Source organism: Zea mays, chromosome 2 (assembly GCF_902167145.1).
Source record: "Zea mays cultivar B73 chromosome 2, Zm-B73-REFERENCE-NAM-5.0, whole genome shotgun sequence".
Classification (NCBI taxonomy): Eukaryota; Viridiplantae; Streptophyta; class Magnoliopsida; order Poales; family Poaceae; genus Zea; species Zea mays.
In genome coordinates this window covers 199519231-199663409 of record NC_050097.1, presented here as the reverse complement: position 1 = coordinate 199663409, position 144179 = coordinate 199519231, and the positions used below count along the sequence as shown (strand labels likewise).

General features: G+C 47.7%; 4 protein-coding genes, 1 long non-coding RNA gene and 1 pseudogene across 6 annotated transcripts; 4 read left to right on the top strand and 2 right to left on the bottom strand.

The window, feature by feature from the left end:
- Window positions 1-43764: 43764 nt before the first annotated feature.
- Window positions 43765-53812, top strand: LOC100194177 (uncharacterized). Its single transcript, NM_001359419.1, has 18 exons — window positions 43765-44102; window positions 44206-44241; window positions 44339-44436; window positions 45916-45991; window positions 46396-46524; window positions 46604-46650; window positions 48175-48298; window positions 48393-48509; window positions 49349-49378; window positions 49474-49573; window positions 50061-50167; window positions 50356-50499; window positions 50593-50697; window positions 51631-51777; window positions 52030-52083; window positions 52214-52277; window positions 52411-52472; window positions 53358-53812. Exons 1-18 carry the CDS (start codon window positions 43890-43892, stop codon window positions 53490-53492), a joined length of 1788 nt encoding a protein of 595 aa, NP_001346348.1. The 5' UTR covers window positions 43765-43889; the 3' UTR covers window positions 53493-53812.
- Window positions 53813-54222: 410 nt separating this feature from the next.
- On the bottom strand, window positions 54223-56444 carry LOC103647585 (uncharacterized). Its single transcript, XR_562923.3, has 2 exons — window positions 55994-56444; window positions 54223-54857 (listed from the first exon to the last, which is right to left on the bottom strand). It is a non-coding gene; the product is annotated as an uncharacterized lncRNA (long non-coding RNA).
- A 1128-nt stretch (window positions 56445-57572) lies between these two features.
- On the top strand, window positions 57573-63429 carry LOC100501637 (uncharacterized). Of its 2 annotated transcripts, none has more exons than NM_001323345.1 (5): window positions 57573-57863; window positions 58715-59742; window positions 59827-60108; window positions 60233-60324; window positions 62194-63332. In NM_001323345.1, the coding sequence occupies exons 2-5, from the start codon at window positions 58747-58749 to the stop codon at window positions 63107-63109; spliced, it is 2286 nt and encodes a 761-aa protein (NP_001310274.1). In that variant the 5' UTR covers window positions 57573-57863; window positions 58715-58746; the 3' UTR covers window positions 63110-63332. The 2 variants fall into 2 exon arrangements, with proteins under 2 accessions (NP_001310274.1, XP_020403556.1); XM_020547967.2 differs by lacking the exon at window positions 57573-57863 and adding an exon at window positions 57876-58586 and having other exon boundaries at window positions 62194-63429.
- Window positions 63430-67019: 3590 nt separating this feature from the next.
- On the top strand, window positions 67020-94724 carry LOC118476258 (hydroxyacylglutathione hydrolase 2, mitochondrial-like; annotated as a pseudogene).
- Window positions 94725-108587: 13863 nt separating this feature from the next.
- On the top strand, window positions 108588-113919 carry LOC103647586 (3beta-hydroxysteroid-dehydrogenase/decarboxylase). Its single transcript, XM_008672098.3, has 10 exons — window positions 108588-109200; window positions 109320-109490; window positions 110924-111040; window positions 111118-111197; window positions 111282-111480; window positions 111914-112031; window positions 112230-112404; window positions 112529-112685; window positions 113425-113491; window positions 113587-113919. The coding sequence occupies exons 1-10, from the start codon at window positions 108718-108720 to the stop codon at window positions 113736-113738; spliced, it is 1719 nt and encodes a 572-aa protein (XP_008670320.2). The 5' UTR covers window positions 108588-108717; the 3' UTR covers window positions 113739-113919.
- A 1110-nt stretch (window positions 113920-115029) lies between these two features.
- LOC109944592 (LOB domain-containing protein 13-like) lies at window positions 115030-115564 on the bottom strand. The gene is made up of 2 exons (XM_035965433.1): window positions 115448-115564; window positions 115030-115352 (listed from the first exon to the last, which is right to left on the bottom strand). Exons 1-2 carry the CDS (start codon window positions 115541-115543, stop codon window positions 115200-115202), a joined length of 249 nt encoding a protein of 82 aa, XP_035821326.1. The 5' UTR covers window positions 115544-115564; the 3' UTR covers window positions 115030-115199.
- Window positions 115565-144179: the final 28615 nt, after the last annotated feature.

Here is a 144179-nt window from a genome sequence, read left to right as displayed (position 1 = left end):
AAAAAGAAAGGTGGGAAATGGAGGATGTGCGTAGACTACATTGATCTAAACAAAGCATGTCCGAAGGTTCCCTACCCTCTGCCTCGCATCGATCAAATTGTGGACTCCACTGCTGGGTGCGAAACCCTGTCATTCCTCGACGCCTATTCAGGGTATCACCAAATCAAGATGAAAGAGTCCGACCAGCTCGCGACTTCTTTCATCACACCTTTTGGCATGTACTGTTATACTACCATGCCATTTGGCTTGAGGAATGCAGGTGCAACATACCAAAGGTGCATGAACCACGTGTTCGGAGAGCACATCGGCCGAACGGTCGAGGCCTACGTCGATGACATCGTTGTCAAGATGAGGAAAGCCTCTGACCTCCTCTCCAACCTTGAAACGACATTCAAGTGTCTGAGAGCGAAAGGCGTGAAACTCAATCCCAAGAAGTGTGTCTTCGGAGTCCCCCGAGGCATGCTCCTGGGGTCCATCGTCTCCGAGCGGGGCATCGAGGCTAACCCGGAGAAAATCGCGGCCATCACCAACATGGGGCCTATCAAAGATTTGAAAGGAGTGCAAAGGGTCATGGGATGCCTTGTGGCTCTGAGCCGCTTCATCTCGCGCCTCGGCGAGAAAGGGTTACCCTTGTACCGCCTCTTAAGGAAGGTCGAGCGCTTCACTTGGACCCCCGAGGCCGAGGAAGCCCTCGGAAACTTAAAGGCGCTCCTTACAAACGCGCCCATCTTGGTGCCCCCGCTGCGGGAGAAGCCCTCTTGATCTACGTAGCCGCAACCACTCAGGTGGTCAGCGCCGCGATCGTAGTCGAGAGACGAGAAGAAGGGCATGCACTGCTCGTCCAGAGGTCGATCTACTTCATCAGCGAGGTGCTATCCGAGACCAAGATCCGCTACCCACAAATCCAGAAGCTACTGTACGCAGTAATTCTGACGTGGCGAAAATTGCGACACTACTTCGAGTCTCATTCGGTGACTATGGTGTCATCCTTCCCCCTGGGGGAGATCATCCAGTGCCGAGATGCCTCGGGTAGGATAGCAAAGTGGGCGGTGGAACTCATGGGCGAGACAATTTCATTCGCTCCTCGGAAGGCCATAAAATCTCAAACCTTGGCGGACTTCCTGGCTGAATGGGTCGACACCCAATTGCCAACAGCTCCGATCCAACCCGAACTTTGGACCATATACTTCGATGGATTGCTGATGAAAACACGAGCAGGTGCGGGCCTACTCTTCATCTCACCCCTCGGGAAACATGTGCGCTACGTGCTGTGCCTGATAGTCGCCTAGAGGGGGGGTGAATAGGGCGAAACTGAAATTTACAAATATAAACACAACTACAAGCCGGGTTAGCGTTAGAAATATAAACGAGTCCGAGAGAGAGGGCGCAAAACAAATCCCAAGCGAATAAGCAAGTGAGACACGGAGATTTGTTTTACCGAGGTTCGGTTCTTGCAAACCTACTCCCCGTTGAGGAGGCCACAAAGGCCGGGTCTCTTTCAACCCTTCCCTCTCTCAAACGGTCCCTCGGACCGAGTGAGCTTCTCTTCTCAAATCAAAGCCGGGAACAAAAACTTCCCCGCAAGGGCCACCACACAATTGGTGCCTCTTGCCTTGATTACAATGGAGTTGTGATCTCAAGAACAAGTGAGAAAGAAAAGAAGCAATCCAAGCGCAAGAGCTCAAATGAACACGGCAAATCACTCTCACTAGTCACTAGGGCTTTGTGTGGAATTGGAGAGGATTTGATCTCTTTAGTGTGTCTAGAATTGAATGCTAGAGCTCTTGTAGTAGTTGAGAAGTGGAAAACTTGGATGCAATGAATGGTGGGGTGGTTGGGGTATTTATAGCCCCAACCACCAAAAGTGGCCGTTGGAAGGCTGCCTGTTCGATGTTGCACCGGACAGTCCGGTGCACACCGGACAGTCCGGTGCCACCTGCCACGTCATCACTGTCGTTGGATTCTGATCGTTGGAGCTTCTGACTTGTGGGCCCGCCTGGGTGTCCGGTGCACACCGGACAGGTACTGTTTGATGTCCGGTGTGCCAGCATGGGCGATTCTGACTTCTGCGCGCGTAGAGGGCGCATTAAATGCGCGGCAGAGAGCCGTTGGCGCGGAGATGACCGTTGCTTCGGAGGCGCACCGGACAGTCCGGTGTACACCGGACAGTCCGGTGAATTTTAGCGGGCTAGCCGATGGCGTTTCCCGAAGCTGGCGAGTTTCTGAGGCCGACCACCTTTGGCGCACCGGACACTGTCCGGTGTACACCGGACAGTCCGGTGAATTATAGCCGAGTCGCCTCTGAGAATTCCCGAAGGTGGCGAGTTTGAGTCTGAGTCCCCTGGTGCACCGGACAGGTACTGTTTACTGTCCGGTGCGCCAGACCAGGGGTGCCTTCGGTTGCCCCTTTGCTCCTTTATTAAATCCAAAACTTGGTCTTTTTATTGGCTGAGGGTGAACCTTTTACACCTGTATAATCTACACACTTGGGCAAACTAGTTAGTCCAATTATTTGTGTTGGGCAATTCAACCACCAAAATTATTTAGGAACTAGGTGTAAGCCTAATTCCCTTTCAATCTCCCCCTTTTTGGTGATTGATGCCAACACAAACCAAAGCAAACAGAGATGTGCATAATTGAACTAGTTTGCATAATGTAAGTGTAAAGGTTGCTTGGAATTGAGCCAATATAACTACTTACAAGATATGCATGGAATGTTTCTTTCTTATTTAGTATTTTGGACCACGTTTGCACCACATGTTTTGTTTTTGCAAATTTTTTTTGTAAATTCATTTCAAAGATCTTTTGCAAATAGTCAAAGGTAAATGAATAAGAGTTTGCAAAGCATTTTCAAGACTTGAAATTTTCTCCCTCTGTTTCAAATGCTTTTCCTTTGACTAAACAAAACTCCCCCTAAATTAAATCCTCCTCTTAGTGTTCAAGAGGGTTTTGATATACCATTTTGAAATACTACTTTCTCCCCCTTTTGAACACAACAGGATCCCAATTGATAAATACTTCTTGGAAAACACTAAGTTTTGAAATTGGTGGTGGTGCGGTCCTTTTGCTTTGGGCTCATTTCTCCCCCTTTTTGGCATGAATCGCCAAAAACGGAATCATTAGAGCCCTTAGGTACTATCTTCCCCTTTGGTCATAAGTAAATGAGTTAAGATTATACCAAAGACGAAGTCCTTTTGCTTTGAATTCTCATTTCTCCCCAAAGAATAGAGAGATGCTTGGAGTGATGGCGAAGTATGAGTGACGGAGTGGAAGCCTTTGTCTTTGCCGAAGACTCCAATTCCCTTTCAATATACCTATGACTTGGTTTGAAATAGACTTGAAAGCACATTAGTCATAGCATATAAAAGAGATATAATCAAAGGTATTCAAATGAGCTATGTGTGCAAGCTAGTAAAAGAAATTTCTAGAATCAAGAATATTGAGCTCATGCCTAAGTCTGGTAAAAGATTGTTCATCAAGAGGCTTGGTAAAGATATCGGCTAATTGATCTTTAGTGTTAATGTAAGAAATCTCGATATCTCCCTTTTGTTGGTGATCCCTAAGAAAATGATACCGAATGGCTATGTGCTTAGTGCGGCTATGCTCGACGGGGTTGTCGGCCATTTTGATTGCACTCTCATTATCACATAGTAAAGGAACTTTGGTTAATTTGTAACCGTAGTCCCGCAGGGTTTGCCTCATCCAAAGCAATTGCGCGCAACAATGGCCTGCGGCAATGTACTCGGCTTCGGCGGTGGAAAGAGCGACCGAATTTTGCTTCTTTGAAGCCCAAGACACCAAGGATCTTCCCAAGAACTGGCAAGTCCCCGATGTGCTCTTTCTATTAATCTTACACCCTGCCCAATCGGCATCCGAATAACCAATCAAATCAAAAGTGGATCCCCGAGGGTACCAAAGCCCAAACTTAGGAGTATAAGCTAAATATCTCAAGATTCGTTTTACGGCCGTAAGGTGGGATTCCTTAGGGTCGGATTGGAATCTTGCACACATGCATACGGAAAGCATAATATCCGGTCGAGATGCACATAAATAAAGCAATGAACCAATCATCGACCGGTATACCTTTTGATCGACGGATTTACCTCCCGTGTCGAGGTCGAGATGCCCATTGGTTCCCATGGGTGTCTTGATGGGCTTGGCATCCTTCATTCCAAACTTGGTTAGAATGTCTTGAGTGTACTTCGTTTGGCAAATGAAGGTGCCCTCTTGGAGTTGCTTGACTTGGAATCCTAGAAAATACTTCAACTCCCCCATCATCGACATCTCGAATTTCTGTGTCATGATCCTACTAAACTCTTCACATGTAGACTCGTTAGTAGACCCAAATATAATATCATCAACATAAATTTGGCATACAAACAAGTCATTTTCAAGAGTTTTAGTAAAGAGTGTAGGATCGGCCTTGCCGACTTTGAAGCCATTAGAAATAAGGAAATCTCTTAGGCATTCATACCATGCTCTTGGGGCTTGCTTGAGCCCATAAAGCGCCTTAGAGAGCCTATAAACATGGTTAGGATACTCACTGTCTTCAAAGCCGGGAGGTTGCTCAACATAGACCTCTTCCTTGATTGGTCCGTTGAGGAAGGCACTTTTTACGTCCATTTGATAGAGCTTAAAGCCATGGTAAGTAGCATAGGCCAATAATATGCGAATTGACTCAAGCCTAGCTACGGGTGCATAGGTTTCACCGAAATCCAAACCTTCGACTTGTGAATACCCTTTGGCCACGAGTCGAGCTTTGTTCCTTGTCACCACACCATGCTCATCTTGCTTGTTGCGGAAGACCCATTTGGTTCCTACAACATTTTGGTTAGGACGTGGAACTAAATGCCATACCTCGTTCCTCGTGAAATTGTTGAGCTCCTCTTGCATTGCCACCACCCAATCCGAATCTTGAAGTGCTTCCTCTATCCTGTGTGGCTCAATAGAGGAAACAAAAGAGTAATGTTCACAAAAATGTGCAACACGAGATCGAGTGGTTACCCCCTTATGAATGTCGCCGAGGATGGTGTCGACGGGGTGATCTCGTTGGATTGCTTGGTGGACTCTTGGGTGTGGCGGCCTTGGTTCTTCCTCATCCTCCTTTTCTTGATCATTTGCATCTCCCCCTTGATCATTGCCGTCATCTTGAGGTGGCTCATTTGCTTGATCTTCTACTTCATCAACTTGAGCTTCATCCTCATTTTGAGTCGGTGGAGATGCTTGCGTGGAGGAGGATGGTTGATCTTGTGCATGTGGGGGCTCTTCGGATTCCTTAGGACACACATCCCCAATGGACATGTTCCTTAGCGCTATGCATGGAGCCTGTTCATCACCTATCTCATCAAGATCAACTTGCTCTACTTGAGAGCCGTTAGTTTCATCAAACACAACGTCACATGAGACTTCAACTAGTCCAGTGGACTTGTTAAAGACCCTATATGCCCTTGTGTTTGAGTCATAACCAAGTAAAAAGCCTTCTACAGTTTTAGGAGCAAATTTAGATTTTCTACCTCTTTTAACAAGAATAAAGCATTTGCTACCAAAAACTCTAAAGTATGAAATGTTGGGCTTTTTACCGGTTAGGAGTTCATATGATGTCTTCTTGAGGATTTGGTGAAGATATAACCGGTTGATGGCGTAACAGGCAGTGTTGACCGCTTCGGCCCAAAACTGGTCCGGTGTCTTGTACTCATCAAGCATGGTTCTTGCCATGTCCAATAGAGTTCGATTCTTCCTTTCCACTACACCATTTTGTTGTGGCGTGTAGGGAGAGGAGAACTCATGCTTGATGCCCTCCTCCTCAAGAAAGCCTTCAATTTGTGAGTTCTTGAACTCCGTCCCGTTGTCGCTTCTTATTTTCTTGATCCTTAAGGCGAACTCATTTTGAGCCCGTCTCAAGAATCTCTTTAAGGTCTCTTGGGTTTGAGATTTTTCCTGTAAAAAGAATGCCCAAGTGAAGCGAGAATAATCATCCACAATAACAAGACAATACTTACTCCCGCCGATGCTTATGTAAGCAATCGGGCCGAATAGATCCATGTGGAGTAGCTCAAGCGGCCTGTCGGTCGTCATGATGTTCTTGTGTGGATGATGGACTCCAACTTGCTTCCCTGCCTGGCATGCGCTACAAATCCTGTCTTTCTCAAAATGAACATTTGTTAATCCTAAAATGTGCTCTCCCTTTAGAAGCTTATGAAGATTCTTCATCCCAACATGGGCTAGTCGGCGGTGCCAGAGCCAACCCATGTTAGTCTTAGCAATTAAGCATGTGTCAAGTTCAGCTCTATCAAAATCTACTAAGTATAGCTGACCCTCTAACACACCCTTAAATGCTATTGAATCATCACTTCTTCTAAAGACAGTGACACCTACATCAGTAAAAAGACAGTTGTAGCCCATTTGACATAATTGGGAAACAGAAAGCAAGTTGTAATCTAAAGAATCAACAAGAAAAACATTGGAAATAGAATGGTCAGGAGATATAGCAATTTTACCAAGTCCTTTGACCAAGCCTTGATTTCCATCCCCGAATGTGATAGCTCGTTGGGGATCTTGGTTTTTCTCATATGAGGAGAACATCCTTTTCTCCCCGGTCATGTGGTTTGTGCACCCGCTGTCGAGTATCCAACTTGAGCCCCCGGATGCATAAACCTACAAAACAAATTTAGTTCTTGACTTTAGGTACCCAAACTGTTTTGGGTCCTTTGGCATTAGAAACAAGAACTTTGGGTACCCAAACACAAGTCTTTGATCCCTTGTGTTTGCCCCCAACAAACTTGGCAACGACCTTGCCGGATTTGTTAGTAAGCACATAAGAAGCATCAAAAGTTTTAAAAGAAATGGCATGATCATTTGATGCTTTAGGAATTTTCTTCTTAGGCAACTTGGCACGGGTTGGTTGCCTAGAGCTAGATGTCTCACCCTTATACATAAAAGCATGATTAGGGCCAGAGTGAGACTTCCTAGAATGAATTTTCCTAATTTTGTCCTCGGGATAACCGGCAGGGTATAAAATGTAACCCTCGTTATCCTGAGGCATGGGAGCCTTGCCCTTAACAAAATTTGACAATCTTTTAGGAGGGGCACTAAGTTTGACATTGTCTCCCTTTTGGTAGCCAATGCCATCCTTAATGCCAGGGCGTCTCCCATTATAAAGCATGCTACGAGCAAATTTAAATTTCTCATTCTCTAGGTTGTGCTCGGCAATTTTAGCATCTAATTTTGCTATATGATCATTTTGTTGTTTAATTAAAGCCATATGATCAAGAATAGCATTAACATCAACATCTCTACATCTAGTACAAATAGATACATGCTCAACAATAGATGTAGAGGGTTTGCAAGAATTAAGTTCAACAATCTTAGCATGAAGAATATCATTCTTATCTCTAAGATCGGAAATTGTAACTTTGCAAACATCAAAATCTTTAGCCTTAGCAATCAAATTTTCATTCTCTAATCTAAGGCTAGCAAGAGAAATGTTTAATTCTTCAATCCTAGCAAGCAACTCATCATTATTATCTCTAGGATTGGGAATTGAAACATTACAAACATGAGAATCAACCTTAGCATTTAAACTAGCATTTTCATTTCTAAGGTTGTCAATCATCTCACGACAAGTGCTTAGCTCACTAGACAATCTTTCACATTTCTCAATTTCAAGAGCATAAGCCTTTTTAACCTTAACATGTTTTTTGTTTTCTTTAATTAGACAATCCTCTTGGGAATCCAAAAGGTCATCCTTTTCATGAATAGCACTAACCAATTCATTCAATTTTTCCTTTTGAGCTATGTTAAGGTTGGCAAAAAGGGAACGCAAATTATCCTCCTCATCACTAGCATTATCATCACTAGAAGATTCATATTTAGTGGAGGAGTTGGATTTAACCTTCTTCCGTTTGCCGTCCTTTGCCATGAGGCACTTGTGGCCGACGTTGGGGAAGAGGAGTCCCTTGGTGACGGCGATGTTGGCGGCGTCCTCGTCGTCGGAGGAGTCGCTTGAGCTTTCATCGGAATCCCACTCCCGACAAATATGGGCATCGCCGCCCTTCTTCTTGTAGTACCTCTTCTTCTCCTTTCTTCTCCCCTTCTTGTCGTCGCCTCGGTCACTGTCACTAGATATGGGACATTTAGCAATAAAATGACCGGGCTTACCACACTTGTAGCAAACCTTCTTGGAGCGGGATTTGTAGTCTTTCCCCTCCTTTGTTTGAGGATTTGGCGGAAGCTCTTGATGACGAGCGCCATTTCCTCATTGTCAAGCTTGGAGGCGTCGATTGGTTGTCTACTTGGTGTAGACTCCTCCTTCTTCTCCTCCGTTGCCTTGAATGCAACGGGTTGGGCTTCGGATGTGGTGGCATCGTCAAGCTCGTTGATCTTCCTCGAGCCTTCGATCATGCACTCAAAACTTACAAAATTCCCGATAACTTCCTCGGGGGTCATTTTGGTATATCTAGGATTGCCACGGATTAATTGAACTTGAGTAGGGTTAAGGAAAATAAGTGATCTTAGAATAACCTTAACCACCTCGTGGTCATCCCACTTTACGCTCCCGAGGTTGCGCGCTTGGTTCACCAAGGTCTTGAGCCGATTGTACATGTGTTGTGGCTCCTCCCCTTTGCGAAGCCGGAACCGACCGAGCTCCCCCTCAATCGTTTCCCGCTTGGTGATCTTGGTGAGCTCATCACCTTCATGCGCGGTCTTGAGTAAATCCCAAATCTCCTTGGCGCTCTTCAACCCTTGTACTTTGTTATACTCCTCTCTACTTAGAGAGGCGAGGAGTATTGTTGTTGCTTGAGAGTTGAAGTGCTCGATTTGGGCCACCTCATCCTCATCATAGTCCTCATCCCCTACGGATGGTACCTGCGCGCCAAACTCAACAACATCCCATATGCTTTTGTGGAGCGAGGTTAGATGAAATCGCATTAAATCGCTCCACCTAGCGTAATCTTCACCATCAAAAGTTGGTGGTTTGCCTAATGGGACGGAAAGTAAAGGTGTATGTTTGGAAATGCGAGGGTAGCGTAGGGGGATCTTACTATACTTCTTGCGCTCTTGGCGCTTAGAAGTGACGGAGGGCGCATCGGAGTCGGAGGTCGATGTTGATGAAGTGTCGGTCTCGTAGTAGACTACCTTCCTCATCCTCTTGTGCTTGTCACCTTTCCGATGCGGCTTGTGGGAAGAAGATTTTTCCTTCTTCTCTTTGTGGTGAGAAGAAGATTTCTTCTCCTTCCCTTTGTTGGAGGAGCTCTTCTTCTTCTCCCTCCTTTTGGTGCGGGACTCTTCCGATGAAGTGCTCCCGTGGCTTGTAGTGGGCTTTTCGCCGGTCTCCATCTCCTTCTTGGCGTGATCTCCCGACATCACTTCGAGCGGTTAGGCTCTAATGAAGCACCGGGCTCTGATACCAATTGATAGTCGCCTAGAGGGGGGGTGAATAGGGCGAAACTGAAATTTACAAATATAAACACAACTACAAGCCGGGTTAGCGTTAGAAATATAAACGAGTCCGAGAGAGAGGGCGCAAAACAAATCCCAAGCGAATAAGCAAGTGAGACACGGAGATTTGTTTTACCGAGGTTCGGTTCTTGCAAACCTACTCCCCGTTGAGGAGGCCACAAAGGCCGGGTCTCTTTCAACCCTTCCCTCTCTCAAACGGTCCCTCGGACCGAGTGAGCTTCTCTTCTCAAATCAAAGCCGGGAACAAAAACTTCCCCGCAAGGGCCACCACACAATTGGTGCCTCTTGCCTTGATTACAATGGAGTTGTGATCTCAAGAACAAGTGAGAAAGAAAAGAAGCAATCCAAGCGCAAGAGCTCAAATGAACACGGCAAATCACTCTCACTAGTCACTAGGGCTTTGTGTGGAATTGGAGAGGATTTGATCTCTTTAGTGTGTCTAGAATTGAATGCTAGAGCTCTTGTAGTAGTTGAGAAGTGGAAAACTTGGATGCAATGAATGGTGGGGTGGTTGGTGTATTTATAGCCCCAACCACCAAAAGTGGCCGTTGGAAGGCTGCCTGTTCGATGTCGCACCGGACAGTCCGGTGCACACCGGACAGTCCGGTGCCACCTGCCACGTCATCACTGTCGTTGGATTCTGACCGTTGGAGCTTCTGACTTGTGGGCCCGCCTGGGTGTCCGGTGCACACCGGACAGGTACTGTTTGATGTCCGGTGTGCCAGCATGGGCGATTCTGACTTCTGCGCGCGCAGAGGGCGCATTAAATGCGCGGCAGAGAGCCGTTGGCGCGGAGATGACCGTTGCTTCGGAGGCGCACCGGACAGTCCGGTGTACACCGGACAGTCCGGTGAATTTTAGCGGGCTAGCCGATGGCGTTTCCCGAAGCTGGCGAGTTCCTGAGGCCGACCACCTTTGGCGCACCGGACACTGTCCGGTGTACACCGGACAGTCCGGTGAATTATAGCCGAGTCGCCTCTGAGAATTCCCGAAGGTGGCGAGTTTGAGTCTGAGTCCCCTGGTGCACCGGACAGGTACTGTTTACTGTCCGGTGGCACACCGGACAGTCCGGTGCGCCAGACCAGGGGTGCCTTCGGTTGCCCCTTTGCTCCTTTATTGAATCCAAAACTTGGTCTTTTTATTGGCTGAGGGTGAACCTTTTACACCTGTATAATCTACACACTTGGGCAAACTAGTTAGTCCAATTATTTGTGTTGGGCAATTCAACCACCAAAATTATTTAGGAACTAGGTGTAAGCCTAATTCCCTTTCAGCGCCTCCATTTTCCGGCATCAAACAACATGGCCAAGTACGAGGCTTTGGTTAACGGGCTGTGCATCGCCGTCGAGCTAGGGGTTCGACGCCTCGACGCTCGTGGCAACTCGTAGCTTGTCATTGACCAAGTCATGAAGAACTCCCACTGCCGCGACCGGAAGATGGAGGCCTATTGCGACGAAGTTCGGCGCCTGGAAGACAAGTTCTACAGGCTGGAGCTCAACCATATCGCTCGACGGTACAACGAGACTGTGGATGTGCTGGCTAAAATAGCATTGGGGCGGACGACGGTTCCCTCGAACGTCTTCTGCAGGGACATACATCAACCATCCGTCAAACTCGATGATGCGCCCGAGACCGACGAGACCTCGGCCCAGCCCAAGGTTCCCTCGGCCGCTGAGGGTGAGGCCCTGCGCATCGAGGGCGAGCGGAATGGGGTCACGCCAAACCCGAACTGGCAGACCCCGTACCTGCAATATCTCCACCGAGGAGAGCTACCCCTCGACAAGGCCGAAGCTCGGCGACTGGCTCGGCACGCCAAGTCGTTCGTTTTACTGGGTGATGAAAAAGAGCTCTACCACCGCAGCCCCTCGGGCATTCTCCAATGATGCATATCCGTCGCTGAAGGACTAGAGCTATTGCAAGAGATACACTCGGGGACTTGCGGTCACCACGCAGCACCTCGAGCCCTCGTGGGAAACACCTTCCGACAAGGTTTCTACTGGCCGACCGCGGTGGTCGATGCCACTAGGATTGTACGCTCCTGCCAAGGGTGTCAATTCTACGCGAGACAGACGCACCTGCCCGCTCAGGCCCTACAGACAATACCCATCACCTGGTCGTTTGCCGTGTGGGGTCTAGACCTCGTCGGTCCCTTGCAGAAGGCACCCGGGGGCTTCTCGCACCTGTTGGTCGCCATCGACAAATTCTCCAAGTGGATCGAGGTCCGACCCTTAACCAGCATCAGGTCCGAGCAGGCGGTGGCGTTCTTCACAAACATCATCCATCGCTTTGGGGTCCCAAACTCCATCATCACCGACAATGGCACACAGTTCACTGGGAAGAAGTTCCTGGACTTCTGCGAGGACCACCACATCCGTGTGGACTGGGTCGCCGTAGCTCACCCCATGACGAATGGGCAGGTGGAGCGTGCCAACGGTATGATTTTGCAGGGACTAAAACTGAGGATCTACAACGACCTCAACAAGTTTGGCAAGCGATGGATGAAAGAGCTACCCTCGGTGGTCTGGAGTCTGAGGATGACGCCGAGCCGGGCCACGGGTTTCTCGCCGTTTTTTCTAGTCTATGGGGTCGAGGCTATCTTACCCACAGACTTAGAATACGGTTCCCCGAGGACCAAGGCGTACAATGACCGAAGCAACCAGACCAGCCGAGAAGACACATGGGACCAGCTGAAAGAGGCTCGGGACGTGGTCTTACTACACTCGGCGCGGTATCAGCAGTCTCTGTGACGCTACCACGCCCGAAGGGTTTGGTCCCGAGGCTTCCAAGTGGGAGACTTGGTACTTCGGTTGCGACAAGACGCCCGAGGGCGCCACAAGCTTACTCCTCCCTGGGAAGGGTCGTTCATCATCGCCAAGATTTTGAAGCCCGGAACATACAAGCTGGCCAACAATCAAGGGGAGGTCTACAGCAACGCTTGGAACATCCAACAGCTTTGTCGCTTCTACCCTTAAGATGTTTCAAGTCGTTCATATACCTCACTTTCTTTACATACATAAATAAAGTCTAACCGTCAAGGAAGGATCAGCCTTGCCTCGGTAAAGCCCGACCCTCCCTCGGGGGCTAGAAGGGGGAACCCCCTTTGCGTCAAAATTTTCCTCGGAAAAGTCTTTTGCCAGAACGTCTTTCGTGCCGTTTCGACTGCTTCGATAGCAGGGTCCTAAAAACGACGAGAGTACACGTAAGCGGCAAGGCCAACCGAGCCGAGGGACTCCTACGCCTCTGGGATACGGATACCTCACTAATCACCTTTCGTGAAAGTAACTCACGCTCGGATAAGGGATTCTGCTACCGAACAAGTCCTAAAGCTTGAAAACTTTTCTGCCAGAACGACTTTCGTGCCGTTTCGACTGCTTCGATAGCAGAACCCTAAAAACGACGAGAGTACACGTAAGCGGCAAGTCCGACCGAGCCGAGGGACTCCTATGCCTCCGGGATACGGATACCTCACTCATCATCTTTCGCGAAAAGTAACTCACGCTCGGACGAGGGATTCTGCTACCAAACAAGTCCTAACACACAAAACGAGAGGAAAGAAAACACAGCTTTATAATCCGGCGTTAAAATGTTTAGGCCTCAGCGGCCACGAAAAACATACGCATGCTTCAGACAAACTGTTTCTGCAGGTTCAGACATCGGCAGGGGGAGGAGCAGCGCCCTCGGCGTCATTTCCACCCTCGGCGGAATCTGGCTCGGTCTCAGACGGCGACACGGGCGGAAGGATCTCCACCTCGAAGGAGGACGCCGGCACCGCGCTTGGGCCCTCATGGCCAGGTTCTCTGCAAGGGTTCTGGCCCGAGCGGAAGCCTCGGCTGGCCGCTCCATAGCCTCAGCCAGCTGTCCCCCGAGGACCTCAGCCCGGCTCACGGCCTCGGCAGCGTGACTCTGGGGTTGGTTCCGCTCACGGATGACCTGGCCAAGCTCTAGCCGCCACTGCTGCACCTCCTCGACCTGGGAAGACACATGCTCTCGGGCCGACGAAGCCTCTTTTCGAGCCGACTCTGCCTTTGTCCACGCCGACACCGCTGCCTCCGGCTTCAGCTCATCGCAGAGCGGCCGAAGGTTCTAAAACTGAGCAAGAGAAGCCTTGAGCGGCAAGGCCGACCGAGCCGAGGGACTCCTACGCCTCCGGGATACGGATACCTCACTCGTCACCTTCCGCGCAAGGCAACTCATGCTTGGTTAAGTGGTTCAGCTAGCCGGCAGGCGAGTCTTAGTGCTCGAAATAAGGAAGAAACACGGCATTACGCTCAAATGCCCGAATGTTCAGGCCTCAGCGGCCACAATGAACAAACACCCATACTCAGGGTACTGTTACAAACGGGACTCCGGTTCCACTCCCGCGGGTATGAACAACCTCTACACCAGAGGGCCTGCGGGATAACAAACTCCAAGTGGCTTGCCGGCGACCGCTTCATCAGCAGCGACAACGACCTCCGCCTCAGGCGGCTAAACAACAGCAGTAATGACCTCAAGGCAAACGCTGCTGTGAAAAGGCCCTCGCCCACGTCCCCAAACGAGGGGCGAGGACAAGCCATCAAAGCCAAAGAGCCGGAGGTCCAACCGCAGGTGCCGCCGACGGTCTCGTCGGCGGAGACAACCTCCTCTGACTGCCACCACCTCAGCACCGACGACAGCGGCCACCGGCGCGCCAGCGCCACACCGACGAATGGTGGCCGCCCCAGCCTGCACCGGCAGATCCCCACTCAAGTCCTCGCAGATGGGCCGGCGCCAGCCTCCACATGGAGGGGACGTGCCGGAGTGAGGACAAGACAATCCAAGGACACGAACGCCGCCCGCACGGCGTACGACGTCTTGGACGATCCCCCGGTGCGCACAGCTCAACAGTCGCCTGTGCGGTGGACGGACGGCCACGCCCGGACCAAGCAGTAGGAGACAGCGTCGGAGGCCACGCCAGAGCCAGCTGAGCCAGCGAGACAGGCATGCTGCAGCTGACGACGCTTGCGACCGACCGGTCCCGCATTGTCGAAGTTCGCCCCCTCCGCAAGGTCGGTGAGCGCCCTCTCCCCTGAATGCTGAAGGAAGAGGCGGCTTGCCGGCCCATGCGGGAGGTAGAACCCCGACTCAGCTCGCCCTCCGCCATAGCCCGAATGATGAACATCCTTGAAGCTGAGGGTGGGGCAGAGGCAGCATCCCGGCTTGCTTCTCCCCACCACAAGGATGGTGATCATCCCTACGGATGACCATTGGTGAGGGACTGCAGCCGGGCTGCGTGATGAAAATCCTTGAAGCCGAGCGATGTCTGAAGAGCGTCGACCCCCGCGGGGTCGCGCTCCTCCAACAGCAGCAAGAAGAAGGCAACACGGGTGCTCCCCATCCGGAGGCTCGGAAGGTGGATGGGCGCAATGCATGAGGGGAGTGCGGAGGCATGTCCACTGCCCGGGGATCGATCCCTTTTTAAAGGTGGCTCTCCCCACTCGCATCCCCAAGCGACACGAGCAAAGTCTCCAATGACGAGCTCCAGGGTTCCCACCCTCATGCGAGCGGACCGGAAACAGAAGAAGCCAAACCGCTGCACGCGAAACAGGTAACCGCCCCGCGGTTATAAGAGTTCCCTCATCCTCGCCGAAACAAGCGGGCGAAAGGGCGGACCACCATGCAGGAGGCGTGCAACCGCACCACGGTTGTGCACCCTTTTCGGCTTCGTCGCATCCGGTGGGTCAGCGTGAAGGCCCGAGCCCACATGTCATGCAACCGGCGCAACGGTTACTGCGTGCAAGGAACCCGCGCCGCCACTCGCGCCAATGCCGCGTCTCCTCGACTGCGGAATCAGTGCCGCGACTCGAGGCAACCCTGCGCATGACCCAACAGTGCCAAATGAGCACAACGATCGCGGGTCAGTCAGCCGCGGGGGGAGGCGCGACGGTCGATATGGCCAAAAGTGGGCAGGCAGTAATTGTAGCAGCAGACGAGAGGAAGCAGCGGTCAAATCGCCTGCAAGCTCGCGTCCCCTCCTGAAGCGGTAGGGGAGCCCTCTCCCACGGAGTAAAGACGATGCGCCCGTGTTTCGTTCCTCGAACGACTCGCGCACGCGCAACGACCGCCCCGCGAATCGCCCGTCCCGTCGCATTAACTCCTCGGCAGGGCAAGTGACATCTTTGGCAGGCGAAGCGGGCGTCGTTTCACCTCCGCCATGATGACCGCGTCAAAAAAGGTGTGCCACGCCATTTATAATCATATCTTCTTCCTCTTTCTCTCTCTTACTACAGGGACCGGGAAAGGGGATATTTCGAAAAGGATCCTTCTCAGGGAAGGAAATGGTCCCTCGAGCCCTCCTACTGATCAGGGGTTCGAAGGCTGGCCTCTCGGAAGGGTTCGACAGCCGCCCCAGAGCACTCGGGCTCCGAGCCCATTACTGATAAGGGGTTCGAAGGCTGGCCCCTCGAAAGGGTTCGACAGCTGCCCCAGAGCACTCGGGCTCCGTGCCCTCTACTGATCAGGGGTTCGAAGGCTGGCCCCTCGGAAGGGTTTGACAGCCGCCCAGAGCACGCATAGTGAGGGATGACTCTGGGTACGTCCGTTATATGGCCGAGGCTCGGGCTACGCTCCCGAGGTACGCTAGGACATTTCCGAGACCAACAGGAGAGATTTTGTAACGGAATCCCACCAGAGGGAGGCATCGAGCCCTCGGACCCTATCGAATGGGTTCGGGTCCGGCAAATCACCTGCAGGTACTTTTGGAGCGCGCCTCTGGGTCACTAGCCGACCCTTATCGAACGGGGCACATGCGTCCACTCGGATCACCCGTTAGCAACTCACTGGAGGCACCATGTTTGGCGCCCTCTGAGGGCAACATGGCGCTTTCCCCCCTTCCTCCTTGCGGAAAGGCGGCGAAGGGGCGTATAATAAAAGTCGAGACAGTCCTTGATCGTCCTCTCGCTCCGTGCAGAGGCTCGGGGGCTGCTCTCGCAACCCGGCTACGGCCAAACCGTTGACAGCGTCAACAAACCAGCCTAAAAACTTGGAACCTGACCATGCACCCGGGCTACGACCAGGCCGCATGAGGGAACAACAAGGTCGGCCGAGGCATCACGAAAAGCATTAAGACCTCAGAGGAGTCAAACCACTCCTCCGAGGCCTCGGGGGCTACACCCGGCGGGTGCGCGCGAGCGCACCCACCGGAGCAAAGTATAACCGAGAAAGGTCGGTCCCCTCACAGAGAAATGCGGCAAAGCCTCTAAGCGAGTACCAACACTGCCTTCGAGGATCGGGGGCTACTGTCGGGTACCGTAATTAGGGGTACCCCCAACACTCCTAAACACGGCTGGTAAGCACCCTCAGCACAAACTGCAAAGACTGATGGGCACGGTTCAGGTCAAGGCCTCGTCTACCAAGGGACACAATCTCGCCTCGCTCGAGCCCGGCCTCGGGCGGGAACAGTAGTCCCGGACGAATTCACGCCTCGCACGAGGGCCTCCTCAGGCAGTGGGCGCACCCTCGGCTCGCCCGAGGCCCAGCTCGAGCAGGCTTCGTCGAGAAGCAAACTTGGTCAAGTCGCCTCACCAACCAACCGTATCGCAGGCGCATTCAATGCGAGGATCGCCTGACACCTTATCCTGACACGCGGTCAATTCACCCTTTCACTGACCGCAGTCAATTCACCCTTTCACTGACCGATTTGATAGGAAAACAGCGCCGCTCGCCCCGCTCCGACTGTTGTGCCAGCCACCCGGGCAAGGCTGACAACAGCAAGTTCAGCCTCGGGCGCAACAGGAAGCTCCACCTCGCTCGACCTTAGGCCTCGGCCTCGGGAGGAGGTCTCCGCCTCGCTCGACCCCAAGACTCGGCCTCGGGAGGAATCGCGTCCTCGCCCGACCCCGGCCTCGGCCTCAGGAGAAGTCTCTGCCTCGCCCGACCTTGGGCTCGGACCGACCGCGCCACAGGGGATACATCATTACCCTACCCCTAGCTAGCTCAGGCTACGAGGGAACAAGACCGGCGTCCCACCTGGCTCGTCCCAGTAACAGGTAAAGATGGCTCCCCGCGTGCGTCCATGACGACGGTGGTTCTCAGCCCCCTACGGAAGCAAGGAGACGTCAGCAAGATCCCAGCAGCACCGCCAGTTGTGCTTCTACAGGGCTCAGGCACTTCTCCGACGGCCACGTTATCGCGTACGCAGGGCTCAAGCACTTCTCCGACGGCCATGTTGGCATGTACACAGGGCTCAGGCACTTCTCTGTAAGACACGTTAGCACATAAGCTACACCCCCATTGTACACCTGGACCCTCTCCTTGTGTCGGGGACCATAATTAGGGGTACCCCCAAGACTCCTAATCTCAGCTGGTAACCCCCATCAGCACAAAGCTGCAAAGGCCTGATGGGTGCGATTAAGTCAAGGCTCGGTCCACTCAAGGACACGATCTCGCCTCGCCCGAGCCCAGCCTCGGGCAAGGGCAGCCGACCCCGGAGGATTTACGTCTCGCCCGGGGGGCCCCTCAAGCAACGGACACACCTTCGGCTCGCCCGAGGCCCAGTCTTCGCCAAGAAGCAACCTTGGCCAAATCGCCACGACGACCGACCGTATCGCAGGAGCATTTAATGCAAGGATGGCCTGACACCTTATCCTGACGCGCGCCCTTCAGTCGACAGAGCCGAAGTGACCGCAGTCACTTCGCCGCTCCACTGACCGGCCTGACAAGAGAACAGCGCCGCCTGCGCCACTCCGACTGTTGTGCCACTCGACAGAGTGAGGCTGACAGCAGCCAAGTCCGGCCTCAGGTGCCATAGGAAGCTCCGCCTCGCCCGACCCCAGGGCTCGAACTCGGCCTCGGCCCCGGAAGACGACGAACTCCGCCTCGCCCGACCCCAGGGCTCGGACTCGGCCTCGGCCCCGGAAGGCGACGAACTCCGCCTCGCCCGACCCCAGGGCTCGGACTCGGCCTCGGCCCCGGAAGACGACGAACTCCGCCTCGCCCGACCCCAGGGCTCGGACTCAGCCCTGGCCTCAGCCGACGGTCTCCGCCTCGCCCGACCCAAGGGCTCGGACTCAACCTCGACCTCGACCTCGGAGGAGCCTCCGCCTTGCCCTACCCAGGGCTCGGACCGACCACGTCACAGGAGGGGCCATCATTACCCTACCCCTAGCTAGCTCTGGCTACGGGGAACAAGACCGGCGTCCCATCTGGCTCGCCCTGGTAAAACAAATAATGATGGCGCCCCGCGTGCTCCATGACGACGGTGGCTCTCAACCCCCCTTACGGAAGCAAGGAGACGTCAGCAAGGACTCGACAGCCCCGACAGCTGTCCTTCCGCAAGGCTCCAGCGCTCCTCCGACGGCCATGACATCACACGAACAGGGTGCCAAAACCTCTCCGGCTGCCACGACGGCATGTACTTAGGGCACTAGCTCTTCTCTGCTAGACACGTTAGCACACTGCTACATCTCCCACTGTACACCTGGACCCTCTCCTTACGCCTATAAAAGGAAGGTCCAGGGCCCTCTTACAGAGGGTTGGCCGCGCGGGGAAGGACGGGACGGCGCACGCATAAGCCTCTTGCTCCCTCCCGCGCGGACGCTTGTAACCCCCTACTGCAAGCGCACCCGACCTGGGCGCGGGACAAACACGAAGGCCGCAGGTTTCCCCTTTTACGCATGTCTCCCTCTGGCTTTCCCCCCTTCACGCTCCGTCTCGTGCCAACCCATCTGGGCTGGGGCACGCGGCGACAATTTACTCGTCGGTCCAGGGACCCCCCGGGGTCGAAACGCCGACACCTTGCATCTATAAAAGGGAGGTCCAGGGCCTTCATGCGGGAGGGTCGCGCGGAGGGACGAGCAAACGAACATGCTCACTCTCTTTCTCTCTCGCGAACGCTTGTAACCCCTACTACGAGCACCCCCTGGTGCGAGATAACATGAGCCGCATTTACCTCTTGTGTTCCATCTTGCGCCAACCCATCTGGGCAGGGGCACGCAGCGACAAAATTCACTGGTCGGCCCGGTTGAGGGTCCCCCGGGGTCCGAAACGCCGACAGGTAGTGTTTTGATCACTAAACAAGCTCGCAATGATCAAAACCGCTAAAACAATTCCAAATTTTTAGTTGGTTATTTATTTGACAAATATATCATATTGTTTTGTATACAAAAATGAGAGGATATTTTTGAACACAAACCTGTTTATCATTGCTCCTTAAAAGCACAAATTTTGTATTCGTTCGTCACACGCTTCACGAGTAGATCAGATCCCCCCACGTGTTGTCTAAGGACTAAATAGATAAGTCTTACCTCTTACATGCGCAACTAAGCACCACGAGCGTTTTCTCATCCTCGTTGTTGGCGTCGCATATTAACCTCCAACATCACATCTCTTGCACCATTTCATCTCTCAATCATATTCTTTCGTACCACCGAGGACAATGAGCAGGCCATCCTGCTGGCCTTGGGCTCGCCAGCCACCATTGGGCGTGACGCCACCTTTAACTTCTCTTGACGGCGAGCACTTTGAACCGCCGTTATGACTCTCCGTCGCCATACGTCTCTGCAGGCAGTGGGACAAGAACAACCAAGGGAAAGGAGGAGGCGCTCCTGATTCTACGTTTAGTTTTGTATTGGTTGTTGGCAAAAAATATTATAACATATTAAGGTTGATAATAATATGTGTATTGCTCGTTTTCATATAATTGTTGTGCGATAATATTTTGCCGAATATTTATGTGTCGTCGCAACGCACATTATACTAGTATGTATTTACAGCCTATACATTTTTACATATTGAAGAAGCGTTAACCGATACAAGTACCAAACAACTAAGCTTTAACTATTCCATTCATCCTAAAATGGGATCCCTTCTAAAATATATGATCTTATAAATATATGGACGAAAATTAAGGAGTGGAAAACTATAGTGTACCAAAAATAAGGAGATAGACATAGTAGAGTATATTGGAAAAAAATAAAGGAGTATTGAAAATGGATAAAAGCATATTAAAAGGTGAAAAAATCTAGTATTTCAGTATAAAATTCCAATTCTTTAATGTCGTATATTTTAGGATAGAATGCACCATGTGTTGTAAGCACGGAGGGAGCAGTACTGATACATATGTTTTCTATACTATATTTAAAGCACCAGTTTCAACGGTCGTCATGCGTCATCTTTTTACAAATAACCCCTCACAGCTCTCTCAAATTAATCTCCTGCACGTCTACAGATGGCTAAACGGTGCATGGCACGGGCCACACGCACGCGGGCCATAATTATGGCCCAGACACGTTAGGCTGACCTGCTGACTGTGCTGGGCTAGCCCGTTTCTCTCTCAAATTAATCCGTTGCACGTCTATAAATGGCTAAACGGTGCCCGGCATGGTCCAGACGCACGCGGGCCACAATTATGGCTCAGATACGTTATGTCGACCTGCTGACTGTGCCGAGCCAGCCCGTTTCTCTCTCAAATTAATCTGCACGTCTATAGATGGCTAAATGGTGCCCGGCACGGGCCAGACGCACGCGGGCCACAATTATGGCCCAGACACGTTATGTCGACCTACTGACTGTGCCGGGTCAGCCCGTTAGCCTGTCGGCCCATTTAATTAAATCAACGTAAAATGTTAAAAAATGATGCAAGAGGTGGGGTTTGAACCCATGCTCTGATTGAAGAAGGGCAGGAGACACTGGGTGAAGTTGTCTAACCAGTAGAACATCATACTAAAATGTTTTTAATGTTAAATATAAATTATATATATGTATATACGTTTTTTTGTAAAATAAAAAATAATCGTGTCGGCCCGGGCCAGCACTACGAGCCAAGGCTACAGCCCAAACACGGCACGACGTTCTTGGCTCTTGCAAGCATTAGGTCGTTTCTGAGACCACATTGGCACAATGGACTACATGGTGTTTGAGGTTGCTGAATTGGATGGAGCAATAATGATTTGTCACACTAACAACAAAATGAAAGGTTATTTGTTGGTTTTAAACGTTAGTAATTGCTACGAAGTAGCATAATTTATATGGAGCACATCCAATTTTTATTGATGCTTGACTTTAGTGATCACTTCATATTTTGATTTTTTATAAGTTTGACTTCATGTGACTTATTTTAGAAACTTAAGCTCACAAATTTTCTCTTATTTGGTCTCTGTATGATGAAATTATGTCATTTTATAATCTCTGTTCGTTCAGTCAGTCGTTGTGAACTCTCTTCGCTCACTTCATTGGTCGTGTTGTACCAAGAGACATTGCATGGAGTAAACAATAACATCATTTAGCCAAATCAAAAAGATATTATACAGAGAACGGAGACCATCAATAAAAAATCTTGATTTTTTTGATGAATAGTTTATGTGGATATTGTTGTAAGCCGTCGCAACGCACGGGTAACCGACTAGTTTTCTTACATGTTTCAAATGTATGCCAGTACTAGCGTCGGTCTTATCCTTAAGGTCTTGCCAGCTAGGACAGCTTTGCTTTGAGGCCACTTAACCTGTAAAACGTGACCAAAATCAATCTAACTCACCCGCCCTAAAATAAATACACATATCAATTATGAACTCGAACCTTTTAATTTTAACTAAATATATAAAGTAATAATAATATTTATAAGGTGTGTTATTAAATATACTTTTATAATATTTGTTTCTATAAATATTAATATTATCCTTTCCATGCTTTTATTTTAAATTAGCTTCTTGATAAATAGATGTGTATTTGTTTTGGGATTAAACGTGTGATCTGTTTCAAAAACAAACTATAACAACTCCCTTCTACATTAGATGTAGCAGTATAATGTTGACCTTTACTGATCGTCTGTACCTATCAATCCATTGGTTACATGTGACGTCTTATGGTTGGACGGTTCGTAAGTTAACGACCCAAATCAGGCCATACCAACCATGTTTAGCAACGTAGTGCATTCTGATTGGTCCACGTATGCGCCACACCAACTAGCCTTCTTGAATCGTTTGAAATCCAAAAATGTTCAAAAAAATCTAAAGTGTAAACATACTAGAATTTGGCCAATAAATAAAGGGGGCGTTTGGTTTCATTCACATCATTCACTCTTTATTTTATTTGTCTTCCTTTATGTCGTAGCATCTTAATATATTTTAATCTAGATCTCAAATGGAGTCCAAACTTCCAAATCTCCATAACTTCGTGATAACTTCCTAGTGTTAGGAAGATCAGTGATCAACTCCACAACTTTGTGACATCCCTATTGGTGTGAGAAAGATCTTCTTTGACAACATGTTTCTCGTATGTCATCGGGATGATGTTTTTGTATGTTCCTATCCGCTCACTTGACAAGCTTTGTTTTCATATCTATATTTTCTCCTCTGTATCCCTACCGACTTTTCATGGGTACTCCTCTTATTGATGGTTGTACCACTAATGCTCTTACTCCCACCACAAAAACTTGTACCGTGGACACTTCTCCTCCATTATTCACTCATTCATATTATCTTCCATACCCGTATGAATATCCATATGGTGCTTCTCCACATGAATCATATGGTGCCTCTCTTTCATTTCCTCCTCCGTTTGGTGATCCACCTCTATATGAGGTTCCTCCTTCGTATAGTGCCCATCCTTTACTCCGTTTTCTTGCAGACACGACAATGTCCCTAAATATGTCCCTAAATAGTGACAGTGGTGTCGCTTCAAAAATAGTTTACATATTTCAATATTTCTCAAGTCTCATGACAACGGTGATACCGTTTAAACTTGGAGAACGATTATAACTCTACCATAGGAAAAGTGTAGATGCACCATGCCTTATTAGTCGCGATACTACAGGGAAAAAGAATGTTAAAAATACTCTACAAGGCTAAGGAAAGGATTGGTCAAACTAACTTATTTGAACAATTTAATAAATTATTAGGTTGGTTTGTCGAGATTAGTGGGGCTACTGACACTTTGACTAATCTGACCACAAAGTCGAGCAAAGAACACCGCACAGCTGCACCTGCATGTCTGCGCTCGGCTCTGCTGGGTGAAGTGCCCTCCTGGTCCTGGCTCATGTGGCTCCCAGTCACCCGTCAGCGTCAGCCTCCTCAGATTCCTCGTGATCGATGCACGCTCTGAAGCCTGCATGCAGCTGCGCCACGCTCGGTTTATGTAACACGAGGATATGCCAGGAAACACGCGGACATGCCGCGTTGACGATTTGACTACTGCTACACCGCCCGTTGCGTCTTGGAGACCTGGATCCATTCCTGGGGCCCAATCTAGACCCTGAAGAACTGAAGGATTTCATTTGGTAGAAGCAAAGCATCGGGCCTGTCTGAGCACTCCCTCTCCAAGGCCTTATTCGGTTATATGGGATGAAATCTCACTATTGATTTAATCCATGTATGGATTGGACGAATCCATATCTCACACTCAATCCTATAATGAGATTAAATCCATCAACTAATCCATGTGTCTTTTAAAACTAGTTATTTTTTTGATCCATGAATTCTAATGTAAACTTGTGCAATATCTCATGGATTTGTTCCATACCTAATGAGCGATGGATAGAATCCATGTCTTCCATAGTTTAAAAAATTCTTAAACCCTTGAGTTATATTGTATGATGTGTTTAACCGAATAAAAAAATTTAAATAGTCATTGATTGGAGCATGAATTTAATTTCAATCCATGCTAATCCAGAAGTCGGATTGGTGTAAAGAACAAAGCCCAAATTAAAGCCGACCAACGCTGCCCGCATGACGCATCAGGATTCAGGAGTGCCACCGTGAGCCTCTCTGCTCGCCTCCTCGTCTGCCTCCACCTCCACGCGGGCTACTGCTGCTGTTTATAACGGCGACATCAAGCCCGGCCGCCGGCCGGCGACATCTTCGTGGGCGCTCAAGATCGGTGACCTGGGGGCTAGCGGCGCGGACTCTCCGATCCGCGCCGGCGTGCCACGCCATAAAAGTCGCAACTTTTGCAGCCCCCTTTATCTTTTGGGTCCCTTATCTTTTCCCTTCTCTGTCTGCTGTTTAAAGACCTCCAGTGGCAGCGATAGCAGCGGCCGGGCACCGTCTGCCGGGAGCAGCGCCGCCGCCCCATGCTGCTGAACGCAATGCTCGCTGTAGCGCTGTTTTCGTCTCTGCCAGATCCCAAACCGGTTCTCCTCTTGGTTTGGTTCGGTTCGGGCTCGTCCAATTTGCGCGTTTCGTGGGCTCACTCCCATCCCATCCTGCGATGCATGCCATGCTCGTACCCTGTGCCCTGTGGCCAGTGCTACTGGTACGGGGGCGACTACAGGTCTACAACTATTTCTCTACGGCACCGCACGTCTGTCGCAGTAAGCAACGCAGCAGTCCGGATTCATGGGCACTCATGGGCATTTCTGATTTGACTTCGATACGTACTTAGCGCTTTGGTCAACATCTTGTCTGACACGTTCATGGCTTAGCATTGTGTGCGTGAGGCTATCCTGGTAAGCAAGCAAGACCAGCGTAAGCACAGATGATGGCGGCAAGTATCTGGTGGCTGATCTGGTTGCCGCTGTCACGACGAGGTTATCAGAACGTGTGTGTTCGAACCAAAAATGAGCCGGCGGACTGTCCGGCCCTGAGGCCGGACGGTCCGCGGTCCGGACGGTCCGCGCCTGTGGGCCGGACTGTCCGCGCATGCGCAGACCAGATTAGGGTTCCGAGTTTTGTGCTACGGTTGTTAGCTAAAATCGCGGGAAAAGCTCGGAAATTAGTTTGTAAAGGGTTCAGCCTCCCTCCTCTATAAATAGAGAGGTATACGGCCGATTTGTAATTATCAATCGAATCAATACAACTTCTATTTCGCATTTTATCCTATGAGTAGTTCTAGTCTAGTTTAGGTTTAGCTATCCAATCCCCCAAATTCTTCGTCTCTCTTCGGCTCTACGTCGATTAGAGGAGTCTAGGTCGGCCAGCCCGAGCCTAGACAATCCCTAGGATCTCTCCTCCCCGACGGGTCCCTCCCGGGAGCGAGATCCAGGCCGCCGTCGGCGACTTCCGCCGCCCCTGCGCACGTGCGGACCGTCCGGCCGTCAGGCAGAGAAGCCCTAGCCGCGCATCAGGCCGCGGACCGTCCGGCCCCAGGCCGCGGACAGTCCGCCCCTGCGCAGAGAGTACCACCGCGCCTCACACCAGGCCGCGGACCGTCCGGCCCCGCGCGCGGACCGTCCGCCCCTGTGCAGAGGGCACCGCCACGGTTCTTGTTGAGTGTTTGGCGCTCCGAAAAGGCGTCAACATACTTTTTGGCGACTCCGCTGGGGAAGACATATCTAAGCTTATCAAATCGGCCCTCAATGGCCGGTTCAAGGGATAGCTCTGATATTTCTCCAAGCAACATCATAGAGCCGACTTGGGAAACCTTGCCGGCTGACGAGCAGCTCCAGTTCGAGGAGCACAAGGAGCGGATGATCCAGGAGGCGAAAGCAAAGTTCTTGGCCAACTTCAAAGTGGACAGGAACAACAAGGTCGTCCGACATCGGGCGACGGATCCGGCTTCGCTCCAACCCACGCCAGATATCCCCAATGCAAGTAATACCAACGATCTACAATCTCTTAGAAATTATGTAGAAGATCAGCGTGAACAAATGCAGAACATCATAGGGGGTATGCAAAGCGATCTTAAGAGACTAGTACGTGCATTTGATAAATCTAGTACCGCAAATTTTCCTTCGCACGAGGTTGAGTTAGGAGATAACGCGTATAACACATCGGCTACAGGTTGTCACGACCAGTCACAACCCCTTTATGGGATGCCGATGAACACATACCCTAAGCAACCGCAAATCGGCAGCAAACCAGCCGATCTGCACATGCCCGGACCGTCCGCACGTGAGCGCGGACCGTCCGAGCCAGCAACAGTCGAGCCTATTTTTAATGAGTTACCTAGATATGCGCCCGAGCCACCACACACGGCACAGAACCCAAACTACCCAGTCGGACAGTCCGCATACAACGACGGACGGTCCGCATATAACCACGGACGGTCCGGGTACGTATCCGGACAGTCCGCGCATGAGTCTTTTGAGGAGGATTATTACATGAATCCTCGCCCGTCCCAGCAACACTTTCCATCACACTATGTGATGCACCAGCCCATTAATTCAGGATCCAAAGCCCAGGAAAGCTTTCCGGCCCCACCTAGAAGGCCGGAAAGAAATGATCAAACCTATGACCCATATAGGGCGAATGAAAACGCACCACGTAACTCAAACCAATGGGGGGAAAGACAACATGCTAATGTCCAGCCAACCCCACCTATGTTTGACCAGAGAGCCGGTGGTCTCGCACCGGCTGCCATTGATATAGTAAGGGAAGAAATAGCCGGGGCGTTCCGAGATAAGCTCGGAGTAAGCATGGTCCCTGGGAGGCAATCATATCGGAAACTTTATGACAGCCGATTTGATCACCACCCATACCCACAGGGAACCAGGATACCCGAATTCACAAAATTTTCGGGTGATCAAGGGAAAAACACACGTGAACATATAGGCCAGTTCTTAGCACAATTGGGAGAATTGGCCGACACAGAGGCATTTCGCGTACGTTTATTTTCATTATCGCTAACAGGAACCGCGTTTGCATGGTATGCCACTTTACCTCCTAATTCCATTTCATCATGGGGGGATCTAGAACAAAAATTTCATGATCATTTTTTCTCCGGTGATTATGAATTGGATTTGGTAGATTTAGTGTCATTGCGACAGACAAAAGACGAATCGGTTAATGATTACATCCGGAGATTCCGCGATACAAGAAACTGATGCTTTCAAATTCATTTAGCAGAAAAACAGCTAGTAGGATTAGCCTTTAACGGTCTACGATATTATTTAAAAGAGAGATTAGAAGGCATCCAATTTTTTACACTAGCACAGTTACACCAGAGGGCTTTGGCTTGCGAAAGCCGGAGCAAAGAAACTGCTAAAACAATGCGTCACAACGTACATATAGTAGAATGCGACCAAAGTAGCTCAGATGACGAATCAGCAGAAGTATATGCTGCTGAAATGGTTTGGCCAAAACAGGCCAGATCTTCGGCTTGTTCCTCCTTGCAGCCGGTTCAAAAGAAACGGCAAGAGGAGGTTAAGTTTACGTTTAATGTTGGTAAGTGTGATAAAATATTTGATGAATTACTCAAAAATGGCAATATTAAAATAAATCACACTGTTCCATCCGCCGACGAGCTAAAACGTCGTGCGTACTGCAAGTGGCATAACTCATTTTCTCATGCCACTAATGATTGTAATGTATTCCGACGACAGATTCAATCGGCCATTAATGAGGGACGATTGAAATTTCAGGAAATGCAGGTGGATACAGAGCCCTTTCCAATGAACGTGATCGACTTTGAGGGCAAGAAAGTCCTGGTTCGGCCAAACACAGCCGATAAAAGCAAAGGCAAAGAGGCAATCATCGGCAATTCTAAAAAGGCCGATGAGGATCATAAAGTTTCTTGCAGAAAAGTGGTAGCCGAGAAGACTCCCGATGGAGGGGAGACCCTAAAGGTGACCATCACAACCTCCAGTACTGGGGGGCAAGCGCAGACAGGGAGACAGATGCAGGAACCCGTGCTGCGTATCCCGGGCGGTCCGACACGTAGGCGCGGACGGTCAGGGACCCCACCGGACGGTCCGGAGAGCTCCGGCGGACGGTCCGGCCATACTCAGGACTTACGACGGCCACGTACTTTCAAACCACGGCGACCAGAGATAGGTACGTGGAAAACAAATACATTCAAGGCAGCTGGTCGGTTGGTTAAAGCCGGCCCAACTTTTGATCAATTACTGTCTAAATACGTTAAAAAGAAGGCCAGCCCCAGTGACCGGCCAGCAAAGCGACCCCGCTCACCCATGCATGAGCAGCGCCAGGTCAGGCCGATTGGACCACCCCACCAATCGGAAGAAATGAAAGGTCATACTATACAAGTGAGACCTAACATACCTGCATGGACACCTCCACCTCCATATCCACCTATGCCATATCCGTACACATATTTACCTCCGCCATATGTCCCAAATCAAATGTGGGGCATGCCACCATATCCATTTGGGATGCCGCAGTACCTCGCCTGAGGGGCACCCCAAACATCTGTTTTCAACAGGTTGACGCCACCAGTACAAGACCGATTGAGCACTGCTCAATCCGGTCACCAGGCACAAACCCAACAGGATTGCCGGACTACTCGGCCTTCAAGGCCGACCAATCCGGCAGGGGGGCATATGCCTGCAACAACTCAAAAAACAACAAAAGGGGACATCATCAAAATAGGCACCGCAGATGTTGTCATATAGGGAGACAATAAAGGGCCGATGATTTTCGGCGAATCGGCCAACGCAACCGAAAAGGATACGGCTACCATCAAAACAGCCGATCCAAAATACTCCATGCCTCGATGGTGCCCAGCGGGATTGACACGATCCCAAAAGAGAAAATTACAGCGCCTAAGAGCAAAGGAGAGCCAGGAGAAGGAGGCGGAAAAGACATTTAATGACACACATCCATTATACCTGCCACCGCAAAAGAAATGGAGACCGAAGGCCGTTGAGAAAAAACAAACGACCACAGAAATAGAAAGTCAATCTGCACCAAGCGCGGACCGTCCGGTCCCTACGCGCGGACCGTCCGCCGTTCACCAGGAAGTCTCTGGACATCCTGCACCAGGCGCGGACCGTCCGGCCACCGCACGCGGACCGTCCGCCGTTCACCAGGAAGCCTCCAACGACACGACAACATCAATGGAAGAGGACGACCTGCTGGGAGAAGACCTGGTCGACTACGAGGCTTCTCCAGAACACCCAGGTATGGATGTAAATATTATTACATTTTCTGCCGATTGTACTATTATCGGCGACGATGAACCTGTTGTTGCCCAGTTTGATTTTGGTCCTAAAGAAGCCGCCTTTACTAAACCAAAAGAATCGGTAAATCATTTAAAGCCGCTCTTCGTGCGCGACCACATTGATGGGATACCGATTGCTAAGATGTTGGTAGATGGAGGGGCGGCTGTAAATCTAATGCCTTATTCATTATACAGAAAATTAGGTAAACAGGATGACGAACTTGTCAAGACCAACATGACCCTCAGCGGTGTTGGAACTGATAGTTCGATCAAAGCCAGGGGAGTCACGTCCGTTGAATTAACCATCGGGACTAAGACCCTTGCTGCTGCATTCTTCGTCGCTGATGTAGAAGGAAATTACAGTTTAATCCTAGGCAGAGATTGGATTCACGCCAATCAATGTATACCTTCTACATTACATCAAATGCTGATACAATGGGTAGGCGATGACATAGAACAAGTACATGCTGATGTATCGGCCTGCATCGCTGTGGCCGATGCCCCTGTACTCTGGACTTATGAGACTGCTACATGTCTCACAGGAGTAGACTTTTCTGATTATCAATTCATAAGTATGGATAAGAAAGGTTTCATTCCTGTAATGCTAGAGCCGATGGAGAATCGGCTAAATCCTAAATAAAGTTAAATGATGAATACACACAAAGTTCATGAGTCTTTGGTCACGGACAGTTCGGCCGCCAAGGCCGGATGGTCTGGTCTTTCACAAAAGAGTTCGGACTTTAAGACCGAACATCTACCACAGCGAAAAGACAGTATTACGGATGATCCGGTCCCCGAGACCGGAAAGTCCGCCATCACACAAAGATCATCTGATTCCTCTGTGGGGGACATGATAGAGGAATTCAGAGATCTTGATAAACTAGGACAGGGGTTTACATCGGTCGATCCTTTGGAGGAGATTGACATAGGAGATGGTAAAACTCCAAGGCCGACTTTTGTAAACAAGACCCTGGAGACCGATTCTAGAAATGAGATGATCGGTCTATTGAAGGAATATTCAGATTGTTTTGCTTGGAATTACACTGAAATGCCTGGACTAAGCCGAGAAATTGTCGAACATCGGCTGCCTATTAAGCCTGGTTTCAGACCTTTCAAGCAGAAAGCTAGAACATTTCGTCCAGATCTTCTCCCACGAATCAAGGACGAAATCCACCGGCTGCTAGAAGCTAATTTTATTAGACCTTGCAGATACGCATAGTGGGTCTCCAATATTGTGCCGGTGGAGAAGGAGTCAGGTAAACTTAGAGTATGCATTGATTTTCGTAATTTAAATAAAGCAACTCCTAAAGATGAATATCCCATGCCCATAGCCGACACATTAATCAATAATGCATCAGGGAATAGAATTATTAGCTTCCTTGATGGTAATGCCGGATATAATCAGATTTTCATGGCCGAAGAAGATGCGTCTAAAACGGACTTTATATGTCCAGGCTTCATTGGTTTATTTGAATGGGTTGTCATGACATTCGGTCTTAAAAACGCTGGTGCTACTTATCAGAGGGCTATGAATCTGATCTTCCATGAGTTGTTAGGAAACACTGTGGAAGTCTACATTGATGATATTGTAGTCAAATCGGCTGAGTTTAGTTCTCATATAGCTGATTTGCGCAAAGCCTTTGATAAAATGCGTCGGTATGTGTTGACGCCTTTTCGGAGCGCCAAACACTCAACAAGAACCGTGGCGGTGCCCTCTGCACAGGGGCGGACGGTCCGCGCGCGGGGCCGGACGGTCCGCGGCCTGGTGCGAGGCGCGGTGGTACTCTCTGCGCAGGGGCGGACTGTCCGCGGCCTGGGGCCGGAGGGTCCGCGGCCTGGTGCGCGGCTAGGGCTTCTCTGCCTGACGGCCGGACGGTCCGCGCCCTGAGGCCGGACGGTCCGCACGTGCGCAGGGGCGGCGGAAGTCGCCGACGGCGGCCTAGATCTCGCTCCCGGGAGGGACCCCGTCGGGGAGGAGAGATCCTAGGGGTTGTCTAGGCTCGGGCTGGCCGACCTAGACTCCTCTAATCGACGTAGAGCCGAAGAGAGACGAAGAATTTGGGGATTGGATAGCTAAACCTAAACTAGACTAGAACTACTCCTAGGATAAAATGCAAAATAGAAGTTGTATTGATTCGATTGATGATTACAAATCGGCCGTATACCTCTCTATTTATAGAGGAGGGGGGCTGGACCCTTTACAAACTAATTTCCGAGCTTTTCCCGCGATTTTAGCTAACAACCGTAGCACAAAACTCGGAACCCTAATCTGCTCTGCGCATGCGCGGACAGTCCGGCCCACAGGCGCGGACCGTCCGGACCGCGGACCGTCCGGCCTCAGGGCCGGACAGTCCGCCGGCTCATTTTTGGTTCGAACATATGCCCCCTGCCTTTTGGTGGAGCTGGGCGAACCAAAAGCAACTAACTCGATGTGATCACATCGGTTTTCTTAGGCATCTTGCCACATACTAGGATGGTACTGTTTGAGGAAACGCCCATTCTAAGCCTTAGGTAAATCATTGCCTTGTAATGTTTGTAGTAAATAAGCGTTACCAGACATCACCTGTTTCACTTTATAAGGACCCTCCCAGCTTGGCGACCATTTCCCGAACTTTCGGTCTTTATTCCTTAGAGGTAGAATGGTCTTCCACACCAAGTCTCCTACTTGGAATGATTTTGCTTTGACCTTCTTGTTGTAGGCCCTAGCTACCATGATCTTGTCCTTTTCTATTGCTCCCAAAGCTATCATCCTCTTGTCGGTCACCTCATCAATATTATCCATCATTGAATTATAATAATCAGTAGCAGTTAGATCATTTTGTCTGGCAAACCTGACAGCATTCAAACTTATTTCCACAGGTAACACTGCTTCCTGCCCATAGACAAGCTCAAAAGGAGATACTTTAGTAGCATTATGTTTAGATATTCTATGAGCCCATAAAGCTTCAGACAAAATCTTATGCCAATGTTTAGGATTATTAGATACCTTCTTCTTTATCAAATTAATCAACGTCCTATTACTAGACTCGGCCTGTCCATTGGCCTGAGCATAATATGGAGACGAATTAAGCAGCTTAATTCTGTATAATTCAGCAAATTCACGTACCTCCTTTGACATAAAAGAAGTACCTTGATCTGTAGTCAAGGTCTGGGGAATGCCGAATCTATGAATAATATGCTCAGTTATGAACTCAATTACCTCCTTGTGCGTCATGTTCTTTAGAGCAACGGCTTCAGTCCATTTGGTGAAATAGTCAGTGGCAACTAACACAAATCGATGCCCTTTTGATGATGAAGGATGAATTTCTCCAATAAAGTCTAATCCCCATCCTCTGAATGGCCAAGGCTTGATGATAGGATGTAATTCGGCTGCAGGGACCAACTGTAGGTCGCCGAATTTTTGACACACTTGGCACCCCTTGTAGTACTTGAAACAATCAGCTGTCATACTAGGCCAATAAAAACCAAACCTTCGCAACAACCACTTCATTTTTGGAGCTGATTGATGGGTACCACAAATTCCTTCATGTACTTCGGCCATAGCTAATATAGCATCATCTGGGCCCAAGCACTTAAGCAGGACATCATTAACCGTTCGGCGGTAAAGTTCATCACTCATCAAAACATACTTGAAAGCTATTCACCGAATGTTCTTATCTGTCCTGATATTGGGATTTTGCAAATAATTAAGTATAGGTGTCCTCCAATCACTTGCATCGGCTTCATTGTCAGCCGAATCGATTAAGAGAACCTTTCTGGTAACCTCGGACGGTCCGGCGTCATCACGCGGACGGTCCGCGACCTGGGAATTTGGCTCTGCACTGGTTATCAGATTTTCAGTTTTGTGAAATTTCCCTCTCTTTATCCGATAACCCGATGCATCTTGTGCCAAGTCGTTAGCTCTATGATTCTCAACTCTAGAGATATGTCGAATACTGAATCCGTCAAAAGAATGGATTATGCTCCAACATTTCTCAAGATAACTATTTAGAGTACCATCAAGACATTGATATTCTTCTAACACTTGTTGGACAACCAGCTGAGAATCACCAAATACCTTCACATGTTTTACTCCCATACCATTTAAAAGCTCTAAACCGAATAGGAGGGCCTCATATTCAGCTTGATTATTAGTGCAATACGTTTTCAATCGGCTAGAGAAGTCAAAGGAGACATTACTTGGTGAAACAAGCACAATGCCAATTCCTTGCCCTTCATTGCAAACCGATCCATCAAAATATAAAGTCCAAGGAGTAATAGTGAGGTATGATATGTCTAGTTCATGAATACCATTAACCCGATGTTCTACAATAAAGTCCGCTACGACTTGGCCTTTCATAGATTTCAATGGTTCATAAGCCAAGTCATATTCTATGAGCGCATAAGCCCACTTACCAATTCTACCACTCATAATTGGGTTATGCAACATGTACTTGATTACATCGGCTTGACCAGAAACAGTGCAATGACTAGACAGTAAATAACATCTACATTTGGTGCATGCATAAAACAAGCATAAGCATAACTTTTCAATAAAAGTGTACCTTGTTTCAGCATCCACCAACCTTCGGCTTAGATATGTCACCACATGCTCCTTCCCCTCAGTTTCTTGTGTCAGAACAGCCCCAATAACCTTGTCTTCAGCTGCAATGTATAATCTGAATGGTGCTCCTACTTGTGGTGCTTTTAACACGGGAGCCGAAGACAAGTATTTTTTAATGAGATCAAATGCTTCCTGCTGCTCTGCCCCCCAAGTGAATTCAGCATCATTCTTAAGCCGAAGGATAGGGGTGAAGGCATCAATCTTCCCGGCTAAGTTAGAAATAAACCTTCATAAATAATTCACCTTGCCGAGAAACCTCTGCACTTCGACCTTACACGTTGGAGGCCCCACATTCCGAATAGACTTGATTCGGTCAGGGTCTATTTCTATACCATGTTCATGGATGACAAATCCTAAAAACTTACCAGCCGACACTCCAAAAGCACATTTACGTGGGTTCATTTTTAAACCATACTGACGCATTTTATCAAAGGCTTTGCGCAAATCAGCTATATGAGAACTAAACTCAGCCGATTTGACTACAATATCATCAATGTAGACTTCCACAGTGTTTCCTAACAACTCATGGAAGATCAGATTCATAGCCCTCTGATAAGTAGCACCAGCGTTTTTAAGACCGAATGTCATGACAACCCATTCAAATAAACCAATGAAGCCTGGACATATAAAGGCCGTTTTAGATGCATCTTCTTCGGCCATGAAAATCTGATTATATCCGGCATTACCATCAAGGAAGCTAATAATTCTATTCCCTGATGCATTATTGATTAATGTGTCGGCTATGGGCATGGGATATTCATCTTTAGGAGTTGCTTTATTTAAATTACGAAAATCAATGCATACTCTAAGTTTACCTGACTCCTTCTTCTCCACCGGCACAATATTGGAGACCCACTCTGCGTATCTGCAAGGTCTAATAAAATTAGCTTCTAGCAGCCGGTGGATTTCGTCCTTGATTCGTGGGAGAAGATCTGGACGAAATGTTCTAGCTTTCTGCTTGAAAGGTCTGAAACCAGGCTTAATAGGCAGCCGATGTTCGACAATTTCTCGGCTTAGTCCAGGCATTTCAGTGTAATTCCAAGCAAAACAATCTGAATATTCCTTCAATAGACCGATCATCTCATTTCTAGAATCGGTCTCCAGGGTCTTGTTTACAAAAGTCGGCCTTGAAGTTTTACCATCTCCTATGTCAATCTCCTCCAAAGGATCGACCGATGTAAACCCCTGTCCTAGTTTATCAAGATCTCTGAATTCCTCTATCATGTCCCCCACAGAGGAATCATATGATCTTTGTGTGATGGCGGACTTTCCGGTCTCGGGGACCGGATCATCCGTAATACTGTCTTTTCGCTGTGGTAGATGTTCGGTCTTAAAGTCCGAACTCTTTTGTGAAAGACCAGACCATCCGGCCTTGGCGGCCGAACTGTCCGTGACCAAAGACTCATGAACTTTGTGTGTATTCATCATTTAACTTTATTTAGGATTTAGCCGATTCTCCATCGGCTCTAGCATTACAGGAATGAAACCTTTCTTATCTATACTTATGAATTGATAATCAGAAAAGTCTACTCCTGTGAGACATGTAGCAGTCTCATAAGTCCAGAGTACAGGGGCATCGGCCACAGCGATGCAGGCCGATACATCAGCATGTACTTGTTCTATGTCATCGCCTACCCATTGTATCAGCATTTGATGTAATGTAGAAGGTATACATTGATTGGCGTGAATCCAATCTCTGCCTAGGATTAAACTGTAATTTCCTTCTACATCAGCGACGAAGAATGCAGCAGCAAGGGTCTTAGTCCTGATGGTTAATTCAACGGACGTGACTCCCCTGGCTTTGATCGAACTATCAGTTCCAACACCGCTGAGGGTCATGTTGGTCTTGACAAGTTCGTCATCCTGTTTACCTAATTTTCTGTATAATGAATAAGGCATTAGATTTACAGCCGCCCCTCCATCTACCAACATCTTAGCAATCGGTATCCCATCAATGTGGCCGCGCACGAAGAGCGGCTTTAAATGATTTACCGATTCTTTTGGTTTAGTAAAGGCGGCTTCTTTAGGACCAAAATCAAACTGGGCAACGACAGGTTCATCGTCGCCGATAATAGTACAATCGGCAGAAAATGTAATAATATTTACATCCATACCTGGGTGTTCTGGAGAAGCCTCGTAGTCGACCAGGTCTTCTCCCAGCAGGTCGTCCTCTTCCATTGATGTTGTCGTGTCGTTGGAGGCTTCCTGGTGAACGGCGGACGGTCTGCGTGCGGTGGCCGGACGGTCCGCGCCTGGTGCAGGTTGTCCAGAGACTTCCTGGTGAACGGCGGACGGTCCGCGCGTAGGGGCCGGACGGTCCGCGCTTGGTGCAGATTGACTTTCTATTTCTGTGGCCGTTTGTTTTTTCTCAACGGCCTTCGGTCTCCATTTCTTTTGCGGTGGCGGGTATAATGGATGTGTGTCATTAAATGTCTTTTCCGCCTCCTTCTCCTGGCTCTCCTTTGCTCTTAGACGCTGTAATTTTCTCTTTTGGGATCGTGTCAATCCCGCTGGGCACCATCGAGGCATGGAGTATTTTGGATCGGCTGTTTTGATGGTAGCCATATCCTTTTCGGTTGCGTTGGCCGATTCGCCGAAAATCATCGGCCCTTTATTGTCTCCCTGTATGACAACATCTGCGGTGCCTATTTTGATGATGTCCCCTTTTGTTGTTTTTTGAGTTGCTGCAGGCATATGCCCCCCTGCCGGATTGGTCGGCCTTGAAGGCCGAGTAGTCCGGCAATCCTGTTGGGTTTGTGCCTGGTGACCGGATTGAGCAGTGCTCAATCGGTCTTGTACTGGTGGCGTCAACCTGTTGAAAACAGATGTTTGGGGTGCCCCCCAGGCGGGGTACTGCGGCATCCCAAATGGATATGGTGGCATGCCCCACATTTGATTTGGGACATATGGCGGAGGTAAATATGTGTACGTATATGGCATAGGTGGATATGGAGGTGGAGGTGTCCATGCAGGTATGTTAGGTCTCACTTGTATAGTATGACCTTTCATTTCTTCCGATTGGTGGGGTGGTCCAATTGGCCTGACCTGGCGCTGCTCATGCATGGGTGAGCGGGGTCGCTTTGCTGGCCGGTCACTGGGGCCGACCTTCTTTTTAATGTATTTAGACAGTAATTGATCAAAAGTTGGGCCGGCTTTAACCAACCGACCAGCTGCCTTGAATGTATTTGTTTTCCACGTACCTATCTCTGGTCGTCGTGGTTTGAAAGTACGTGGCCGTCGTAAGTCCTGAGTACGGCCGGACCGTCCGCCGGAGCTATCCGGACCGTCCGGTGGGGTCCCGGACCGTCCGCGCCTACGTGTCGGACCACCCGGGATACGCAGCACGGGTTCCTGCATCTGTCTCCCTGTCTGCGCTTGCCCCCCAGTACTGGAGGTTGTGATGGTCACCTTTAGGGTCTCCCCTCCATCGGGAGTCTTCTCGGCTACCACTTTTCTGCAAGAAACTTTATGATCCTCATCGGCCTTTTTAGAATTGCCGATGATTGCCTCTTTGCCTTTGCTTTTATCGGCTATGTTTGGCCGAACCAGGACTTTCTTGCCCTCAAAGTCGATCACGTTCATTGGAAAGGGCTCTGTATCCACCTGCATTTCCTGAAATTTCAATCGTCCCTCATTAATGGCCGATTGAATCTGTCGTCGGAATACATTACAATCATTAGTGGCATGAGAAAATGAGTTATGCCACTTGCAGTACGCACGACGTTTTAGCTCGTCGGCGGATGGAACAGTGTGATTTATTTTAATATTGCCATTTTTGAGTAATTCATCAAATATTTTATCACACTTACCAACATTAAACGTAAACTTAACCTCCTCTTGTCGTTTCTTTTGAACCGGCTGCAAGGAGGAACAAGCCGAAGATCTGGCCTGTTTTGGCCAAACCATTTCAGCAGCATATACTTCTGCTGATTCGTCATCTGAGCTACTTTGGTCGCATTCTACTATATGTACGTTGTGACGCATTGTTTTAGCAGTTTCTTTGCTCCGGCTTTCGCAAGCCAAAGCCCTCTGGTGTAACTGTGCTAGTGTAAAAAATTGGATGCCTTCTAATCTCTCTTTTAAATAATATCGTAGACCGTTAAAGGCTAATCCTACTAGCTGTTTTTCTGCTAAATGAATTTGAAAGCATCGGTTTCTTGTATCGCGGAATCTCCGGATGTAATCATTAACCGATTCGTCTTTTGTCTGTGGCAATGACACTAAATCTACCAAATCCAATTCATAATCACCGGAGAAAAAATGATCATGAAATTTTTGTTCTAGATCCCCCCATGATGAAATGGAATTAGGAGGTAAAGTGGCATACCATGCAAACGCGGTTCCTGTTAGCGATAATGAAAATAAACGTACGCGAAATGCCTCTGTGTCGGCCAATTCTCCCAATTATGCTAAGAACTGGCCTATATGTTCACGTGTGTTTTTCCCTTGATCACCCGAAAATTTTGCGAATTCGGGTATCCTGGTTCCCTGTGGGTATGGGTGGTGATCAAATCGGCTGTCATAAGGTTTCCGATATGATTGCCCCCCAGGGACCATGCTTACTCCGAGCTTATCTCGGAACGCCCCGGCTATTTCTTCCCTTACTATATCAATGGCAGCCGGTGCGAGACCACCGGCTCTCTGGTCAAACATAGGTGGGGTTGGCTGGACATTAGCATGTTGTCTTTCCCACCATTGGTTTGAGTTACGTGGTGCGTTTTCATTCGCCCTATATGGGTCATAGGTTTGATCGTTTCTTTCCGGCCTTCTAGGTGGGACCGGAAAGCTTTCATGGGCTTTGGATCCTGAATTAATGGGCTAGTGCATCGCATAGTGTGATGGGAAGTGTTGCTGGGACGGGCGAGGATTCATGTAATAATCCTCCTCAAAAGACTCATGCGCGGACTGTCCGGATACGTACCCGGACCGTCCGTGGTTATATGTGGAAGTCTACATTGATGATATTGTAGTCAAATCGGCTGAGTTTAGTTCTCATATAGCTGATTTGCGCAAAGCCTTTGATAAAATGCGTCAGTATGGTTTAAAAATGAACCCACGTAAATGTGCTTTTGGAGTGTCGGCTGGTAAGTTTTTAGGATTTGTCATCCATGAACATGATATAGAAATAGACCCTGACCGAATCAAGTCTATTCGGAATGTGGGGCCTCCGACGTGTAAGGTCGAAGTGCAGAGGTTTCTCGGCAAGGTGAATTATTTACGAAGGTTTATTTCTAACTTAGCCAGGAAGATTGATGCCTTCACCCCTATCCTTCGGCTTAAGAATGATGCTGAATTCACTTGGGGGGGCAGAGCAGCAGGAAGCATTTGATCTCATTAAAAAATACTTGTCTTCGGCTCCCGTGTTAAAAGCACCACAAGTAGGAGCACCATTCAGATTATACATTGCAGCTGAAGACAAGGTTATTGGGGCTGTTCTGACACAAGAAACTGAGGGGAAGGAGCATGTGGTGACATATCTAAGCCGAAGGTTGGTGGATGCTGAAACAAGGTACACTTTTATTGAAAAGTTATGCTTATGCTTGTTTTATGCATGCACCAAATGTAGATGTTATTTACTGTCTAGTCATTGCACTGTTTCTGGTCAAGCCGATGTAATCAAGTACATGTTGCATAACCCAATTATGAGTGGTAGAATTGGTAAGTGGGCTTATGCGCTCATAGAATATGACTTGGCTTATGAACCATTGAAATCTATGAAAGGCCAAGTCGTAGCGGACTTTATTGTAGAACATCGGGTTAATGGTATTCATGAACTAGACATATCATACCTCACTATTACTCCTTGGACTTTATATTTTGATGGATCGGTTTGCAATGAAGGGCAAGGAATTGGCATTGTGCTTGTTTCACCAAGTAATGTCTCCTTTGACTTCTCTAGCCGATTGAAAACGTATTGCACTAATAATCAAGCTGAATATGAGGCCCTCCTATTCGGTTTAGAGCTTTTAAATGGTATGGGAGTAAAACATGTGAAGGTATTTGGTGATTCTCAGCTGGTTGTCCAACAAGTGTTAGAAGAATATCAATGTCTTGATGGTACTCTAAATAGTTATCTTGAGAAATGTTGGAGCATAGTCCATTCTTTTGACGAATTCAGTATTCGGCATATCTCTAGAGTTGAGAATCATAGAGCTAACGACTTGGCACAAGATGCATCGGGTTATCGGATAAAGAGAGGGAAATTTCACAAAACTGAAAATCTGATAACCAGTGCAGAGCCAAATTCCCAGGTCGCGGACCGTCCGCGTGATGACGCCGGACCGTCCGAGGTTACCAAAAAGGTTCTCTTAATCGATTCGGCTGACAATGAAGCCGATGCAAGTGATTGGAGGACACCTATACTTAATTATTTGCAAAATCCCAATATCAGGATAGATAAGAACATTCGGCGAATAGCTTTCAAGTATGTTTTGATGAGTGATGAACTTTACCGCCGAACGGTTAATGATGTCCTGCTTAAGTGCTTGGGCCCAGATGATGCTATATTAGCTATGGCCGAAGTACATGAAGGAATTTGTGGTACCCATCAATCAGCTCCAAAGATGAAGTGGTTGTTGCGAAGGTCTGGTTTTTATTGGCCTAGTATGACAGCTGATTGTTTCAAGTACTACAAGGGGTGCCAAGTGTGTCAAAAATTCGGCGACCTACAGTTGGTCCCTGCAGCCGAATTACATCCTATCATCAAGCCTTGGCCATTCAGAGGATGGGGATTAGACTTTATTGGAGAAATTCATCCTTCATCATCAAAAGGGCATCGGTTTGTGTTAGTTGCCACTGACTATTTCACCAAATGGACTGAAGCCGTTGCTCTAAAGAACATGACGCACAAGGAGGTAATTGAGTTCATAACTGAGCATATTATTCATAGATTCGGCATTCCCCAGACCTTGACTACAGATCAAGGTACTTCTTTTATGTCAAAGGAGGTACGTGAATTTGCTGAATTATACAGAATTAAGCTGCTTAATTCGTCTCCATATTATGCTCAGGCCAATGGACAGGCCGAGTCTAGTAATAGGACGTTGATTAATTTGATAAAGAAGAAGGTATCTGATAATCCTAAACATTGGCATAAGATTTTGTCTGAAGCTTATGGGCTCATAGAATATCTAAACATAGTGCTACTAAAGTATCTTCTTTTGAGCTTGTCTATGGGCAGGAAGCAGTGTTACCTGCGGAAATAAGTTTGAATGCTGTCAGGTTTGCCAGACAAAATGATCTAACTGCTACTGATTATTATAATTCAATGATGGATAATATTGATGAGGTGACCGACAAGAGGATGATAGCTTTGGGAGCAATAGAAAAGGACAAGATCATGGTAGCTAGGGCCTACAACAAGAAGGTCAAAGCAAAATCATTCCAAGTAGGAGACTTGGTGTGGAAGACCATTCTACCTCTAAGGAATAAAGACCGAAAGTTCGGGAAATGGTCGCCAAGCTGGGAGGGTCCTTATAAAGTGAAACAGGTGATGTCTGGTAACGCTTATTTACTACAAACATTACAAGGCAAGGATTTACCTAAGGCTTTGAATGGGCGTTTCCTCAAACAGTACCATCCTAGTATGTGGCAAGATGCCTAAGAAAACCGATGTGATCACATCGAGTTAGTTGCTTTTGGTTCGCCCAGCTCCACCAAAAGGCAGGGGGGCATATGTTCGAACCAAAAATGAGCCGGCGGACTGTCCGGCCCTGAGGCCGGACGGTCCGCGGTCTGGACGGTCCGCGCCTGTGGGCCGGACTGTCCGCGCATGCGCAGAGCAGATTAGGGTTCCGAGTTTTGTGCTACGGTTGTTAGCTAAAATCGCGGGAAAAGCTCGGAAATTAGTTTGTAAAGGGTCCAGCCCCCCTCCTCTATAAATAGAGAGGTATACGGCCGATTTGTAATCATCAATCGAATCAATACAACTTCTATTTCGCATTTTATCCTAGGAGTAGTTCTAGTCTAGTTTAGGTTTAGCTATCCAATCCCCAAATTATTCGTCTCTCTTCGGCTCTACGTCGATTAGAGGAGTCTAGGTCGGCCAGCCCGAGCCTAGACAACCCTTAGGATCTCTCCTCCCCGACGGGGTCCCTCCCGGGAGCGAGATCCAGGCTGCCGTCGGCGACTTCCGCCGCCCCTGCGCACGTGCGGACCGTCCGGCCGTCAGACAGAGAAGCCCTAGCCGCGCACCAGGCCGCGGACCGTCCGGCCCCAGGCCGCGGACAGTCCGCCCCTGCGCAGAGAGTACCACCGCGCCTCGCACCAGGCCGCGGACCGTCCGGCCCCGCGCGCGGACCGTCCGCCCCTGTGCAGAGGGCACCTCCACGGTTCTTGTTGAGTGTTTGGCGCTCCGAAAAGGCGTCAACAGTGTGTATACAAAATACTGTTCATATACTGTATATAAATGAAGGTTTAAATTATAGACGACAAGATAGAACGGCCGAGGATATGTACAACATTATTATAAAAAACTATAAAATCAACAGGACTAGAGAAAGTATCACAGCATGTCTCTACACGACTCTCTCTATATATTGCATTCTAAGTATATTTATGATCTAGAAGTTCGTAATTGTATCATAATATCATATATTCTCTTAGTTATCTGTTATACTTAAAAATCATCTAATAATTGAGAGTTTTACGTCTCTAACAACGTAACAATGTCAACGTAAGAAGCTCCCTTTCCTCTGTTGCTCTTGCTGTGTGAGCGAAGATCATCATATCTTCACGGGAACTCATTGTGCTTCGACAAAGGATCTCAAGGTCATTCGGTTCCTGGGACAAGCGTTGTGACTTAGCTATTTGCTTAGTTTAGTTTATGTTAGATTTAATACAGAGGTGGCCCATATTTTTAAAATTAAACCAAATAAATTTTAGATCAATATATACCAGTGTTATTTAAGAGCAACTTTACAAATAAAATCCTGATAGGTAGGTTTGAGAGTTTGACCACGGTGTCTAGGGACTCAGCAGGACTCAACTCAAATGTCAGCAATAAACTTGACCCACCACAAGAAGATACATTACGTCATAATCCTACCAAATTAGAAAAGATAAGATCGATATCCATATAAATATGCTAAGAATTGGATGATAAGATAGAGATAAGTATATTTATATTTAGGAATATACTCGACTAGATCAATCCATATTCTTTATCCGGTGATTGAACAAATAACTTTTTTTTTGTAGTTATCATCCTTCCTTAGACTATGTAAGGAGGATTCGAGCGCAAGATTGCAAATCATCTCATTATATTGGGTATTATTTCACATTGATAGCACGAACTTGTCTAAATCACCGAGACATCTCGTTGCGAATATTCCTCGACAATTGGCGTGCCAAACTAGAGATATCACGCTAATCATCGTAGACTTGATGTCAACCATGGCTTTAACACAAAAGAGAAAAAAAAACTTCTTGGCACCTTTAGATCCATCGCCGACGCGCTCGGAAATCTTGGCTTGTCTTAGGTACCCCCAGTAAACTCCTCTTGATAAAATTACAGTTTCGGAGTATCGTTTTAAAATTTTGAATATTTTAAATGTAAAAATTGAAAAGGTACCAAAGGAAGCGGCTTCTACTTTGACAGGCCCGTCGGTCGCTGTACGCCTGTTTCAGACAACCAGTGTACCCAGGTGGCCAGGTCTACCGGCGCAGGCGTCGTCGTGGCCCGTGGGCTCATCGAACCAGCGTTCGAAGTCCGTATCTCCGGCCTCCGCAGACGGCAGACGGATCCCACTGGACTCGGCCCTCTACAGGGTGGCCTACCCACTCCGGCACTCCGCGAGTCCGACCCGACGGCCCGACGGCTCCCAGTCTCCCACCTTCTCCGCCTCGTCGTCCGACGTCCCTGCTGCATAAAACTACCACCTCCAGGCCTCCTACCATTTCTTCCTCGCCCGGTCGTCCCCCTTTCCCCCGCGGCCCCGCCCCCCATGCCCCTCGCGTACGCGCCCATACCGTACCGCTCCCGAAACACTAGGGCGCGGCACGCACCCTCCTCGTGAGCGCGGGGTCGGGCGCAGGCGGCATGGCGCCGCAGGCCGCGGGGTCGACCCCTGCGGTGGCGGCGCTCGGGTTCCTCCTCCCTACCTGCTGGGAGATCGAGGTCACGTGCGCCGCCGCGATGATCCTCGTCGCGCTCTACGCTGCGTACGAGCTCCTCAACCCGCGCCCCTTCCAGGCTGCAGCGGCGGGCGACGCCGACGAGCTCCTCGTGCGGGGGCTAGACGGCACCAACAAGGTAACGGCTGCGTCTGTTTGGGTTTCCGAGAATTCGGATCATACGGTTGCTGGTGATCACGGATGCTGATGTATTGATCTCCCGTTTGATGGATGTGTTCAAGGGGGGTGCGAGCGGCCGTTCTGCGTATGTACTGAAGGTGATCAGTGATCAGCTTTTGGCCTCCATTTTTTTGTGTCGTGCTGCCGGCAGTTGTTCTGGATGGTTTATGACTTGGATTGGATGTGTCTGTTCAGCTAGAATTGTTGGCTGCTAGGAATTTGATGGCGGCGAACTTAAATGGGACATCTGACCCGTATGCATTGATCACTTGTGGTGCAGAGAAGCGTTTCAGGTGATCACATTGATTCAATACTTTGAACCTGTTATTTGGACGATTTCAGTTGTTTAATTAACTGTACATATCTTTCCAAGTAGTTCCATTTCTAGCATATTTATCATTCTGAGAATTCTTGGACACTGTAATTTGCTTAGCCTCCATGTTCTATCTTCCCTTTGGGACATACGCCCAGAGAGCAAATTGGTCGTGCTTTGGGCGAAAATATTAACTGGCTGGGGTGGGTTTTTTATTGCACGGAATTCAGATTCATTGTAAAGTAGTAATCCCTATGTTCCAAATTATAAAATATTTTGAATTTTCTAGATATCTTTTTTCTGGGCACCACTCGTGTAGTCGTGTGGGAGCGTACTGGCTCTATACTTCGACTTTTCTAGATACATTGCTTATGCATCTAGAGATGTATATATCTAAGTGCATAACAAAAGCTACGTGTGTAGAAAAGCCAAAACATCTTATAATTTAAATGGAGCGAATACTTGATAGTGCATACATGTTAAATAATGTTAAACACGGTAGGTTCAAGGGAAAACTTTTTATGAATGAAACTTGTTACTTACTTTTTGTATGAGCTCGAGGTTACTGGTTAGAGAGATTTCATTCACTGACAATTTGGGCGGTTGGGATTCATCATTAGAGATAGGCCAATGCGGGGTCACTGACTTCGGATCTAGCAGTTCAAGCATATGTTGTAAAAGAGAGGAAGCAAGGGACATGGTTTAAAAGGCGATAAGGCGGAACTAGGCGTTGAGCCACTGCCTAGATGCCTAGGCGACGTCATACAAGCCAGGGGAGGAAGAAAGGTAAGCAGGGGAGGATAGGAGAGGATGCTTGGACCTTCGGTACCCGCCGCCCATGGAGAGGAGAGGAAGCAGGTGGCCAGGTGCCACGCCCGACACCAGTTCCTCAGAGGCGTGCCCGCCGTAGGATCCCTAGGGACGCGGCCGCGTCGGTACCTCGGTGTCGCGCCCGCGCCGCCCGCCCGGTGCCACGCCTGCCGAAAACTTGCCGATGTCGCGCCTTCACCGGCCGCCAGTACTCGAGTTCTCGGTCGGCCCAGATTTTTGGGGCTCAAGGCGCCTATCAGGCGGTGGAAGGCGACGCCTTACATGCCTAGTCCTCCAAGGCGGACACCCTAAGTTCCTGGGGCAAGGTGGTGCCGACGTCTAGAAAGTTTTGGCGCCTGGACGCCTAGGCGACGCCTTTTAAACCATGGCAAGGGGCAACTACCCTCAGGATTGTTTGGATGTTATGGAAATGGTGATGATTGCAAGATGGTAGTGTGTATATGACAAATACACATGCTATCCTGAAACTGTTCCATGGGAAAAGCAATGGTGGAAGGTGGACAGGGGAAACAACTCCAATTAACCATCCTTTAATATAACATAATATTAACCTCTTTGATAAACTTCTAGATCTATGTCACACAGCTAATTCTCAACTAGCCTAATCTAATTTTTTAACACCTTACAGCTCCATGGTTCCTGGCTCAAGAAACCCAATGTGGGGAGAGGAATTCAATTTTTTTGTTGATAGTCTTCCTGTAAAGGTTATTCTCAGTTCTCTCTTAGTTAGTTTGGTATCTTTTAAAAGATGTGGTGTTTGTCCATCACTGGTGTAGGAAATTATGACTAACTAGTAATCACAGTTTGTATAGTTTACATGGTCAAATCACTAATGTACCATTCTTATGTTAAAAGAATTGTTGCACTACATCTATAACAATATTGTCATATATCTGTCATGGGTTTTGTAACTTTCCATTTTGCTTCTCATCCTGACAAAATTGTTGCAAATTTTCATGAGTAAATGTAGTGCAACCCAGGATGTTTTTCCATTGTCTTGATGTATTTGTGCCTTTGACTAAATATTTTGTTCCCAATAAAAGCTGTATGCCTAGGCTTTTGATGCATTTGCCTTGTTCCCATGTTTTCATTGTCTACACTTCCATAGATAAATGTCACGATATATGACTGGGACATTGTATGGAAAAGCACAATCCTTGGTTCTGTTACTGTTCCTATTGAGTCTGAGATACCGAGTGGGCCAGTTTGGCATACACTTGATAGCACATCGGGCCAGGTGAGTGATTTCTGCAAAACCATTTAGTTTCTGAGGTTATTTTTTGTCATCTTGATATACTTTTTTTTGTTGTTGTCAGGTTTGTCTTCATATTAAAGTAATCAAGGTTCATGAAAGTTCCTCCAGGTTAAAATCTCACTCTGTCTATTTAATTTAATCATTAAATCCTTAGCTTTCCTGTGTTCCTGTCGTATTAGTTTTTCACCGAAAATATGAAATTTTTATTTAAAAAAAACTCGGCCGGTAGGGGAAAGAGCGCCCCCACGGTATTATATTAAGAAGAAGCTCAATCGAAGCCCCGACTGAGAAAGGTCACGAAAGCAGGTCCCCCGTGCAACATGAGGGTCCGCCCCTTATAGGTCAGATCTTTACTCATGCAATCATGCTTTGAGCTCTCCCAGCCCCTACACGAAGATCCGCCCCCCATAGGTCAGTCCATCTCGTGTGCACACGACCAGAGGAACTAGCGAGTGACCTTTTTTAACCTCAGTCTGAAATTCGTTCCCACTGGGATCCGAACTCAGGATCTAAAGAGTGCTACTCATACCACCTAACCAACTTGACTAGAGGCTCTTTCGCTGAAATTTTTATTCTGTTTGTCCAATTATGTGATATCCTAGCCCCTAGGATGGGATATCCTGGCCCAATGCTTAATAGAATTAATAGAGTAATCATATCAACAAGGTGCATCTTCTTTTTCGGAAGCCTATCTTGAAAGAACCTCCAAGTTAAGCGTGCTTAGCTTGGAGAAATTTGGGATGGGTGACCGACCGGGAAGTTTTCTCGGGTGCGCATAAGTGGGGACAAAGTGCGCACAAAAGACTTGTGTTGGTCTGTGGGGACGATATATGATCCTAGAGAGCTGTCAGGAGTAAGTACCACCGGTCCAGGGATTGGACGGGGTGTTACAAGTGGTATCAGAGCCGACCCTCAAGGTTTCACGGGCGTGTGTGGGCTAGGGGGTTCGGGTATATGGCGCATGACGCATGTGGGCCCAGAGTGGTCACATGGCATGGCATATGACGACACTAGACACACAGACGTGGCTAAGAGGGGAGGTTCCTGGATTGGGGTTGACCGACGAGGACGTCGGTCTTCTAAGGGGGGTGGATTGTGATATCCTAGCCCCTAGGATGAGATATCCTGGCCCAATGCTTAATAGAATTAATAGAGTAATCATATCAACAAGGTGCATCTTCTTTTTCGGAAGCCTATCTTGAAAGAACCTCCAAGTTAAGCGTGCTTAGCTTGGAGAAATTTGGGATGAGTGACCGACCGGGAAGTTTTCTCGGGTGCGCATAAGTGGGGACAAAGTGCGCACAAAAGACTTGTGTTGGTCTGTGGGGACGATATATGATCCTAGAGAGCTGTCAGGAGTAAGTACCACCGGTCCAGGGATTGGACGGGGTGTTACAAATTACCAGGCTTGAACAATTTTGACATTATGTCTTAGCTATTTGCTTCAGTATTTTGCTTTGACTTTGTGATCATTAGAAGTGAAACTATTGTAGCAATTTATGTTTGGTTCATCATGCAAAATATGCTGTCCTTCACTTTGTACCTTATGTGGCCCAAATTCAATTTTGTGAGTCTCACATTAAAATCAAGGTGAGGCTTCAATTTTTCTGATGTATCACTTCTCTGCTTTAGGGCTCTCAATAGCTCAGCTGAGGCTGGCGCTCGTAGAAGGATTTCCTTGGATAAGCAAGGTCCTACTGTAGTTCATCAAAAGCCAGGTCCTTTGCAGACAGTTTTTGAACTACCTCCAGATGAGGCAAGTAACTAGTACAACTTCACTCATTCATGCATGTATCTAATACCAATGGTTCCAACTTGCAATAGTTGTTTCCTTGTCTTGTACCTTTCAGGTTGTTGACCACAGTTATTCATGTGCACTTGAGAGGTCATTTCTGTATCATGGACGCATGTATGTCTCTTCATGGCATATTTGCTTTCATTCAAATGTCTTCTCAAAGCAAATCAAGGTTAGCTCACATGAATTTTCAATTGCTATCTTTGATTAAATATGTTTACCATAGATCCTTTGTTTAGAGCTTACTTGTTCGTGTCTTTATGATAAACAGATAAAGCACTCAAGTTTTTAATGTCATGTTGATCTGAACTGCATATACCATCTAACAGGCATTTTGGTGATCATGTGATTATGGCAAATTCTGATAACTGTTTGTAGTTTCTGTTAAATAGCCACAACATTACTAGGGCCCACCTTTTTTCAAATTAAATCAGAAATTTGTGTTAGCTCTCAGTCAACAGCATATCATAATAAATTGGGAAATATTAGCATGTCAGTCCGTGGGGAGCAATACATGTTCCATCTTTTTTTAATGGGGTTTCAAGTGATACCCTTTACTCTTTGTTATTCGACGGTGTTGTAGTTAAAATTTATTTGACCTAGTCCTCTCGATTGAGATTCTATAGAAACCAAAACTAAATAGGCTATGTTTTCAAATAACCATTTAAAACTGTACATACTGCCTAAATGCCTCATGCTATTCTAATATTTCCATCATTCATGAACGAAATGTTTTTTTGCTGTATGTGTTACCTATCGTTTGAGAAACAATTGCTTGCATCTTAGGAACATTTCCATCATTTTTTTGTGTGTGTGTTATCGTAGCATCCAATTTTCTGGCAAATTACTTCCCACGCACCAATTCTCTTCCTGATTTTGTTTGATGAAGCTTAGGAAAGTTGCTCTTGTTTCCTGTAAAGCATATTCCTGTATAATAATTTGTTTGTACATAATTTTAGTTTCTTAATTTTATTTTTGTGGCTAAAACATTTTTTCTTCCCGTACATATAGGTTGTGATTCCTTTGAGAGATATTGACGAGGTAATTCATATTCTGCTCCTGTTCTACTATGTCTGTATAATTTTCGTGATGTACATTTCATGTGGCATCTATTTCTTTGATTACAAACACTGCAGATAAGGAGAAGTCAGCATGCAGTTATTAATCCAGCTATTACAATATTTCTTCGAATGGGAGCTGGAGGATTTGGTGTTCCTCCATTAGGATGTCCAGATGGTAAAATCTTCTTAACATATGAGTGGTTCTTAAACCAATGGACCGCTACATGTTTTTTCCCTGATCCACTATACACAAAACATAGATACAAGTAATAAGTACAAAAAGTCTACAGCGGCCTACATGACCGAATGGATGTCCGAAAAGTGGAAACAATTGTGAAACAGAATTGTTACTCTGAATCCGGTTGGAAAGGTGCCACAGGAATTTAATGGATTATCTTTCTTTTGGCAGACCTATCTTCTATAAGTGGTCTTTTATCTATTGTTTTTGGGGTGGGGTTGAGTTTTCAAAGATGCACCTATTTCTGTGAACTCAGATGTTGACATCCCCATAGTGATCGAAACCCTTCTCTCATTATGCAATACCCAATAAGCTGATAAACCCCATATTCTGGCTCTACAAGTCACGCATGATTTTGCTAACAGCAATTAGATAAGACAAGGTTGTGGTTACTACATATCATGTTTTCCTATATTTTTTGTAGGAAGAGTCAGGTACATGTTTGCATCATTTTGGAACAGAAACCATACATTTAGAGCATTGCAGCGAGCTGTGAAGAACTTCCAAATGATGATAGAGGCTGAGAAACAGGTACAACATGCTGTGGTAGACTACATCTTTGCTTTTAAATTATACCATACAGTGTCTGCATATCTGCAGACCTACTGTTGGCGCACTAGTTTTGAAGGGATCTTTGTTGATTTTTCTGCCTGTAATATAAGTTTTATCTCCACAAACATTCTTCAGATTTGATAGCCTTTTTAACATTTGGATTCCAGGAACGTGCTCAGTCTGCATTACGTGCACATAGTAGTTCAAGAAAAAATAGCAAGAAGGAGATAAATATCCCAGAAGATTGTGCTGCATTAACAGGACAGTTACAACCTTTTGTCAAAGAAGAAGTTTTGGTCCCTGTATTCAATGTAACAATGACTATCATTATTTTAGCCTCAGGATTTTATTTAACGGTCTAGCTTTGTAATTGGTAACTGATCCTTAAATGTTCATGATTTCAGGGAACTTTTCCATCTACTGCAGAGCACTTCTTTAGTATTCTTTTAAGTGATGACTCGAACTACATAACAGAGTATCGAACATTTCGGAAGGATAAAGATATAAATGTAAGTATCCAGCACATCGCCAGCCTTTCGCACATGTAGTGCATTCTGTATGACCAACTTATTCCCAATCCGTGTATTCTTGTGTATTATAGAATTTCCACAAGTTGTTTGGTAGAAATTCGTAGACTATCATAATATGTCAAATAGAGTAGGTGGTCATACTTCTTTTTCAAACTAATATCCAACTGAGCAAAAGACATCAATCCTGCTCCTTTTTTAATAATGTTGTATTTTAGTACTGGTGATTTTTGTCATTGAAATTCTCAGGTTTTCAAGTTGTCATTGAAATTTTCAAATATTAAGTGACATCTTTCAATACTGGTGATTTTAGTGGTACTAGGGCACAATGTAGAGCTGCCAATTACTGTGGATTTACCAGCTTTATAACCCCGGTGTCCCATTCTGCCGTTGTCTATGCGTTATGTATTCTAAAAAGGTTGTCTGCTATGATTTATGAAATAATTCAGGTAGTATGCTTAGGATTGGTAATTTGGGTTCCTGCTTCCTTGTGTATATCAAGCTTTGGAGGCGTCATCTTATGAAGATAGTTTCTTTACAAACTTTAAGGGACTTTACAGGTCAAGGTGGCATGTATGTCACCATCCTGTATGCACCTGACAACTAGGAAAGAATCAGTACGTACCACCTAGTGGTAGCCACCCTCCTATCAAATTTCAAAATTGGTTGGCCTATGCCATACGCACTCCAAATGGATTTATTCAAAGGAAGCATATGTACTGGTCAGTGGTCATCCTCCAGGCATATTTTTATTGTGGGTTAACCTTCCATCTCACCTTATAAAAAAACCCTTCCACCTCTTATGCTACCAGGTTAACAGAAACCAGTTCTACTATTCCTTTATGTGATCAGCAAGCTGAATGACTTTGTTTTCTTTTACTCCATATTCTGTGTTAAACTGTTGCTTTTCTGCAGCTGGGCCAATGGCACATTGCAGATGAGTATGATGGCCAGGTGAGGGAACTTAATTGTAAATCAATATGCCATAGTCCAATGTGCCCTCCTTATTCAGCGATGACAGAGTGGCAGCATATAGTTCTTTCAGCTGACAAAATGGATCTGGTATGTTTCTACTGTACAACAGAATGTTCCATTATGACAGATAATAGTTCTTGGTAATTTGCTTGATCTCATAAGTAATATGGATCTGGGTCATGTTGTTTTTTTCATTTGTAAAAGGTGTGTCTATTTTTGGCTAAGGGTATGAGGAGGTGGATGTGTGTTGTTTGGGCTCCTGCCCTTTTTTCTTTTTAATATAATGATACGTGGCTCTCCTTCAAGAAAAAAATATTGACCTCTCACCATTATTTGTAGGTATTTGAGACAGTACAGCAAGTACATGATGTTCCATTTGGTTCCTTCTTTGAGGTACTTATGGAAAATATTGGTTACAGTTTCCTCCCCTCTCTTTCATTTTTGTAGAGCTGAGAGCATTTTGCAGTGCTACAATAACAGTAACCTTTCAATAGTGTAGTGATTCAGCTATGTTACCTTTCAGGTGCATTGTAGGTGGTCTGTGAAAACTATCAGTTCTAGCCTGTGCAGTCTTAACATAAGCGCTGGTAGGTGATTTCTTCTTAACCCTTTTGTCTAGCCCATGTGCTATCTTATTTCTTTTTTATAGCCTGTCTCTACATAAGGTGCAATGAAATTTAATGTTTTTTTATGAGTACAATCAACATGCTCTATTTTCAGGTGCACATTTCAAGAAATGGTGCATAATGCAGTCTAAGATAAAGAGCGGTGCTGTGGATGAGGTATGCGTTTATATTTACTGAGCTTTTGTATGTATGATATGTTGTGAATTTAATCCGATTGTCTTCGAACTTCAACACATACAATTCTTATAGCCTGTGGAGTTCAAGTACATTCTAACTAGACATGATCACATACAGATACAGTTGATCATCTAAAAAAGAATGATCTACCCTCTTACCATAGCTCCATTGCATGAGATTGTCAGCTATTCACTTAAAAGTCATCTGCAACTTCGTTGGTGAGATTGCCAGCTAGAACAGCATGAGCAAGCATGTTTAGAGCAGTCCCAACCCTCCACGTCAACCGGTTTCCATAACATTAAATAGACTGCCACATAGGCAAAATGATGATGTGGCAAGAGCGTTAATGAAAGAAAGGAAAAAAAATGAAGACACTGGGTCTCATGCAGGAAACCATGTCGGCTCAATCTCCAATAAGCTAGGACACCGCCCCAAATGCGTTGGAGAGCAAGACACCACTTCTACCACATGTTTTATGAGACCGTAGTAAAGCCTCGGATACCATGCACGCAGCTTGTGACCCCTCGGCATGTGTGAGTTTCGCCGTTTGGGTTGGAAGATGTAGTTTCTACAACTCATGTCTTGATGATGTGGCACCATAGACTCTACTTATGAGCTTCATGGGTTGGGACTGCTCTTATCCTCGAAATATACTAGGCTACGCAAAACCAAACATCATTTGCCCCCCACGCTATTCTATGTAGCTTTTGCTGGCTTGCAAGTTTTGTAGTACATATCGGCAGAAGTATTGCAGGAGAGTGCAAGCTACGAGTCTGTGTTTTTTAAATTTCCACATGCCATAACTTCTAGGAACTATATAGAACTCTTGAATCTCAATGTTCATTTTGTTATGAATTTGTGCAGTTGAAGAAAGAAGTCAAGGAAATGTTAGACTTTGCACAGGGGTATATTCTCAAAGTTAGGTCTCCGGACCAAGAGAACAGTAATCTCGCCCAACAAGACAACATGGCACCGGATGCAGTGTCTGGCGATCAATGATTATTTCAGGTTGTGCCTCCTGATTTAGGGTGGGGTGACAGCTGCCATGACAACGAATTATGATGTTATACACAGAAGGGCAGGTGGACCTGTAACTAGTCCACATGAACCACATCTAACATGTTAAGCTGACTTCCAAAAGATGGTTGGACCGTGTATTGTGTGTGTAAACTTCTTTTTCCTGTCATTCCGCTATCCATTCTGGCAGTTTGGCTGATGTATATAGTTGTAAAAACAAGTATAGTGTTGACTGCGGACGGTTCAGTGGTGCGTTGTTCGAAGATAAACAAAGAAAGAAACAAAAGAGAAATATTTGCACCAGAACCATCAGAACTTGTGCAGTGTACATTTTTGTAGCCAGAGGGAACTGTTGCTTTTTCTGCATCTGGGCCAATGGCACGTCGCAGATGAGTATGATGGCCAGGTGAGGCCATGTTCGGTAGGTATGGATTCAATCTCCAAGTGGAATTAATCCAGACGTGGATTGAATGGATCCCTTGTTGTCACTCTTTCCCTAGGTGGTTTAATTCCATATTCATCAATTCCCTGTCATTTTTTCTTGTTCGGTTAGCACATAACCAACAACTCTTTGCTGCTTCTTTTTCTGAAACAGATCGTTGTTGCTTTTTCTTAAACAGAAACAACAAAGGTATGTCTGCCCTAAGTAGTACTAAAGCAGTTTGACATGGTATTATAGGCACTTGTCAAAACAGGGCCAATGCAATTCTGATGCAATCAAAACAGCTCAATCTTGTTGAGTCTTTCCTCGTCAAAACTAAAGCAGGGTGAGTTGATAAAGAAAAAAAATATTTACAATGGAATAAAAATACAAATTGCTTGAATGCATAAAGACCACTAGGCTTGACATCTGCACAAATAACTAGAACACAAACAACTGTATATTCGTAAGAAAGAACCACTACGAATCGAAATAGTAAATCTGGTTACAGTTTGACATGCAGAGTATTAGCCGTTAAAAGGCAACAATATATTCCTACTCCATCTGGTGTCCTATTAGTTGTCGTTTTGATCAAGACATGAATCAAACTTATAAATTTTGACTACAAATAACTATTTTATTATGTAGTTTTGAAACACAATGTTTATATACACCGATTTGTTATAATAAGTACTTTTATAAAAGTATAAATGTTGAGAGTTTATTTGTATTTTAACAAAAAATATTGATGAAAGTTATATTTTGGAGACCGTGTCGCTGTTCTAAATGACAACTAATAGTACATCAGATGGAGTAGGTTCTAACATTTCATCATCTAAACATCAACAATATGGTTGTCCAACTAGTCCAGACCTTAGCTCTTTCAGCAACTCTAGCCACATCTAGCCATCATCTTACCATCCGATCTGCATGTGAGAAATAAAGAATCAGCTTCTACATCCCAAATATGCCGAGGTTCCATGTTCTTGTTTTTAGATATATTTTGGTGACTGGCTAAAAAAACTAAACCTGTCAGATTCAATAATATAAATATATGATAGGCTAAAGTTGGTGCTCGCATCAGAGGTATTCAGAGTTTCAGACCAATCTGTCCATCGTAGACTAAGCTGTTAGAACTATAAGCGCTTGCCACGAAAAAGGAAGGTTATTACTCCAGTCTGCGATATTTGTACGTAGAACAAAATCTCCAAATCTATGCTTCTTTTACGCACAAACCAAATACTTGTAAGATTAGCATATCAGCAGGCCCATGAGAAGTAACGTAACAAGCAAATAGCAAATGAAAATGTCTAATGCTTATCACTTCCAGAGAAACACATGCAGTTTCCTAATGATGGACAAGTATCAAAATTGGATAACTAATAGATTTACTCATCGTTTTCATCTGTGATACCAGACATATATTTATCTTTTTCCTATTCTAGATGCTTTGGGTCCGATGCACATGTTGGGTCCTATTTAATCTAGTTAACAATTGTATGTTTGTTACTTATGGAATCTAGTTTCATTTCAACTGCTAGCAACCTTTTTAGAAATTCAGTTTCATGGCACTCAATTCACTTACCAAGACTTGTGAATTGACGAGAGTTGCCATAGATTGTGGTTTTGCATTTGCCATAATACCTGGCATTTGTCTTCAGTCCCTCGTTTCCAGTAAACTGATGCTTGCTAAGCTATATGTGTTGTGGTACTATAGTACAAGAAACACACTATCAAATGTAGTGCCCCATTATCTTTTATTTTACTGCTACTTATATGAGACAATTGAAAAGCCAAAGAAGAATTTGGCAGTACAAGCGACGTCAATAGATCCTAAGAAAGTACCAGACGTAAAAGTTAGGAGACTCGTCAATAGATCCATGAACATAGCCTTATGGAATCGAAAGATTAGAGTTTCCAAACTTCAGTGCAGTGTAGATTTTGCTCCCAAACCCTAGAAGCCAAGAACCTAGCACGAATCACAAACCCTAGAAGCCAAAAACACCCAACTCCCTAGTTCATGGACAGTAAATGGAAATGAAGAGGAGGAGGGTGTGATTACCGGATAGAAATTAGCCACCGGAGGAGACAGAGACAAACAAGGTCGAGGGAGAAGCTATATCTTCCTTCTCAGCATCGAATCGGGCATGTACCTTGCATAGATCCAGCCAGTTGTTGCAAAGAGGATAAGGTATGGAAGGGCATGCAGATTGTAGTTTGCTGCGTAGGTAGCCCCCACTGCTGCAGCCTAGCGCGCCGCCGCCGTCGCCTCCGCCTCATGAGCCACATATGTCGCCCTCCCTCTCTCGCCTTTGCGTGGAAATGTTCCACGTCCCTGCGGCGTGGGTGAGTTCCCGGGACGAACTTCATGAAAATGGCCGGGAAAAGACGGGAAAAGGATACCAGGTGGGCTAACCGAACACAATTTTAAGCGTGGGCCGGGAAACTTTACACGCCGGGATGATCCACGTGGATTGGACCGTAATCCCTGTCGATCCCGGACCAACCGAACATAGCCTGAGGGAACTTAATTGTAAATCAATATGCCATTGTCCAATGTGCCCTCCTTATACAGCACAGCAACTCGATGTGCCCAGAGTCGTGTCGAGGCCACCGGACTGGTTGTCCGGTCGCTTGGCTATCCATTGGTCAGGCTCAGGCTTCACCAGAGCTTAGCCATGGCCCAGGTTCAATGAATGCAAACCTCCATTGTTCAGTCGGCTATCCCCGTTCAGACACTGTTCAAATGCAGTATATATATATAGTGACTATATATATATAGTCACTATAGCAAGCTTGATGAGGCCGGAGGCGGAATGTTTTCAATGTTGTCTGCTCGGCTACCAGGGCTCGTCGTTGCGTTGTTCTTGATTTGCCGGCGCTAGAGGCCTAGAGATGGACGCTCGCTCGAGAACAGGGAAGGGTCCGAATCTTTCCTTGCTCTTTGTACCGTCAGGCGTGCGTAGCATCTCCTTGGCATTTGGCCAGGCACAAGGTCATCCAACGTCACGTGATTCTATTCTATTGTATCCCATACTGCTGCTGACCCCTAACGGGCGCTTCATTGGAGGACTGCTTCGCCGCGGCCGATGAGCACGCAGTACCGGCTGATTAATCTAGCGGCATTACGCGGGGGGGGGGGGGGGGTGGTTACGGGGTGCCAATCACTCGCCGGCTTCGTGTTCCGTCGCCGTCGCTAATCAATTCAATTCAATCGGTGGCGGCGGCAGGACCGGCTACTCTTCGGAATCCATCCATACCCATCACTGCTGTTGGTTGTGCAAAATCACGGGCAGGGTTAGGTTTCCTCGGTTTTTCTGCGCGCCTCACTTTTTCGAGAGGGGATAATAAATAAACAACGGTGGCGTGAATAAAGAACGGAACGGAACCTCCTCTCCACACACCCCTTGTCCCGAGGAAGGCAACGGCTCGCCGCACCACCACCCCACCCAGGCACCACCACCTAGGCACCTACTGGCTATTGCACACCACGCAAGGCCGCCCACGACGGGTGGCTGCCTGTGCCTGTGCCTGTGCTGCTGCAGTGCACGCACCACAGTGTCAGGATGCGTCCGCTTCGTCAGCTGCGTGCTACGGTTACTACTGCCGCCTGGGATTGGGATTGGGCACCCACCCCCAGTCTCCACAGTCCACACCACAGCCCAACGCAGCCACAGCCAGGGGGCAACGAGTGAAGACCGCGGAGCGGGTGAGGACCCTTTGACTTGTTTTTCCTGGATGTGACGACTGACGCGCGCGGCCTCGGCCCTCGGCCGGCATTCCCGCGTCGCAGCAGCGCGGAGCTGCGTGTCCCACGAGCCCGGCCTGCTTTGCTCCAATCCGAGCCAGCCTTTGCCCCCCTCCGTGCGCCCACACAAGGAGAGCGGAGAAGAAGTGAAGAACCCACTGGGCGCCCGGATTTCCGCCGCGAGGTTCGCGTCCCCCCGATTCCTCCTCCTCCTCCTCCCCCCTGCTCCATGATTTTGTTGGCCTTCCCTTTCCTCTCCGAGCGCTCTGCTTCTGCGGTTCTGGCTTTGCGTTTGCACGATACCGACGCTAGGGCAACCAGCGGTGGTACTTTCCTCAAGATTTTCTTTGTCGAGGGTAAAGTTTGGTTCGGGGACGACGCCACACAGGACCACCGCCATGGTGACTTCTTCTGCTACTGGTGTGCAGTGCAGAGCCTCTCGTGTGGTGTCTGTCTGTTGAGCATGTTTCGGACTGGACCGAGCTCACTTCGTTTCCTTTACAAGCGAAGACATGTATTCCCCCACGCGACGCGGCGTACTGCCTCTGTAGTTCGCATTTCGAGCGGGCATTTCGAGCACAGCCTCCCGTGCCGCGCCCATTCAGGAGGGTTCTGTGCTTTCTGTCAATGAACTGCAGTTACAGTAGTGTTCATCTTCAATAGGGTTTCTGTTCGATTTCCTTCATCCGTGTCTTTTCTGGAATCGCCGTCTTGTCTCCGTGCAATTCTTTAAGGTCCCATGCCCGTACCCGAATCACCGTGCGGCGATTTCTTGGTGCCGTATGAGTAAATGCCAGGTTTCTGCACATGAACAACATCCGCGAAAAAAGTCGCATCCTTTCACTGCATTCAGGGCCTGAGGGTCAGGGGGTGCTGGTCTCACTCCACTTTCGTTAGGAACTGCGAGGTTGCCTGCCGGATTTTTACCTCTTCTTTCTTGTTTTCGTTCCAACTTGTCCCGTACGTGCTTTTTGACGTGAAAGACGATGATGACAACCAACCAATCAATCGCGCTGTTGGACAAATGCATTGCAGAGTGATGCGCTCAAGGATCCGCATCCGCGACAATGGCTTCGCTGGTGCCGGGCGTCCTGGTGAAGCTCCTGCAGCACATGAACACGGGCGTGAAAGTCGGCGGCGAGCACCGGTCCTCGCTCCTCCAGGTGGTCAGCATCGTGCCGGCCCTCGCCGGGAGCGACCTCTTCACCAACCGAGGGTTCTACCTCAAGGTGTCGGACTCGTCCCACGCGACCTACGTCTCCCTGCCAGAGGAGCAGCACGATCTCATCCTGAGCGACAGGATCCAGCTGGGCCAGTTCGTCCACGCGGACCGTCTCGAGGCGGCCACTCCCGTCCCCATCCTCAGAGGGGTCCGGCCGGTCCCTGGTCGCCACGCCTGTGTCGGCACCCCCGAGGACCTCGTGCTGACCGCCTCCTCGTCGAACTCTCACGGCGGCGGCAAGAACAAGAAGGCGCGACCGTCGAATGCGAAAACGAAGGACGCCAGCGCCAGCGTCCTGTCGCTAGACAAGGAATCGAGCAAGCTGGAGAAGATAAACGCCTCGCGCAAGCCTACCGCTACCGGGGCGGAAAACAAGAAGCCGACGCTCACCAGATCCAACTCTTCGCTGCCAAGAGAAGCTCTGGATGGGAGGATCGGTGATGACAAGGTAGCGGCGGTTAAGTCAAAAAAGGTGAAGCCAGGTGTTACTAGGTCCACACCTTCGTCACCAACCAGCGTCTATTCTCTGCCTGCGTCGTTCGACAGGTTCTCGAATGACCTGAAGCAGAGGAACAGAGTGAAAGGAGCGGAGAATAAAGCTTCGTCTTCCTCTAGGCTTTCATTGTTGGAAAAGGCCGCTTCTGTTTTGAAGGCCACTAGTGCCGCCGGGAGAGTGTCCTCTGCTGGCATTCCGATCGGTAGCTCTGTGCTGAGCATTGGATCGTCAGGGCCAAAGGCCCTGAGAAGAAGCTGGGAAGGAAACACGGATGTTAAAGGGAAAGGAAAACCAGAATCGAGGACAGCCAAACCTGACAGGAAGTCTGATAGCAAGATTCCAATGGTATGTGATATGCTGACTCTCTATCATACATTTATTTGAAGTCAAAGTTAATAAAACGATAATACGTACGTTCTTAACATGCAGACTCCTAGACGGAAATCACCAGTGGATGAGAAGGTGGCGCCACATAAAGATGACAACAGTCAGAAAGCTGCTAGGAAGAGCACCACAAGTGCTCCCGCCTCAGACGACGCTGCTGACAAAGCAGTGAAGAAGAAGCATATTCCTACAGCGAAGAGAACTTCCGGGGGTTTAGGGAACTGGAGTGTCACAAATCTAGTGAAGATTCCTCCCAGCAGCAGAAAACTAGCAGACGTTAGCGCTTCATGGACATCACTCCCGCCATCACTTGCCAAGCTAGGAAAGGTATTTGCTAAAATCCATGGAGACAATCGATATCGCTTCCGCAATAGTTCGAAAGATCAAGCGCTGCGCAACTGAGTATTTCAAATTTTGAATTGGCATGCTCTTCTGTCCGTGTCTGTTACAGGAGCTTCTCAGGCACAGGGAATCAGCACAGATAGCTGCTGTTGAAGCCATGCAAGAAGCTTCCGCTGCAGAGAGCTTGCTGAGATGTTTGAGGTACTTCTTTTTCTTTCTTCTTCTTCTGGATACAAGCCCTATGATTACGACAAGTTTTGTGTGTTTTCTAACTAGTTCTAGGCACGTTTTCTTATTGGTAGAGTGCGGTATATATTCACTATGACTCCAACCGAGCTGTTTTGCTATTCAATCCATTCCTTTATCCCTATCTTGTAGCTCCTAATGCTTGTATTCTTTTCAAACAGCAGCTTTATTCTGTACTTAAATTGAGCAAAGCATTCCCTAGCTTATTTAGGCCCCTTTGGCAGGGCTCTGGCTTCTCAAAAAACGGCTTTGGCTCTGGCTCACGAGGTGAAGCCACTTCTTTAGATGAGCCAAAGTCATTCTGAAAAATCATTTGGCAAAACGGCTTATAGGTTGTTTTTCAGAAAGACCCTTGTATAGTTTACTTTTTATAGATACTTTTATACGTGGCTAGGGATTGAGGGCAGGATCAAAAAAAATAATTTGGACTGGTGGGAGGGCTATTGTGCAAAAATGACGTGAGCTGAAGCCAGGTGAGCCACTTTTTTTGGCTCATGCCCTCTAGTTCATTTTGGAAAAGCACTTCACTGATGAAGCCATTTGAAAAAGAGGTGTTTGTCACAACTTTTGCATGAGCCAGAGCCGAAGCTGAAAAATAAGCTCTACCAAACGGGCCCTTAGATAACTATAAACGCATGTTTGACACTTAGATGGCATCATATGCTAAAATATACTCCCTCATTCTCAGAAACAAAGCTGCTCTTCTGCCAAATTTCCACATTGAACTTACACTTCCGTGCTCTCCAACAGTGCTCTTCTGCTGTTCCATTGTTCTAGAAATCCTCTTAACAGAAATGAGTCAACTATGATCCCCGGGGACAAGCCCTACGAAGCCTTCAAAGGTCACATGCATCCGGGGCCGTAGACAGCCTTGATTGCCTGTTCCCGTGCTGACGAACATGCTATGCTAGATACAGGGCATGGTGATCGGGAACCAGGACAGGTGGTATCGGCTGTGCTTTTAGCAAAGCCTGCTGTTCAATGTCACATGGGTTGGTTTCTGATCGCACCTCACTGGGTGGGGGCAAGATCATGAATAGCCCCCCCGTAGGTCTCTCTCAGTTCGAGCTGTCTAGCATGTTGCAATAATGTTATCGACCAGCTCGGTTCCTCCCTTTTGGAGCTCGGGACGGGACCCATGGTGGAGTGGTCCCTGCTTTCCATCTTTCTTTTTTTTTCTGATCTGATGGCAGACGTTAGCTATGAATGTTTGTACAGATGCTTTTTCGAATTAAAACAAAATGTTTTCACACATCAAGATTAACTCGCAGAGCTTAACTTTTGTGAACCCGAAACATAATAATTGGTATTCTTGAGTCAAACATTTGTGAACTGGCCATTTGGACGTGCTAGAAAGTACAAGCTTCCAGAAGGGGTAGTACAACCCAGAGAACAGGTAAAAGGCAATCTTGTATTGCGGTATACAGGTTTACATACAGTTGATGCGATAGTCTTGCTTGTTGGCATCCAGATGGTCCAGGACATGGATCAACATGTTTCTGAAACTGTCGCCGAACCATGCTATTGTACTGTACAATGATGCTACAGATGCTGTGGTGGACAAACAGGAAGTTTCTCATGCTGTACCTGTACTTGTAGCTGCATGCTATTGTCTTCTACTGGAAGTATCTGTTTATTTACATTGCTAGCTTCAGTATATTCTCCAGTTAATCCAATGATTGCTAATGTCGAATCCACTGTCTGGATTTCAACTTGGTGTTGAAAAGTTGGTGTCGTGAATTCACTGTCTGATTTTTTTTTACTATCCGTGTTGATTCTAGTTACTAACCTAACTGTACACCTGCCTTGTGTTGGACGGAGCAGCTCGTACGCGGAGGTGAGCTCCACGGCGGAAGAGCAGAACCCGCAGCCAGCCGTAGAGCAGTTCCTCACCCTCCACGCCGCGCTCTCGCGCGCCACGGTGATCACCGACACCCTCGCCAAGTCTGCCACATCTGCAGCCTCGCCAGATTGCTCGGCAGCCAGCGACGCTGGGACGGTGTGTTCCGCTACCGACGAGGAGGCCGCTGCCATCACGGCCGAGCGCCGGCGCCGAGCTACGTCCTGGGTGAGCGCCGCTCTCGCCACGGACCTGTCCGCCTTCGGCATCTACAAGCTCAAACCGCCCCCCGCCACCGTGTCCTCGCCGCTGGCCGTGGTCGTCGTGGACGAGCCCGCGAAGCTGGCGGCGGCCGCGGCTACGAAATCGTCGCCGTCGCCGAAGTCGCGGCTGTCCCCCGCGAAGGGGAAGGCGAGGACGGGCGCTGCTGCGGCTGCAGGAGCGCTGGCCACGACGCCCGCGCCGCCGGAGTGGGAGAGGGGAGGAGGGGCCGAGGAGAGGGGCGAACTGGCGACGCGGCTGGGAGAGGAGTCAAGGGGCTGGTTCCTCGGCTTCGTGGAGCGGTTCCTGGACGCCGACGTGGCGGCGACCGCGCAGTGGGACCGCGAGCGCGCGGCCAGGATGCTCCCGCAGCTAAAGCGTGTCAACGACTGGCTCGGCGAGATCGGGAAGCGCAGCGAGACCGAGACTTCGTCGCTGCCGCCGGCCGACGCGGACGGTGAGGCGACCACCACGAGCACCGCCCCCGTCCCCTCGAACGGCGGCTGCGGGGTACCTGAGGAAACGATAGAGCGGCTAAGGAAGAAGATCTACGAGTATCTCCTCACCAATGTCGATTCTGCCGCCGCGATGCTCGGAGGCGGCGGGCTGGCCGCGCCGACGAATGGGAAGAAAGGCTGACGCGTGGGTAGAGGTCCTAATTGGGCCGTTAGTAGTGTGAAATTTTATTGGGCCAAAAATGGGCTGGGTTAACTAATGTAGGCTTCGTTTCTGTTGTTTCTTTGTTGGGCTTTGAGCATTTCAGCTTCTCTTGGTTTCTTATTTTGGTCACAGAAAAAAGAAAGGCGGTGAGATATTGACTTGTATTTATCACTGATGTCGACTGGGTGACTCTGGATTATGGAGTATTGCTCCATTGGATAGTTTTCTGCATTTCGAGACAGGAAAGTGGTTTTCTGCGGAACTGTTCGGTCGGTCATTCTGAATGGATAATTTCGTCATATTGTTTCTAAATTTGTCAATATTTATATAAGAGACTGCGTATTTAGATTTTTTTATTCCCACAAAACTCTCCCCTTTCAATAAATTCTATGACTTAGGGGGTATGAATGAGAATAAAAATATTATAAAACTCTCACTGAGAATGACTAGTAGAATAGTTTTATGGCAATCAATTAATGAAGAGATAAAACGGGTTTCATAGGATGAAACCATATCTATATTGTTACCTATACATATTGTGGCTTGCTTTTTACTTAGAATATTATATGAAATTAATCTTTCCACTTTTGAGAGGCTGTTTCAACCAAGATTTCATTTCTTTCATATTTACGTGGCATCTGGTAAAGACAAATATGAAACCAAATGGCCGTAGTATATGTTGTTCACCGAATTTGTTTTTTCACAAATGTAATAAAACTCTTTGGCATTGGAATTAACCGAGGAAAATATGTGGTAACTAGTTTAAGTGTCAACACTTGCAAAGTGGTCCGTGCTAAATGGACGGCACTAAGCACACACACGACTCATAGTGTGAAGCATGCTCCATATAGTGATCGTGCGGTCATGGCACGTGGTTCAGTGTCGTGCCTAGTTCGCCATCCGACACAATGATATGGCACGAGCACGACATGCTTAGGTGGTTCAATTAGGCACGACTTAAGTTAAGATGGTCTATAGAAGCAATTGTGATGTGTGTATATGATTGTGAATTATGGTTTGTTATAGTTTTTAAATATAATAAATTCACTCTATACTGATATGAATGTTCATGTTTTAAAACTATATATGTAATTTTAAAAATGTTATAGTTTTGAGCTCTTAAAGTGAAATAGTGTATGGACTGGCACGATAGCCATTTGGTGCTACTCCATCCGTCCCAAGATATAAGGTGTAACCACTTTTTTCTTGTCCTACAATATAAGGTGTGCTCTCTCTATACATAGGTACATTGATGCAGTGATATAGAGACAATTATGTATATTTTTGGGTCTTTGAACCAGAGGTGGTTAAGGCAGAGGGAGTAGTACCTTATTATGATGGCACGTCACAATTAGGCAATATAGTGTTGTGTCTGAGCTTTATCTCTGAATTCAATATAATTATTGATCAGTTGGGCAATAAGATTATGATGTATTCGTTTGGGAAAATTATCTGTGTCACACCGACAAAGGAGATTATAATTGTGGAACACTAGAAATAACACTAATAATTGAGAAATGTTGTTTGTTATCTGCGGCAGACCGCAACGACTGAGGTTCGTTTGATTCCTTTAATCACCAAACTAAACTTTAGTGTTTAATCACTAAAGTATCTCATTTGGTTTCACTGATTAACCTGACTAAAGAGCATTAATTGTCGCGAACAATGAGTGCATTACCCCTATTAATTAGTGGATATCCACTGCACGAAGAAAGATGAGAAGCGAATAAGGTAAAAGTCCTATTTTTGTCCCTACTAAAGAACTAAAATGTAGTCGTGTCCTCGAACATGATGTATGTAGTGGAGTAACGCATCCGGTGTTGCAACGGTCAGGGGTACTACCTCGTCATGTCGCGCGCGTTCGACGACTACTATATCGAGGATTGTGGCTTCATCTTGGCGCCGTAGGTGACGCAGAGGAGGATCGACAACAGTGACTAATTCGTCATCCTCGCCACCGTCAGGGTAGCTTTTGTGCGGGCCTGCCTTTAATTCTCTTCGCAAACACACACACTTGCCTTTTTGTTTAAGCAAGAGCTTATGGTGGTGTGTGTCTGATGACTAACGATGTACGAGGGAATTTCTTCCGACATGTGTGGAACGTGCTCTCCAATGATGAGACCATACAAATCGTGGCATATATCGAAGTCTGCATGATACTGATAGGGTTGAAAACAGACGGAAAATCCTGTCCCAACCCGTACCGTTTTCTACATTTGACCCGACTGTTTCCGTATTTACGGAAAAATATGGAAACGGGACGGAACCAGGAGAGGGCTTATTCCGTTCGTTTTTGTGGGATACCGTTTTTCCCGGGTTGAACCCGTATTTATTCCATATTTGACAAATATGGGACGAGCCTAATATGCATTAGTATATAAACTACATCCTCGTGTATTTTGGTGACAAATTATAACACAATTGACCATTGTAACCACCGGCTCTTTTCAAATGACAAGTGATCGAAAGTCTTAAACAACATCGGATGTAGCAACCAAACAACAATAGAATGTTGCCTCTCTATATCTATTTGTTTTATGTTAATGTTCTGATAATCAATCACTAGTCAAACATCAATAACATTTCTATTTGTATTAAATTATGAGTTTCCGTTAGTATTTCCGTTCGTTTTCGCAATTCCATTTATCCTGCTCCCGTTTCCGTTCCCGACTATTCTGGACCCGATCTCGTTTCCGATGATAAAATGCGGATACAGAAACAGGAGAGAGGTTTTTCCGTCCGTTTTCATCCCTAGATAGTGATGGTTACAATGTAGTGGTGAAACAACTAGATTAAAATAACAAAATTTATGTATGGCTAGGATCATAAATTGATTATGAAACATTTTCTCATAACAATATAACACACATACTGGTAGTATATATTCTCGTTGCAACGCACGGACACTCAGCTAGTATAATAGAATGATGTAAGTAGACTAAATTATTTACTACATCAGATTTTTTCCAAGTTAGAGGAGAGAGAAGAGAAGAAAGAGAAGAAGCATGCTACTAATTATTAGTCGACTAAGAGCTGGTTGTAGCCTAGATTCCAAGAAATGTGGTAAGAGAATGAGAGTACGAAGGTGGGGATAAAAACAATTGTTCAATGTTCTTAACGTCAATAAAATAGCCAGCTTATTCTATACAATGACTATATAGTTGGCTCTAAATGGTTAAATCTAATTATCTAAACGTATTTTTCATGCCGCCAGCAAAATGACCTCTAGTCGAGTTGGTTAGGTGGTCTGAGTAGCATTCTTTAGATCCTGAGTTTGAATCCTAGTGGGAGCTGGTCGTGTGTACACGAGATGGACTAACCTATATGGGACAGATCCTCGTGTAGGAGCGGATCCTCATGTTGCACGGGGGACCAGCTTTCGTGACCCTTCTCAATCGGGACTCTCTTAATATAATACTGTGGAGACGATCTTTTCCGTACTGACCAATTTTTTTATGCTGCTGCGAGTTAATGTGTGTTAGAACTTTGTATTCAATTTTGTGAGTTAGAACTCTATATGGCTAAGGCTTAGTATGATTCTTCTTATGGTTTAAATTGTGAATCGGGACTTTATATTCTTCCATTTTAGATATACAGTTAATGTGGACAAAACCAAGTACCCGATACCTAAACCAGAATTATGGGTACTCAAAATTCTGGATATTATAATACCTTATGTAATTTTGGGTAGCAATTCTCAAAATCCAAAATTTATTTTAATTATCTGAATTATTCTACCCGAAATTTTCAGGTAGATTCCAACGGAACGGGTCGTTTCTCACGACAGCCCCTGGCTTCCCGCGCTATTGCGAAGATGCACAGCTGTTTATCGGTTCTGTAGCTGTTCCCTTTACTCGAGGTAGTTAGTTTCTGTGTTGATTTGCGCGGTATGGAGATGGGTTCTGTGGTTAGTCACCGTTGCGTGAGTAGTTCTCTGTGAATTCTTGGCTGTGACAAATTTTGGCCTGCTCTGTTGTTTTGCAGATGATGGGGGGCAACCGTCCATGCTGCCAACCGTGCGGAAGCAATGGCCTTGGAAGCCACTGTTGTATGGAATCGGCACCCTATTGGTCATGCCACTGAGGACACTGTATGGTGTGAGCCATGTTTTTTGCGCAGGGCGGTTCCTCTGCAACATGACCAACGTCTCGTCGTCGTTGCAAATTGAGCTCGTAAATGGTCTGAAACACCCATGTTACTTCTAGCTAGCTTTTGAGTATTTAAGACTCGATGGTTGTTGATATTTGCTTAATGCTTATCGATGTAAGCACTCTGTTTCTATATTGACATGGTGGTTCTCTTTAGGAGAGGAGCCAGCAGTCAAAGCAGATGTGATAAGTTTCTTACAATTGGATGCCATTGACTCATAAGACATTTTAGTTGGAAAGAGCTGGTGTCCTGTGTCCATGAAAAGAAGTTTCATTCTTCATCCACTCTCAGTTACTGCCTTGCTCATGCTTGGTGTTATGCTGTTTCCTCTGTTCTGCACTTACTACTTAACGGTGATGTTGTGCAACTCTATCCCTATAACTGACATAGTCAAGTTAAAGCTTATATTGGTTGGTCAGATAATTTGCATGCTATGTTTTCACATTTTCCTTCACTTGGCACAAATGATAACTCTTGTTTCAATGGAACAGCATGACTCCTAACCTAAATCGTCATAGCAGGTATCATAAAGAAATAGCAGAGATTCTTATGAATAGCCGATACAATAAATAGGATATTTTTTGAATGATTTTTATGAATAGCAAGTTTGAGCATGACTTCTGCCTACAGTATCAAATCTAAGTTTTGCTAATTTTCTAGATGATTTGAAGGAAACTGTTTGATGCAAAAACTAATGGCTATGCCTCAAGTTTGAGCATGACTTCTGCCTACAGTATCAAATTTAAGCTTTGATGATTTTCTAGGTGATTTAAAGGAAACTGTTTGATGCAAATCTTTTTTCTTTAGTTTTCATTGTTTCTACACTGAATTGCTCCTGCCACCTGAACACTTAATGTTAATTGTATATAGATGAAGATTGGTATGTCTGATTTAGTCTTTTGATGATCATATGCATTTTAGGTAATTGGTTCCGAGAAGGATAGCGACAGAATACCTGTCATTGACATCACTCTTAAGGAGGATGACACATGGATGTTTGCTGGCCATTCAAGTGTTTGATTGAAGATTTCTTATGACTCGTCTTATATTCGTTCTTGCATTCAAAATTGAATGATTAACTTCTGCAGTGTACACAAAGGCTTTTTGTTGACTTGTATTTCTATTAGGTCATGTGTGCTATTATTTTGCTGGTTTTGGAGCTATGTTTACAGGTGACACTTTGTTCAATCTATCATGCGGAAAGCTTTTTGAAGGGACTCCACAGCAGGGTTTTTTTTACTTGCTTGCAAGTATGTTCATATACATATATGTTGTGCGAAGGTGCTACTGGACTCTCGAGACAAGATACTCCTCTGTAGTGCTTTTATTTCGCCAAAGAAGTCTTTTAATTGTGAACAACAAACATTTTTGTTGGAGTTTCTGATTTTTTTAATCGAGCTTAAATTGTTTCTCAACTACAACTATTAGAACGTGTAAGCATGAGTAAACGAGATAGGTATATAAAAGGTTAAAATTGTTCTATGAACTTGAATGGCTGAGTTTGTTGTACATTATATCAATATCTGTACTTTCATTTGTTTGAACATGGGGATAATTGTGATTAAATCTAACTATTGATATGATGGACTTTAATCGTTTGATAGAAATCTAGAAGGTTGTAAACTCTTGGTAGTTTTTATTTGTCATATATGGCTCAATGACCTCTCTTTTTTCATAGAAGGTATGCAAAACATTGTTCCATGTATCTTTGAGATAATGAGATTACATGACCATTTTAGTCTGTCCCATTGCAGATGTATTCCTCACTCCAGAAAAATACAACTCTACCCGATGATACAAAAGTATATCGTGGGCATGAATATACCTTGGTGAGTATTTTTTTCATTTCATTTCCAGTTTCCTGCATCGATCTATTATTTAATGCCTGATGTTCCTCTGTGTAGAGTAATTCAAAGTTTGCCTTGAGTGTAGAACCAGGAAATAAAGCACTGCAGGAATATGCTGCAAATGCAGCTGAGTTACGTAATAGGAATATACCCACGATAACATTACTTCAGTCTTTGTAACAAGCTAGTGCTTCTTAAGCATGGAATTAAATTATGCGTTTCTAGCTTTGTTTACTCTAAAAGTCCTTGATTTATTTTTTCTTGTGAACATTTCATAATTTGGAATGCATAATTTATTTCATGATCTCTCTGTGATACTTAAGTTGAGAACGTTTCCACCTTTTACTCTGGCCTGAAATCCTTAATCCAAATTTCATGTTTGCAAGCGCTGACTACAATTCGAAGGGAGAAGGAATGTGAAGCGCCCCAATCCTCTGGGACTCAAATGTGATACAATTACTAGTCCCAGGAAGCTAGTAAACACATTTATACATCAGACGATTTCAAATCTGCTTAAACAAGACAAACCTATAAAGGTGGCGAACAACTTTAAGAGTTGGTCCACAACTCGTGACATATCATCAGAGTGGGGCTAAAGCAGCCCGATATACGCAGCGAAGCAAATCAGCGGTCCAACAGCCACAGGCAAGGTTGGGAACATGCGTAACTCTTACCCGATCAGCGATCACCTTCTCTAAAAAATAACAAATAAGCAAGGGTGAGTACTTACGTACTCAGCAGCCCACCTTCACCCACGGAATAGGGAAATCAGATATAATGCATGGAATATGTGGAGCTCAGGATATTTTGCAGAAACATCAATATTTTATGCAGGGTTGTTTTGTAAAACATTTTGTATTTTTCAAAGTGCATCCTCTCCTAAAGGACCAGGAAGTTTTTCAATATAGAGCAAAATCCCCTAGACTAAACCATCCAGGTATCTCAGCAGTTTCCCACTGGTTTTCCTTTTCAAAAACAGCTACTGGACTTCCCGTACACCATAGCTCACGGCTCAACCGCCGGACCTTTTAAAGCCACTTTTCAAAAGCATTTTTAGAAAACAAAACACTAATTGTCATACCACACCAGACTCATCCATACCAGTGGACACGGACTATTCGAATATGTTTGAACTCTGCGCAGAGGTGTACACTTTACCCACTAGTCCGGTTTCTGCAATGTCACCGTCATGAGATCCGAATGCCGAATCTCTCTCTTTCCTCACACGCCCTTACCTTAACGGTTATTACCGGAAGGAGTCAGGCCACCGCCATGTCCAAATCGGACAAAACATTCCCCCTCCTTATCCTCCCGGTGCTCCCCAGCCATCATAACCCTGGGGTTTGGACCGTACGAGTTCAGATTGAGTGACCGCCCATACAGTCTCGAGTGGTTGTACTTGTCATGAGTACATGTAGTGAAGGATGACAAACCGGTCCTTATATGAGGGGACAATCCTTCTTCTCACACCTAACCCGGCTGAGCCAACACCTAAGGCCCTCCCCTAGACCAGGGAGTCCCTGATCATCCCGCTTAAAAGGTGATAAGGGTGACAACCCTTCATCATACCCATTTTGGAAAACATTTTCTTTTGAAAACTCACACCTTTTCTCAAATCATTTGTAACAAATATGTCAAGGAGTATAAAGATTGATTGCGGCAAGCGGCTGGGTGGCCATAATAACTTGTCTCAAAATCATATTATGCATAAAATAACAGGCTGAGGGTTGTGGTTGGAAAATCATAGGTAATTTATGCATCAAAGGGATCCAGTGAGCTTGCCGTGCTTATTCGGCGGAAGGGGGGAAGCTCGCAGAACTGGCTTTTGGCTCCACCGCCTGGCGTAGACTTGCAGATCTGCCCTCCACGAGACGGCATAGACGCTTCGATAACTATGCAACATGAATAAGCAAACATACAAACCAGCAAGTATATCAACAAATATTTAGTTTAGTGGTCAGAATAGCGATATATGGATGGGTAGAGTCTTGAGTATAATCTGTGTCATGTGGTGTTGTGATATTACTGGTGGTGGAGCGGAGATGCTTACCAGGAGAGTGGATTGGAGGCGAAGCGACACTATGCGTGTAGCCGGCAGAGCGGAGTAACTGAGTGGGTGGGGTGTTTGCCTTGGCTGAGGGTGTTGAGTGTGTGGAGAGAGAAAGAGAGTAACTAGGTGTATTTATAGCTGGGTCTATGTGGTGTAGTACAATAGAGTTCACTGTTGGTGAGAATAGTGACGAACGAATCGTCTGACTTAGTCTGAATAGGGAAATTATAGGCAGAATATGGGACAAGAGTATTTTGGGAGTTCTGGAATATGAACCATGCTTAAGGGATGACATGGTTGGATAGGGAATAATTTGATAAGGATTTAGGAACAAGAATTATTGGAATCTAAGTTTGGGAGCCTGGTTTGGAGGAATCTCAAAGTTAAGCGTGCTTAACTTGGAGAGATCTAAGATGGGTGACCAGATGGGAAGTTCCTACTGGAAGGAAAATCACAGTCACCGGAGTTCGTATGACTAGAATATTGGTCTAGCTAGTCTTAGGTGGACTGGACAACATGATGGATGAGTAGTTGAATTTTGGGTGATCGGATGATCGATGAATAGCAACAATGAATAGTAACGATGAATAGTGACAAGAAAAAGTAATTATAGATAGAATCGATGAATAGTAATGGTGATGAATAGTAACAACAAAAAGTAATTATAGATAGCATCGATGAATAGTAACGATAATAAATAGCGTCGGTGAATAGTAGCGATGATGAATAGTAACGATGAATAGTGATGGTGGATAGTTCGTATGAACGAACGATGAATAGTGACTATGAACGAACGATGAATAGGAACTATGAACGAACGGACGAACAATCGAATGATCGGACGAACGAACGATCGGAATTTTGGCAGCATAACGGCTGGACAAAGATTATTTGGACGAACGATGAATATGGACTATGAAAGAACGATGAACGATGAATAGGAACTATGAACAAACGATGAACGATCGAACGATCGAACGAACTGTAGGATTACGGGGAGGATACGCTAGCGCAAAACAAAATTTTCAACCCCATAATGCCAAGAACTACTGCTGTTATAGGTCATGGAGTTACCACTAGACGCGCAGAGCAGCGGAAGACGTCTCGATGTAGACGAACGCGTCGAGCAGTGTCGTGCAGTCGTCGGCGTCCTTCACGTCCTCGCACGGTTCGTCCCAGTGCTCCAAATGCAGCACCTCCGAGGTATCCACACGTACAGGGAGGAAGCGCCGCGTACCGAACTGCTAGGTTCGCGACGGCGGCTTGGCGAGGGCGAGAGGTGAGCGGCGGCTGCTCGTTTGCAGGTGGCGAATTAGGTTAAGCCTAACCGCGCCCCTGCCCCTCATTATATAGGCGTTATGGTGGGCTTCTGACACCGAGGCCCATCATTAACCCTAAAGCCCAGTCTAATTTCGGATCTAATCCGAATTAGGCTTCCTTCCCCTTAAGTGTGTGACCCTATAGGTTCACGTACAAATAGACATGGCCCGAGTACTCTTACTTGGCCCAATAATTGACAGTGGCCTCTAGCAAGACATGTCAACTCCTATGCGCACGTAAAGATCATATCAGACGAACCATTGCAACATTACGTACATGCTATTCCCTTTGTCTCACGATATTTGGTCTGACTCTAAGCTGACCTCTCTTTCTCGATACTGTGAATTGGAATCCTTTAAATGGTTAACTCTTAACCCTAGCACAGCCATGCATTTCTTGATCCAATCACTCGAGGGGCCCAGAGATATCTCTCTCACAAAGAGAGGGACAAATTCCATCTTGACTGACCATGCCTCACAGCATGCTTCCTGACAAACCCAATGTGGGGGATAGATATCCCCTGGGTCCACCAAAGAAGTAAAAGGCCTCACGAAAGGCCCAAGGGCCCAATAATTCGTAAGGTCATTCTTTCGTGGGCCTAGGGAAAGGCAACCAACAAAGAAGACGTGAGACTGATTAGTGCAAACCCAGGCGGCCCACAACGTCGAACGAATGAATCACAACAGAGACCCGACTTTCCCACGCTGAAGCCCCCATGCAGCAGAGCCATGCGAGGATAAGTCGGCGAAGGTTACGTAGAGATAAACTCAAGAGGTTCACTATCTTTTAGCTACTTGTTGTTATCGTATCACATGTACTGCCCCACGGCCGAGTATATAAGGCCTAGGGGGCACCCCTTCAGATCGATCGACCCCTGTTCTACTTAGCCACCCACATAAACTCTCTGCGCCCTCTATCCAGAGAGCCCTCTTGTAACCACGCCCGTATACTCACTAGGACGTAGGGTGTTACGCACTTCTAAGCGGCCCGAACCTGCAAATCTTGTCCATTGTCCCTCGTGTGATCGGCACGAACCATTTTGCTACAGTCATCGACACCGTCCTACTCCTAAAAACACCTCGAGGGGCAACCCCGGGTGTGCGGTCGGACCCAAAACACCGACAGTTGGCGCGCCAGGTAGGGGGTGTGTCGACGATCCAAGCTAGCTCAATGGCCGTCACCTTCCACAGCAAGATCGCCGTGTGTCCCGGATCCGTATTCTGCTTCGGGACAATCTCATCCATAGCGGACGAAGAGGGAATTCTACACCGCCTCGCGGATCTGCCGGAACGGAAGTCTCCTCCAACAAACTCCGAAAATGCTGGAAAGACGCTACCTCCGGCTCTTCGGAAAGAGATCGTCTTCGAGGAGGCTGGAGCTAGAAGCTCGCTGACCCGGAAGACTCCGCTGTCTACTTCCCCGACGAGAGAATGGACACGGGTCGTAAGAAAGAAGGAGACCAGGGAGAGGCAAGTCGTTCTTCCCGTTCCTCCGACCTCAAAGGAGAACGGAAAGAAAGTCGCTGTGGCAGCAATACCGTTCTACCCCGACGTCCTCTTCATCGGGAGGGCAGAGTCGCCCGCCGTCTCCGACGATGAACCGACCGCGCCCGGAGAAGAACCGCCTCAGCGAGAATCCCGCCGGCGAAGGAACCGACGCAGGAACGTTCGACGACATCACGCAGCTGGAGAACGGGATCCGGAGCAGCCTGTCTCGCGAGACGAGGTCTCAGAGATAGGAGAAACTCCGGAAGAATGCGTCTTCAGGGAACGAAGGAACTCCCGACGACGTGATCGCCGTCGGACTCAGGAGCAAGCCGAGCAAGATGCAAGGCAACGACGCGAGAATCCGCTCTTCGGGCGCAACTTGAACCCTGACTTCGCCCGAGCTATGAACACGCCGAGCGAAGTCGGAGGCGTTCTAGCCCGGATAGCTGACGGACTTCCTCGGACTCCCGACGCCGAGGGATACCGACACCTGTTCACTCAAGCAGCCAACCATCTTCTACCGCTCGCTCACCCGCCGAACGATTTGCGACACGCCATCAACAGTCGCCGAGACGCGTGAAGCTCTATCAATGCTTCGCGCGAACGGCGGCACGAGAACGAAATCCGCCGTCGGGAGGAGTATGACCGAGATCATGGCTTCCCGACTCAAAGCCAGGCCACCCGAACTGAGTCGGCAACAGCTTCAACTGGTGGAACCACCCGGGGACGGTCGAGGAACTACCACCGCCACTCCCCTCCCCGGGACAGACGACATCCTCGACGACAGGAGGACACGTGCGGAGTATCTGCCCTTACTCCGCGCCTTAGGGCCATCCAATGGCCTCCCAACTTCAAGGTATCCAATGTCGACAAATATGAACCTAAGCAGGATCCAGGGGGCTGGTTAGCCGTCTACACCACCGCTGCTCGGGCTGCCGGGGCATCCGAAGACGTCATGACTGCGTATCTACCCATCGTCCTTGGACAAGACGCGCTGCAGTGGCTACGACATCTACCCCGACACTGCATCGACGACTGGGGAGACTTCAGTCGACGTTTCACCGCCAACTTCCAATCTCTCTCCGACAAGCCAGCGCAACCATGGGACCTCAAATCCATCAAGCGCCGGGGGGATGAGACTCTCCGGTCATACCTTAAAAGGTTCCAGACCATGAGAAATCGCATCCCCGAGGTCACGGAGGCGGCCGTGATCGAGGACTTCTACAGAGGATCTAACGACTCGGCTTTCGTCCGAGCCATACTGCAAAAGGCGCCGACTACCTCCGAGGAGCTGTTCCGGGAAGCCGACCTCTACATCACCGCTGACGAGCGGGCCCAGGACCTCATCGGAGGAGCAAAGCCCGCACCGGCAGCACCACGACGCGACGCGAACCAGCCGCCCGACAAGCGCTGGGAGAAGAGGCCTCGCGAAGAGGTACACGCCGCCGGACCACCCGCCTCTCGCGCCCGAGGAGGACCTCGTGGAGGCGAGCGCACGCTGGACGACATCCTCGACGCCCAGTGCCCATACCACAAGGACATGCGACACACTCTCCGCAACTGCCGGGATTTCAAGCACTCCGTCGGGCATGGCCGACCCTTTCAACCTCTACCGCCTCCTCCGCCGAGGGGAGGACCAGATGAACCACGACAGCCCCATCAGCCGGAGGAGGGGGGAGGAGGAGCTTTCCCGCGCGTTGACAGGGAGGTCAACGTCATCTTCGGCGGACATGGGTCGCAGGAGAACAAGAGACAACAAAAGCTCAATGACCGCCAGATACTGGTGGCGACCACCGGCCCTCCCGCCCCGTACCGGTGGTCGGAGCACCCAATCACGTTCACTCGGGAGGATCAATGGCTCAACTTCGACCACCCAGGCAAATACCCGCTCCTCGTCGATCCGGTGATCCGAGAGAGCCGGGTGAAGAAGGTGCTAGTGGACGGGGGGAGCAGCATCAACGTCACCTTCCCCCGTACGCTCCAAGGCTTGGGAGTTCACCTCAAAGAGCTCCACGAGTCAGACACTCCTTTCTTCGGTATCGTGCCGACGGAAGGGGAATACCCGCTGGGCCACATCTACATGCCGGTCACCTTCGGGACTCCGGATAACTACAGAACCGAGTTCCTGAGGTTCGAGGTGGCGAACTTCGACTGCGGGTACAACGCCATCATCGGGAGGCCGGGGCTGGCCAAATTCATGGCCATCCCACACTATACGTACATGATACTGAAAATGTCAGGACCGCAAGGAATCATAACTGTGCGCGCCGACCTCCAAGGCGCCGCAGAATGTTTCCGAGTGGCCATCCAAGCAGCTCTCACCACCAAGCCGTCAACGGTTCCTTCTACACCGGCGAACTCTAAGCCTGAGGAAGACCTCGCCGTGCCGGCAAACGAAGCTCAGGCCGCGACCTCTATGCGGCCGACTGAAGACACCAAGCGGATCAACCTGGGGTTTGCTGATGAGCGCAAGGCGGCCATCATCAGCTCCAGTTTAAATGACAAATAGGAAAGCGCGCTCGTCCAGTTCCTGCAAGATAACCGAGACGTATTCGCATGGCAACCTGCGGATATGCCGGGAGTCCCGAGGGAGTTGGCCGAGCACAAATTGAAAGTCTATCCTCAGGCGAGGCCGATCCGGCAAAAGCTGCGTCGTTTCACGCCCGACAAGAGAGAGGCCATTCGTGCCGAGTTAGCCCGCTTGGTCGCGGCCGGATTTATTAGAGAAGTATTACACCCCGAGTGGTTAGCCAACCCTGTTCTTGTACTCAAAAAGAATAAAGTGGATTGGCGCATGTGCGTCGACTATACTGATCTCAACAAACACTGTCCGGAGGATCCCTTCGGGCTCCCGAGGATAGATCAGGTGGTGGATTCCACCGCTGGATGTTCGATGCTGTCTTTCTTAGATTGCTATTCCGGGTATCATCAGATTAGTTTGGCAAAAGAAGACGAGGAAAAAACGGCGTTCATCACCCCGTTTGGTGCTTTCTGTTATACCTCCATGCCGTTCGGCCTCAAAAACGCTGGAGCGACTTATCAGAGAGCTATTCAAACATGCTTAGCCGATCACTGGGGCAAGCGTGTGGAGGCTTACGTAGACGACGTGGTGATTAAAACGGAGAATCCGGAAAACTTCATCGAAGACTTACAGCTGGTTTTCAACAGCCTGAGAAGATATAGATGGAAGCTCAATCCTGAGAAATGCGTCTTCGGGGTACCAGCGGGAAAGTTACTCGGATTTATTGTCAGCCACCGGGGAATTGAAGCTAATCCAGATAAGATTGAAGCTATCATGAAGATGGAAGCTCCTCGATCGCAAAAAAAGGTTCAGCGACTCACTGGATGTATGGCAGCCCTGAGCAGATTCATATCCAGGCTGGGAGAAAAAGGTCTGCCATTTTATAAACTGCTGAAGAAGGTGGATAAGTTTCAATGGACTTCAGAGGCACAAGAAGCTCTAGATGCACTGAAGAAATTCCTGACAACACCGCCAGTATTGAAACCGCCCCGGCGAGCTACGCCGACTCAGCCGGCTGAAGATTTGCTGCTATATATCTCTTGCACGACTCACGTGGTAAGCACCGCGTTGGTAGTCGAGCGAGTGGAAGAAGGGAATGCCTACCCGGTACAACATCCTGTCTACTTCATCAGTGAGGTTCTAGGCCCATCGAAGAAAAAGTATCCTCAAGTTCAGAAGCTATTATATGCAGTACTTCTAACTGCCCGCAAGTTGCGCCACTACTTTGACGATCACAAAGTCATAGTAGTTACTGGTTTTCCAATAGGGGACATTCTTCACAACAAGGAAGTCATTGGCCGAATAGCCAAGTGGGCTTGCGAGTTGGGATCCCATGATATCGAGTTCCGACCTCGCACTGCCATCAAAACTCAAGCACTGGTCGATTTCGTATCAGAGTGGACAGAACAGCAAGTGCCGGATAATCCAGAAACCGCAGAAGTATGGCGAATGTATTTTGATGGCTCGCTGAAGTTGCAGGGAGCAGGAGCAGGAATTCTCTTCACTGCACCTGGAGGCGAGCACCTCAAGTATGCTCTCCAGTTGCTATTCCCGGCCTCTAACAATGCAGCCGAGTATGAAGCTTTGATACACGGGTTAAACATCGCCATATCACTGGGTGTCAAGAGACTAATGGTGTACGGAGATTCTCTGGTAGTCATCAGTCAGATAAACAAGGAATGGGATTGTTCAAGTGATTCAATGGGAAGATACTGCGCCGCCGTCCGAAAGCTAGAAGATAAATTCGAAGGTCTGGAGTTTCATCATATAGAAAGAGATCGGAACACGGCGGCTGATGTATTGTCCAAGCTCGGATCCGGTCGGACTCAAGTCCCGCCCGGGGTCTTCGTGCAAGAAATTCTTCAGCCGAGCATCTCGACGGATCAAATAGAAGAGTGCAACATCATAGACCAACCCGAGTCAGACTCTGATGACTGGAGGCAACCGATTATTAAGTATATAAAGAATGAAGAAGAACCAGATGACAAGAACTCGGCAGAGCGCATTGCCAGACAATCAGCTCACTATACACTCATTGGGGAGATATTATACAGGAGGGGCGCGTCAGGCGTCCTCATGAAGTGCGTTCTCCCGTCCACCGGGAAGCAACTTCTAGAGGAAGTCCATGCCGGGCAGTGTGGAGTACATGCATCATCCAGAACATTAGTCGGGAAGGTTTTCAGGTCAGGATTCTATTGGCCGACGGCGAAGAATGATGCAGCCGAGTTAGTTCAGAGATGCGAAGCTTGCCAATACCTGTCAAAGCAACAGCACATGCCAGCACAGCAGCTACAGACCATACCAGTTACCTGGCCTTTCGCATGCTGGGGATTGGATATGATTGGACCTTTCAAGAAAGCTCAAGGAGGATACACCCATGTATTGGTGGCAATTGACAAATTCACTAAATGGATAGAGTTCCAGCCCATTGCCTCTTTAACCTCTGCTAAAGCCGTGGAATTCATACAAAGCATAATATTCAGATTTGGGATACCAAACAGTATCATCACTGACTTGGGATCCAACTTCACCAGTTCGGAATTCTTTGACTTCTGCGAGCAAAAAAGCATTCAGATCAAGTATGCATCTGTAGCCCATCCGAGAGCCAACGGGCAGGTTGAGCGAGCCAACGGAATGATATTGGAGGCACTTAGAAAAAGGGTCTTTGATAAAAACGAAAAATTCGCAGGAAAGTGGATAAGGGAATTGCCTTATGTCGTTTGGAGCCTAAGAACCCAACCTAGCCGAGCCCTGCATGGAAACACTCCTTTCTTCATGGTCTATGGGTCGGAGGCAGTGCTACCTGCTGATCTCAAGTTTGGGGCGCCAAGATTGATCTTCGAAAGCATAGCAGAAGCCGAAGCCACTAGGCTGGAGGATATTGACGTACTTGAGGAAGAACGACTGAATGCAGTGATTCAATCAGCACGGTACCAGCAGACTCTAAGGCGCTACCACGACAAAGCTGTGCGGCAACGTTTCTTTTCGATGGGAGACCTCGTCCTCCGCCGAATTCTAACGGGGGAGGGACGGCACAAGTTATCACCCTTATGGGAAGGACCTTTCATAGTAGCAGAAGTCACTCGTCCCGGATCATATCGCCTCACCCAAATGGATGGCACGGAAGTTGGGAACTCCTGGAACATAGAGCACCTCCGAAAGTTTTACCCCTAGCTGTATTTCAAAACAGCCGGAGCGACCATGTATTCTGTATAATGGAAATACGTCATCAATAAAGAGAGATTTCAAAGATACTTGGCTCATTTATGATTGACTTGTATTCTTACTTAACTCGGGGTGACCACTATGCCCTACAAACGGAGCAATCGACTTAAGTCGGCAACGACTTAAGGCGGTGCAACATGCTCACGCTTACTTAACTCGGGGTGACCACTATGCCCTACAAACGGAGCAATCGACTTAAGTCGGCAACGACTTAAGGCGGTGCAACATGCTCACGCTTACTTAACTCGGGGTGACCACTATGCCCTACAAACGGAGCAATCGACTTAAGTCGGCAACGACTTGAGGCGGTGCAACATGCTCACGCTTACTTAACTCGGGGTGACCACTATGCCCTACAAACGGAGCAATCGACTTAAGTCGGCAACGACTTGAGGCGGTGCAACATGCTCACGCTTACTTAACTCGGGGTGACCACTATGCCCTACAAACGGAGCAATCGACTTAAGTCGGCAACGACTTAAGGCGGTGCAACATGCTCACGCTTACTTAACTCGGGGTGACCACTATGCCCTACAGACGGAGCAATCGACTTAAGTCGGCAACGACTTAAGGCGGTGCAACATGCTCACGCTTACTTAACTCGGGGTGACCACTATGCCCTACAAACGGAGCAATCGACTTAAGTCGGCAACGACTTAAGGCGGTGCAACATGCTCACGCTTACTTTACCGGGGGTGACCACTATGCCCTACTAACGGAAGTCACCGGCTAAAAGTCATTGACGGCTTAAACTAGTATAGCATACTTGCGCTTATGCAGTTCAAGGGATGATCTCCATATCCCACAAACAAACTTCATAATCATCGTGCCGCGCTACCACAAACTTGCGAACTAATAAATTCTGATACAATAAAGGAGTAATCACGTCATTCGAATGATAAGCCGATAACCTCTAACGAGTGCTTGATCATGCTAACCGCGCGCTCAGAGCACGCGAACTGTTTCTTTATTTTCCAATGTCTTTCTCAGGAACGACTGATGAAGAAGGGCGATTCGAGGAATCAGGGGCAGCATTCACATCGGCTCTTATATCTTCAGGGACAACCACGCCGGGTCTTCTCATCAAGATTCGTCCCGCCCGAATGGCCTTGTCCAGGGCCTTATCGCGCTGAGCTTTGAAAGTGACAGCAGCTTCTTCGGCAACTTTAACAGCCTGCTGGGCAGTTTCTAACTCTTGAGCAATGGACTTCTTAGAAGCTCGGAGTCCCTTGATGGTGGCATCCTTTGCCGATAGCAACTGTGTAAGGCGGGCCACTTCGTCCGAGGATTCTTGCAGCTGACGGCGCTGATTGTCAAGCTCCTCCATCGTAAAACGGTGGCTCCTCTCCAAGATGGTCAGCGAGTTGCTGGAATCTCGGTACAATCTGTCCAAGTTGTCGCGAGAAGCAGCAAGGACGCGTTTTTCTTCCTACAAGCAAAAATCAACTCATTCAGAATCCAAGAGCATGATAAGGCGAAGCACGGGTTCGTAAGCTACCTTCTCAGAGTCAAGCTGAGCATGAAGAGAAGAACTCAGAGCGTTGGCATCATCCAAAGCCGCAGAGACCTGACTCAACTCGATCTGACTTTGAGAATACTTTTCCTCGAAGTCAGCACATCGCCGAGCCATTTCAGCTTGACCTTGGGAATTTTTCTCTTCAAGAACTGTGATCTGCCGAGTCATCCCTATCAAGAGGTATTCAGACAAAATGAGGTCAGAAGGTAAAACAACCCACGGACAAGAACAAAGAAGAAGAAGAAAGGACACTAACCAGCATTAGTGGCCTCCAACTCAGATACACGACCCCGAAGCAACACCGGATTCCAACGCTCAAGAGATGAAGCCACCTCCGGGATGGAAGCACCCTGCGATTTCAGCTGGCCGACCATTCCATCCACCAAAGCCTGATAAGAAGAGCGGATGAACATAATGGCAACAATTCATACAACATAAAGATCAAACTAAAGCACAGCACAGCACCTGGAGGTTGGAAAAAAGCGAAGGGATCCCCAAGTCAGGAGAAATCAGCTGATGTCCAGGTGCCAGACCACCACCCGAAGCAGCTTGCAGCAGACCAGCAGGAACGAGCTCAGTACATTCAGCAGAGCTTAACGCCAGACCAGTGGGGATGCTGCCCTATAAAGCGACCCCCTGATCCGGAGTTTGAGCCATCACCATGCCGCCAGAGTGTGGAGGTGAACCCACATGAACATCCATGGAAGTGCAGGAGGGAGACCTCGCTCGGACACCCTCGGGGGCTGGGTCAAGGTTGGCACTGCCCACTCGAGCCGGGTCACCCCCGGCAACACCCTCGGGGGCTGGGCAGTGGCCCACACTCCTCACCTGAGCTGAGTCCTCCCCGGCGACATCCTCGGGGGCTGGGCACATGTCAGCGCTATTCAAGGGATCCAAGCTCTCTGCCGTGACCACCTCTAAGGTTGACGGGCCTTCAGCTACTTCCATAGGATCAGGCTGATCCAAGTCATCATCCCGACCCTCGAGATCGTGCTCTAAGGTCGACGAGGCGCGGGATGACCTCAACCCAGCATCTGGCACGGCTGCACAAGTTTCTGTTGCATCAACGTCTGCAGGTTCCAACAACAAGTTCTCAGGGACCATATCCTCTAGAGCTTGATCAAAATTGGCCATGGACAGTTCTTGCAGACCAATAAGAGCAGACAAGGCAGGAGAAGGAACCCCACTACTACCACCGCTAGCGACAAACTGCCGACTGTTTTTCCGAGTTAATGGAGTTTCATTCTCTTCCTCCTCATCTTCCACAGCAACAGCACAAGCAGCATCCTCATTGGGGTCAGCAGCAGGCGGAGCACACCCATTGGGATCAATGTCAGCAAGGCCCGTTGCAGTCATTTCTTCGGCAGCAGGGGCCAGGGCACTGGCATCCTCGTCAAAGCTGGACACTCGCCGGAGGCGTCTTCTTTTCTTCTTCTGCTCATCAGCAGAAGGCTCGGGCTGACTAGTTCGGCTAGGACGCCTCGGGCGAGTACTGACAGGTTTCGAGACATCCAAGGTCGCATCAACCTCTGGAAGGGGCACCACTGCCAATGTGCCATCAGGAGCAGCATCTGATGAATCCTCAGCTAGCAGATCGAGCATGTCGTTTATGTCTGCATCACTAGGGTTCAAGGGCACTTCAAAATAAATCTGCCGTTCATCATCAGGTATCTCCCCGAGCGAAGCAACTAAGGAACGGACCTCTTCAGCAGAGGGTCGCACTCTAAGACCCAAATTGCTATCTGTCACGGGCGGATTGGACACAAAAAGAGTGAAGGCTTGGGAAGAAGGTAGGTTCCAAGCCGAGTATGCCACTGGAGCACCAACGTTTGAAACTTTACCCCTGAGGATCATTTCGAGTCGGCTTACCAAATCAACAGAAGGAATTCTCCTATTGGTAACTCGGGTTGAGTCGGCCAGCCCTCGGTAAAGATATGCCGGATAGGCCCTGTCTTTCAGCGGCTGAATGTTTTTGAAAACAAAATCTGTGACCACAGCTTCGGCAGTCAGACCTCTCTCTTTCAGTAATCCAACTTCAGTAAGCAACACGCCCGCCTCGGCTACTTCTTGGTCCGTGGGAGACTCAGTCCAACTCGGAGTACGAACGTCTGCCTGTCTCCCTGAGCGGGAAGGGAGAGAATTTCCATAATTATCCATTATAAACCACTCCAGACGCCAACCTTTAATGCTGTCTTTGAGGGGTATCTCGAGATACTCAGTCTTCCGCCCACGGCGCATCTCTAAACTTGCACCTCCGACCAACTGATGTTGCCCCCCGGCCATCCCAGGACGGCAGTGATACAGATATTTCCATAAACCAAAATGCGGCAGCACGCCGAGATAAGCTTCACAAAGGTGAACGAAAATAGAGATTTGGAGAATGGAGTTAGGGTTCAAGTGAGTCAGATTGATGTGATAAAAATCAAGGATGCCACGGAAAAAAGGAGATATGGGAAGGCCGAGGCCGCGAAGAAGGAAAGGAGTGTAAACCACTGACTCGTGGGTATCTTCGGTTGGGACAGTAGTCCCGTGGCAAGCCCGCCAAGAACAGAGTTCCCGTGGAGGGAGAACCCCGATGGAGACAAGGCGGAGAAGCTCAACTTCAGAAATTACAGACATATGGTTACCTGCGAAGGGTAACTGACTGTTGGGGTCGATGGCGGGGATCACTGCGGCAGACGAGTTCGCAGTCTTCCTCTTAGGCGCCATCTTGCTTCTCGCTGGCGAAACAGAGTGGGAGGCGAGTGGCAGAGAAGACTCAGATGCGGAAATGCAAGAACTAGGGCACGGAAAGCAAAGGCGGCTAAAAGCGCGACTCTTAAGGGATATTCTTGAGCCAGATACCTTTTCAAAAGGTGCCCAGTCATCACCCGACGGTCATCTCCGAAATCCCAGCATGCCACGTGGATATCAAACAGTTATTTCCAAAAAAGCCGATGTGCCACCTCATCACTCGGTCATTTTCCTCAAAGTAACTTGAGAAGCTGGCTATCACTCGGCGATGCCTCTAAAACGCCGACCACGTGTTCAATCGCTCAGCATTACTTCTAAAATGCCGACGCCGACCTTCAAATCACTCGGCGCTGCCTCTAAAACGCCGACCACGTGCTCAATCGCTCGGCATTACTTCTAAAATGCCGACGCCGACCTTCAAATCACTCGGTGTTGCCTCTAAAATGCCGACCACGTGCTCAATCGCTCGGCGTTACCTCTAAAATGCCGAAGCCGACCTTCAATCACTCGGCATGTCCTCTAACACGCCGACCACGTGTTCAATCGCTCGGCATTACTTCTAAAATGCCGACGCCGACATTCAATCACTCGGCGTTATTTCTAAAAAGCCGGCCCCGTATTTTGTCGCTTGGCATTACTTCTAAAATGCCAATGCCGACCTTCTATCATTCGGCATTGCCTCTGAAACGCAGGTCTTGTGTTCGATTGCTCAGTGTTACTTCTAAAACGCTGATATCAATCTTCACATCGCTCGGCGTTGCTTCTACTATATCAAAAGAATCAGTTCAACATTCAGCAAAAGCAATGACAAGTCATCAAAAAGGGGAGATAAGCGACAGTCTTCATTAAAGGGAAGTTAACGAGTTTTACAAACCAACTCTTCACGAGTTGGTACTTCCCTAATTCTACTCTACATTACTACTACTACTAAATTACACTAATTACTACTACATTATTCTAGCTATACTAAACTATACTAACATCTAAGAAGACCAGTGGCGTCTAGCCACTGGCCCTGCCCCTGCCGCCGCCGCCGCCCTTGGTGCTGCCCCTGCTGCTGCCCTTGGTGCTGCCCCTGCTGCTGTCGCCCTTGGTGCTGCCCCTGCTGCCGTCGCCGCCGCCACTGCCGCTGCCGTCACCGCCGTCGTCGTCGTCGTCGTCGTCGTCATCTTCACCCTCGTCGCCGCCGTCCGAGTCCTCCTCATCCGAGGAGTACTCCGACTCATCCGAGCCTTCGAGCCCGGAGCGCTCGACGGCCCGGATGTAGGACCAGACCTCCGCGGCTATCCCCTGGGAGTCGTCCGAGTCATCGGACGACACCGGGGGAGAGACGGGAGCCGGAGACCCCTCGGACTCGGAGGAGAACTCCTCCTCCGAGTATTCCGAGTCACCGAAATCCTCAGATGGAGGAGTCGGCTCGCGCTTGCGCTTGTTGTTCTTGCCCATGGTGGAAGCAGATAGAGGGGAAGAAAAGAAGGCAGTAAGGAGCAGCAAAGAGATGTGAAGAAACCAGAGAAGCAAAGGGGTTATTTATAGCAGGGAAAGGCAACCGCGGTCACTGAACAGTCGCAAGGCATTCAATAAGCACTTCCACCCATCTGAAGACACGTCAGACGGCGGACGCCGTTTCATGCAACACTACACCCATTGGGACTCCAGTCAACAGTGCAAAGGATATGATTACACTAGCCGTCCCATCGCATTACTACTCAGAGGCAACCGGCTAAAACACTCAGCGTACCAAGCCGTCCCTTGCCCACACCCATTGGGGGGGACGCCCAGGAATTATCAGTATATTTTTCAAACGATCACATCCGTGCAGGGCATGCAGTGAATACCTCAAGACAAAAATGAGATATCAGTAAGGATCAGAGGAAAGCCAAATATAACCAGCAAAGTACAAGATATGGCCGACAGAAGCGACGTGAAGACTAGACAAAGAACGTCCGTCAAACGTCCAATCAATTGCAGAAGCAAATAAATTGCACTGTCTAGCAAGATATGGATGGATCGCAAACTCGGCTGCTAAAGACAAAATATACGCTGACCTTTGCAGCAAAATATTGATGACATAATGCTGACCTCTAAAGCATAATAGCCTCACGCCAGTTTCCACAAGCGAAAGAAAGACCTTCGAATGGATTATCCTTAAAAAATCCATTTGAAGGTCGGGGGCTACACCCATTGGGTGCACCTCCGGTGCACCCCATGGAATATTGTTCTAAATCGACATAGCGCCGACTTCTAAGGCGTAGAGCAAGGTTGAAAAGATTAATCCTCAACCGAGATGCAGGAGCGCGAATGGAGATAACCTTTGGAAGAAGACCTTCGAGTAGATTATCTTCTAAAATCTACTCAAAGGTCGGGGGCTACACCCATTGGGTGCACCTCCGGTGCACCCAATGAAGTCCAGAGTCTTACAATCCAAAATGTCGACTTCTAAGGCACAAGCACAAAACCAAACTTTGGCCGGACGAGTGATCAGAGCCAGAGAAGACAGCAGGAAGTCATTTTTTGGACCTTGGATCTTTGAGTTGATTACCTCTAAATCAACCCAAAGATCGGGGGCTTGTGGGGGATAGATATCCCCTGGGTCCACCAAAGAAGTAAAAGGCCTCACGAAAGGCCCAAGGGCCCAATAATTCGTAAGGTCATTCTTTCGTGGGCCTAGGGAAAGGCAACCAACAAAGAAGACGTGAGACTGATTAGTGCAAACCCAGGCGGCCCACAACGTCGAACGAATGAATCACAACAGAGACCCGACTTTCCCGCGCTGAAGCCCCCATGCAGCAGAGCCATGCGAGGATAAGTCGGCGAAGGTTACGTAGAGATAAACTCAAGAGGTTCACTATCTTTTAGCTACTTGTTGTTATAGTATCACATGTACTGCCCCACGGCCGAGTATATAAGGCCTAGGGGGCACCCCTTCAGATCGATCGACCCCTGTTCTACTTAGCCACCCACATAAACTCTCTGCGCCCTCTATCCAGAGAGCCCTCTTGTAACCACGCCCGTATACTCACCAGGACGTAGGGTGTTACGCACTTCTAAGCGGCCCGAACCTGCAAATCTTGTCCATTGTCCCTCGTGCGATCGGCACGAACCATTTTGCTACAGTCATCGACACCGTCCTACTCCTAAAAACACCTCGAGGGGCAACCCCGGGTGTGCGGTCGGACCCAAAACACCGACACCCAAAACTACCTTTATAACTACCCAGTTATGGAATAGCGTTTGATAGTCCCTAAGTAAGTCAATTCACATCTTGAGAACATGCGACAATCTCAGATCTAAGGATACAGTATTCATGTTGCGAGAAGAGAACTATATTACAATATCTCACATTGGGTCGGTCCAGCCTCATGTCATACATGCACCCACATTATTAGTTTAACATCTCCATGTTCATGACTTGTGAAATGTAGTCATCAACTAATACATGTGCTAGTCATCGACTCTGACTAGGGACATCATTTAGAATAACCATATAAGTAAAGAATCTCACAAACAATTCACATAATTGCTAATCAATACAAGGTGCCTTCCATGGATATTCAATGAAGCAATATATATATCATGGATACAAAGAAATATGCTCATCTCTATGGTTATCTCTAGGGCACATTTCTAACAGTCTCCCACTTGCACTAGAGTTAATCTAGAAGATATCTAATACCCATAGATCTCACGTGTGCCTCATGCTTAGGTTGTGGAAGAGGTTTTGTCAAAGGATCAGCAACATTCAAATCCGTATGTATTTTGCATATCTTTATCTCACCCCGCCTAATGAATTCCCGTATGAGGTGAAACTTCCGCAGTACGTGTTTGTTTTTCTGGTGGTTCCTTGGCTTCTTAGCTTGCGCAATAGCCCCATTGTTGTCACAGTAGAGGTTCAATGGGCTAGATGCATTAGGAAACACACCAAGCTCGATGAGGAACTTTCTTATCCAAACACCTTCCTTCGCAGATTCAGAAGCTGCAATGTACTCGGCTTCTGTTGTAGAATCAGTCACAGTCTCCTGTTTGGAACTCTTCCAACTAACAGCACCACCATTTATTGTGAACACAAAACCTGATTGCGATTTTAACTCGTCTGGGTCAGTTTGGAAGCTAGCATCGGTGTAACCAGTTACAACGAGCTCCTCCTTACCCCCATATACCAGGAACATATCTTTAGTCCTTCTTAAGTACTTAAGAATGCCTTTTACCGTTGTCCAGTGATCCTCACCTGGATCAGCCTGGTATCTACTCGTAGCACTTATAGCGTATGAAACATCTGGGCGTGTACTTATCATGGCATACATGATTGAACCAATTGCTGAGGCGTATGGACCTTACTCATGCGCTCTCGCTCATTAGCCGTTGCAGGACATTGCATCTGGCTAAGGTGTTTACCATGTGACATAGGTATGAACCCTTTCTTGGACTGTTCCATGTGAAACCGTTTCAAAACCTTGTCAATGTACGTATCTTGACTTAATCCTATAAGCCTCTTCGACCTATCTCTATAGATCCTTATGCCCAAAATATATGCTGCTTCCCCTAAGTCCTTCATAGAAAAACTCTTTTTTAGTGAAGCCTTGACGGACTCCAGCATAGGAATGTCATTCCCAATCAATAATATGTCATCCACATACAAGATCAGAAATACAACAGCGCTCCCACTTTCCTTCTTGTAAACACAAGCTTCTTCTTCATTCTGATGAAAACCAAGCCCTTTGATCACTTCATCAAAACGAATGTTCCAACTCCGAGATGCTTGCTTCAACCCATAAATGGATTTCTGAAGTTTGCATATCTTTCCAGCATTGATCGGATCGACAAAACCCTCGGGCTGTATCATATACACGTCGTCATCTAGGTTTCCATTAAGGAAAGTTGTTTTGACATCCATCTGCCAAATCTCATAATCGAAATATGCGGCAATAGCTAGAATGATCCGAATAGATTTAAGCATCGCTACTGGCGAGAATGTCTCGTCATAGTCAACTCCTTGAACTTGTCGAAAACCCTTTGCAACAAGTCGAGCCTTATAGATGTGAACATTTCCATCCATGTCTTTCTTCTTCTTATAGATCCATTTGCATTCTATGGGTCTAACACCATCAGGCGGGTCAACCAAGTTCCAAACTTGATTTTCTCCCATGGAATCTATCTCGGATCTCATGGCGACATGCCATTTCTCGGAATCTGGGTCCATCATCGCTTCTGAATATGTTGCAGGTTCGTCGTTGTCTAACAACAACACTTCCCCATTGCCCAACAATAGCACTTCTCCTCGTGCCTCGCGAAGCCTTGCTGACCTTCGTGGTTGTGGTGGTGATTCTCTTGCCATAGACGTCTCAACTTGTTCTGCTACATTAGCATCACTTGTTGACTCTTGTCCCACTGGCTCATCCTGAACTTCTTAAAGATACACCTTTTGTTTACTTTTCTCTCTTTTGAGAAACTCTTTCTCTAAGAACACACCGTTCCGGGCGACAAACACTTTGCCCTCTGACCGGTGGTAAAAGTAATATCCTAAAGTTTCCTTTGGATATCCCACGAACATGCACTTGTCCGATTTTAGAGTGAGTTTATCCGACTGAAGTCGCTTGACGTAAACCTCACAACCCCAAATCTTCAGAAAAGACAAACTGGGAGTCTTCCCAGTCCACATCTCATATGGTGTCTTAACTATGGACTTAGACGGTACCCTATTTAGTGTGAAAGTTGCTGTTTCTAGAGCGTATCCCCAAAACGACAAAGGTAGGTCCGACTGGCTCATCATTGATCGAACCATATCCAATAAAGTCCGATTACGTCGCTCAGACACGCCATTCCTCTGAGGCGTTCCAGGCGGCGTAAGCTGTGGAACAATTCCACAACTCTTTAGATGATTGCTAAACTCATGACTCAAATATTCACCACCACGATCTGATCGCAGTGCTTTAATTTTCTTGCCACGCTGATTTTCTACTTCATTTTGAAACTCTTTGAACTTTTCTAAGGATTCAGACTTGTGTTTCATTAAGTAGACATACCCATATCTACTAAAATCATCAGTGAAGGTTATGAAGTATTGGAATCCTCCCCTAGCTGTCATACTCATTGGTCCGCACACATCAGTATGTATGAGTTCCAATAAATCTAACGTCCTCTCCGGTAAACCCGTGAAAGGCGCCTTGGTCATCTTACCAAGTAAGCAAGCTTCACATGTCTCGTATGATTCAAAATCAAACGAAGTTAAAAGCCCATCAGAATGAAGCTTCTTCATGCGATTCTCACTTATATGACCCAAACGACAGTGCCACATGTAGGTAGGACTTAAATCATTAGGCCGAGGCCTTTTAGCACTAATATTACAGATAGGTGCATCATCAAGATTTAAAATGAATAACCCATTCATAATGGATGCAAAAGCCACAAACATGCCATTCTTAGAGATCACACAACCATTGTTTTCACTCGCAAATGAATAACCATCCTTCATCAAACATGAAGGAGACATAATGTTTCGACTCATACTAGGAACTAGATAACAATTATTTAACTCCAAAATAAATCCTAATGGGAGGTGGAGTTGCATCGTCCCGACGGTCAACGCAGCAACTCTTGCATTATTGCCTACCCGGAAATCAACTTCTCCTCTTTTCACGCTTCTACTTCTTATCATTCCCTGCATCGAATTGCAAATATGGGCAACCGATCCGGTATCAAATACCCAAGAATTAATATAAGAATCAACAAGAAAAATTTCTGTAATGTGAATAGCAAGTGTACCTGCTGCGGCTGTACCCTTACCGCCGTGATCCTTAATAGAGGCCAAGTACTGCTTGCAATTCCTTTTCCAGTGACCAAGTTCTTTGCAATAAAAGCACTCTGCATCTGCAGCTGGTCCAGCCTTAGGCTTTTGATTTGGCTTGGATACTGTATCCTTTGCCTTGCCCTTCTTCTTTTGAGACTTACCCTTCTTCTTAAAGTTGGGTTTGTTTTGGACCGCCATCACATGGCCGCTGCTGCCAGCGCTTTTCTTTATGTCCCCCTCTGCTGTTTTCAGCATGCCACATAGTTCATTGAGGCCCCTCTCCGCCCCATGCATATGGTAGTTCGTGATGAAGTTTCCATAGCTGGGCGGAAGAGATGCCAAAATGAAGTCAGTGGCCAACTCTTGGCTTATTGGGAAGCCTAGCTTCTCCAACCTCTGACTGTAACCAACCATTTTGATTACGTGTGGCCCAACTGCTGCGCCTTCTGCTAGCTTGCATTCCAGAAAGGCTTTGGACACATTGAACCTTTCAGTCCTAGCCTGAGTCTGGAACATATCCTTGAGCGCCACGATCATATCGTGCACCTCATGGTTTGTCTCAAACTGCATCTGCAGCTCAGGCTCCATGCAAGCAAGCATTAGGCAACTCACTTCAAGATTAGTATCCATTGCTTTCTTGTAAGCGGTTTTAGCTGCAGCAGTTGCATTTTCACCAGGATCCTCTGGCAGTGGGGTGTCTAGAACGTCTTCCTTTTTTCAGCCCTGAGAACAATTCTCAGGTTACGGATCCAATCCGTATAGTTTGTTCCATTTAACTTATCCTTTTCAAGAATTGATCGCAAAGTAAATGTTGGTGTGCTAGGTGCCATTTATCTACAACAAAATAATGCAAAATACTAAGACAAAAATATCCATGACAGAGTAAATCATATTAAACTTTTAATAGTCTACTCCCACTAAAATCAATATCCCTCTATTGATACTTAGTGATTCAGAACCCACAACTAACAAGTCTACTAGTGAGCTTTAGCATCACCGCTAGAAGACAAGGTAGATCGGTAAGCAACTCCTTGCTAATCATATCATATATATGACTTCTGTTGTTGGGTGACATCTCTATGTCTCGGCTCCCAACCTTATGCCCCAAAGTCCTTAACCATTAAGCTGACTTTGTTTAAGTTAACCAACCCTTTCTGCAGTTCGTATCCGATACAAACCTATCTAGTCAAGGAAAACTGGTGGCACCCTAATTTCATAGACCCGCCACCAATTGTACAAGACTTATGATAGTGCAAGGTTTAGAGAGGCATTAAAGCTTAAACATTTATGAGGGATCGTCCTACTTATATCATCGCACGCAAGGACATATATGCAATATGAACAAGTAGAACATTAAGAATGACATTCACACAACAATTGTGATTCGGTATGGCTTGCTTTCACATGGTGATCCCCATCTCCAATAATCTGTCCATCACGATGATCTCCATCTCCATGATATAGGTATGCCATCCTCCAGGTGATGAGTCCTTCAAGACCTATCTAACGTATGCCGGTAAACAAATTACATATACGCTTTGGATCATCACATGTTGACACGCAGGTCATTACATTAAATTTGGACAATACATGTGGCTCCAGCCGTATTGCCCTGGTCACGACATGCAGGTCATGAATAATTTATTAACATGCATCATATACACAATAGCCATACCGATCACAAGATGTCCTGCAAAAACAGGTTAGACAAACACGTTTTTATACGTTCGCCACCTCACAGGATTCCATGCATCGTATGTATGGAAATTCCACTGGAAATCTCATGCGGTTGATCAAATCAACCCAAATCCGAGACTTTCGACCCGAAGAAGATTACACTCATGACGTTGATCTGTTACGTCAATCTGCTGGTTGTGTACGCAGTTAGCCCCGATGGTGATTCCAGCCGGTAGGGGCAAGTCGCGCATACAACAGAGAAGGACGAACTGATCTCTCCAGTCATATCCGATGTAATCTACTTCAACCCTTTATTACCAATTGATCTAATCAAACCGTGCATCAAGTAGATCCATCTCATGAACCTAGATCCAGACCTAAAACTACGCAGAACCTGGCTCCGATACCACTGTAGGATTACGGGGAGGCTACGCTAGCGCAAAACAAAATTTTCAACCCCATAATGCCAAGAACTACTGCGGTTATAGGTCATGGAGTTACCACTAGACGCGCAGAGCAGCGGAAGACGTCTCGATGTAGACGAACGTGTCGAGCAGTGCCGTGCAGTCGTCGGCGTCCTTCACGTCCTCGCACGGTTCGTCCCAGTGCTCCAAATGCAGCACCTCCGAGGTATCCACACGTACAGGGAGGAAGCGCCACGTACCGAACTGCTAGGTTCGCGACAGCGGCTTGGCGAGGGCGAGAGGTGAGCGGCGGCTGCTCGTTTGCAGGTGGCGAATTAGGTTAAGCCTAACCGCGCCCCCGCCCCTCATTATATAGGCGTTATGGTGGGCTTCTGACACCGAGGCCCATCATTAACCCTAAAGTCCAGTCTAATTTCGGATCTAATCCGAATTAGGCTTCCTTCCCCTTAAGTGTGTGACCCTATAGGTTCACGTACAAATAGACATGGCCCGAGTACTCTTACTTGGCCCAATAATTGACAGTGGCCTCTAGCAAGACATGTCAACTCCTATGCGCACGTAAAGATCATATCAGACAAACCATTGCAACATTACGTACATGCTGTTCCCTTTGTCTCACGATATTTGGTCTGGCTCTAAGCTGACCTCTCTTTCTCGATACTGTGAATTGGAATCCTTTCAATGGTTAACTCTTAACCCTAGCACGGCCATGCATTTCTTGATCCAATCACTCGAGGGGCCCAGAGATATATCTCTCACAAAGAGAGGGACAAATTCCATCTTGACTGACCATGCCTCACAGCATGCTTCCTGACAAACCCAAAACTACATTTATAACTACCCAGTTATGGAATAGCGTTTGATAGTCTCTAAGTAAGTCAATTCACATCTTGAGAACATGCGACAATCTCAGGTCTAAGGATACAATATTTATGTTGCAAGAAGAGAACTATATTACAATATCTCACGTTGGGTCGGTCCAGCCTCATGTCATACATGCGCCCACATTATTAGTTTAACATCTCCATGTTCATGACTTGTGAAATGTAGTCATCAACTAATACATGTGCTAGTCATCGACTCTGACTAGGGACATCATTTAGAATAACCATATAAGTAAAGAATCTCACAAACAATTCACATAATTGCTAATCAATACAAGGTGCCTTCCATGGATATTCAATTAAGCAATATATATATCATGGATACAAAGAAATATGCTCATCTCTATGATTATCTCTAGGGCACATTTCTAACATGAACGAACGATCGGAATTTCGGCAGCATAACGACTGAACAAAGATTATTTGGACGAATGATCGGACGAACAATCGAACGATCGGACGAACGAACGAACGAACCATGAACGATCGGACGAACGAACGAACAAACTAAGAATAGGTGGAAGAACGATCGAAGAACGACCGAACGATCCTTGTGTGTGTGCTTGTGTGGGAAGTGGAGTGGACGTGTGGGGGGGGGGAGAGAGTTGCCATGAAATGGCTTGGGGTGGCTTGAGAGGAGGCCCTTGCCCCTCTATTTATAGGCTCGGTGGGGGATTAGGGGGTAGGATGAGAGGATTAGTGGGAGGATGAGAGGATTAGTGGAAGATTAGCATGTATTTGTCTTTTATAAGTGATATTAGCTTGTAGAGCTCACCGTATGATACCGGAGGCATACGTATACGTATGAGCATGAGGGCCTCCCATCCAGAAATTTTATTTTGAAATTCATGTATTTAAAATTCATTTTGAATTTAGAGCGAGTTTGAGAAATTTTTAAGATTTGAATTTTTGGGATGCTACAGAATGCAATCCTTTCTTGCGGACCTCCCATCCAGAAATTTCATGTCTATAAAAAATGCCACGTAGTCGTTTCATATTCAATTTCCAGTTCTTTCTCAACATTTTGACTATGGCAGTTTGCACTGTGACAATGGATAGTAATGCATTTACATGGATTCATTGTTTCTTTTTCTTTTCTTTCTTTGTGTTGGGGTGGGGGAGTGCTGGTCACTTACTTTCGACCCCTTCGAAGAGGCAAAAGCAAGGCAACACAAGTTAGAGCGTGAACTCCTCCCTTCAATTACCCTATGAAAAAGGTAATCAAAGGAAGAAGGTGTTAGACAAAGACACATATAAGGAGATCCAAAAATAAACATCCAAGAATAAGAAAATAAACATCCAAAAGTAAGACATGTTACTCTTTTACATTGCCTTAGCATTCGTAACTTTGTCCTTTCTTACAAAAATATGATTGCAATTGTACCTTCGATCCAGCACAGAAAATGGCGCATAGATACTCCAAAGGTAGATACAGACGAGGCTATGTGGTCGCAGAAGAAGAGATTTATGTATGACACTGTTCCTCTATTTATATGGGAGAAATACAACTTCACGTGGAATTACATACATGTCCTCAAGATTTACAAATATGGTTAGCAAACATCATCAGGGTGCCATCATCTTTTCCTTTTGTTACTTTTTTAAGAGCTTCGACTTTAATATGTTTGGTATCATGCCAGTTATGTTCTAAAGCATGCTCTCGTATCTCCAATTGGTCCTTCCGAAGATACTTCGGTCGAGGGTACCTATAATATTTAGACACATGCCAGAAAATAACTATTAACTTAAGGAATGTTTGGTTTGAGGAATCACTCTATCCAAAATGAGGCGGCACATCATGAGTCTATTCATTAATGGTGTGTTTGATTTGTGGAGTCACTCTATGCTTCATGAGGTGATGCATCATAAGTTCATTCCATCAATTTTGGTGGAATCAACCCACCCCTCATGTATATACTAATTATTAGCTTATGAGAAATTGAGTGATGATGGATCAACCCATTCTATTCTACAAACCAAATGAAAAAGTGAGGAGTAAGAAGAAGATGGATCACTTCATTCCTCAAACCAAACACACTCTAAATTTGGTGGGATGACCGTATTCCTTATATTAGTACAAACTAACTAACTAACTATAAGAGATGCGGTAGTGTCGGGGACCATAATTAGGGGTACCCTCAAGGCGCCTAATTCTCAGCTGGTAACCCCCATCAGCATAAAGCTGCAAAGGCCTGATGGGTACGATTAAGTCAGGGATCAGTCCACACGAGTGACTCGATCACGCTTCACCCGAGCCTAGCCTCGGCCAAGGGCAGCCGACCTCGAGAGACTTCCGTCTCGCCCGAGGCCCCCCTTTTTACGGCGGACACATCACCGGCTCGCCCAAGGCCTTGGCTTCGCTCAGAAGCAACCTTGACTAAATCGCCACACCGACTGACCAAATTGCAGGAGCATTTAACGCAAAGGTGGCCTGACACCTTTATCCTGACACGCGCCCCCGGCAGAGCCGAAGTGACCGCCGTCACTCCACCGCTCCACTGGCCAGTCTGACAGAAGGACAGCGCCGCCTGCGCCACTCCGACTGCGGTGCCACTCGACAGAGTGAGTCTGACAGGCAGTCAGGCCTTGCCAAAGGCGCCACGACGAACTCCGCTCCGCCCGACCCCAGGGCTCGGACTCGGGCTAAGACCCGGAAGACAGCGAACTCCGCTCCGCCCGACCCCAGGGCTCAGACTCGGGCTAAGACCCGGAAGACGGCGAACTCCGCTCCGCCCGACCCTAGGGCTCGGACTCGGGCTAAGACCCGGAAGACGGCAAACTCCGCTCCGCCCGACCCCAGGGCTCGGACTCGGGCTAAGACCCGGAAGACGGCGAACTCCGCTCCGCCCGACCCCAGGGCTCGGACTCGGGCTAAGACCCGGAAGACGACGAAACTCCGCCTCGCCCGACCCCAGGGCTCGAACTCGGGCTAAGACCCGGAAGACGACGAAACTCCGCCTCGCCCGACCCCAGGGCTCGGACTCCGCCCTGGCCTCGGCCGAACGACTTCCGCCTCGCCCGACCCCATGGCTCGGGCTCGGCCTCGGCAATAGAAGACAGACTCGGCTTCGGAGGAGCCCCCACGTCACCCTGCCTAGGGCACAGACCCGCCACGTCAACAGGAAGCGCCATCATCATCCTACCCCGAATCGACTCGGGTCACGGAGAACAAGACCGGCGTCCCATCCGGCCAGCTCCGCCGGATGGGCAATGATGACGCTCCACAAACTCTATGACGACGGTGGCCCCCAGCTCTCTTACGAAAGCAGGACGACGTCAGCGGGGACTCGACCGCTCCAACAGCTGTCCCTCCGCCAGGCACCGACGCACCTCCGACAGCCACGACATCACGCCAGCAAGGTGCCAAGATCTCTTCGGCTGCCACATTGGCATGTACCTAGGGCGCTAGCTCTCTCTCCGCTAGACACGTAGCACTCTGCTACACCCCCCATTGTACACTTGGATCCTCTCCTTACGACTATAAAAGGGAGGACCAGGGCCTTCTTAGAGAAGGTTGGCCGCGCGGGACCGAGGACGGGACAGGCGCTCTCTTGGGGCCGCTCGCTTCCCTCACCCGCGTGGACGCTTGTAACCCCCCTACTGCAAGCGCACCTGACCTGGGCGCGGGACGAACACGAAGGCCGCGGGACTTCCACCTCTCTCACGCTCGACTCCGGCCACCTCGCCTCTCCCCCCTTCGCGCTCGCCCACGCGCTCGACCCATCTGGGCTGGGGCACGCAGCACACTCACTCGTCGGCTTAGGGACCCCCCTGTCTCGAAACGCCGACAGTTGGCACGCCAGGTAGGGGCCTGCTGCGTGCTGACGAACAACTCCCTGTCAAGCTCCAGATGGGCAGTCTCCAGCAACCTCTCCGGCCCGGGACGGTGCTTCGTTTCGGGACTCTTGAGTTCATGTCCTTCGACGGCAGCTACGACATGATACTTCTTCCACCGCCGCGCGACTACGACAATGGCGGCCGACAACCCGCCCGCCGGCGGCGGAATCGACGACATCTTCCCCGCGTGGTGGAAGAGCAACATTCGGGCTCGTTCCGTTCTCTCCCCCGCCAACGGAGGAGGAGGCGGGGCCATCAAGGCCAGGCGGGAGGCCGCGCTTCGTCGGCCGTCGAGCGAATCGACGCCCCCGACGCCCCGACGGAAGGCACGCCGGACGTCGACCTCGCGTTCAAGACGGAGGCAAGCGCCGTCCCCCCGCGACACGCTGACCCCGAGCAAGAAGACGACGCCGGCGCGCTCGCGGAAAGCCTGCAGGACGTCGCCCTCGTACCTGAGACGACGGTGCAACCAGTCCCCGATGTGACTACGTCGCTCCTCGTCGACCAAAAGGTACCGACTAACTCCCATCTTGCGTCATTTCGACTCGACCTCAACCCGCCAAACGACCTCGTTTTGGCGGGCGCTCTTATTGAGGCGAATGCAACCCCACTGGGGTTTCGTATGCGGTCGCCTTGGGACCGACTGACGGACGTCTCGACCTACGGGCCCTCTGGGTCTGAGGAAGATGACGATCCCAGCGTCTGTTGGGATTTCTCCGGACTTGGCAACCCCAGTGCCGTGCGGGACTTCATGACCGCATGTGACTACTGCCTCTCTGACTGTTCCGACGGAAGCCGCAGCCTTGGCGACGAGAGCTGCGGCCCAAGCCGCGAATGTTTCCACATCGAGCTAGGGGATCCCTCCGAAGGCAACCATCTCGGCATGCCGGAGGACGATGATCTCCCTAGGCCGGTGCCTCGCGCCGACATCCCACGGGAGCTAGCTGTGGTCCCCGCTCCGGCGGGGGGTTACGACCCACAACTCGAGCAAGTCCGCGAGGCGCAGGCCAGGCTCAACGAGGGAACAGGAGCGCTTGAGCCGATCCGTCGGGACGTCGGACAGGCATGGGTGGGCCAACCCCTGGCCGGAGAAATACGTCACCTGCCCCAAGGTCTCCATCACCGCGTCGCCAACGATGTCAGGGTCAGGCCGCCGCCCGCATCCAGCGGGGTGGTCAGAACCTGGCAGCCGCAGCGATGCTCATCCGCGCGATGCCGGAGCCATCAACCACCGAGGGTCGGCGAATCCAGGGAGAGCTCAAGAATCTCCTGGAAGGCGCTGCGGCCCGACGGGCCGAGAGCACTGCCTCCCGAAGGCAAGGATATCCCTCGGAACCTCACGCCGCGACTTCTCGATTCATGCGGGAAGCCTCGGTCTACACCGGGCGCACGCGCAACACCGCGCCTGCGGCCCCGGGCCACCTCGGCAACGAGCACCATCGGCGCGACCGTCGGGCCCACCTCGACGAAAGGGTGCGCCGAGGCTATCACCCCAGGCGTGGGGGGCGCTACGACAGTGGGGAGGATCGGAGTCCTTCGCCCGAACCACCCGGTCCGCAGGCCTTCAGTCGGGCCATCCGACGGGCGTCATTCCCGACCCGGTTCCGACCCCCGACTACTATCACGAAGTACTCGGGGGAAACGAGACCGGAACTGTGGCTCGCGGACTACCGCCTTACCTGCCAACTGGGTGGGACGGACGACGACAACCTCATCATCCGTAACCTCCCCCTGTTCCTCTCCGACACTGCTCGCGCCTGGTTGGAGCACCTGCCTCCGGGGCAGATCTCCAACTGGGACGACTTGGTCCAAGCCTTCGCTGGCAATTTCCAGGGCACATACGTGCGCCCCGGGAATTCCTGGGACCTTCGAAGCTGCCGGCAACAGCCGGGGGAGTCGCTCCGGGACTACATCCGGCGATTCTCGAAGCAGCGCACTGAGCTGCCCAACATCACCGACTCGGATGTCATCGGCGCGTTCCTCGCCGGCACCACTTGCCGCGACCTGGTGAGCAAGCTAGGTCGCAAGACCCCCACCAGGGCGAGCGAGCTGATGGACATCGCCACCAAGTTCGCCTCTGGCCAGGAGGCGGTCGAGGCTATCTTCCGAAAGGACAAGCAGCCCCAGGGCCGCCCATCGGAAGAAGCTCCCGAGGCGTCTGCTCCGTGCGGCGCCAAGAAGAAAGGCAAGAAGAAGTCGCAATCGAAACGCGACGCCGCTGACGCGGACCTTGTCGCCGCCGCCGAGTACAAGAACCCTCGGAAGCCCCCCGGAGGTGCAAACCTCTTCGACAAGATGCTCAAGGAGCCGTGCCCCTACCATCAGGGGCCCGTCAAGCACACCCTCGAGGAATGCGTTATGCTTCGGCGTCACTTCCACAGGGCCGGGCCACCCGCCGAGGGTGGCAGGGCCCGCGACGACGACAAGAACGAAGATCACCCAGCAGGAGAGTTCCCTGAGGTCCGCGACTGCTTCATGATCTATGGAGGGCATACGGCGAATGCCTCGGCTCGGCATCGCAAGCAAGAGCGCCGGGAGGTCTGCTCGGTGAAGGTGGCGGCGCCAGTCTACCTAGACTGGTCCGACAAGCCCATCACCTTCGACCAGGCCGACCACCCCGACCATGTGCCGAGCCCGGGGAAATACCCGCTCGTCGTCGACCCCGTTGTCGGCAATGTCAGGCTCACCAAGGTCCTGATGGATGGGGGCAGCTGCCTCAACATCATCTACGCCGAGACCCTCAAGCTCCTGCGCGTCGATCTGTCCTCCGTCCGAGCAGGCGCTGCGCCCTTCCACGGGATCATCCCTGGGAAGCGCGTCCAGCCCCTCGGGCGACTCGACCTCCCCGTCTGCTTCGGGACGCCCTCCAACTTCCGAAGGGAGACCCTGACGTTCGAGGTGGTCGGGTTCTGAGGAACCTACCACGCCGTACTAGGGAGGCCATGCTACGCGAAGTTCATGGCCGTCCCCAACTACACCTACCTGAAGCTCAAGATGCCGGGCCCCAACGGGGTCATCACCGTCGGCCCCACGTACAAACACGCGTTCGAATGCGACGTGAAGTGCGTGGAGTACGCCGAGGCCCTCGCCGAGTCCGAGGCCCTCATCGCCGACCTGGAGAACCTCTCCAAGGAGGTGCCAGACGTGAAGCGCCATGCCGGCAACTTCGAGCCAGCGGAGACGGTCAAGGCCGTCCCTCTCGACCCCAGTGGCGACACCACCAAGCAGATCCGGATCGGTTCCGGGCTCGACCCCAAATAGGAAGCAGTGCTCGTCGACTTTCTCCGCGCAAACGCCGACGTCTTTGCGTGGAGTCCCTCGGACATGCCCGGCATACCGAGGGATGTCGCCGAGCACTCGCTGGATATTCGGGCCGGAGCCCGACCCGTCAGGCAGCCTCTGCGCCGATTCGACTAGGAGAAGCGCAGAGTGATTGGCGAAGAGATCCACAAGCTAATGGCAGCAGGGTTCATCAAAGAGGTATTCCATCCCGAATGGCTTGCCAACCCTGTGCTTGTGAGGAAGAAAGGGGGGAAATGGCGGATGTGTGTCGACTACACTGGTCTCAACAAAGCATGTCCGAAGGTTCCCTACCCTCTGCCTCGCATCGACCAAATCGTGGATTCCACCGCTGGGTGCGAAACACCGACACCCTGTCCTTCCTCGATGCCTGGGCGACGAAGAGGAGCTCTACCATCGCAGCCCCTCGGGCATCCTCCAGCGATGCATCTCCATCGCCGAAGGTCGGGAACTGCTGCAAGAAATGCACTCGGGGGCTTGCGGCCACCACGCAGCGCCCCGAGCCCTTGTCGGGAATGCTTTCCGACAAGGCTTCTACTGGCCAACGGCGGTGGCTGACGCCACTAGAATTGTCCGCACCTGCGAAGGGTGCCAATTCTATGCGAAGCAGACTCACCTGCCCGCTCAGGCTCTGCAGACGATACCCATCACCTGGCCCTTCGCTGTATGGGGTCTGGACCTCGTCGGTCCCTTGCAGAAGGCGCCCGGGGGCTACACGCACCTGCTGGTCGCCATCGACAAATTCTCCAAGTGGATCGAGGTCCGACCTCTGAACAGCATCAGGTCCGAGCAGGCGGTGGCGTTCTTCACCAACATCATCCATCGCTTCGGGGTCCCGAACTCCATCATCACCGACAACGGTACCCAGTTCACCGGCAAAAAATTCTTGGATTTTTGCGAGGATCACCATATCCGGGTGGACTGGGCCGCCGTGGCTCATCCCATGACGAATGGGCAAGTAGAGCGTGCCAACGGCATGATTCTACAAGGGCTCAAACCTCGGATCTACAACGACCTCAACAAGTTCGGCAAGCGATAGATGAAGGAACTCCCCTCGGTGGTCTGGAGCCTAAGGACGACGCCGAGTCGTGCCACGGGTTTCACGCCGTTTTTCCTGGTCTACGGGGCTGAAGCTATCTTGCCCACTGACCTGGAGTACGGCTCCCCGAGGACGAGGGCCTACACCGATCAAAGCAACCAAGCTAGCCGAGAGGAATCGCTGGACCAGCTGGAGGAGGCTCGGGACAGGGCCTTACTACACTCGGCGCGGTACCAGCAGTCCCTGCGACGCTACCACGCCCGAGGGGTCCGGTCCCGAGACCTCCAGGTGGGCGATCTGGTGCTTCGGCTGCAGCAAGACGCCCGGGGGAGGCACAAGCTCACGCCCCCCTGGGAAGGGCCATTCGTCATCGCCAAAGTTCTGAAGCCCGGAACATACAAGCTGGCCAACAATCAAGGCGAGATCTACGGCAACGCTTGGAACATCAAACAGCTACGTCGCTTCTACCCTTAAGATGTTTTCAAGTTGTTCATATACCTCGCACCTACGCAAAGTTTAGTCGTCAAGGAAGGGTCGGCCTAGCCTCGGCAAAGCCTGACCCTCCCTCGGGGGCTAAAAGGGGGGAGACCCCCTCTGCGTCGAATTTTTCCTCGAAAAAGGATCTCTTTTCAGCAGGATTTCTTTCGTGCTTCTTGACTACTTCGGAAAGCGGATCCTGGAAACGACGGAGTACACGTAAGCAGCCAAGGCTGACCGAGCCGAGGGACTCCTACGCCTCCGGGATACGGATACCTCACTCATCACCTTCTGCGAGAAGTAACTTGCGCTCGGATAAAGCGACTCCGTGGACCGAACAAGTCTTCACGTTCGGAAGCTCTCCTGCCAAAGCAGTCCTTCAAGCTTTCTCGACTAAGTCGGGGACAGGGCCTCATGGACGAGTGAAAGTACGCGTAAGCGGCAAGGCCGACCGAGCCGAGGGATTCCCACGCCTCTGGGATACGGATACCTCACTCGTACCTTCCGCGAGAAGCAACTCTCGCTCACACAAACATCCCTGTTACCGACAGAGTCCAGATGCTCGAAACAAGAGGAAAAAAGACGCAGCTTCGCAAGCGCGACGAGGGTGTGTTTCCTAGCCTCGGCGGCCGCAGAAGGCACACGCTACAAGACGGTCTGATCCTGCAGGCTCGGGTCTTCACGCTGAAGGGAGCCGTAGCACCCTCGGCATCGATGACGTCTTCAGCAAAGTCCGACCCAGCCTCGGACGGCGACGCGGTCCAGGGACTCCTCCGGGAATCCGGCCCGAGCAGGCGGCTCGGCCGGTTACCCCTAGGGCCTCGGTCAACCGGCTTCCAAGGGCGCCAGCCCGACCCGAGGCCCCGGCTGATCGACCTTGGCGTCGGCTCCACTGACAGACTACACAACTAGGCTCCGGCCAACCAGGTTCCCATTCTCGAGCCAACTCTGCCTCTGTTCATACTGATATCGCTACCCCTGGCCTCGGTCCATCGAAGGGCGGCCGAGGGGTCTCTTCAACTAAGCTAGAGGAGCCCCAGACAACAAGGCCGAACGGGCCGAGGGATTCCTACGCCTCCGGGATACGGATACCTCACCCGTCACCTTGACACGGGGCGACTCATGCTTGGTAAAGCGGTTCAGATAATCAACGGGCGAGACTTAGTGCTCGAAAATGAGGAAAAAACACGGCTCCGTGCCGAAATTACATACATGTTCAGGCCCCGACAGCCACAATGAACAAAAAACACTGGCATCCGAAGTGCCACTACAAACGGAACTCCGGTTCCCCCTCCGCAGGTACGAACGACCCCACTCCGAGGGGGAAGGCCTGCGGAGCAACGGGAGGCCGACGGATGGCGCGCCGTCACCTGCTCCAGCAGCGGTGACTACGACGACTTCTGCTCCGAGGGGCCAAGCAGCGGCAACGCTGACCTCAGGCTAGATGCCGCTGCCAGGAGGCCCCCGCCCATGCCAAAACTCGTAAGGCAAGGACGGGCAGAAGGCCGTAGAGTTGGAGGTCAGTCCGTGGCTGGCCCCGGCTATCTCGCCGGCAGCAGAACCTCTTCAAGCTGCCGTGGCGGATGCCGGCACTGCGAGCGGCTCCGAAGCCACTCGCGCCCGAAAGCCAGGCACGCTGCAGCTGCCAGCGCCACGGACGACGGCCGCCCTTCCCTCCGATCACTGAGTGAAGGAGCGGGCCGCCGCCCACGCGGGGGCCGACCTCAACTCGGCGCACTCCCCTCCCCATCCCTGGTGATGAAAATCCTTGAGGCTGAGGGAGGGGCAGAGGTCGCAGCCCGGCTCGCTTTCCCCCACCATCAAACCGGAGGTCGCCATCTCGGGTGACCGCCGGTGGAGGGGTGCGACCGGGCTGCGTGATGAAAATCCTTGAAGCCGAACGAGGGCTGAGAGGTACCAACTCCCATGGAGTTGCGTTCCTCCAACGAGGAGGCGGGAAGGCGGCGGATACCCCCCATCCGGAGGCTTGGAAGGTGGAAAGACACGACGCATAGGGGATAAAGAAGACATGGTTGCCTTCTGAAAGGAGTCCCCCTCCTTTTAAAGGCAACTCTCCCCACGTACTCCCCCAGACGCCGCGGGCTGAGTCTTCTCTAACACGCTCCAAGGCCCTCCCCTGCGACTCGGGGGCTGGGTCCCGCATGTCATGAAAACCAGCTCAGGGCAGAAGAAGCCAAACCGCCGCGCGTGGTGCGCACGACCGTCCAGCGGTTACAAGCGACCCCCACTTTTGCCCAGACCAACGGGCGGAGGGGGCGGGCAGCCATGCAGGCGGCATGCAACCGCGCCAGGTGGACGCGCTTCTCCGACTTCTGACACGCCAGCTTGGGAACCCAGGCCCACGCGTCAAGCAACCGGCGCGCCAGTTGCTGCATGCAAGCAACCGCACCGCCACTTGTGCCACCATCGCGCCTCTTCGGTTGCGGAGCCTATGCCGCGACTCGAGGCGACCCAACAGCGCCAGCCTGGCGCGTCGGTCAAAGCGACCGAAAGTGGACCAGCAGTAATGGCGGTGGCAGGCGGGCGGGCGCAGCGATCACGTCGTCAGCCAGGCTCATGTCCCATCCTGGGACAGCAAGAGAGCCTCCTCTCACGGCGTGAAGACGGTGCACCCGTGACCCGTTCCTCGAACGGATCGCGCACGCGCAACGGCCGCCCCGCCAACCACTCGCCCCGTCGCATTAACTCCGCGGCGGGACAGGCGGCGCCTCTGACGGGAGGAGCGCGCGACGCTTCACCATCGCCGTAATAACCGCGTCAGAAAAGGTACGCCACGTCGTTCGATTTCATATCCTTTTCCGTTTTCCTCTTTCTCTATCTCTTGCAACAGGGACCGGGAAAGGGGGATACCCCGAAAGGGATCCTTCTCCGCGAAGGAACCGGGCTCCGAGCCCCCCACTACTGATCAGGGGTTCGAAGACTGGCCCTCCGAAGGGTTCAACAGTCGCCTCAGATCGCGTGGGCCCGACACCCACTACTGGTCAGGGGTTCGAAGGCCAGCCCCCCGAAGGGTTCCATGGCCGCCTCAGGCTACTCAGGCTCCGCGCCCATTACTGATCAGGGGTTCGAAGGCTGGCCCCCGAAGGGTTCACAGTCGCCTCAGACACCGAGCGAGGGATGACCAGGGGTACGTTCGATACATAACCGAGGCTCGGGCTGCGCTCCCGAGGTACCCTAGGACATTTCCGAGACCAGCGGGAACGATCTTGTAACGGAATCCCATCGGAGGGAGGCATCGAGCCCTCGGACCCCGTCTCCAGGGGACCGGGTCCGGCAAATCACCCGCAGGTACTTTTGGGCGTGCCTCTGGGCCCCTAGCCGACCCCCAACGAACGGGGCACGGACGTCCACTCGGATTACCCGCTTGCAGCTCACCGGAGACACCATGTTCGGTGCCCATCGAGGGTAACATGGCGCACTCCCCCCCTCCTCCTTGCGGAAAGGCGACGTAGGGGCGTATGTAAAAAGTCGAGTCTGTTTCTGATCGACCTCTCGCCCTGTGCAGAGGCTCGGGGGCTGCTCTCGCAAAAACCGGCTCCGGCCAACCCGTTGACAGCGTCAACATACCAGCCCGAGAGCTTGGGCCCCGACCGTGCACCCGGGCTACGGCCAGTTCGCATGAGGGAACGACCAGACCAGCCGAAGCATTACGCAAGGTATTAAGACCTCGAAGGAGTGTAACCACTCCTCCGAGGCCTCGGGGGCTACACCCGGCGGGTGCGCTCGCGCGCACCCACCGGAATAAAATGCAACCGAGAAAGGCTGGTCCCCTTGCAAAAAAGTGCGACGAAAGCCTCCAAGCGAGTGCTAACACTCCCTTCGAGGCTCGGGGGCTACTGTCGGGGACCATAATTAGGGGTACCCTCAAGGCGCCTAATTCTCAGCTGGTAACCCCCATCAGCATAAAGCTGCAAAGGCCTGATGGGTACGATTAAGTCAGGGATCAGTCCACACGAGTGACTCGATCACGCTTCACCCGAGCCTAGCCTTGGCCAAGGGCAACCGACCTCGAGAGACTTCCGTCTCGCCCGAGGCCCCCCTTTTTACGGCGGACACATCACCGGCTCGCCCAAGGCCTTGGCTTCGCTCAGAAGCAACCTTGACTAAATCGCCACACCGACTGACCAAATTGCAGGAGCATTTAACGCAAAGGTGGCCTGACACCTTTATCCTGACACGCGCCCCCGGCAGAGCCGAAGTGACCGCCGTCACTCCACCGCTCCACTGGCCAGTCTGACAGAAGGACAGCGCCGCCTGCGCCACTCCGACTGCGGTGCCACTCGACAGAGTGAGTCTGACAGGCAGTCAGGCCTTGCCAAAGGCGCCACGACGAACTCCGCTCCGCCCGACCCCAGGGCTCGGACTCGGGCTAAGACCCGGAAGACGGCGAACTCCGCTCCGCCTGACCCCAGGGCTCGGACTCGGGCTAAGACCCAGAAGACGGCGAACTCCGCTCCGCCCGACCCCAGGGCTCGGACTCGGGCTAAGACCCGGAAGACGACGAAACTCCGCCTCGCCCGACCCCAGGGCTCGGACTCGGGCTAAGACCCGGAAGACGACGAAACTCCGCCTCGCCCGACCCCAGGGCTCGGACTCCGCCCTGGCCTCGGCCGAACGACTTCCGCCTCGCCCGACCCCATGGCTCGGGCTCGGCCTCGGCAACAGAAGACAGACTCGGCTTCGGAGGAGCCCCCACGTCACCCTGCCTAGGGCACAGACCCGCCACGTCAACAGGAAGCGCCATCATCATCCTACCCCGAATCGACTCGGGTCACGGAGAACAAGACCGACGTCCCATCCGGCCAGCTCCGCCGGATGGGCAATGATGACGCTCCACAAACTCTATGACGACGGTGGCCCCCAGCTCTCTTACGAAAGCAGGACGACGTCAGCGGGGACTCGACCGCTCCAACAGCTGTCCCTCCGCCAGGCACCGACGCACCTCCGACAGCCACGACATCACGCCAGCAAGGTGCCAAGATCTCTCCGGCTGCCACATTGGCATGTACCTAGGGCGCTAGCTCTCTCTCCGCTAGACACGTAGCACTCTGCTACACCCCCCATTGTACACCTGGATCCTCTCCTTACGACTATAAAAGGGAGGACCAGGGCCTTCTTAGAGAAGGTTGGCCGCGCGGGACCGAGGACGGGACAGGCGCTCTCTTGGGCGCGGGACGCTTGTAACCCCCCTACTGCAAGCGCACCTGACCTGGGCGCGGGACGAACACGAAGGCCGCGAGACTTCCACCTCTCTCACGCTCGACTCCGGCCACCTCGCCTCTCCCCCCTTCGCGCTTGCCCACGCGCTCGACCCATCTGGGCTGGGGCACGCAGCACACTCACTCGTCGGCTTAGGGACCCCCCTGTCTCGAAACGCCGACAGGTAGTGATCGATTAAATCATTTTATTTTACAAACCAAACAAAAAAGTAAGTAGTGAGAAGATGATAGACTAACTATTTTCTCAAACCAAACATCATATTAGTGTTTCGAGGATCTCCTGGGAAGAAGATCCCAACAGATAGGCCGCATGAATGTGGATGGTATTAACAGTGTCATGCTTGGAAATGTACTTGTGCGCTACTTACATGAAAAGGTGCTTATTTGGGTCCTTTGCTTGATGCCATGAATGCCAGTCTTGTATTTTACGTCACATTTTGGCAAGATTGCCTTTCAATCATCAACCATGGTCGACGTGATGCGTCACCGACCGGCATTAGCATGATGTGCCATGATTCTTCCGAAGCGTCTCTGGTAATCTGAACGGCCTGGATGTTTGTCACGCTGAACTTTGAGCTCGTTGTAGTACTACTATCTATGTAACTTTACCGCAGACCAAATTGTCCAATTGACATGTTGATCCCCCGAACATGTCGAAAGTTGAATCAGTAGCGAGATTTTGTTTTCGCTGTTGATTTAATTTTCGGCCTGTTCCGAGCTGTTATTAGAACGAATTTCTATTCCAAGGATCGAACTTGTTAAAGGCCATTCTATTCTAATAATAGCAATTTAGGTTGTCAAAGAAAAAAATGGGATTCCATGAGCTGTTCGAGTCAAATATCCGAGCTATTTACACGCAAAAGTAAAGATCGAACTTGTTAAACAAATGTCGAGCGGGGAGCTCAGTATTCCAGCATATGCACTGCTTACCTGGTTTTGATTCTTTGGGGGGGAAAAGTAAAACAAAAGCAGCCAAGATTGTGAAACGAAAACCCCTCGTGCTCCCCTCCCCCGCCCCCATTTCTTCCTGTTCCCTACCTCCGTCCCACTCCCACGGTTCCACCCCACCACCGATGGCGACCGCCGAGCCCGGCCCGTCCCCGCCCGCGCCCAAGCCCACCTGCGCCGTCACGTTCGGACGCTCCACCCTCCTCGGCCGCTACCTGGCCGCGGCGCTCGCTGCCTCCGGCCGCTGGTCCGCCGTCGCCATCCTCGACCCCTCCCCAACCTCACCGTCCCCGCCGCCCGGACCGCCTGCCTCCCACATCGTCTACCACCACGACGTCGACTTCTCGGACCCCGCGCGCCTCGTTTCAGCGCTTGCCGGCGCCGCGGCTGTCTTCCATGTGGACGCCACCACAGCGGCCGCCTCCGGGAGCGACGGGTCCTTCCTCTCCCTCCACCGCCTCGCCGTCGAGGGCACGAGGCGGCTCCTCGCGGCTTGCCGCGCGGCCGGGGTTGGGAGGGTGGTGTACACCGGCTCAGCCGACGTGGTCGCTGCTGTTGCCCGGGATGTGATAAACGCGGACGAGGACTCCGCGCCCTACCCTGACAAGGTTTGGTGACTCGCTCGGGGCATAGTGTGTCCTCATCGTGATCCGCTCGGTTTCAGGGTCGTTGGGTTTGGAGGTGTCATTGTTCTGACGGAGCGCTTGGGTTTTGGCTGTGTGCTCAGTTCGGGAATGCGATGAGCGAGCTGAGGGCGCAGGTGGAGATGATGGTGCTGGGTGCGGACGGGGTGGACGGGGTGAGGACGTGCGTGCTGCGACCTAGCAATCTTTTCGGTCCGGGTGATTCCAGCTTGGTGAGGTTTGTTGCTGGATATGCAAGGTCTCCCTTGGGCAAGGTATTCCGATATGAAATTGACTTCGTTCCTGTTCTACATATCTTCACGATTTAGATGTCTTCGTTCCTGTTCTACTTATATTCACGGTTTAGATGATCGGCAGTTGTCACCTCTATTTCTTTTGTGAAGAACGAACATATACCATATCCTTACATGATTACTGATCTGAGTGGAGCTATTGGTACATGGATGCAACACATGCTATTCATGTGTGAAGTTTTATGTGGCATAATATGGTGAATTTACATAGTGGTGGCGCCGATCTGGGCGCCAAACACTGGAACGAACCGTCTGGCGATGCTCTCCGTGGAGGCGCGGACGGTCCGCGGCACAGGGCCGGACGGTCCACGAGTGGCTCCTCCTCTGCGTACGTCCGGACGGTCTGTGCCTGGGACTCGGACGGTCCGTGATGGCGCAAAGGATCGTCTTCTTCGCAGCAGAGACCTCGTCGGGGAGGAGAGATCATATGGTGTGTATTGGCGTCGGCAGGCCATCCAAGACGTCTCTAGTCGACGTAGAGCTGAAGAGAGCTGAAGATTTGAGGTAGAGGGAGGCTAAACTAGTGCTAAACTAGAGCTACTTCTAATGCATAAGATAAAAACGATAAGTAGATTTGATTAGATCGATTGTGGGGGTTCAATCGGCCGTAGCCCTTCATCTACATAAAGGGAGAGGTCTGGACCCGTTACAAGTCGGTTTCCGAGTTAATCCCGCAAGTTTAGCTAACAAATCCCGCAAGAAATTCGGAACCCTAATTGATTCTGCGCACGCGCGGACGGTCCGTGCCGCTACGGCTGACAGTCCGGACCACGGACCGTCCGGCCTCAGGGCAGGACCACAAGGACATTTTCTGTGTTCAACACACAGATTCTGTTTTAGACATAAATTTTAAATGTGTAATCAATAATTATGATTCTCATGCATTGCTGTGATTCCAAGAATATAATAGAAAGGTTTGCCACATTACCACCTGATTGCGGTTGTAATTCTGTTTTTTCATTCCTCTGTTTTGGTAATCAGGAGTAACTCCAGATAAAAAGGGTCTTGGTTGCCATTTGAAATAATGAATCTGCTAGACTTAACATTATTCTCCCCAGTTAGTTGTGGCTAATAGTATTTCTTTTTTTTTCTTAGTTATATCTAATGGTCCACTTTGTTTAGTAGATGATATCAGTAGTCTGGGCTTCTGTTTGGCAGAATGCCAGACACAATATGGATTCTTATTATTTTTCATGTCCAATTATTAGGCTCCGTATAGCTGGCGTAGTTGCTGCTGCTGCCTTGTGTTTTCTGAAGAGGAAATTGCACTTGCCACTTTGTTGCCCCCCTCCCCCTCCCCTTCTGGCATTTGCTGTTATGAAACATGACCTGGAAATTTTCTCCATGCTCGTTCAAACTATGAAATACTAGTTTTCTTACGCAGTTCTTTTCAGTTTGTAATAGGCAGTGGCAGTAACATGTCTGACTTTACCTATGTGGAAAATGTGGCCCATGCCAATATTTGTGCTGAGCAAGCCTTGTCTTCAAATGCAGCTTCTGTAGCTGGGAAGGTACATTTTTAGAGATAAAAGGGCTATGTTTATCCATATTACTTTAATGGTTAATTTTGCACACCGAACTTTTACAGCCCTTTTTTGTTACCAATGACGAACCTATGGAAACATGGGAGTTTATGAATTGCATGATGGAAGCCATGGGTTGTCAGAGGTATTTCTCCCTCCCTCTTTGCCCCTTTTTTCTTTGAAGGCAACTTGTGAAGTTAACATGTGTTGTGGTTTCTCATCCATTTAGGCCCAGGATTAATCTTCCTGCCAAGATGTTATTGTTTGCAGCCTTGTTCTCCAAAATGATTCATCACAGGCTTGGTTTTCAAATGCTTTCCACCCCTCTTCTTCATCCAGATACAATATACTTCTTGTCGTGTACGAGAACCTTTAACACTTCAAGAGCCAGAAGATTACTTGGATACCACCCAATTGTATCATTGGAGGTGAGCTTATTTTATTATTGAATGGCAACGGGGGTAAAGACTCCCCACCTGATTAGCTTTATTTCATTGATCTAGGCTCTATGAGCCCATCTTAAGTCAAGGCTTTATTTCATTGATCTAGGCTTTATTTCATTTACAGTTACTGATTACATAGGGGTAACAGGAGTTGGCACCAAACATCATCTATCTCTCTGTCTTTCTTAGGCAGGTGTAACCTCCAATGTGCATTAGTAGGAATACTTGTTAGTGTGTGCATAGTTCATCTGTTTCCTTGCTATATTGAATCACATATGTTCCCTTGGATCATTTGTTTGGTACTCCCCATGTCTTGATATGTTCCTTGTAAAGGCACATGACTCCCCTTCAAGGACTTCCTTTTCCTTGCAATGTAGATGTTGATAACTAATAAATTTTAATGTTTAACGTGTATCAGGATGGAATTATGAGAACTCTTGGGTCATTTTCAGAACTAGCAGATAATTTGGGGTTGTCAAGAAAACAGGGCTCCTGTGGATCCTCGAAGGCAGATAAGCTGCTAGGAAGTGGAACAGGTGACATAATCCTTTTTTTAAATAAAATATCTCTCTTGTGTTTTCTGCTTTCCACCAAATTGAATGAACAAGAGCCTTGGATACCAAACTTTTCTGATATAGTTGTGTAAAACGTTTTTCATTGTTGTTTACTAACTAATCACTCTGCTGTGATAAATATTTGTTTTACACTGTTGACATCTTCCATTTCCACTGCAGCTGCTGATATTCTTCTTTGGAGGGATGAAAAGAGAACCTTTTCATTTGTCACAGTATTGTTTCTGCTTTTCTACTGGTTCCTGCTTTCAGACAGAACTTTTGTTTCATCAGCTGCCAAATTTCTTCTAGTGCTCTCGCTTGCTCTCTTTATCCATGGTGTGCTGCCTTCAGAAGTGTACGTGTTTTGGTTGTTCAGCTATCTTTCGAGTACACTAATCTGAAATTAAAATTCTCCAGCTCTTGCAAAATAATTTTGTATTGTACTATGTTTGAATACTGAAGTCGGACTCTTGTTGCAGGTTTGGTTTTACAGTCGAGAAGGTCACATCTGATCATTTTGAAGTATCACACTCAGCATTGAGGAATTCACTTATGTGTGTGGCTTCTGCATGGAATGGGAGTTTTCATAAACTAAGGCTTTTAGCAGAAGGTGAAGACTGGAGTTTACTTTTGAAGGTTGGTGTTTAGCTTTGTTGAGAATTGTGTCTCCTGGAGGCTTTGTTCATTGAAAAAAAATACCCAATATGAGGTTGTTTTCCATTAGGTGCTGCCTACTAATTTGGGCTCCTTAAGCCCACATATGCTGTTTGAATTTAATCTACTTCAGTGATTGCTAGCAACGGTCTATCTCTAACATATTCATGAACCATCTCCCCCCTTGGAAGTTATAGTATTAGCTTTAGTTGTTTTCATAAAATTTAATGTACACACACAGACACGCTTTTACTATTCAAATGTTTCTGCACTCATCTTAAGTGATTGAAGTCCTTGGTTACCTTGGCATACTTTTGGGCCTTTTGGCTTTAGTTGATCCTAGAACTAGAAATAATTTATATGGGGTTACTGTCTTTTGTATCTTAAATACATCAGTACATTATTTTTTTTGTCATGTTCGATTGATGTTTACAAGTTACGCGGTTTAGTGATTATCCGAAGGGATCAATAATTCCATCTCAGTGGTGAATAACTTACCATGTTAAGATAATGCTGCTCTATTAACAGTGTTTAGAAGGATGGGAAAATGGCTACTCAAGTTTTGCTCAACCAAAAGACAGGCTTTTAGTTGAAATTCACTGCAAATGAATAATAAATCCTGACATGACAGGGCAAATGTAGCTATTGCAAAAATGAAGTCATGACCATATAAGAATCAAGTTACAAATGATTGATCCATAGTTTCTTCACTATTTTACAGGTATTTGCATTTCTGTACAGCATCAAACTAATGCTGAACTTTCAGTTCAGATTTTTGATGGGACTTGGTAAGGGACATTCTTTTGCTACTTACAACATTTGTGATCAACTGATCATTTAGTGTTGTGAATAAATTTATCATCTGCTTCTCTCCTGTATGCAGTACTGGCATCCTTGTTCATTGTCTTCATTGTCTATGAACAATGCGAGGAAGAAATTGACAGTTTGGTGGCAAACGCTTCTGTCAAAGTCAAGTGGCTAACAGACAGAGTAGTCAGAAATTTGCCGGCCTTTTTGAAGGCGTATATAGCCTAGAGGAGACATCTGAAGGATGTCTCGCCAACTCGCCATGGTGCTCCTATCTGTAAAAAACCTTAGTTCTTTTAAGCTAACATGTACTGTGCGATTTACCCAAATGTTTGACTAGCACTTTTATATTCTTGTTCAAGTTTCACCTTTTTTTTAATTGAGAATCCTTTCCCACCCCTTTTTACAACTCGTGACTTGGCATACAACTGCCTGCGTTTTATGCTCATGCATGGGTACCAAACTACTAAGTCAATTTTCTTTAGCTTTAACCAAATTTATAGAAAATATATAAATATCTATAACACGAAATAAGATTTGTTAGATATACCATGAAATATATTTTTATGTATTTATTTCGTCCTGTCGGTATTAATGTGTTTTCTAAATTTCTACAAACTTGGTCTAAGGTAGGCAGATGAATTACTGTATTAAACATTTGCGGTTCAGTGCTGAAGTTTGGGCTCTCGTGGTGAGCCACCTAGTTACGAATAATCTTTTATTGTCCAATACCAAATCTTCAAACATGTATGTTACTAGCAAACTTTCAACGGAATATACACAACTTGTGTGGTCATCTACACAATTTATGGCTTGGATTTTTAAATGATCTTGTCATGTGTTTCATTTCATATTGAAATCAAACTTGTAGACGCATGCTGCACTACCTCCTATGGGTAGGGGAGGTTTTTAGGTTTGTTCAATGATATGTTGTGTATTCTATTTGGACTCTATCATATCTAGACGTGTTAGATATGTTGCCTTAACTCGTATAACGCAAGGATCAGGCTGCAATATAGGAAGCAATCACTACAGTAAACGAATCAACGTCCGACGGCCAAAACCGTCGGACATAAGAACTAAACCGTCGGAAATAGGTTATTTCCGACGGCAAAGCCTTATCTCCGACGGCTTTAAGCCGTCGGCGATAATTCGTCGGAAATAGCACAATGTCCGACGGCTGCCGTCGGACATAAGCTATCTCCGACGGTTGCGCCTGACCGTCGGAGATAACAAATCCCAACCGTTTTACCGGTCGGAATGTGGGCCCCACAGGTTTAAGTCCGACGGCTCGTAGCTAGGCCGTCGGACATAAGCTTTCCTTATGTCCGACGGTATTTAATGCCGTCGGAGATAACACAAGGTTATGTCCGACGGCTACTACTAGGCCGTCGGACATAACAAATTACAGAATTTACACAAAATTCTGTTTTTTAAAAAATCTGACATTTACAAAACAAAAACAGATTCATGCACATATACACATTCACATTCACAATCACAAATATACACATTCTAATAAGTATTCACAATCACAAATAGTCTCACATAAATATTAACATTCACAAATTTAACATCAACATATAGGTTCGACGGTTGCAAAGTGTTGCAAAGTGTTGCAAAATGAAATTGTGTCTCACAAACAAGTGTTGCAAAGTGTTTCATAAAAAAACATCACATCACGACACATCAATCATATCCATCGTCTGGATGGTTCGAGTAGCCACCTCCTCCGGCTGGACTCTGCGTGTTGAAAATGGTGTTCACCCACGAATTTGTTGTGTCGTCCTGACCAGACCCATCTCCAGGTGCGGCAACTGAAGCGGGTGGTGTCTGAAATCCCTATAACACAAGCACATGAAATAGTAACCACTCAGTTGTTCATTTAAACACATAAGACATTTATGAACATGTCACACACGCATATGTGTACATACCATAGGGAATTGTGACGGAGGCGGAGGCGGAGGTGGAGGCGCCAAAATTGGCATTGGCAGTGCAAACTCCGGAGGCGGCATCCCATATGTCGGCATCGGGACGCCCGCTTGTTGGGCTAGTTGCTACAAATTATATACAAGTCATTGTTGAACAAACAAGATACACATCAAGTGTTTTGCAAAATAAGCTACAAAATGTTACTTCAGCTTACCGAGAGAAGAGCTTGATTTTGGGCCTGGAGGCTTGCATAATACTCGTCCCTCTTCTTCTGGTACTCGGCTTGTTGCCTCTGGTATTCAGATTGTTGCCTCTGGTACTCCAATTGTTCCCTCAAGACTGATTGATGGTACTCTGCCTGTTGACGCAACACTGCAAGCTCTATCTCATGGGCTGCTGATCGTGAACGGGACGACTGTGAAGACGACGATGTGGACTGTCGTCCACGGCGTCTCAGCTCTCTGGAATCAATCGTAGAATCAAAAATACCCAACCTACAAGAGTGAACCATGCACTTAGTATAGTAACTCATGGCTCAGTTGAATCGCAAGCATATGATGACAATTTTGAAAACCAAATCAAATAATCTCACCGTCCATGGGCTTGTCCTCCTGCGCTAGCATAGGCTGCCTGAGGGTCGATTGGCTGGCTCCTCCAATCGTACTCCTCCCCATGGCGTTGAACCATCTCCTGCCCATACGAAGCCTGGAGGCAAACAATATCAAATATAAGTGCATAACCCCTATGCCCTTGCAAACAATATCAACACACATAATAGAGTAACAATATCAACTCACTAGACGGTCGGTGGCCGTCTGAGTGCATAACACATCAGGATTCTGAGGATCAGAACCCCTATGCCCTTGCATATACACCTCCACATCCGTGGGCGTACGGCCGGATTTGACTTCCTGTACATAAAAGTTATAATGACACATTTCTATGTGATTCAAAGTTACGACAAACTGTGACTTACCATTCGCTTAGCCAAGCGCACATGACCATCACCGCCGTAGTTGTGGAACGACTCGGTCCCACGGTTTCCCCTGTTCCTTTCGGAAATGGCACGAAAGTCAGGGGAAGCCCACCATCTGCACAATGCCCGATAACCGTCTGATCGGGTGGCCATCCACGGCACCGACACCTACATGAAATTTTTTAAATAAAGCAAGCAAATACATGGCTTTGTGCGATATGAGAGGCAACAACTTGTTTACCTCTAGGTATTGCTCCTCCGTCAAGTAAATTGATGACCACTCGGCCTTTGTATTTGGCATCGGTCGATCATCAGCATTTGCTCTGTACCATGCCTTTATAGCCTGAATTCGTGCATAGTACATTGCATCTGCAACGACATCGTTCGCGTTAAACTCAAACACGTAACGAGCGTTCATATCATATGATCCATCGTCCGGCAACTTGTACCGTTTCTGCAAAAACCATAGTGTTATCATAAAAGCAAACATATATGGAATAACTAAAATAGTATAAACAAGTCATACCCAGAATGCATCCCAAACTAGTGCCTGTGTGTTGCCAAACGTTCTACAGACACCATAGCGATAATGCTCCCAAGTGGTGGCGGGGACAGACTCGCCAGTAGGCAAAGTCACAAGACCAGGCCAGTGCAGACGAACAAGATTACCAAGAACCATGTTAACCTGCCTGTAGTGTCCTGTGCCTGTGAACGAGTCGTCGATCCAAGTCCTGCAAACAGAAATCAATGTAGGAATTAAAACATAACTTTCAATAACATTTAAGCAAAGATATGTCACTCACTTTCCACTAGGCTTTATCACAACCCGAGATTCGGGTGGAAGCTCTGGAGGTGGTCCGACAAAATGCAGCTTCCTCGTTCTCTTAACTCGAGAAGTTCCAGACCCAGCTGCAGAATCTCCACCAGCCCCAGAATCCCCAGCCCCAGAATCCCCACCAGCGTCGTCTCCAGCATGATCTCCCACATTATCTCCACCATCATCTTCAACATCATCTCTTGCATGATCCTCTACCACTGGTTCCTCAATTTCAGCATCCTATGAAACAAATAGCTTACATCAGACAATATTAAGTAACTCAAATAATGTAGTTTAACAACTAACTTACATCTTGTGGAGGCAAATGTTCTGCCAGCGCTCTCCGTCTGCTCATGGTAGAACCTGTGCCCTGAAAAACTGAATCCTCACCCCTCGAGCTGCTCCTCGAGCTACTCCTCGACCCAAGCAAACTACGAGCTAAAGACTTCATTTTCTTTGACATCCTATTTTAACAAAAACAAGTTAGTACATAAATCGACAATAAAATAATAAAATATGCAACAAAATCATAAAATATGCAATAAAATCATGATCCATACTCGTCAATCGTAATCGTAATCAAAATCAGGATCTAGTTGCTTTCGTCGATTTAATGGACGCCAAGTAGCTTTCTTCTTTCTCGTCACTCGTTTTCTTTTTGGAGGAACCTCTACATCATTTTGATCGCCTAATAAAGATTCTTCCAACATTTCAGTTTGTACATTAAACGTGCTTGTAAGTTCTTCGTCTTGGAAAATCTCAGCAGCCCCCACTTCCTGCTCGATTTGACTTTCAACATAACCAGCATCACCAGGAGCATATAGTCGTTCACGCGGATTAACTTTGTACACTACCCTCCAATCAACCAAACCGTTTTTCTTAGATGGATATGTCATATAATACACCTGCTCGCATTGGTGGGCAAGGATTATAGTGTCGTGGCCTTTTAATCTATCGTTGTGTTTGACTTCCACCATGCCATATTGATTTTCTCGCGTTGTATTTGGAGAAAACCAATCACAATCGAAGAACACCACTTTGAGTTGTTTATCTCCAAAAAACTTGTACTCGATTATATCATTAATGACTCCATAATAATTAGTCACCTTCCCTTCATCATCGACAGCTCTAGTTACAACTCCGGAGTTTGTCGTGGCTGCTAGAGGATGATCATCTTCGAACCTTGTGGAACGGAATCTAAAACCATTGACATCATACCGACCATAACGTCTGCCAGTTACTGCTCCTAGGGATAATTGTCGAAGGTCCGGGTGTATATTGTCATTTTTATCTACATAATCTCGAAACCAACACAAGAAATTAAGTCCCCCATCTTTTCCCTCTCGACGAATCTGGTCACGTTCACAGCCAGAGATGCAATTTTGAGAATCAAATTCCCTGTTAGTACAAGGAAACAAACCTTTTAGTATCACAACAAAAATTCTAGCGGCAATGACTAAAATAAAGTTTACACTTACAGGAGAAACTGACTCATCTCTTCCATGTTGTTATACATGTAGAGTAAAGCAGTCTTCCATTCGTCGTTGGTGAAACAGTATGTTGTGCTGGGTCCTACAGTTTTGCCCCTCCATTGAAAAATTTCAATATCACTAATAGGGGGCTCGTCGACATGATACCGCAACGTATGGGCATTGACATTGTGTTCCTCTGCAAAGTACAGGCCCGTGAACGATGCTATCTCTTTGTATTTGAATTCTTCAGCGATGCACCCTTCAACTCGTCTCTTATTACCAACCATTGCACGTAGCTTCTTTAGTGTCCTTTCGATGTGATACATCCATCTATATTGCACAGGACCTCCTACCTTAGCTTCGTATGGTAGGTGAACAAGTAGATGTTGCATCGGATTGAAGAAACCTGGTGGAAATATTTTTTCAAGTTTGCATACCAAAATCGGTATTTCTTGCTCAAGCTTCTCCATCATCTCTTTCTTTATTTCTTTGGCACAAAGATGTCTATAAAAGTAGCTTAGCTCCGCTAATGCTTTCCAGACATCATTTTTTACAAAACCACGAAACATAACAGGAAGGAGTCTTTCCATTATTATGTGGTAGTCATGACTCTTCAACCCAGAAAACTTGCCCGTCTTCAAATTCACAGACCTTCTAAAGCCCGCGGCGTAACCATCTGGGAACTTTAAGTTTTTCAACCATTTCATCAATTGTTTCTTCCTTTTAGGTTTAATACTGAAAGGAGCACGTGGCTTCTTCTGATTCTCTCCTATCTCCATAGTTGGTCTTCTACAGATTAAGGCCAAGTCTTTCCTTGCCTTAGGGTTGTCTTTTGTTTTGTCGGTGATATTCATGCAAGTGCTGATAATGCTTTCACCCATATTTCGTTCCTGGTGCATGACATCAATGTTATGCATTAGAATCAAGGCTTTCATATAAGGGAGTTCCCATAGACCACATTTGTGAGTCCAATTATGCTCCGTTCCATAACCTTCAAAACGATTTCCATGTTCGTTTAGTTTCAAATCATTAAGTCTCGCGAGAATCTCTGGACCACTTAGACGCTTGGGTGGTCCCCTCGTCACAATCGTGTCCTTTTTAAAAGCGTTCCTATCGAACCTGAACGGGTGATCCTCTGGCAAAAAACATCTATGGCAATCGAAGTAACATATCTTTCCACCAAACTTTAGTCGAAAGCATAAAGTGTCTTCAACGCATATAGGACATGTCAAAATCCCATGACAACTCCATCCAGCAAAGATACCATAAGCCATAAAATCATGAATAGACCATAAAAACGCGGCTCTCAGGTTGAACTTCTGTTTCTTGTAACAATCGTACGCCTCGACTCCTTCCCACAAAATTTTCAATTCTTCAATCAGGGGTCTCATCATCACATCGATCTTTGTTCCAGGATGATCCGGACCAGGTATTATAAGACACAAGAAAATAAATTCATATTTCATGCAAAGAGCTGGTGGAAGGTTGTATGGAACAGCAAAGACGGGCCAACATGAGTACGACGTTGCAGTTACATTGAATGGTGAGAAACCATCTGTTGCCAAACCGAAGCGGACATTCCGCACTTCATCAGCAAAGCTGGAATCAAAAGCATCTAGTGCCTTCCATGCATCTGTATCAGCTGGGTGCACCATGACATTTGGATTCTCACGTACCCCTTCTTTGTGCCACCTCATGTGTCTGGCTGTATTCTTGGAGATGAACAAACGTTTCAACCGAGGTATGAGAGGCATGTAACGAAGCTGCTTACGTGCAATCTTCGTAGTCACGGTCAAACCATCGTCGTTTTCAACCTCAACGAATCTACGCTCACCACATACAGTACACTTCTTCTCACCTGCGGTCTCCTTCCAGAAAAGCATACAATTATTTTCACAGACATCGATTTTTTCGTAGTCCATACCGAGGCCAGATAACAGCTTTTTAGACTGATACATGTCCTTTGGCATCTTGTGATTCTCCGGAAGTACATCACTGATCACGTTCAAAAGTTCCTTGTAACAGTTGTTTGAGAATGCAAACTTAGACTTAATAGCCATAAGTCGAGTCACAAATACAAGGACGGTCACTTTTGTGTGCTCATGCAACGGCTCTTCGGCAGCTTTAAGGAGCTCGAAGAACTTCTGAACCTCAGGTGTAGCTGGATCCTCAAACTCGGTGGGTTGACCGGGGTTCTCCGAATCGACGGTTACAAACTCATGGCGTACATCGTCAAGCATCTCTTCCATCCTATCGTAGTCCTCCTCTTCATGTGACTGAACTTCCGATACAATACGAGGAGGTGGGTCCTCACCGTGGTGCACCCACACCTCATAGCCTGGCATATAACCGTTCTTGCAAATATGTATCGACATAGTCCTCCTGTCAAGGAAATTAATGTTCCGACACTTGCTACAAGGGCACCTAACATCGGTTCCAGTCTCTGACCGAGCAAAAGCATGGTCGAGAAAAGCATCAGTCTTGGCCACCCACTCACTTGATAGAGCACCTCTTTTCTTCCAACCTTCATACATCCATCGACGATTCTCCTCCATACTAGCTACGAGACGTTAACTTAATTAGATAAGTAATGCACGGGCCATCCGTTTTTACGAAGAAATCACGCCCCTACATCTGTAGGAAAGGATAGGTCCTAAACCCACCCAGGAGTGACCGACGAGGCCGTGTTTATGACAAAACATGTGGTCGTGCGAAATTTCGGCAGCATAACCCCGCTGTTCTCCAATCGCACGCCTAAAAATGGTGCAATTGGAGAACAGAGAGGTTATGCTGCCGTAACTAAGCAGGAGCACATGCTTTTTGTCATAAACACGGACTCTGTCGGTCACACCAAGGCTGTCCAATAAAGGGACAATTCCGACACAACATACCTCACATGCGTCGCTTGTAAGGTATGTTGGGCCGAAACGGGTGACGCCTAGGTTTCGTTTGTTCACACTACGATACACTATGATTAACTATAATCATCGTGCATTATTAAATAATTAAACAAATAAACCACAATACAATATTACATACAAAATAACATTGTTATAAATGACAAATCATATAAAATGACCTTATTTCCGAGGGCATAATAATTACCCTCGGAAATTAAAAATTTAAATTATCTAAAGTACCACTAAATAAACTAAAACAAGCTACTTTAATTACGTAATCAAATTTTGGCCGTCGGACATAACAAACTAAACAATCAAATGCATTCATACATACATTTCTAATCAAATACATTAATACAAACATACAATTCTAATCAAATACATTAATACAAGCATACAATTTTAATAAACAAAATTGCTAATTAAGCATACTCACTTAGCGGGTGTGGAGAGCCGGCCGGCGATGGGCGCACGGGCGGGCGGCGGGAGCACGGGGCCGTTGGCCGAAGCACGGGACGGCGGCCGGATCTCACGGGGCGGCGGCGACCGGCGAACGGGGCTGCGGCGGCGGCCGGAGCACGGGGCGGAGCTCGGGGCGGTGGCGGCCGGAGCACGAGCGTGGCGGCGGCACGAGCGTGGCGGTGGTGGCCGGAGCACGGGCGTGGCGGTGGTCGGAGCACGAGCTCGGGGCGGTGGCGGCCGGACCAAGGGGCGGCGGCGGCCGGAGCAACAGCAGTGGGGGCGGGCGGTACGGCGACCGGACGGGACGACGACGAGCGTGGCGGCGATGGCGCGGCGTCACGGCGGCGGCGGCAGAGACAGAGAGGCGATGGCGCGGCGTGACGGCGGCGGCGGCAGAGACAGAGAGACGCGCGGTCGGGTGAAACTGACCGCGCGCGGGTCGGATCCGCGCGTTAAAAGGCCTTATGTCCGACGGCCCCATAGGAAACCGTCGGACATAAGGCTATGTCCGACGGCCAGGGCGCGGACCGTCGGACATAAGGTTATGTCCGACGGTCAGTCTGACAGCCGTCGGCTGTATTCTGTTATGTCCGACGGCCGCTGGTGGCCGTCGGACATAACCTTATGTCCGACGGTTTCCTATGGGGCCGTCGGACATAAGGCGACCGTCGGAATTTTATAGTTTTACTGTAGTGAATATACTCCCCCGTTACAATTTATAATTTATTTGATTTTTTACTCTGAATTTGACCGCCTCGTCTTATTCAAAAAAATCATAATTATTATTAACTTTTACTGTGATATCGTTTAGTATATAGTATATTTTAGGTATGGCTTTGAATATTTTGTTTTTCCGCAAAATTTTTGAATAAGGCGAGACAGTTAAACTTGGTAAAAAAGTTAAACGGATTATAAATTGGGACAGAGGGAGTAGAAAAACATGCCGTGAGAATGAGAAGAGAAGTGAGTTAGATACAGATTTATGGACTCTAGTGAAAATATGTCTTGGGAGCATTTGTGATCGAGTTGGCTCAAGATCAATTACATTGAGCCAAACTCGTGTTGCTGTAAGTTTGATAGACGAGTGGTGATCCTTGGTGAGCTCATCACACTAGAGGTGACCAACAAGGTAACACGTTACAGATACCATAGAAAAAAGATCTCGCATCATCCTTTGTGTGTGATCTAAAAGCATCTAAGCTTCTAATTAGGTTTCGATGATTAATAATTACATAAAATTATTGCGAATAATGTGTGTTTTGCAGATACAAATTAAGTTATATCACAATAATAAAGATTGATTTAGCTTACATGGTTTCATGTCTCTATTGATAGAGATCAATCATCGGTTTTCAAAGAATGAGCGAGAATGTTAAGGATTAACTAGTTCTAAGTGTCAAAGAGTTATGAGATATAAAGATTAGTGATATGGCCTTTATTTTTTTAACCCTACTATAAAGGGGCATGCATGAATAAGTAGCTTGACCTAAGTAAGTCTAATATAGAGTGATTGAAAGTCGCCTAGAGAGGGTGAGTAGGCGGCACCCGAAATTTATCACAAATCACAACAACTAGAACCCTGATTAGGGGTTAGAATAATCGGAGTGAGGGAGAGATGTCCTTCTTGCTAGAGTTGCTTAATTGATTGCAGAATTACTTAGGAGCAACTCAGATGCTATAGAATCAAGCGCAAGCAAGAGAACAAAGAGAGAGGGGGAGGAAGAAAAAAATCACAAACAAGAATCAACATAAAGAACACGAGCGGTTTGTTTCTCGATGTTCGGTTCCGTAGAACCTACTCCCGGTTGAGGAGTCCACTAAAGACAGATCTCTTTCAACTCTTTCCCTCTCTCAAACGGTCACTTAGATCGGTTGCATGTTTCTTCTCGATCTCAAAGGACACTAAGTCCCCGCAAGGACCACCACACAATTTTGTGTCTTTTGCTAGCTTTACAAAGTGTAAGTTGGATTATCTTCATAAATAATTTTAGATCATTTGATTTGAACCAATACCACATGATTGTTTTATGTGGTTAATCATTAAAGTCATACACATTCACATAATGCCTTGTATAATGCAATAATTATAGAATGATTAGTACATATCATTGTTAGAGTCCGTTTGCAAGACTTCAATAAAATAGTTATGTCTCCATGTAAGAATACAACATTTGTTTGGGATCTGGCATTATGGGGATAAGTAGTCAACATCTATATATTCAACCATATTGGGATCATGGTTTTTCTTAAAGAATAAACCACATGATCCTTTATGCTATTATGGTATGTGAGGATATGGTTTGCTAATGTCGAATGATGGTGAGTTGGATCAAAATAATGTCTAGCTAGTAAGTTCAGTGCAGATGCGATATTAGGCCTGGTGCAATTTGCAAGATAAACAAGTGCTCCAATGACATTGAGATATGGAACCTCGTGTTCTAACATCTTTTCTCCAATATCCCATAGTCTAAATGGATCTTTCTCCATTTCCTGAGAATGAACAACCATCAGGGTTTTGGAAGGATATGATTTGTTCAAATTGAATTTCTTCAATTTTCTAGATATAGGTTGATCGATGCACTAATATTACTGAGGGAGGTGTTCAAGTTGTAAACCTAAGCAATATTTTGTCTCACCTAAATTCTTCATCATAAACTTCGTCTTCAGGTGATTGTGGGTTTCATCCATATCATTTAGTGTGTCAATGATATTTAAATAATCAACATACACAAATATAATACAAAATCCTATCATTTAGCACAATGGAAGAAATAGAGAGTGCATGGTGTCGATATCGATGATTTGCGATCTTAGCCCATATTTGCTTGTGTCTTCATCCAATTGGTCGACTGACACTTGGAGTAATCGATCAAAGTGTTATACAACTGATGCGAATAGGGTTGAAAATGCACAGAAACCCTCATTTTTGTTTCTACAATTTATCACCCGAAGGCCTTATTAGGCTAGAGTGGATTAGGGCATGTATGTGGTGTTTAATATAGGGGGCTCTTGAGGTGTCATAGAGGTATTTGCAAAAAAATCATGGAGTCATCTTTCTGTGTGGATCCGTCTCTAGCTCATGACCCAAGTAGCAACAGCCGCCTAAGCGTTCTCTTGTATGAATCCATCGTCTCTTTCCTTGACTCGTTGCTCCAGGCCAGCCTTTGCCGAGCGAAACTCCTCCTTTGCCGCCTGCTATAGTGGAACTTTAGATCAGTACTGTTCATAGCTAGTAAAAACTTCTTTGAACACGTATCATGTTCACAACATGGTAAAAACAATAAAGATAATTACAATTACACATATGACCGCATTGCCAGTATGAACTACATATCAAATGCATGGCTGAGATTTTTTGATTACCAGTATGTTCACAACATTGCTAGCATACTAAGTGTGTATGCACACTTGATCAAGTTGTTTTTAGTTCCAATATATCTATCTATTTATTAACAGACTGCACTTACATACACCCATAGTATGATAGAGTCTTTTAATTGGCTTTTGTACTTGGAGAACTGTTTTGCTACTCTCCATTATAAATGTCTTTAAGAGGATTAGAGAAAATTTAAAAAACTATTTATATTCAAATTTAAATAGAAAGAAATTTAATCTCTACAATCCCTTCTAATCTCCATATAACCGAATAAGATCGACGGTTGCACATGAATCAAAGAGGATTGAGGAGTATTAAATCACCTTCTAACCCCTCTTAACCGAACAAGCACAAAGTGGGATCAGGATTGCAAAGGCCGAGATTAAGTTTGAGAGCGGAATATATGGGTATATGAAAGTCGCCTAGAGCAGGGGGTGAATAGGCAAATCTGAAATTTATAAAGTTTAAGCACAACTACAAGCCGGGGTTAGCGTTAGAAATATGATCGAGTCCGAAAGAGAGGGCGAAAACAAATCACAAGCAAATAAGAGCGGATGACACGGTGATTTGTTTTACCGAGGTTCGGTTCTTGCAAACCTACTCCCCGTTGAGGTGGTCACAAAGACCGGGTCTCTTTCAACCCTTTCCCTCTATCAAACGGTCACCTAGACTGAGTGAGCTTCCTTCCTTGATTTCCCGGGTCACTTAGACCCTGCAAGGACTACCACACAATTGGTGTCTCTTGCTTCACTTACAAGGCTTTGAGAGTAAGAATGATAGAAAGAAGAAAGCCAACCAAGCAACAAGAACAACAAAAGAACACAAGCCGATCTTCTCACAAGTCCTAAGAACTAGAGTTGAATTAGGGACTTTGATTTGATCAGAAGCTTTGATTTGTGTCTTGGAGTGTTGTGTATTGCCCTTGTATTGAATGAGGAGTAGTGAATGCTTGGATGCCTTGAAGAGTGGTGGTTGGGGGGTATTTATAGCCCCAACCACCAAAATGGCCGTTGGGGAAGGCTGTTGTCGTATGGCGCACCGGATAGTCCGGTGCACCACCGGACACTGTCCAGTGCGCCAGCCACGTCACCCAACCGTTAGGGTTCGACCGTTGGAGCTTCTAACATGTGGGCCACCGGACAGTCCGGTGGTGCACCGGACAGTCACTGTTCACTGTCCGGTGCGCCTTCTAGCGCCTGCTCTAACTCTGCGCGCGCAGTCGCGCACTGTTCACTGTTGCTTTTGCAGACGATCGTTGGCGCAGTTAGCCGTTGCTCCGCTAGCACACAGGACAGTCCGGTGCTACACGGACAGTCCGGTGAATTATAGCGGAGTGGCTCCCCAAATTCCCGAACCTAGCGAGTTGAAGGAAATCCACCCTGGTGCACCGGACACTGTCCGGTGGCACACCGGACAGTCCGGTGCGCCAGACCAGGGCAGCCTTCGGTTGTCTTTTACTCTTTTTATTTGAACCCTTTCTTGGACTTTTTATTGGTTTGTGTTGAACCTTTGGCACCTGTAGAACTTATAATCTAGAGCAAACTAGTTAGTTCAATTGTTTGTGTTGGGCAATTCAACCACCAAAATCATTTAGGAAAAGGTGTGAGCCTATTTCCCTTTCAATCTCCCCCTTTTTGGTGATTGATGCCAACACAAACCAAAGCAAATATATAAGTGCAGAATTGAACTAGTTTACATAAGGTAAGTGCAAAGGTTACTTGGAATTAAACCAATATACATTTTATGAGATATGCATGGATGTTTTCTTCTAATTTTAACATTTTGGACCATGCTTGCACCACTTGTTTTGTTTTTGCAAATAGTCAAAGGTAAATGAATAAGATTTTGAGAAGCATTTTCAAGATTTGAAATTTTCTCCCCCTGTTTCAAATGCTTTTCCTTTGACTAAACAAAACTCCCCCTCAATGAAATTCTCCTCTTAGTGTTCAAGAGGGTTTTAGATATTAATTTGAAGAGGTTATACCAATTTGAAATCATATAAAAAATAAGATACTAATTTGAAAAACTTCTTTAATACAAATTGAAAGACTACATTTTTGAAATTGGTGGTGATGCGGTCCTTTTGCTTTGGGGCTAATACTTTCTCCCCCTTTGGCATGAATCGCCAAAAACGGATACTTGTGAGTGAAATATAAGCCCTTTTTCAAACTTTGAAAGGGAAATAGGCTTACACCTTTTTCTAAAATAATTTTGGTGGTTGAATTGCCCAACACAAATAATTGGACTAACTAGTTTGCTCTAGATTATAAGTTCTACAGGTGCCAAAGGTTCAACACAAACTAATAAAAAGTCCAAGAAAGGGTTCAAATAAAAAAGAGCAAAGACAACCGAAGACAGCCCTGGTCTGGCGCACCGGACAGTGTCCGGTGCACCAGGGAGTTCCATTCCAAACTTGCCACCTTCGGTAATTTGGGGAAGTCGATCCGTTATAATTCACCGGACTGTCCGGTGTAGCACCGGATTGTCCGGTGTGCCAAGCGGAGCAACGGCTACTTGCGCCAACGGTCGTCTGCAGAGGAACAGTAAAACGCTACAGTGCGTGACTGCGCGCGCAGAAGTCAGAGCAGGCGCAAAAGGCGCATCGAACAGTGAATAGTGACTGTCCGGTGCACCACCGGATTATCCGGTGGCCCCGTTGTCAGAAGCTCCAACGGTCGGAACCCAACGGCCTGGTGACGTGGCTGGCACACCGGACAGTGTCCGGTGGCGCACCGGACAGTCCGGTGCGCCATACGACAGAAGCCTTCACCAATGGTCATTAAAGTGGTTAGGGCTATAAATACCCCCAACCACCACACTTCAATGCATCCAAGTTTTCAGCCATCAAACCTCATACAAGAGCTCTAGACTTCATTCCAAGACACAAACAAAGAGATCAAATTCTCTCCCAAGTCCGGAATCACTCCAAAGAAATTAGTGACTAGAGAGAGAGAGACTTTTGTGTTCTTTTGAGCTCTTGCGCTTGGATCGCTTTTCTTCTTCCTCTATTCTTGTTTCCAACTCACTTGTAATCAAAACAAGAGACACCAATTGTGTGGTGGTCCTTGTGGGGACTTAGTGTCCCGTTTGATTGAGAAGAGAAGCTCACTCGGTCTAAGTGACCGTTTGAGAGAGGGAAAGGGTTGAAAGAGACCCGGTCTTTGTGACCACCTCAACGGGGAGTAGGTTTGCAAGAACCGAACCTCGGTAAAACAAATCTCCGTGTTTATCCGCTTTATTTCTTTGTTGATTTGTTTTCCCTCTCTTTCGGACTCGATTATATTTCTAACGCTAACCCCGGCTTGTAGTTGTGCTTAAACTTTATAAATTTCAGATTTGCCTATTCACCCCCCTCTAGGCGACTTTCAATTGGTATCGGAGCCGGTTACTTCATTAGAGCCTAACCGCTCGAAGTAATGTCGGGAGATCACGCCAAGAAGGAGTGGTGACCGGCGAGAAGCCCGCCACAAGCTCGTAGTATGTTTTGTTTCCTCTATTGAGCCACACAGGATAGAGGAAGCACTTCAAGATTTGGATTGGCTGGTGGCGATGCAAGAGGAGCTCAACAACTTCACTAGGAATGAAGTATGACATTTAGTTCCGCGTCCTAACCAAAATGTTGTAGGAACCAAGTGGGTTTTCCGCAACAAGCAAGATGAGCATGGTGTGGTGACAAGGAACAAAGCCCGACTTGTGGCCAAGGGATATTCACAAGTCAAAGGTTTGGATTTCGGTGAAACCTATGCACCTGTAGCTAGACTAGAATCAATTCACATTTTACTTGCCTATGCTACTTACCATGGCTTCAAGCTTTACCAAATGGACGTGAAGAGTGCCTTCCTAAATGGACCAATCAAGGAGGAGGTCTATGTTGAGCAACCTCCCGGCTTTGAAGATAGTGAGTATCCTAATCACGTATATAAACTCTCTAAGGCGCTTTATGGGCTCAAGCAAGCCCCAAGAGCATGGTATGAATGCCTAAGAGATTTTCTTATCACTAATGGCTTCAAAGTCGGAAAGGCCGATCCTACTTTATTTACTAAAACTCTTGAAAATGATTTGTTTGTATGCCAAATTTATGTTGATGATATTATATTTGGGTCTACTAACGAATCTACATGTGAAGAATTTAGTAGGATCATGACACAAAAATTTGAGATGTCCATGATGGGGGAGTTGAAGTACTTCTTGGGTTTTCAAGTGAAGCAACTCCAAGAGGGCACCTTCATTAGCCAAACGAAGTATATTCAAGACATTCTAATCAAGTTTGGGACGAAGGATGCCAAGCCCATCAAGACATCCATGGGAATCAATGGGCATCTCGACCTCGACACGGTAGGTAAATCCGTAGATCAAAAGGTATACCAGTCGATGATAGGTTCTTTACTTTACTTATGTGCATCTCGACCGGACATTATGCTTTCCGTATGCATGTGTGCAAGATTCCAAGCCGATCCTAAGGAAGCTCACCTTAGGGCCGTAAAACGAATGTTGAGATATTTAGTTTATACTCCTAAGTTTGGCCTTTGGTACCCTAGGGGATCCACATTTGATTTAATTGGTTATTCGGATGCCGATTGGGCGGGGTGTAAAATTAATAGAAAGAGCACATTGGGGACTTGCCAGTTCTTGGGAAGGTCTCTAGTGTCTTGGGCTTCAAAGAAGCAAAATTTCGTAGCTCTTTCTACCGCCGAAGCCGAGTATATCGCCGCAGGCCATTGTTGCGCGCAATTTCTTTGGATGAGGCAAACCCTTAGGGACTATGGTTACAAATTAACCAAAGTTCCTCTTCTATGTGATAATGAGAGTGCAATCCACATGGCGGATAATCCCGTTGAACATAGCCGCACTAAACACATAGCCATTCGGTATCATTTCTTAAGGGATCACCAACAAAAGGGGGATATCGAGATTGCATATATCAACACCAAAGAACAATTAGCCGATATCTTTACTAAGCCACTAGATGAACAAACATTTAACAAACTTAGGCATGAGCTAAATATTCTTGACTCTCGGAATTTCTTTTGATGTTTTGCACACATAGCTCCCTAATATACCTTTGATCATATCTCTTTTAAATGCTATGACTAATATGTTTTCAAGTGTATTTCAAACCAAGTCATAGATTGAAAGGGAATTGGAGTCTTCGGCGAAGACAAAGGCTTCCACTCCACTCCATCGAAATTACTCATCCTTCGCCGTCACTCCACGCAGCTCTCCAACTTTGGTATAATCTTCACTCTTATGTTATTTACCATAGGGAGAGAAAGTAGAAAGGGCTTATATTTCACTCAAGTATCCGTTTTTGGCGATTCATGCCAAAGGGGGAGAAAGTATTAGCCCAAAGCAAAAGGACCGCACCACCACCAAGTTTCAAAAATTTGAGTTAAGAAAAGATTCTTCAAATGGTGATTTTTCAATCGGTATCTTATTTTTGATAGAATTTCAAATTGGTTCAACCTCTTCAAAACTAATATCTAAAACCCTCTTGAACACTAAGAGGAGGATTTGATTAAGGGGGAGTTTTGTTTAGTCAAAGGAAAAGCATTTGAAACAAGGGGAGAAAATTTCAAATCTTGAAAATGCTTCTTAAAATCTTATTCATCTACCTTTGACTATTTGCAAAAGGACTTTGAAAAGAATTTGCAAAAACAAAACATGTGGTGCAAGCGTGGTCCAAAATGTTAAAAATAAAGAAACAATCCATGCATATCTTATAAGAAGTTATATTGGTTAAAGTATTACTAACCTTTGCACTTACATTATGCAAACTAGTTCAATTATGCACTTCTATATTTGCTTTGGTTTGTGTTGGCATCAATCACCAAAAAGGGGGAGATTGAAAGGGAAATAGGCTTACACCTTTTCCTAATTAATTTTGGTGGTTGAATTGTCCAACACAAATAATTGGACTAACTAGTTTGCTCTAGATTATGAGTTCTACAGGTGCCAAAGGTTCACAACAAACCAATAAAAAGACCGAAAAGGACTCAAATATAGAGAGCTAAAGTCAGCCGAAGTGTGCCCTGGTCTGGCGCATCGGACTGTCCGGTGTGCCACTGGACAGTGTCAGGTGCACCACCGGACAGTGTCCGGTGCACCAGGGACTCCAACTCCGAACTGCTCACCTTCGGGAATTCTGGAGGCCGCTCCGCTATAATTCACCGGACTGTCCAGTAGGGCACCGGACAGTGTCCGGTGGCGCACCGGACTGTCCGGTGTGCCAGCGGAGCAACGGCTACTTCGTGCCAACGGTCGTCTGCAGAAGGCATTAAATGCGCTATATTGCGCGCCAGAGTCAGAGCAGAGGCAGATGGCGCACCGAACACTGAACAGTGCCTGTCCGGTGCACCACCGGACTGTCCGGTGGCCCAGAAGACAGAAGCTCCAACGGTCGGAATCCAACGACCAGGTGACGTGGCAGGCGCACCGGACAGTGTCCGATGGCGCACCGGACTGTCCGGTGCGCCATGCGACACCGGCCTTCACCAAACGGCTAGTTTGGTGGTTGGGGCTATAAATACCCCAACCACCCACCATTCATTGCATCCAAGTTTTCCAACTTCCTACACCTTACAAGAGCTATAGCATTCAATACAAGACACACCAAAGAGATCAAATCCTCTCCCAAGTCCTTAGTTCATTCCAAATCAAATAGTGACTAGTGAGAGAGTGACTTGTGTTCATTTGAGCTCTTGCGCTTGGATTGCTTCTTTTTCTCTTTCTTTCTTGTGATTAACTCAATTGTAATCGAGGCAAGAGACACCAATTGTGTGGTGGTCCTTGCGGGGACTTTGTGTCCCTTTTGATTGAGAAGAGAAGCTCACTCGGTCTAAGTGACCGTTTGAGAGAGGGAAAGGGTTGAAAGAGACCCGGTCTTTGTGACCACCTCAACGGGGAGTAGGTTTGCAAGAACCGAACCTCGGTAAAACAAATCCTTGTGTCTCACTCTTTATTTGCTCACAATTTGTTTTTCGCCCTCTCTCACGGACTCATTTATATTTCTAACGCTAATCCGGCTTGTAGTTGTGCTTAAGTTTATAAATTTCAGATTTGCCCTATTCACCCCCCTCTTGGCGACTTTCAGAATCCCTTAATGCGTCTTCCACTCTGTATGGCTCAATAGAATACACAAAGGAGTAATGTTCACAAAAATGAGCAACACGAGATCGAGTGGTTACTCCCTTATGAATATCGCCGAGGATGGAGTTCACGGGGTGATCTCTTTGTATTGCATGGTGGACTCTTGGGTGAGGCGGCCTTGGACCCTCATCATCTTCCTTGTCTTGAACATTAGCATCTCCCCCTTGATCATTGTCCTTCTCTTGAGGTGGCTCATCTTCTTGATCTTCATTTTCATCCTCTTGAGCTTGGTCCTCATCTTGAGTTGGTGGACATGCTTGATTTGAAGATGATGGTTGATCTTGTGCATGTGGAGGCTCTTCGGATTCCTTAGGGCATACATCCCCAATGGACATGTTCCTCAGTGCGACGCAAGGAGCCTCTTCGTCATCTAGCTCATCAAGATCAACTTGCTCTACTTGAGAGCCGTTAGTCTCATCAAACACAATGTCACAAGAAACTTTAACTAGTTCAGTGGACTTGTTAAAGACTCTATATGCCCTTGTGTTTGAATCATAACCAAGTAAAAAGCCTTCTACAGCCTTAGGAGCAAATTTAGATTTTCTACCTCTTTTAACAAGAATAAAGCATTTGCTACCAAAGACTCTAAAATATGAAACATTTGGCTTTTTTACCGGCGAGGAGTTCATACGATGTCTTCTTGAGGATTCTGTGAAAGTAAAGATGGTTGATGGCGTAGCAAGCGGTGTTGATTGCTTCCGCCCAAAACCGGTCCGAAGTTTTGTACTCATCAAGCATGGTCCTCGCCATGTCAAGTAGAGTTCTATTCTTCCTCTCCACTACACCATTTTGTTAAGGTGTGTAGAGAGAAGTGATAGTCGCCTAGAGGGGGGGTGAATAGGGCGAAACTGAATTTTACAAATATAAACACAACTACAAGCCGGGTTAGCGTTAGAAATAAAGAAACGAGTCCGCGAGAGAGGGTGCAAAACAAATCGCAAGCAAATGAAGAGTGTGACACGTGGATTTGTTTTACCGAGGTTCGGTTCTTGCAAACCTACTCCCCGTTGAGGAGGCCACAAAGGCCGGGTCTCTTTCAACCCTTCCCTCTCTCAAACGATCCCTCGGATCGAGTGAGCTTTCTCTTCTTAATCACTTGGAACGCAAAGTTCCCACAAGGACCACCACAAGTTTGGTGTCTCTTGCCTCAATTACAAGTGAGTTTGATCGCAATGAAAGAATCAAGAAAGAAGAATGCAATCCAAGCGCAAGAGCTCGAAAGAACACAGGCAAATCACTCTCTCTAGTCACTATGGCGTTGTGTGGAATTTGGAGAGGATTTGATCTCTTTGGTGTGTCTAGAATTGAATGCTAGAGCTCTTGTAGTAGTTGGGAAGTGGAAAACTTGGATGCAATGAATGGTGGGGTGGTTGGGGTATTTATAGCCCCAACCACCAAAAGTGGCCGTTGGGAGGCTGTCTGTTCGATGGCGCACCGGACAGTCCGGTGCACACCGGACATGTCCGGTGCCCCCGCCACGTCATCACTGCCGTTGGATTCTGACCGTTGGAACTTCTGACTTGTGGGCCCACCAGGGTGTCCGGTGCACACCGGACATGCACTGTTCCTTGTCCGGTGTGCCAGTATGGGCGCGCCTGACTTCTGCGCGCGCAGAGCGCGCAATTAATGCTCTGCAGGTAGCCGTTGGCGCGAGGTAGCCGTTGCTCCGGAGTTGCACCGGACAGTCCGGTGCACACCGGACAGTCCGGTGAATTATAGCGGACTAGCCGTTGGAGATTCCCGAAGCTGGCGAGTTCCTGAGGCTGCTCCTCTCTGGCGCACCGGACACTGTCCGGTGTACACCGGACAGTCCGGTGAATTATAGCGCGAGTGCCTCTGGAAATTCCCGAAGGTGGCGAGTTTGAGCTGGAGTCCTCTGGTGCACCGGACAGTCCGGTGCTCTCAGACCAGAGGGCCTTCGGTTCCCACTTTGCTCCTTTGTTGAATCCAAAACTTGGTCTTTTTATTGGCTGAGTGTGAACCTTTTACACCTGTGTAATCTATACACTTGGGCAAACTTAGTTAGTCCAATTGTTTGTGTTGGGCAATTCAACCACCAAAATTAATTAGGGACTAGGTGTAAGCCTAATTCCCTTTCAATCTCCCCCTTTTTGGTGATTGATGCCAACACAAACCAAAGCAAATATAGAAGTGCATAATTGAACTAGTTTGCATAATGTAAGTGTAAAGGTTGCTTGGAATTTTAGCCAATATAAGTACTTACAAGATATGCATGGATTGTTTCTTTCTTATAACATTTTGGACCACGCTTGCACCACGAGTTTTGTTTTTGCAAACTCTTTTGTAAGACTTTTTCAAGGTTCTTTTGCAAATAGTCAAAGGTAAATGAATAAGATTTTGCAAAGCATTTTCAAGATTTGAAATTTTCTCCCCCTGTTTCAAATGCTTTTCCTTTGACTAACCAAAACTCCCCCTAAATGAGATCCTCCTCTTAGTGTTCACGAGGGTTTTGATAAATTTTTGAAATACTACTTTCTCCCCCTTTTGAACACACTAGGATACCAATTGAAAAATATTCAACACTAAGTTTTTGAAATTGGTGGTGGTGCGGTCCTTTTGCTTTGGGCTCTTACTTTCTCCCCCTTTGGCATGAATCGCCAAAAACGGAATCATTAGAGCCCTCAAAGTGCTTTCTTCTCCTTTGGTCATAAATGAATGAGTTAAGATCATACCAAAGACGAAGTCCGGTCCTTTTGCCTTGGGCTCTTACTTTCTCCCCCAAAGACAAAGACCTTTTCTTTGATGCTCATGCTTTTCTCCCCAAGAATGGAGAGTTGCTTGGAGTGACGGCGAAGTATGAGTTACGTAGTGGAAGCCTGTGTCTTCGCCAAAGGCTCCAATTCCCTTTCGATATACCTATGACTTGGTTTGAAATAGACTTGAAAACACATTAGTCATAGCACATAAAAGAGATATGATCAAAGGTATATAAATGAGCTATGTGTGTAATCTAGCAAAAGAAATTGCGGGAATCAAGAATATTGAGCTCATGCCTAAGTTTGGTAAAAGATTGTTCATCAAGTGGCTTGGTAAAGATATCGGCTAATTGATCTTTAGTGTTAATGTATGAAATCTCGATATCTCCCTTTTGTTGGTGATCTCTAAGAAAATGATACCGAATGGCTATGTGCTTAGTGCGGCTATGCTCGACGGGATTGTCGGTCATTTTGATTGCACTCTCATTATCACATAGCAAAGGGACTTTGGTTAGTTTGTAACCGTAGTCCCGCAGGGTTTGCCTCATCCAAAGCAATTGCGCGCAACAGTGGCCTGCAGCAATATACTCGGCTTCGGCGGTGGAAAGAGCAACCGAATTTTGCTTCTTTGAAGCCCAAGACACCAAGGATCTTCCCAAGAACTGGCAAGTCCCCGATGTGCTCTTCCTATTGATTTTGCACCCCGCCCAATCGGCATCCGAATAACCAATCAAATCAAATGTGGATCCCCGAGGGTACCAAAGCCCAAACTTAGGAGTATAAGCCAAATATCTTAAGATTCGTTTTATGGCCGTAAGGTGGGATTCCTTAGGGTCGGATTGGAATCTTGCACACATGCATACGGAAAGCATAATGTCCGGTCGAGATGCACATAAATAGAGTAAAGAACCTATCATTGACCGGTATACCTTTTGATCCACGGACTTACCTCCCGTGTCGAGGTCGAGATGCCCATTGGTTCCCATGGGTGTCTTGATGGGCTTGGCATCCTTCATTCCAAACTTGCTTAGAATATCTTGAGTGTACTTGGTTTGGCTTAGGAAGGTGCCCTCTTGGAGTTGCTTCACTTGAAATCCTAGAAAATACTTCAACTCCCCCATCATAGACATCTCGAACTTCTGTGTCATAATCCTACTAAACTCTTCACATGTAGACTCGTTAGTAGACCCAAATATAATATCATCAACATAAATTTGGCATACAAACAAGTCATTTTCAAGAGTTTTAGTAAAGAGTGTAGGATCGGCCTTTCCGACTTTGAATCCATTTGCAATAAGAAAATCTCTAAGGCATTCATACCATGCTCTTGGGGCTTGCTTGAGCCCATAAAGCGCCTTAGAGAGCTTATAGACATGGTTAGGATACTCATTGTCTTCAAAGCCGGGAGGTTGCTCAACATAGACCTCTTCCTTGATTGGTCCATTGAGGAAAGTACTTTTCACGTCCATTTGATAAAGCTTAAAGCCATGGTAAGTAGCATAGGCTAATAATATGCGAATTGACTCAAGCCTAGCTACGGGTGCATAGGTTTCACCGAAATCCAAACCTTCGACTTGGGAGTATCCCTTGGCCACAAGTCGTGCTTTGTTTCTTGTCACCACACCATGCTCATCTTGCTTGTTGCGGAAGACCCATTTCGTTCCTACAACATTTTGATTAGGACGTGGAACTAAATGCCATACCTCATTCCTAGTGAAGTTGTTGAGCTCCTCTTGCATCGCCACCACCCAATCCGAATCTTGAAGTGCTTCCTCTACCCTTTGTGGCTCAATAGAGGAAACAAAAGAGTAATGTTCACAAAAATGAGCAACACGAGATCTAGTGGTTACCCCCTTATGAATGTCGCCGAGGATGGTGTCGACGGGGTGATCTCGTTGGATTGCTTGGTGGACTCTTGGGTGTGGCGGTCTTTGCTCTTCATCCTCCTTGTCTTCCTCATTTGCATCTCCCCCTTGATCATTGCCGTCATCTTGAGGTAGCTCATTTGCTTGATCTTCTACTTCATCAACTTGAGCTTCATCCTTATTTTGAGTTGGTGGAGATGCTTGCGTGGAGGAGGACAATTGATCTTGTGCATTTGGAGGCTCTTTGGATTCCTTAGGACACACATCCCCGATGGACATGTTCCTTAATGTGATGCACGGAGCCTCTTCATCACCTATCTCATCAAGATCAACTTGCTCTACTTGAGAGCCATTAGTCTCATCAAACACAACGTCACATGAGACTTCAACTAGTCCAGTGGACTTGTTAAAGACCCTATATGCCCTTGTGTTTGAGTCATAACCAAGTAAAAAGCCTTCTACAGACTTAGGAGCAAATTTAGATTTTCTACTTCTTTTAACAAGAATAAAGCATTTGCTACCAAAGACTCTAAAATATGAAATGTTGGGCTTTTTACCGGTTAGGAGTTCATAGGATGTCTTCTTGAGGATTCGGTGTAGATATAACCGGTTGATGGCGTAGCAAGCGGTGTTGACCGCCTCGGCCCAAAACCGATCCGAAGTCTTGTACTCATCAAGCATGGTTCTTGCCATGTCCAATAGAGTTCGATTCTTCCTCTCCACTACACCATTTTGTTGTGGCGTGTAGGGAGAAGAGAACTCATGCTTGATGCCCTCCTCCTCAATGAAGCCTTCAATTTGAGAATTCTTGAACTTCGTCCCGTTGTCGCTTCTTATTTTCTTGATCCGTAAGCCGAACTCATTTTGAGCTCGTCTCAAGAATCCCTTTAAGGTCTCTTGGGTTTGAGATTTTTCCTGTAAAAAGAATACCCAAGTGAAGCGAGAATAATCATCCACAATAACTAGACAGTACTTACTCCCGCCGATGCTTATGTATGCAATCGGGCCGAATAGATCCATATGTAGGAGCTCCAGTGGCCTGTCGGTCGTCATTATGTTTTTGTGTGGATGATGGGCACCAACTTGCTTTCCTGCTTGACATGCGCTACAAATCCTGTCTTTCTCAAAATGAACATTTGTTAATCCTAAAATGTGTTCTCCCTTTAGAAGCTTGTGAAGATTCTTCATCCCAACATGAGCTAGTCGGCGGTGCCAGAGCCAACCCATGTTAGTCTTAGCAATTAAGCAAGTGTCGAGTTCAGCTCTATCAAAATCTACCAAGTATAGCTGACCCTCTAACACTCCCTTAAATGCTATTGAATCATCACTTCTTCTAAAGACAGTGACACCTACATCAGTGAATAGACAGTTGTAGCCCATTTGACATAATTGAGATACGGAAAGCAAATTGTAATCTAAAGAATCAACAAGAAAAACATTGGAAATGGAATGGTCAGGAGATATAGCAATTTTTCCCAAACCTTTGACCAAACCTTGATTTCCATCCCCGAATGTGATCGCTCGTTGGGGATCTTGGTTTTTCTCGTAGGAGGAGAACATTTTCTTCTCCCCTGTCATGTGGTTTGTGCACCCGCTGTCGATGATCCAACTTGAGCCCCCGGATGCATAAACCTACAAAACAAGTTTAGTTCTTGACTTTAGGTACCCAAATGGTTTTGGGTCCTTTGGCATTAGACACAAGAACTTTGGGTACCCAAACACAAGTCTTTGACCCCTTGTGCTTGCCCCCAACATATTTGGCAACTATCTTGCCGGATTTGTTAGTTAAAATATAAGATGCATCAAAAGTTTTAAATGAAATGTTATGATCATTTGATGCACTAGGAATTTTCTTTCTAGGCAACTTAGCACGGGTTGGTTGCCTAGAGCTAGATGTCTCACCCTTATACATAAAAGCATGATTAGGGCCAGAGTGAGACTTCCTAGAATGAATTCTTCTAATTCTGCTCTCGGGATAACCGGCAGGGTATAAAATGTAACCCTCGTTATCCTGAGGCATGGGAGCCTTGCCCTTTACAAAATTTGACAATTTTTTAGGAGGGGCACTAATTTTGACATTGTCTCCCCTTTGGAAGCCAATGCCATCCTTGATGCCCGGGCGTCTCCCATTATAAAGCATGCTACGAGCAAATTTAAATTTCTCATTTTCTAAGTTATGCTCGGCAATTTTAGCATCTAGTTTTGCTATATGATCATTTTGTTGTTTAATTAAAGCCATGTGATCATGAATAGCATCAATGTTAACATCTCTACATCTAGTACAAATAGATACATGCTCAACAATAGATGTAGAGGGTTTGCAAGAATTTAATTCTACAACCTTAGCATGCAATATTTCATTTTTACTCCTAAGGTCGGAAATAGTAGCATTGCAAACATCAAGATCTTTAGCCTTAGCAAGCAATTTCTCATTTTCTATTTTAAGGCTAGCAAGAGAAATGTTCAATTCTTCAATCCTAGCAAGCAAATCATCATTATTATCTCTAGGTTTGGGAATTGAAACATTGCAAACATGAGAATCAACCTTAGCTAATAAATTAGCATTTTCATTTCTAAGGTTGTCTATTGTTTCATGGCAAGTGCTTAGCTCACTAGATAATTTTTGACATTTCTCAATTTCTAGAGCGTAAGCATCTTTAACCTTAACATGCTTCTTATTTTCTTTAATAAGGAAGTCCTCTTGAGTGTCCAAGAGATCATCCTTTTCATGAATGGCACTAATCAATTCATTAAGTTTTTCCTTTTGTTGCATGTTGAGGTTGGCAAAAAGGATACACAAAATATCCTCCTCATCACTAGCATTATCATCACTAGAAGACTCATATTTAGTGGAGGAGTTAGATTTAACCTTCTTTCGTTTGCCGTCCTTTGCCATAAGGCACTTGTGGCCGACGTTGGGGAAGAGGAGTCCCTTGGTGACGACGATGTTGGCGGCGTCCTCGTCGTCGGAGTCCCACTCCCGACAAACATGGGCATCGCCGCCCTTCTTCTTGTAGTACCTCTTCTTCTCCTTTCTTCTCCCCTTCTTGTCGTCGCCCCTGTCACTATCACTTGATAATGGACATTTAGCAATAAAGTGACCGGGCTTACCACACTTGTAGCAAACCTTTTTGGAGCGGGACTTGTAGTCTTTCCCTCTCCTTTGCTTGAGGATTTGGCGGAAGCTCTTGATGACGAGCGCCATTTCCTCATTGTCGAGCTTGGAGGCGTCGATTGGTTGCCGACTTGGTGTGGACTCCTCCTTCTTGTCCTCCGTCGCCTTGAATGCGACGGGTTGAGCTTCGGATGTGGAGGGATCATCAAGCTCGTTGATCTTTCTCGAGCCTTCGATCATGCACTCAAAACTTACAAAATGCCCGATTACTTCCTCGGGGGTCATTTTAGTATATCTAGGATTACCACGAATTAATTGAACTTGAGTAGGGTTAAGGAAAATAAGAGATCTTAGAATAACCTTAACCACTTCATGGTCATCCCACTTTACGCTCCCGAGGTTGCGCACTTGGTTCACCAAGGTCTTGAGCCGGTTGTACATGTGTTGTGGCTCCTCCCCTTTGCGAAGCCGGAACCGACCGAGCTCCCCCTCGATCGTTTCCCGCTTGGTGATCTTGGTGAGCTCGTCTCCCTCGTGCGCGGTTTTGAGCACATCCCAAACCTCCTTGGCATTCTTCAACCCTTGTACTTTGTTATACTCCTCTCTACTTAGTGAGGCGAGGAGTATTGTTGTCGCCTAAGAGTTGAAGTGCTCGATTTGGGCCACCTCATCCTCATCATAGTCTTTATCCCCTACGGATGGTACCTGTGCACCAAACTCAACAACATCCCATATACTTTTGTGGAGTGAGGTTAGATGAAATCGCATTAAATCACTCCACCTAGCATAATCTTCACCATCAAAAGTTGGTGGTTTGCCTAATGGGACGGAAAGTAGAGGTGTATGTTTGGAAATGCGAGGATAGTGTAGGGGGATCTTACTAAACTTCTTACGCTCTTGGCGTTTAGAAGTTACGGAGGGCGCATCGGAGCCGGAGGTCGATGTTGATGAAGTGTCGGTCTCGTAGTAGACCACTTTCCTCATCCTCTTTTGCTTGTCCCCACTCCGATGCGGCTTGTGGGAAGAAGATTTTTCCTTCTTCTCTTTGTGGTGAGAAGAAGATTTCTTCTCCTTCCCTTTGTTGGAGGAGCTCTTCTTCTTTTCCCTCCTCTTGGTGCGGGACTCTTCCGATGAAGTACTCCCGTGGCTTGTAGTGGGCTTTTCGCCGGTCTCCATCTCCTTCTTGGCGTGATCTCCCGACATCACTTCGAGCGGTTAGGCTCTAATGAAGCACCGGGCTTTGATACCAATTGATAGTCACCTAGAGGGGGGGGTGAATAGGGCGAAACTGAATTTTACAAATATAAACACAACTACAAGCCGGGTTAGCGTTAGAAATAAAGAAACGAGTCCGCGAGAGAGGGTGCAAAACAAATCGCAAGCAAATGAAGAGTGTGACACGTGGATTTGTTTTACCGAGGTTCGGTTCTTGCAAACCTACTCCCCGTTGAGGAGGCCACAAAGGCCGGGTCTCTTTCAACCCTTCCCTCTCTCAAACGATCCCTCGGATCGAGTGAGCTTTCTCTTCTTAATCACTTGGAACGCAAAGTTCCCACAAGGACCACCACAAGTTTGGTGTCTCTTGCCTCAATTACAAGTGAGTTTGATCGCAATGAAAGAATCAAGAAAGAAGAATGCAATCCAAGCGCAAGAGCTCGAAAGAACACAGGCAAATCACTCTCTCTAGTCACTATGGCGTTGTGTGGAATTTGGAGAGGATTTGATCTCTTTGGTGTGTCTAGAATTGAATGCTAGAGCTCTTGTAGTAGTTGGGAAGTGGAAAACTTGGATGCAATGAATGGTGGGGTGGTTGGGGTATTTATAGCCCCAACCACCAAAAGTGGCCGTTGGGAGGCTGTCTGTTCGATGGCGCACCGGACAGTCCGGTGCACACCGGACATGTCCGGTGCCCCCGCCATGTCATCACTGCCGTTGGATTCTGACCGTTGGAACTTCTGACTTGTGGGCCCACCAGGGTGTCCGGTGCACACCGGACATGCACTGTTCCTTGTCCGGTGTGCCAGTATGGGCGCGCCTGACTTCTGCGCGCGCAGAGCGCGCAATTAATGCTCTGCAGGTAGCCGTTGGCGCGAGGTAGCCGTTGCTCCGGAGTTGCACCGGACAGTCCGGTGCACACCGGACAGTCCGGTGAATTATAGCGGACTAGCCGTTGGAGATTCCCGAAGCTGGCGAGTTCCTGAGGCTGCTCCTCTCTGGCGCACCGGACACTGTCCGGTGTACACCGGACAGTCCGGTGAATTATAGCGCGAGTGCCTCTGGAAATTCCCGAAGGTGGCGAGTTTGAGCTGGAGTCCTCTGGTGCACCGGACAGTCCGGTGCTCTCAGACCAGAGGGCCTTCGGTTCCCACTTTGCTCCTTTGTTGAATCCAAAACTTGGTCTTTTTATTGGCTGAGTGTGAACCTTTTACACCTGTGTAATCTATACACTTGGGCAAACTTAGTTAGTCCAATTGTTTGTGTTGGGCAATTCAACCACCAAAATTAATTAGGGACTAGGTGTAAGCCTAATTCCCTTTCAAGAAGAGAACTCATGCTTGATGCCCTCATCCTGAAGGAAGCCTTCTATTTGTGAGTTCTTGAACTCCGTCCCATTGTCGTTTCTAATCTTTTTGATCCTTAAGCCGAACTCATTTTGAGCCCGTCTCAAGAATCCCTTTAAAGTCTCTTGGGTTTGGGATTTATCCTGCAAAAAGAACACACAAGTGAAGCGAGAATAATCATCCACAATAACTAGACAGTACTTACTCCCACCGATGCTTATGTAAGCTATCGAGCCGAATAGGTCCATGTGGAGTAGCTCGAGCGGCCTGTCAGTTGTCATGATGTTCTTGTGTGGATGATGTACACCAACTTGCCTCCCTGCTTGACATGCCCTACAAACCCTGTCTTTCTCAAAATGAACATTTGTTAGTCCCAAAATGTGCTCTCCCTTTAGAAGCTTGTGAAGATTCTTCATTCCAACGTGGGCTAGTCGGCGATGCCAGAGCCAACCCATGTTAGTCTTAGCAATTAAGCAAGTGTTGAGTTCAGCTCTATTAAAATCAACTAAGTATAGCTGACCCTCTAACACTCCCTTAAATGCTACTGAATCATCACTTCTTCTAAAGACAGTAACACCTATATCCGTAAAAAGACAGTTGTAACCCATTTTACATAATTGAGAAACTGAAAGCAAGTTATAATCTAAAGAATCTACAAGAAAAACATTGGAAATAGAATGGTCAGGTGATATAGCAATTTTACCAAGTCCTTTGACCAAACCTTGATTTCCATCCCTGAATGTGATAGCTCGTTGGGGATCATGGTTTTTCTTGTATGAGGAGAACATCATTTTCTCCCCAGTCATGTGGTTTGTGCACCCGCTATCGATGATCCAACTTGAGCCCCCGGATGCATAAACCTACAAAACAAATTTAGGCCTTGTTCTTAGATACCCAAGCGGTCTTGGGTCCTTTGACATTAGAAACAAGCATATTGAGTACCCAAACACAAGTCTTTGACCCCTTGTGTTTGCCCCCAACATATTTGGCAACTACTTTGCCTGATTTGTTAGTGAGCACATAAGAAGCATCAAAAGTCTTAAATGAAATATTAGGTTCATTTGATGCAGTAGGAGTTTTCTTCTTAGGCAATTTAGCATGAGTGGATTGCCTAGAACTAGATGCCTCACTCTTATACATAAAAGCATGATGAGAGCCTGAGTGAGACTTCCTAGAGTGAATTCTCCTAATTTTGTGCCCGGGATAACCGGCAGGGTATAAAATGTAACCCTCGTTATCCTGAGCCATGGGAGCCTTGCCTTTAACAAAGTTAGACAATCTTTTAGGGGCATTGCCTCCCTGTTGGAAACCAATGCCATCTTTAATG

Bases quoted from the DNA above. Each gene is read 5' to 3' on its own strand.
- LOC103647586 (XM_008672098.3), top strand. From the start codon at position 108,718: ATGGCGACCGCCGAGCCCGGCCCGTCCCCGCCCGCGCCCAAGCCCACC. The intron at 109,201-109,319 runs GTTTGGTGACTC...CTGTGTGCTCAG, and splicing joins CCGCGCCCTACCCTGACAAG to TTCGGGAATGCGATGAGCGA. The intron at 109,491-110,923 runs GTATTCCGATAT...AGTTCTTTTCAG, and splicing joins CAAGGTCTCCCTTGGGCAAG to TTTGTAATAGGCAGTGGCAG.
- LOC100501637 (XM_020547967.2), top strand. From the start codon at position 58,747: ATGGCTTCGCTGGTGCCGGGCGTCCTGGTGAAGCTCCTGCAGCACATG. The intron at 59,743-59,826 runs GTATGTGATATG...CTTAACATGCAG, and splicing joins CTGATAGCAAGATTCCAATG to ACTCCTAGACGGAAATCACC. The intron at 60,325-62,193 runs GTACTTCTTTTT...TGGACGGAGCAG, and splicing joins AGCTTGCTGAGATGTTTGAG to CTCGTACGCGGAGGTGAGCT.
- LOC100194177 (NM_001359419.1), top strand. From the start codon at position 43,890: ATGGCGCCGCAGGCCGCGGGGTCGACCCCTGCGGTGGCGGCGCTCGGG. The intron at 46,525-46,603 runs GTGAGTGATTTC...TGTTGTTGTCAG, and splicing joins TTGATAGCACATCGGGCCAG to GTTTGTCTTCATATTAAAGT. The intron at 48,510-49,348 runs GTTAGCTCACAT...CCGTACATATAG, and splicing joins TCTTCTCAAAGCAAATCAAG to GTTGTGATTCCTTTGAGAGA.
- LOC109944592 (XM_035965433.1), bottom strand. From the start codon at position 115,543: ATGCCGACATATGGGATGCCGCCTCCGGAGTTTGCACTGCCAATGCCA. The intron at 115,353-115,447 runs GTATGTACACAT...CTTGTGTTATAG, and splicing joins CTCCGTCACAATTCCCTATG to GGATTTCAGACACCACCCGC.